Source organism: Erythrolamprus reginae, chromosome 7 (genome assembly GCF_031021105.1).
Source record: "Erythrolamprus reginae isolate rEryReg1 chromosome 7, rEryReg1.hap1, whole genome shotgun sequence".
Classification (NCBI taxonomy): Eukaryota; Metazoa; Chordata; class Lepidosauria; order Squamata; family Dipsadidae; genus Erythrolamprus; species Erythrolamprus reginae.
The window spans coordinates 34,083,721-34,211,786 of NC_091956.1; the positions used below are offsets into that span (position 1 = coordinate 34,083,721).

The following is a 128,066-nucleotide window of genomic DNA, read 5'->3' on the forward strand; positions in this document are numbered from 1 at the left end:
AAGAGATTTGTAAAAGTGTTACATCCAGCACAATTTAGAGACAGGCTTTCTCTGTCATGGCTGGCACCCTATTCAGCTTAATTCTATTGAGGTGAGACTGGCCCATTCCTGACATCCTTCCAAAAGTCCATTATTATTATTATTATTATTATTATTATTATTATTATTATTATTATTATTAATAATAATAATATTTGTATGCCCCCCCTCTCCGAAGACTCGGATGATCTCAAGGAAATTGTGACTGACTGACTGACTGACTGACTGACTGACTGACTGACTGACTGACTTACTTACTTACTTACTTTATTTAACAAAACATGTACAAGATAGCAGGTATTGGTATGAACATAAACAAAAGCAAAGTAGGTATAGGTAAATTTGGACAATAAGACAGTAAGACAGGGACGGTAGGCACAATGGTGCACTTATGTCTATCATGACAGATATCTCTGATAATCTGATAATCTACCATTTGTCTGGTGGTTTTAATTGGAGAATGCTTTAAAATGGTTTTTATTATGTTATTATTAAATGCTACCAAGAGTCAAGTTCCTAACTTCAATGGTAGAATTGAGCTTTCAATCAAAAAGCAACCTGAGTCGCTTTGAGAAGAGCAGCATAGAAATCTAATAAATAAATAAATAATAAATAAAAAGTTTCATTTATGAAGATATAATTTGTCTAGAATTTCTTATGATTTATAATCATAATTTGAAATCTCTCTAGTATAAACTTGGATATTCTGACTGAATTTGTAGCAGAATAGAAACATATTGTAATTTGTGTAGAATATGGTATCTTTTGAATGTTTCTGTTTTATAAGAAAAGAAGAATAAGCTATGGGACTGTCATTCATTTATTATCTCGACAGCTCTGTAATTTACTTTCTTTCACACTAAATGGCAACATTTTCAAATTGCTAGTTAAAAAGGATTATTAACATTTTCTATTTTGTTTTAAAATTAGGTCTTTTTATTTATCTACTGTGAGATTATTCTGTCTTCAAAAGAGGAAAGAAAAAGCTCAATATTATACTCTAATCATGTCATCTCTGTGGTATATGGCCAGGAGGTACGCTGCATAAACATTATTACAACCTTTGTATTTTGGCCTATTAATCACAAAAAAGACAGCCCTATTGGATTGGGGATCATTGGAATTAGAGAGTGGTATGCCAGAGAAATTATTTGGGAATATGACAGGTAGTATAAAAAGATGGAGTATATAGCCTTTCATCATATAAACCCAGCAATCTACCATTGGGCCAAATAATATGCAAAATGTTTTTCCAAAGGTGCTTTCTTTTCAAGAAACTAGACTTTCTTGGTTTTCTTTGAAAATGTTTCTGTTGAGCTGCAGAAGCTTCTTGATGAGAAGTGAAATGTCTGTGACTGGCCTGCGGAGGTTGGAAGGAAGGAAGGAAGGAAAGAAGGAAGGAAGGAAGGAAGGAAGGAGAAATGGAGGAAGGAAGGAAGGAAGGAAGGAAGGAAGGAAGGAAGGAAGGAAGGAAGGAAGGAAGGAAGGAAGGAAGGAAGGAAGGAAGAATTCTCTCTCCATGCCCTTTTGCAAAAGTCCAATAAATGCTCATTTTTAAATTGTTCATTGGTTTCATTGGCCTTTCCAAGAAATTCAAAGCAAAGCTCCCACCCCACCACTCAGAGGAAAAAAAGGGAGGAGGGAAAAGAGGAATCCAAAGCTACTTTCAGGCAAAGCCTCCACTATGTTTTCTCAACTGACAATGTAGGTTGAAGAGAGGCAGCTGAAAGGAATATTTTGAAAGAGAAGTAAAGAACTGCCCAAAAGCAGAAATAAACAGCAGAGAAAATCAGAGAGCTTCTCTCCATCTGGAGAAGGAAGGAAGGAAGGAAGGAAGGAAGGAAGGAAGGAAGGAAGGAAGGAAGGAAGGAAGGAGAAATGGAAGGAAGGGGTGGGCAATTAATTTATAATTATAATATAATTAAAATATATAATATATAATAATAGAATAGAATAGAATTAATAGAATAGAATTAATATAATATAATATATAATTATAATTTATAATTTTAATATAATTAACTCAGTTCTACCCAATAATATACAGTATTATACTGTACAATATACTGCTCTATAACCTTAGTTGTGTATTATTGTGTATTGGACAAAACAAACAAACAAACAAACAAACAAACAAACAAATAAATAAATAAATAAAACTCCACAATACCAAGTGGTTGATTGGTGTAGGGAAGAAGGAAAGCTGGGATGCAGGGACGGATTCCTATTACTGCCGCTACCGGTGTGCTGTGCACGTAGCTACAGTTATCTTGTACATGCATGCATGCATCCCAATGTGTTTTTGCTTCTGTGCATGGGCAGGAAGCAAAATCTCATGAGGGGATAAGCGTGCGCATGAGATTTTGGTGGGGGTTTTTACTTCCGTGCATGTGCAGAAGCAAAAAAATCACTGAAATCCCACACACATGCATCCCCTCACAACATTTTGCTTCCTGCGCATACAATCATACCAGTGTACCATCCTTTACTGTACTGGTAGAAACCCACTACTGCTGGGATGGGAGAAGCAGAGGAGTCACCCTCAGCCATAGTAACCAGAAGATGGAGTAGAATATGGAGCTGCAGACCCTATTTGACTAAGAAGAACTGACCAAGGAGCTGCTGACCAACTCAAGGAGCAGATTACCTGATATTATCTGACACGTCATGGAGACATTGCAGAATCTCAATGTCCAGAGAGAACCAGGCCAGCTGCCACAACAGCAGAAATGGCATGAGCTGCCAATGAAGCCAGAGTAGTCATCCCAGACCCAGCAGCTACTGACCAAACTGACGCTGGAGCAGCAGCCATACTGGGGATCCCACCTCTTGCAGCACCATCCCAGGTGAATGTTGCCAACCAACCTAGGGAACCACAGTTGGAGAGGAAAAATCCCCCCCTTGGTTTGAAGTTTGATGGGGACTCTCAGAAGTTGGGCTTCTGGCTAGATCAAGTCCTCACCTATGTAATAATATGGCCAGAATTTCCCAACTCAGGAAGCACAAATTCGAGTTGTTAACCTAGCCTTAGAGGGTCAATTGATCAGTGGATGATGACCCTCCATAACACCAATGCTATGGAGTTGCTTCATAATGGTTCTATGACACCATTTGGAAAATCCGCCGGCTGACTGCAAAGCCTGCGATCGCATCAATGTCATAAAATAGAGTCTCTGGCTAGTAGTTGAATACACTGAGGAGTTCCAAGATATCACTTTCTGAGTGGATTGGCCAAAAGACATCTTGGTGAGCTTGTTCAAAGATGGGCTGAATGACAAAATCGCTTGCTTAGCCGAGGGGGGCTCCCAACCATTTGCATAAGTGATACATCATGGTGGAAGAAGTCAAAATTGATATGACCAGAAACCAGGACAGAGCGGGAAGGGTCTGGAGATCCCCATTCTAGGGGAAGAGAGAACCATTCAAATCACAAACTGCCCTAGCACTGAGGCCATCCACTTGTTTCAAATGCAGGAAGGATGGGCATCATGCAGGTAGAACTTACAAAGAGAGAGAGAGAGAGAGAAGCAGACAGGCAGGCAGACAGACAGACAGGAGAGACAGACAGACAGGAGATTTATCTTCAGGAATGTACATCTTAATTAAAATGCTTGATATGAGAAATATTCATAGTTCTATAAAAATATGTCATCTGCCCAAAGATAGAAATAAATTATTAAAGTAATAATCTACAAGAGTCACCTAATGGTACGAATGCAAAACTTTAGATATACATTATTTGAATTGCGTGTGTAAATTTTGCGTTTCTTCAGATAGATAGTGTAGCTGCTGCAGTGTTTCAAAATGGTGTCTGTAAGTGATGTACATTACAAGCAGCGTGTCATCATTGAATTTTTCACTGCAGAGAAAGAAACTGTTGGGAACATTCACAAATGTTTGTGTACAGTTTATGGAGAATCTGCAGTTGACAGAAGTATGGTTAGTCACTGGGCACAGAGGGTGAGGCCATTAGAAGATGGTTCAGTGATTTGCACAATGCAGAAATGGCTTCGTGACCAGAACAAGGAGTGGTACCGACAGGCAGTAATGGGCAGCCAAAATTTTTACTGCCACACTGTGGATGTGGCTTATTTTTGGGGTGTGTGGCTTAATGGTCATGTGACTGGGTAGGAGTGGCTTGCCAGCCATGTGATCAACTGGGAGTGGCTTGAATGATCATCATCGTTCAAGTGAACCATTAAGTCCTTGACTTACAACCTTACCTCATTCACTGGGGTGACAATTTGCGTTGCGTTTTCTGTACTCTCCTTCCTGGGTCGCCCCCCCACCTCAGGCTGGGTAGCTAGGCGAACGGGTGAAGCATAAATGCTGCCAGCACCGGTTCCACCCATGCCTTCTATTGCACCTCAGGCAGGAGGTGGTCATGTGAAACTGGAGGGGAGCCATGCAGGAGAGAGGGAAGCTCGCCCAAGGCCAGGAAGGAGGAAAGAGGGAAAAAGCAAGGAGCGCAGACGCCGCAGCAGCAGCAGGGGAAAAAAGGAGAGCTGACCTGAAACCAGTAATCCAGGAAGTGACAGCCGCCAATCAGTTGGAGCTGCGCATGCATCTTCATTTCCGTCAGTGGAACTGTGTTCCACCCCATTCTGCATGCTGCCCACCCCTGCCGACAGGGCATACACACCATTGTGTCTTGCAGGAGGAAGGCCAAAAAACGGGACAGAGATTACACAAAAAAATAGGGAGTGTAGAAGAAACAACATTCTTTCTTGTGTGTAAGTTTCATTGCGTTCAATAAATATTTGTTGAAGAAAAAAATGTGGTGCATTACTTTCTGGATGACCCTCGTATTTAGAAAAAGAACATAAAAGGATAATTATGCAAACAGACTGGTTCAAAAGGATTGTTCCTTCCTGAAGTTGCAAGATTCAAATAGATTTGGTGGACAGTCATTCTGATAAGTCTTAACGAAGTGATGTGTACAGTGATTTGATTCAAAAATCTATGCTATGCAATGCTTGTGTAACCTTTTACTACCATTTTAGTCTATTAAAATTTGTATTTGAGTTGTATTTTGAAAGAAGGAGAGAAAGGCATTACCCCTCCTTCTATGATTCCTGGAGATACATGTTCCAAACATCACTTTAAAAAATGAACTGTTACTTTGCTTTAAGATCTGATGGTAATTCGTGTCCTAGTTTTTGCCCTTATCATTTTCAACTTCAATGAAATCTGAGAGCAATAGAAAGTATCATCTCCCTGATGGTTTCGATGTGACACATGGCTGGGTTCAGGAGATTACCAATGCTTCGTTGGGAGAGGAATCCTTTCCAGCTCCCTACAAGGAGGCACTAATGCGCCCCCTCCTCAAGAAGCCTTCCTTGGATCTAGCTGTATTTAACAACTATCGTCCTGTCTCCAATCTTGCCTCTATGGGGAAGGTTGTTGAGAAGGTGGTGTCGCTCCAGGTCCAGAGGTCCTTGGATGAAGCCCATTATCTAGGTCCTCAGCAGTCAGGATTCAGGCCTGGCTACAGCATGGAAACTCCTTTGGTTGCGCTGATGGATGATCTCTTGCGGGCCTGGGATAGGGGTTTATCCTCTATCCTGGTGCTCCTTGAGCTCTCAGCGGCCTTCAATACCTTCGATCATGGTATCCTTCTGTGCCAACTTTGTGGTTGGGAGTGGGAGGCACTGTTTTACAGTGGTTCCTACCTCTCTGGTTGGTCACAGTCAGTGTTAGTGCGGGGTCAGAGGTTGACTGCTAGGTCCCTCCCTTGTGGAGTTCCTCAGGGGTCAGTCCTCTCCCCCCTGCTGTTTAATATCTATATGAAACCACTGGGTGAGATCATCTGAAGGCATGGGGTGAGCTGTCATCAGTATGCTGATGACACCCAGATATTTTTTATTTATTTATTTATTTTTATTTATTAGATTTGTATGCCGCCCCTCTCCGAAGACTCGGGGCGGCTAACAACAATAAAGAAAACAATGTAACAAATCTAATATTAAAAAGTAATCTAAAAAACCTCAATTTAAGAGACCAATCATACAAACAAGCATACCATGTATAAATTCTATAAGCCTAGGGGGAAGGGAAAAATTTTTAATTCCCCCATGCCTGACGACAGAGGTGGGTTTTAAGGAGCTTGCGAAAGGCAAGGAGGGTGGGGACAACTCTGGTATCTGGGGGGAGCTGGTTCCAGAGGGTCGGAGCCGCCACAGAGAAGGCTCTTCTCCTGGGTCCCGCCAAATGACATTGTTTAGTCAACGGGACCCAGAGAAGGCCAACTCTGTGGGACCAAACCGGTCGCTGGGATTCATGCAGCAGAAGGCGGTCCCGGAGATATTCTGGTCCGATGCCATGAAGGGCTTTATAGGTCATAACCAACACTTTGAATTGTGACCGGAAATTGATCGGCAACCAATGCAGACTGTGGAGTGTTGGTGTAACATGGGCATGCCTTGGGAAGCCCATGATTGCTCTCGCAGCTGCATTCTGCATGATCTGAAGTTTCCGAACACTTTTCAAAGGTAGCCCCATGTAGAGAGCATTACAGTAGTCGAACCTCGAGGTGATGAGGGCTTGAGTGACTGTGAGCAGTGAGTCCCGGTCCAGATAGGGCCGCAACTGGTACACCAGGCGAACCTGGGCAAATGCCCCCCTCAGCACAGCTGAAAGATGTTTCTCTAATGTGCCCACTCAATGAAGCAGTGGAATTGATGTGCCGGTGTCTGGAGGTTGTTAGGGTCTGGATGGGTGCTAATAGGCTCAAACTTAACTCTGACAAGGCAGATTGGCTGTGGGTTCTGCCTCCTAAAGACACTTTCATCTGTCCGTCCATCACCCTGAGGGGGGAAACTTTTGACCCCCTCAGAGAGGGTCTGCAACTTGGGCATCCTCTTTGATCCACAGCTGACTTTAGAACATCATCTTTCAGTTGTGGTGAGGGGGGCGTTTGCCCAGGTTCACCTGGTGTACCAGTTGTGGCCCTATTTGCACAGGGAATCTCTATTCACAGCCACTCACGTCATTATCACCTTGAGGTTCGACTACTGCAATGCTCTCTACATAGGGTTACCTTTGAACAGCATTTGGAAACTGCAAATTGTGCAGAACGCAGCAGCGCAAGCAGTCATGGGATTGCGCAGACACGCACATATCTCTCCAACACTCTGTAGTCTGCATTGGCTGCCAATTGGTTTCCGGACTCAATTTAAAGTGTTGGTTATGACCTATAAAGCCCTATATCACATCAGGTCAGAATACCTACGGGACCGCCTTCTGCTATATGAACCCCAGCGACCAGTCAGGTCCCACAGAATTGGCCTTCTCCAGGTCCCGTCAACTAGACAATGTCATTTGGCGGGGCCTAGGGGAAAAGCCTTCTCTGTGGGGGGCCCAGCCCTCTGGAATCAGATCTCACCAGAGATTCATACTGCCACCACCCTCGCATTTCACAAGAGTCTTAAGACTCATTTATGCCGCCATGCCTGGAGCCACTAGACTCTTGCCCCCTGGCCAATGAATGTGTTGAGAGAAAGTTGATCAAATAGAATGTCTGTTTTATGGTTTTTGGGTTTTTAGATTTTAAACTTAATTAATTTGATTTAAGATGTTAGATGTTGTTTTATTATATGTTGTAAGCCACCCCTAGTCCTCAGAGAGGGGTGGCATAAAAGTCCAATAAATAAATAAGTTGTGAGAGTGGAAACTAGCAGCTTCCATATGAATTTTCCTCTGTTTTATTTTTATTTCTTCATGTAAAAATAACTATCTTAAATAAAATATGAACCAGCGTAATTTGTATGCATGCCATTATAACGGAGACATCCAAAAATAATGTTTCCTATGGGTATATAAGCTTACTTACCTTCTGCCTGTGGTTGTTTTACTTCCTATCAATATAGTCTAAAATGTCAAAGTCTGGTAGAGAAAGTTATTCCTTAATATCCTTTATTTTACCACATGAAACATTATTATCAACTGCTTTTAAAAATATTTTATCTTATTTCCAAATGCCCATTTGCCTTCTATGCTTCCAACAAATGGAAGATATTGATGAAGGAAAAGAATCTGTTAATCCTATTATATTAGTTAACATTATTAAATTAACTTTACCTCATTAAACTAGTTACTAATTGCACCTGATTAAACTAGTTAACATTACTAAGGCACCTGCTTTATAACAAATTCAGCATTCACTAAAAATTGTATAAGCATACTAAAAATAATTGGAACTCTGCATCAAATAGATACAAAAAAGTCTGTATCTCATATATTATACATCACACCTTCTTCCTGTGTAAAGACATGGGAATTAGCTACTTTTCCTGATGAAAAGCTCATTTTTAAAAGTTAGAAATCACTCAAGTTTTGCAGGTTCTCTAACTGCAGGAAATTTTGGCAATCTCCTTCATGAGATTTCATACAGACTAACATTTTGTACTTGTGGTAGTAAAGGAGCTCACCTGCTTTGGCAGACTACAGCCAGGCAGGACTGTGTTCTAAATCACATTCATCATAGAACATAAACCGCAATATTGTCCTAATTTTCAGTCTCGCTTTCCTGTGTGATTATTGAAACTTCAGAGTTGTGAAGGAAATATGTGTGCTACCAGTAACTTTTGGAAAAATCAGTTTATTTTTGAAATTATTAAACAGAATAAAATAAGCAGCTATTGCTATAGATACTGATCTCAATATAGAGATTCTCTTTACATTTGTATAAAATGACTTCTTTTTCATTGCTTTGTTCAAAGTAATTTGTGATTATGAATTTTGTTTCAGTGGCAATACAATTGTGATTTTAGATTCAATAGAGAAAGTGAATATTATCCTTTCAATCATTGTCTAATTCTGAACCAGCTCTCTCCACATTTTCCAATCGTGTATGCCTTTCTTTCAATTGATGGAGGTTTGATCGTCACATTTCCTTTTACCACTGACCATTCCAAGCATAACTGCCTTTTCCAGTGATCACATGACATGGTCGAAATAAGTAATGATATTTTCTCCAGTACTTGCTTTTTTGTGATCTTTGCTGTCCAAGGAATGTGCAGGAGTCTTCTTCAACACCACAACTTGAATGAGCTGATTTTCCCTGTCTAGTTTTTTCACAATTCAACTTTTACAATTGTAGGTAGCTTTGAAAAACACAACAGCATGAACTAATTTTCATTTAGTTGCTAGGTTGATATTCTTACTTTACCATACTTAATTTATGATCGTCATTACTGTACAATCTGGGGTGATTAAAAACTATTTGTGGGCTGCATTTGCTGCTTTATTCAATCTGTGATCTTAGGAAAGTGACTTTTTGCGTGTATTCTATCTGTTTACACTGTCAACTGGCTTTTGACATTTCTATTCTGCACAGCTTGAATGAACTTAGTCTTTTTGATGTTCAGGAAAAGGCCAAATTTCTCACGTTCTTCTTTAATTTATTTATTTATTAAGAAAATTTATATGGCCACCTAACTCCCAATGACTGGGCAGCTTCAATTCTTTCAATCAGATGTTGCAGGTCTTCTTTGATTTCTGAGAGAAGAGTTTTGTCACCATCTGCATATCTATGTTTGTTGATGTTATTTCCTCCAATATTTACTCTTATTTTTAATTCAACTTCCAAGTTCCTCATGAACATTTCAACATGCACGTTGAGTAAGAAAAGTGAAAGAATGCATTCTGCATTTTTATTATTATTTTGAACCAATGTGCCCAAATGGTGTTTCACAGTAGCTTCCTAGTTTGCATGAGGCTACTGCATCAACTTAACCAGAGGTGTGGACACTCCTAAGTCTTCTAAATACTGCCAAAGGTTGTTATTATTGACATAATCAAAGGCTTTCCTGTAGTCAATAGAGCAGATATAGATTTCTTTCACAATATGGTCATGAGTGCCCTCAGACCTACTTCTGAAGCAAGCATGAATATCTGATAAGTCTCTGTCACCCTTCCCAAGTAAATCAGACAGAAATAGGCCAAGATAAACTAATTCTACTGTATTATAAGATTACATTAACAGAATTTTGCAAATCTGAAGATCCAAACTTTCCGCCACCACTTTAAACTCTCTGAATAATTAAGTGGGTCTTTCTCAGGTTTCTTTCTCTTCCAGTTAAGTCATTGAAGGTTCCTCCTTCTCTTGTGTGATTGCTTCCTAGGTAGCATCTCTTCCCCTTTTTCCGCAGAGTGAGTCACACACGCCATTACATGTTTGTAGGTCAGGTATGATCTTAAGAAAAATCCTACTAGTATGAGGGCAATTGTGTAATAATTTTGCTTTGGCAGATCTCTGAAGAGGAGGAGAGGTGGCAGGGGAGCTGTGTGAGGGAAGGCTGTCCCAACAAGCCAGCATTCTTACCATATATGATTAGAAACAGGGATTCTTTTTCAAGAAGGGCCAGTCTCCCTTGTGCAGGATTAGAGAGCACTGCTTGCCTCCTCCCCTTGCTCTCCAGAAATCTGTCATGGCAGAAGTAGGACTCAGAGGAAACTTCCCCTCACAGCTAAGGCAGGAAGGTTCAGCCAATTTTTTACTAGGAGCTCTTTTGTTCTTAACCTTGACATGCCAGACATCTTCCTCCTTCTCAGAACAGTCCTCAAGGTCACAGTTTCCAAGGCGAACAGTTTGGCTTCTGCTGGGCAGCGAGCAGGAAGGAAGGAATCTCTGTAGGAATCTCCTATTCTTTTTAATATGTTTGTGAGTGACATAGGGGAAGGTTTGGTAGGGAAGGTTTGCCTATTTGCCGATGACTCTAAATTGTGCAATAGGGTTGATATTCCTGGAGGGGTCTGTAATATGGTAAATGATTTAGCGTTACTAGATAAATGGTCAAAGCAATGGAAACTGCAGTTTAATGTTTCCAAATATAAAATAATGCACTTGGGGAAAAGGAATCCTCAATCTGAGTATTGCATTGGCAGTTCTGTGTTAGCAAAAACTTCAGAAGAGAAGGATTTAGGGGTAGTGATTTCTGACAGTCTCAAAATGGGTGAGCAGTGTGGTCGGGCGGTAGGAAAGGCAAGTAGGATGCTTGGCTGCATAGCTAGAGGTATAACAAGCAGGAAGAGGGAGATTGTGATCCCCTTATATAGAGCGCTGGTGAGACCACATTTGGAGTACTGTGTTCAGTTCTGGAGACCTCACCTACAAAAAGATATTGACAAAATTGAACGGGTCCAAAGACGGGCTACAAGAATGGTGGAAGGTCTTAAGTATAAAACGTATCAGGAAAGACTTAATGAACTCAATCTGTATAGTCTGGAAGACAGAAGGAAAAGGGGGGACATGATCGAAACATTTAAATATGTTAAAGGGTTAAATAGGGTTCAGGAGGGAAGTGTTTTTAATAGGAAAATGAACACAAGAACAAGGGGACACAATCTGAAGTTAGTTGGGGGAAAGATCAAAGGCAACATGAGAAAATATTATTTTATTGAAAGAGTAGTAGATCCTTGGAACAAACTTCCAGCAGACGTGGTTGGTAAATCCATAGTAACCGAATTTAAACATGCCTGGGATAAACATATATCCATTGTAAGATAAAATACAGGAAATAGTATAAGGGCAGACTAGATGGACCATGAGGTCTTTTTCTGCCGTCAGTCTTCTATGTTTCTATGTTTCTAGTTCAGAGGCTGATTGCTCAGAGAATTCTGAGGCCCTGGCTTCATCTAAAGTGAGCTGTAGGGTCAGTTCAGGGTGGGTTAGAAATCAACATTGGAGCCTAAGGTCTCTGATTCCACAGACACATTCCACAATGGTCTAGTCCCATGATGGCTGATTTTTGGCCTCAGAAAAGGCCGTTTCGTCCTCTGGATGCTTCAGGGAAGCTTCCCTGAAGCCCTGGAGACAAAAAAAACATCCCCGAATGGATAAACCAGAAGTTTGGGAAAACGCACTTTCGGTTTCCCGTTTGGGCATTTTTTCACCTACCAGCAGTGATGGGTTCCTACAAGGTGTGGTCTAAAGTGCCACAACAATAGGGACCCCATGATGAAATCTCCAGCAATTTTTTTCCAGCATCTCCTGAGAAGGAGCTTCTTAGCTAAACTTCGGAGGAAGACATTAAGACGAGGATGGGATGGAGGGCTTCTTCCGACATGGAGACAGCGGATAATAATTGCTGGAAAATTGCATCACTGGGTTCCTACTGATGTGGCACTCTGGATCACATTGGTAGGAACCCAGCATTGTCTACCAAGCTTCTGAAAGGTCTGTGCACATGCACGGGGGGGGGGGGCAGCACGTGTGTGTGTGTGTGTGCATGTTTGGGGGGAAGAGAAGGGTGTGCGCACGCGCATGCATGCTAGCATACCCATACACACCCTTTTTGACACACTAACGAAAAAAGGTTCACCATCACTGGTCTAGTCTCTTCTTACTAACCTCTTAAAATGCTATTAGAATTAAAATTATTCGGGCACATACTAACTGAAATATAAATTAAATTTGTATATTAGTAAGCTAAAAGTCTATACACAACATTAACACAGAGGAGCCTTCATGTCAGTTTCCTGAAGTACTATAATCAGACTACATTTTCCAGTCAAATCATTGTATACCCTTTAACATTAATGAAATACCAGCCTTATTGTAGTTTTAGTGTTATCTTCCAATTTTTGTAAAGAATATATATTTGATATAGCTGTTCAGTTTATATACAGGCCTCACTCAGAAAAATGTTACCTTTACTCTAGATTTTCCTTTCAATTTATGATTAAGCATAAATTCATGTACCTCTACCACAATTTATTTTTGAATAACCTTCAATACTTAGATGTTCAAATACAATGCTGCCCTCAAGTGTCTGGTAATAAAATTATTTCTACAGTTATACTAAATTTTACAATTGACCATGCAAATGTATTTTTTTCTGGACAGAGGATTATAGAAAACAACATCAACAGAGTGATTGATAATCATTAAAATAATTGGTCTTTACAACAATTTAATTCAAAACAATGGAGGAAAGAACTCCACTCCACTCTGGAGCGCAGGAAGGTTTTGTACAGGTGCAGCCTGCGGGTGAGGGCCACAACCATGAGGCATGCTGCTGACAGATGGGCTGCACCTCCGCCAGGCAGTCCAGGAGCCAAGGGTCGTTCAGGAGGGCGACAAGCAGTGGGCGCAGCACTATAGCCGCCCACAGCCCGAGAGCCTTCACCTATCACGTCCTGCCTGCAGGCTGTGCGCTCTGCCTCCGTGGCAAGGCTCCAGGGACTGACGTGGGCAGAGTAGTAGAGCAAGAGCGCCTACCAAGATGCCAAACCGAATTGCCATGTGCCTGAACAGCTGTGCTCTCCCAGCTGGGTGAAGGGCGGGGGGTGGAAGGACTCAGGTGCTCAGTTGGGAAATTTGCCCAGGAATCGAACAGCAGGCGAAGGTCGCGCCGGGGCAATTTACATGCAGAAAAGCTCCATGAAGGAAACTTTCCCAACCGAGCATCTGAGTCCTTCCACCCCTTCGCTCTCCACCCCGCTTTGCTTGGTATTCTCCTCAGGTGCGCCTGGAAGCCTGTGTTCTGCTGCTGGAGCTTGGCGGCCCCAGATTGCAGCTTTCCAGCTATTTCTCTGCCCCTGGAGGAGATCTTGGCTCAGCTTTGCACTCCGCCTGCAGGGGCGTGGCCATTGACTCCTGCTGCCCAATGGTGGTGAGGCTGAAGGGGAGGGGAGACTCAGCCCAAGGGAGAAAATCAGCCCTGCCTCCAAGGCTTTTTGGCCGCAGGCTACCATCCCCCCTCTCAGGATTCCTGAGCTCTTCCCCCCCCCCCCCCGCCAAGTCACGAGAACCTGCCTTGCCTCCTCACGTTCATACTCTCCCTGGCTATACTCTCTCCTGCACCACAGCAGGCATCTCTTGGTGCAGCAAAAATCACCCCTGCCACCAAGGCTTTTTGGCCGCAGGCTACCATCCCCCCTCTCTCGGGATTCCTGAGCTCTTCCCCCCCGCCAAGTCACGAGAACCTGCATTGCCTCCTCGCGTTCATACTCTCCATGGCTATACTCTCTCCTGCACCACAACAGGTATCTCTCACTGCAGCGATGGGGTGGCCAAGCGAGTCGTGACCCGAAACACAGCACTGGAGGCCCAACCTGGCAGCACGTCAGTCTCCACCGAGAGGGAGGGCAGCAGAGGGCAAGGGGAGCAGACAGAGCACCCCTCCGCTGAGCAACATCCTCCCTCCTATCCAGCCTTACCTTTGCAGAAGTGGGCGAGTAGGCAGGATCTCGCTTGATGGAGGGGTGCTGTGTCTGCTCCCCTTGCCCTTCGAGCAGCAGTCAATTCGTCCAGCAGAGAGCAGTGCCGAACCAGACCTCCAGCGCTGTGCTCTCAAAGGTCACAGCTCACTTGGGGCAGCCGTCATCGTCACTCTGAGAGGTGCCTATGGCTGTGGCATGGGAGAGCACATCATACCATATGGCCAGAGCTGGGAAACCCTGTTGCTGCTGGTTGGGGCAGTGAGATTCAGCTGCTGCACATGCACAGAAGCTGAATCTCATGTGCACAGCACGTGAACGGATGGCAGTGATGGAGCTGAATGCGCAACTCCATTTTTGCTGGTGGAACGGCGTACCATACTGTGGCGGCTGTTGCCCATCCCTGCCTGTCCTCTATTTTAAATAGTTTGGGGTCTGCTTGTTTTTTTTATCAGTCTGAGCTTTGAATGTGGTTCTAGCATCACTGAGTGCTTTCCTTATTGGCCAGGTATTTTGCAGTTGATGTATCAACTCCTTAAGGGATGGTATTGAGGGTTGTTCTACTGGTAGTTCTGCCGTTGGTTTGAAGTCCTGGCTGGTGGCCACTCTAAATGGGATGAATCCAGTGCTAGAGGGCACTAAGCAACCTCTGTGAAAGGCAAAAGGTTGGTCCAGTTATCTTATTGGTAGATGATGAAGCATCTTAGATATTATATAGAACTCCATTCATTTGTTCTATCCTCCCATTTATCTGAGGATGATGACTATGCAATCAATAGATGTGGTGCAGGAACATTTTGGTCAGAGTTTTGGCAAGATTTGAAGTGGACTTGTTTGGAAAACAGGCTATTGCTACCCAAATGAGTGTTTCCTGCACTGTCCAGCAGTTCTACTATGAAATCCATAGATACCTCTCTCCATAATGCTGATGATTCAGCTACTGTTTGCAATAGTCCTAGAGTTTTTGCCTTCTCTTTGCAACTGCCCAGACAGGGCAACTGGCCATGTAGCTTTTTGTCTTTCTTTAAGAAAGGCCACCAGAATTGCCTTTTTATAAGAACAGTATTTTTTCGAATCCAAAGTGGCCGGCTAGCTTTGAATCATGGCCGGCTTCATGAGGTTGAGTCTCTGGCTAGTTGGGACATTTCCCTCCCATCCACACCAAGTCACCTTTTAGCAAACAAGTGTTCCTATGAGCTTTGAACTACCATATTTTTTGGAGTATAAGACACATCTTTTTACCCACCCACCCTAAATAGGGTCAAAAACTGGGTGCGTTCTATACACTGAATGCTGTACCTGGGGAGGGGGGATTTGGCGGGACAGTAGTAATAGCCACAATTGGTGGCAACAGACAGCTGATTGGCAGTATTCCAGGAGATTGATCCAACCACCAATCAGAAAGGAAGAACGAAGGGGGAGATAGCGAAATTAGCGATCAAAATGGCAGCTTCACCAGAGAAAACGCAAGGCTTAATTTCCAGTGCCTGGGGTGGAGGTTAGTGTGCTCTGATCAGCCTTTGAGGACAGCAACACGGAAAAGCAGCGGTGGGGAGCACCCCTGAGGTGGAGAAGGAAAGCAGGCAGCCTCAAAAGCCAAACACTCAGCTGCAATGAAAGGCTTTGGGGGAATGCTCCCCCCCCCCATGCCCCCGATCAGCCGATCAGCAGAGACGCTTTTTGGGAAGCACGGGAGAAACTGCTCTCCCTGCATGACTTGAGTGCCAGACTCTTCCATGTGTGTGTGAGAGAGAGAGAGAGAAAAGAAAGAGGACAGAAGGGAGAAGGGTTTGTATCATTATGCAAAATTGCTCAGTGCTTCTGAGCAGCCTCTTTCTCTGGTAGCTAATGCAAATTTCCTTCATTTCTATCACTGACTAGCCTAGCCCCGCCCATGTCTCTGGCTGCCCAAAGCAGAATGAAAAGAGAGACACAACGTGTGTGCACGGAAACTTCACCTCCCTTTCCAGTTATCACACTGAAAGAAACCTGAATTCAACAGTGTTTCTTTCACCAACCTCTCTAGTATTAAAGTGATCTGGACTCCAGTCTACCTTTCCTAGGGTGAGATCGGACTAAAACAACCCCAAGCTTTGCCCTGACTACAGAAGTAGATATTTTCACTTCCTGTTAGATCATTTTTGATCATTTCTGCAGAGGGGGGGGGAGAGAGATAAGCAGCTCCTCTTTCCATCCCTCTCTCCTTCTCAAAAGACTGCAACTTTGTCCCTCGTACTTCCTTTCCTGAATCTCCAGTGATAATCGTTATGGCTCCTTGTAAATAGAGCTAAAAAGTTTAAAGAGCAAAGTAGCCACAGTTAGGTGGACTAGCTCAGGAAGTTTATATACCCTTGCAGTGCACCCTAATCCCTAACCCAGATACCTTCAAACTTGACAGCTTTAAGACTAATGAACTTCAACTCCCATTCCTGAACTAGCATGACTGGAGGAGTCTGGGAATTGAAGTCCACAAGTCTTAAAGTAGCCAGGTTTGGAGACCCTTGCACCTCTAAACCCTAATCGAGGGATTTGCAAACTTGACAGCTTTAAGACTAATGAACATCAACTCCCATTCTTAAATTAGCATGACTGGAGGATTCTGGGAATTGAAGTCCACAAGCCTTAAAGTTGCCAAATTTGAAGACCCTTGGGTTAGGGATTAAGGGTGCAAAGATCTCCAAACTTTGTGGACTTCAACTCCCATTCCTGAGCTAGCATGACTGGAAGAGGAATTCTGGGAGCTGGTCCACAAGTCTTAAAGCTGTCAAGTTTGAAGTTTGTAAAAATTGTCCATGGTTGTAAAAAGTATTCTGCTACACTGGTATTTTATTAAATAATATATTACTGCACCATTTGGTTCAGAATACTTTTTTCCTTGTTTTGCACCTCTAAAATCTAGGTGCGTCTTATATTCCGGTAAGTCTTATATTCCAAAAAATATGGGTAGTCATCGGTGAGGATTGCCTGTTTGAATGCTTGTGCAGTAGCATTGTCAGTTGGCAGGTCTAGTTTTCCTAGTTCCCTGGTCATTACTTTAGCAGCTAGTTGGAAAAAGGGCTTGACTACCTCTGACTTGGTGCTATTGTACTGAGGCATTCTGGATAAGGCATTTGTATTTGTAAGTAAAGTCAAAGGTATTTGTAAGTAAAGTCAAAGCACTTGAAGCACTGGGCCCAGCATACTTGCTTTGTTCCACAACTCCTGAGCATCAACATTGTAGAGGGTCACAATCCATCTTACTGCCACTTCTTCCAGGACCAGGGTAACAACTCTAATCTGGGCACCTGAGTTTGGAAATTCTACCCACATTCCTGGAAAAATCCCAACTGCTGTGGGTCGCCCTCATACTTCACACCCAGGGTGTCTCCCATTCCAGATATGGGGCTCTTACCTGGACTGGGACATTTGCAGAGATCAGTGCTGCATGTGGCGGGTTTGCCAGGATGGCTACCAGCACTGCAGTCCAATCTGACGGGTCCATGACCACTGGACCTGGGGTGGCAGCTCTTGCTCCAGTGGCTGCTGGTACTTCACCTCCTTCCTCTCGGCAGTCCAATTCCCCCTGAGCTTGCAGGATCTCAAAAGGCTCTATCATAAACCACATGACTTGTCTTTTAAATCACTCATTCCTAGCTGGTTCTTTGGCCAGATCTTCCTGGTCCATAGAGCATCCAGCCTGGTTGCCAGTCAGCCCAGGTGAGGGTGACATCTTTAGTTCTTCCATCCCAGTTATATTTCTTCCTCACTTCAATTGACTATTTCAGTTTTGTGGGATCCTCCAGAGACCTCATCTTTGATAGCATGATAGAGATTGCATCCAGTTGGATAATGGTAGAGGTTTCACCCCAGCAATCTACCTCTTCATGCTTGTCACTTTGCAGGGTCCCCTCACTAGAGATTTTCCAGGTTAACCACTGTTGCAGATGTAAGGCCAGCCTCTCCTCTCTACTCAATAAATTAGAACACATGAAATGATTAGCATTTCAAAAGGATTTTTTTTAATTGAAAGGAAAGTGATATCAAGGAAAAAATAAAAATAAAAAAATAAAACAAGATTTGTGTATTCCCATACAGTTCCGTTAGATTAAAACAGTTAGAGATCCCTTCCCTCAGTCCGGTGTTGAATAAACCAATCTGCAGTAAATGTGAAGATGTTTTGAAAATTGAAGGCTGAGAAGGTTATAAGAGGCTGTTCTCAGGCATCGCTGGAGGCTCCAGAGCTGAGATAAAACAGATGACCCTCCCCCTTTTTGTCCCAGGAAGGTAAATCAAAGCATAGCATACATAGGCACCTGGAAGGTTATAAACTAATACCTCCAAGCTTCTTCCCTACCAGAATAGCAGTGTTCTACAGCAGTGTTTCCCAACCCTGGCAACTTGAAGATACTTGGACTTCAACTCCCAGAATTCTGGGAGTTGAAGTCCAAATATCTTCAAGTTGCCAAGGTTGGGAAACACTGTTCTACAGGACTTGATACCAATAGAATTAACTGAAGCCATTGCAGCATGAGAAACTGACTAGAAATACTGATGCTTCTTACTTTGCATATATTTGGAATTCTGAAGAAGCATTGTCAATGTTTGGCTTATTGACAAACAAGCTTTTAAACCATCTGAGTTATTGCAAGAAAAATTTGGATTGCCCAAAACTGCAGACTAAGTAATATATTCAATTAAACCATATTTTAATTTCCAATTTGGTCCAGAATTATTCCTTCTAAACTTCTTGAATTATTATCAAAGTTCAGTGTATTTATTCAGATTGGCTGCTACTCAAATAAATAAAAATACTTTGCCCCAGATGTCTAATCAATTCAGATGGTGTCCAATAAGTTACCAGTCATTTTTCAGCCAGTTCTGTTGAGTGTTGTCTTGTTAGCAAAGATACTAATGCAAGTTCTTGACACAATTTACCCCAGAGCCCATCAGTTGATCCAGATTGCTTTCTGGTTACAAACACCTTCAGAAGAGATGATAGGTAAAACTGAATAAATATGGCTATGAGCTCAAACTCAAGCCTATTTCATAATAATAAGTGAGGTGAAATAACATTATCCCCCCCCCCCTTATTGCATCATAGACTCTGGGAAAACTACATGTTTACAGTAACCAGCTCCTTTCTGGAAAAGGGGCAATGCCCATTTATCTTCGACTAAGATAGTAGCTGCCTAGCTGATTCAATCTTGTAAGGTTGGCATGCCCCAGTTGATTAATCTATGGAATCTATCAGGATCCCAAAAGCCTTCTTTACCTGCCTTCTGGAATGAGATTCCTTGAGTTCCAGATGTCTCCAGCTATTGTTTGGAAGAGTTATGAATTAAAGTTAGAATCTTTACCCAGATTTTGTTTTATTCCATGTCATGCTTAGCTTCTTTGATTAGTTTTATTGGTAATACGTTTCTTGTCCCAAAGTCATTGAAAGTCAAATGGTATACAAGTGTATTATATTATTACTATTACATGCACATTAGATTTAAGACAGCTGTTGAAAGAAATATCCATCTGGGTTCAATTCCAAGCAGGGAGAAAGACACTGCTTGGAAGGATGGTTTAATGGAGCAGAACCATTAAGTACATGGTCCTGGAGTAGCTGAACACAAGGAGTGTAGAATGAGATACTGTATATTTATACTTTCTCTTGGGCCTTGCAAGAAATGTATCTTATTGGTTGTCAAACTCCCTGGGGGCTGTGTGCTGGGTCCGGCTAACCTTGTAGGTTGTCTGCACTCCAGGCACGTGTGAATCTTGCTGGGTGATGGTTGTATTCAGAAAGGTTGTAGGTCATAATAGCTTTCTCCTGGCTTGGATCTTGTAAGGTAAAGATAAAGGTTCCCTCACACATACATGCTAATAGTTCCTGACTCTAGGGGGCAGTGCTCATCTCCATTTCTAAGCTGAAGAGCCAGCACTGTCTGACAGCAATTCCGTGGTCATATAGCTGGCATGGCTAAATGCCAAAGGCGCACAGAACGCTGTTACCTTCCCACCAAGGTGGTCCCTATTTTTCTACTTGCATTTTACATGTTTTCAAACTGTTAGTCTGGCAGAAACTGGGGCAAGTAATGGGAGCTCACTCGGTTACTCGGCACTAGGCTAGGGATTCAAACCACCGAACTGCTGACCTTTCTGATCAACAAGCTTAGCCACTGCATTACTTGAGTGAGGGCTAATTCTATCACCCTGGAGCTGAATGGCCCAGTCTTTCTGGGGTTATTAAAGGTGGGCTGCTTTCCAAGAGCATGTTTCTCCCTTTCTTATCCAGGGAGATATAATATTCTGATTTTTTAATATTTCCTAGACTATTTCATTCCTCTAAGAGGGGTGGATGCTGTTGTGATTCAGCCTGAGGCTGCTCAGGGACCAGCTGTGTCTCTGCTGGCTCCATGCCCGGAAGAGGAGGACAGCGAAGAGGAGGGGGCTGAACAGTCGGACGGGGAGAGGAAAATCAGGAATGGGATGGAGAACAGCATGAGAGCCCCGGGGGGGGGGGGGGGGGCTCTCCCCAGCCAGTAGCTTGGAGTCATTAGGTGATGACGCACAAGCCGTCATTGACATGCAACAGAGACGGTCAGATCAAAGAAAGGAGCAATTAAAGAAGTATTATCAGCACAGAATTAGGAACAGCTGGGTTTGGGTGTGGTCCTCCTTAGCAGGGTTTAAAAGGCAGGTAAGCCCTTGAAGCCATGTGGAGTGTTATCAGTTTGGAGTTGCATTATCCTGTCTTGTTTCTCGGAGTCTCTGTTCCTGGCTTGTGGCCCAGCAGCTTTGGAAGACCCGTGGGAGGTGTAGGTCTGCTATCTGCAGCAAGAATTCTGTATTGCTGCATGGACTTTTGCCTTCGTGGATATATCTGAAGATACAGCATTTTCCTGTTTGTAAGGACATTTTCTGTTACCTGTGTTTTTCTTGAATTTTATAAAACTGCCTTTGCCTTTTACCAGTGTATCTGGCTTCTCTTTTTGGGTTGGTATTGGCTTCTGGAGTGACCCAGGCAGAACAGATGCTAACTTTCTTTACAGCAAATTTCAACAAATTTAGCAAAGCACAAGGCAGTTTCCACGGACAGAAACCTTCAGATAAAAGAATACAAGAGAACATTTCTCTAAAATAACAGAAAATCAAATTGTAATAAGAAAAAATAGAGAGTACGCCATTATTGATGCATAGGATGCATGGGGAACCATTTAGGAAACCATTGTGGATGCATAGGTAACTGTCAGTTGCACTAAGAGCAATCACTAAGGAAAAATACCAACAATTTGCTCACCTTTGGATACCATTTGCAATTTACTCGTTCCTTTAAAAAGGAACGTTTTAAAAGGGCTAGCACACAAAATAATCTTAGGTGTCTATGTTGGGAGAAATGTCCATCTGGGTTCAGTTCCAAGTGGGAAGTAAGACACTGGAAACAGTGAGATTGTGTCAGTCAGTCTCTAGGATCAGAATCACATGCTAAAACATGAACCAACTATGTGTTGCTCTAACAAAACACACATACCTAAGTCATTTTCCCTGAGCCCTAGTAAGCAAGCGATGGTAGGCCACTTCCAAAGTACTTTGCTGAGAAAACTAAAGAAACTAGTCCAGACATTACCAGGAATCCATACTGACTAAAAGGCATCAAACACTGTTTTAAAAAGAAAGATGATCAATACAATACGTGGTTAAGATTTAATGCTTTGTTAATATTTATGTATATGGATGTACCGTCTGCATCTGTCCCTTTTGTTTCTCCGTTATCTTTTGGCACTTTGTACTTTTTGCAAATATTCAAGCAGCAAAGGCGATTAATTACAAAGGGGTGCTCCAGTCAAACCGGACCAGGCCTCACCGGATCTTCCCACTACGCTAAGCGGGAGGAGGAGGGGCCAGCAAAGCGAAATGGAAATCCGACATGCCCTCAGGATCCCGTGGCCGTGCGCCTTCTTAATCCTGTTTCCTTTTCTTGGGGATGCCTCCCGCTCCGAATTTCCACCGGCAAATCTCTCTTCCCCCTTTCGCAATCCCAGGGGCAGCGAGTGGAAGAAAGAAATCGCCTTGCGGGTAGGTACAAAAGGACGTAAAGGCTCCTTTCGACCCCGTCGCGGGTAATCTACCTGCCACCCTTCTTCGTGCGCAGACTCAGTCGGCAGGCACCGATTTTCGGCGTTTTCTTCCGCTTTATGCTGCATTACTCCGCCCTACCAGTTCCTCAGTTTGCGGTGTTGCTCTTTAAACTTCGGGGCTCTTCCTTTTTCCCGTTTCTCTTAGTTGAGAATTTTTTTTACAGGACTGCAAAACCAGCGATCCCGTTGCCAAATGGCCAAGAGTTTTGCCATGTAATGACAAAAGGAAGGAAGGGCGGTAATTACACTAAAATGGGAATTAGTAGAGAAAACTGTTTTTCCCTACTTGGTGTTAAGTAGAAATCTGTATTAATTAGAAGCTCTCTGGGTGGCTTACAATAAAACCTCCGCATAGTTTTTACATTTTTTGTAAATGAAAGATTAGAAAAACTGCAGGAGAGCTGCCTTATGAAGAATTGAAGAAAGGCTGATCTGAAATACAAAATATATTCTCAAAACAGCACGTGGTGAAAACCATTTTCCCAAGTGCTGAAATCCCTGTTAGCTTCAGAAGTGTACAGTGGGTGGAAACTATGCACACAAGAGGTGTGTTGAATGACTATAGCGTAGTTATTTGAAAATTGATTGACATATATATGGTCTCTTTATTTTCTCAGGAAAGTATTAAGAGAATTCAGCATTGGAATTCATTATCATTCGGTGACAATAATACTGCTTTGTATGGAATAAACCAGTTTTCTCACTTATCTCCTGAAGAATTTAAAGGTACAGAACATATTACCAAGTGTACTTTTTGCCAGTGGTACCACTTTATCATGGATGAATGTATTCTGAGGATTTGATATCTGATATTATCCTTAAGAAGTTTCAAAATGGCAGAGTGCATTGAACACTGTTGGATTGCTATTGCTGCAAAAAGTATCTGATTAAATTAAAATGTATTTGCTTTCAAAACAAGATATCTCTGTTGATTGTAGTTGTGATAAAGTTAATATAAATACGTTGTTTTTATATTAAAGCTATTTACCTACAATGTAGACCTTCAAAAGTTGCCAGATATGTTCCTCAAATTGCATTACAAGGAACAGATTCACCCTTGCCAGCAAAGTTTGATTGGAGGGACAAGAATGTCGTTACAGAAGTGAGAGATCAAGGACAGGTAAACTGTCTTTCTTTTTATTTAATCTCAGTGTTATAGAATGTGCTCTACATGGGGCTATCCCTGAAGAACTTTCAGAAACTACAGCTGGTCAAGAATGCAGCCACGAGAACTGTTGTGGGTGCCCCTAGGTACACCCATACTACAACAATTCTCCGCGGACTGCATTGGCTCCTGTTTGGTCTGGGTGCAATTCAAGGTGCTGGTCATTACCTTTAAAGCCCTACATGGCTTAGGACCAGACTATCTTTGAGATTGTCTTCTACCACATAGCTCCCAGCGACCGATAAGGACTCACACAGTTGGTCTTCACCAGGTTCTGTCAGCTAAACAGTGTCGGCTGGCAGGCCCATGGAGGAGGGCCTTTTCTGTGCCTGCTCCAACTGTTTGGAACCAGCTACCTCCTGAGATCCGGACTACCCCCACCCTATTGGCCTTCTGGAAAGCTGTAAAGACCTGGCTTTTCTGGCAGGCCTGGTGCCGTTGATCTGATGGTACACCATCAGGATCCGACCATTAATGGCATGTATGGTTTTTAACAGTTTTAATTATTTTTAATTGTTGGTTTTAAATGTAAGGGGTTTTCATGTTACATATATATTTTATTATTTGGTTGTGAGCCACCCAGAGTCCCTTGGGAGTTGAGTGGCAGACAAATCTGAATAAAGAAATAAAGGAATAGTTTTGGACATACATATTTTAATTCTATGGTGGCCTTACTCTGTAATTAGCAGAGCTATAATTCATAGGTAAAAATATTTCTGCATTCTTTTCAAGTTAGTGTTGTAATACATTATGTCTTAGATTTGCATGGTGCAGCTTTTACTTACAGTAATTTGTATTTATTACTGGGGACCTAAGGGTTCAGAGGGTACAGAGTTCTTTCCCTCATTCTCATTTAATTTTACCACAAACCTGTGACATAAGATAGATGAATGATCATAATTGGCTCAAAGTGACTTGAGTAAACTAGGTTTTTTAAATTAAATTGCAACTGGCTGAAAGTACTTAGAAAAAACTTCTGCACTTAAAAAACAACAACCAATAGCTGTCCACTTCTTTGAAAGGAATCAAAAGGGCTTTCTTGAAAAATAGATTAAATACTATATGTAATCAGAAAAACTTTATACATAAAAAATCATAAATAGTGCAGTGGAATAACATAATATTTTTAGTAAACATGCTTTCTTAAACCGTTATTCAAAGAATAATACCTATGGGATTTTTTTTTCTTCCAGTGTGGTGCCTGCTGGGCTTTCAGTATTGTTAGTGGAATAGAATCTGCTTATGCCATTAAAAGAAACACTCTGGAAGAACTCAGTGTACAGCAAGTCATTGACTGTTCATATAATAATTATGGTTGCAATGGGGGTTCAACTGTTAGTGCGCTGAGTTGGCTAAATGAGGTATTTATTTAAAATCTCTATTGATAAGTTAATAGTATTTGTGAAGAGAAGAGAAAAATCTTAGAATTATTTTTAAAAATAGCTTTGGTTGAACTCGATGTCATGCTAATGCAAAAATTACTCTGCACTGCTACCTTGATTTTTCAAGCTAGTGGATTGGCTTGAAATGGCTATATTGACCATGTCCCCCAGGCATTATGCAAGTTCTTCAAATATTTTCCATAAAACCCTTTAGAAATGGGAATTGAGAACAGTTCTAAATTCCTGATCTCTTCATAGTATGCAATCCAAGAAAAATGGAATTTCATGCTTTGCTTGACTGCAATATTATTTGGCCCTCTTGCATAGAATATATCAAAGATAATTTTAAAAAGCATTAAATATTGGTATTTAATTATGAATCATTGATTTCCCCCCCTAAAGACACATGTGAAACTGGTGAGAGATTCAAAGTATCTGTTTAAAGGTCATACAGGATTGTGCCATTACTTCAGACGTTCTGATTTTGGAATCTCAATAACAGATTACGTTGCATATGATCTAAGGTAATAATGAATATGTTTATGTTTTTTTCCCCTTAACTGGCTTAAAGGAAACATAAGAAAAACATTGGCCTTCCAGATGTTACACCTTCATCTGATCTATGTGGAGTCATGTTCAAAAATTGATTCTATAGCAATAGGGAATTAGTATGTTGAACTTCATAAATATAGTCTTTGCTTAATGATCAGTTGCTTAACAAGCAGTTGAAGTTATGACAGACTTCAGAAAAGCAGTTATAATCTGTCCTTGAAGTTATGACTGCCGCATCCACCCCCTCCAATCACATCATGTGCTTGGCAGCCAGCTCATATTTATGACTAATTGCACTGTCTCACAATCATGTAATCATGATTTGCAATGCTTTGCTTCTTTTAGAAAATGAAAAAAACACTGATTAGCTCCACTTTGGATCATGAATATTAGCTGATGAATATTAGCTCCACTTTGGATGATGACAGGGGTGGGTTCCTCCCAGTTTGGACGAGATTGCCTGAACTGTTAGTGACCTGCAGGTGACGTGATGATGGCATCACAGATCTGGTTTAGTCAGTGCCAGTCTGTGGGCGCTGCCATCTTTTTTTCTTCTTTTTTTTTTTGTGATTTCTTTTACTGTTTTCAAGGTTTTTCCTGTTCTGCTGCTTGTAAAAGGGCCATCCCGCCGGCCCCTGAGTTTAAATTGTTCCAGCTACTTAGCATGTACAGAAGCCAAATTGCATGAAGGAATTTGCTTATTTATTTATTAGATTTGTATGCTGCCCTTCTCCAAAGACTCAGAGCATGCATGCACTCACAAAGCATTGCAATCAGTGTTCCCTCTAATTTTTTGGGGGGGTGGGCGGAAAAGTATAGTGTCTGAGCAGCAGTCCCTTCGGGACTGGGCGGCACTCTTTCCCTCTCACTCTTTCCCTCTTGGCTTCTGGGCAGGTTTGAAAAACTCTTGAGTTGATGATGATTTTTAAGTGAGCGATTGCTCACTGCTCAGCTTAGAGGGAACTATGATTGCAATGCGAACTGGTGGTGAAGGAAAGTGGAACCCTCTCCTGGATGATGAGACATTTAAAACATTTTAAAAATAATGCAATAACCATGTGATTTGTTTAATAACCACAGTGATTCACTCTGTGATTATTGTAAAAATAGTCATAAAATCAAGTCAGGTATTGTGGTGGCCTGCTTAACTTGCAACAGCAACTTACAGCTGAAATTCTGGGCTCAATTGTGATCATAAGACAAGGATTACCTGTATATCTATGCTTAGATTGTTTGCATCCTTTGTCTGTATTCAATGGTATAATCAGCTTAACAATGATGTCGTCAACAGAGTAAAACCTTAACAAACATTCTTGAAATGATAGCTACTTCATAGTCCTCAATAAATTTAATAGTAGTTTGGATTCTATCCCTCTCTTTCTTTTTAGAATTTTACATAAATGTGTTGAGTCTCCAGACACAATAAATTTATTCATCATATGTGTGGCAAAAAAACCCACAATACTCTTCTGCTTTTAATATAGGACATTACTAATGACATAGCAGAATGGTTTTTTAAATGCTGTATGTGGTAAAGGCCATCTTTTTTCAAATTAGGTCAATCTTTGAGGTCCATCTGTGAGGAGACAGATGCATGTTATACATTTACCCAATTGTTCATAAAAAGAAATATGTACTGTTTGCAATGTACTGACTCTTTTCCCATGTGGCCAGAATAAATAGTGATATTGAAAATAATAAAGCTGTTTGGGTTTATACAATCTGTATAAATAATTAAGCAATATTCACCAATGCCAGTAAATAAATAAAAACTATCAATTTTCTTTTGCTTGTTCAAATCAGTATATTTTTAAATGCATATTTTAAACTTACCTTTAGATGTAAGAGTTCATTAAAATACTACCAGAACTGACCTTTTTAGTAGCTAATTAACGTCTTTACAACTTTGAAAAATTATGCCTATTGTAACACATATTGATATATGTATTTAAAAATCATTGCCTTTATTCTACAGCCAATATATGTTTGACAGATTTTTTAAAGAATTATGCAAGCATATAGAGTTATTCAGAATATTGTAATGCATAAAATAATAGGCAAAATTTGGTACAATTCTTAATTGCATGAGAAATTGTATATCAAATTTCTCTTTATATATCATATAAAGCAGTTTGCCTGACAAGCAGGTTTTTCAGGCAAGGAAATATACTCTCCAAGAAAAATCAGATCTAAACATTCAGTTTCTCTTTTTTATAACTACAGTGGTACCTCGACTTAAGAACTTAATTCGTTCCGTGACCAGGTTGTTAAGTAGAAAAGTTTGTAAGTAGAGGCATTTTTTTCCATAGGAATCAATGTAAAAGCAAATAATGCGTGCAAACCCATTAGGAAAGAAATAAAAGCTCGGAATTTGGGTGGGAGGAGGAGGAGGAAGAAGAGGAAGAAGAGGACAATTGCTGCCGAAGGAAGAAGTTGAGGTGAGGGGAATAAAAAAAAATAAAAACGTTAAGGCTTTTTTAAAAAAGGGACTCTGAGGCGGTGAGGAAAAGCACATGCTTCCCATACACCTGGCACGAGGCTGCCTCCCATACACTGTGCCAGAGAGAGAAACCCAGGTGGCGAGAGGGGGGATCCTCCTGCTCCTTTGACCGAAAGGCTGCTACTGCTGCTACCTGCTTTCTTTTCCTTCCCATGCTGAAGGGCTCCTCTCGCTCGCTCGCTTTGTAGCCGGCGCCTTTCCTTCACTGTGGTGACTCCTCAGTTTGGCTGAAGCCGAGTTGATCCAGCCGGGGCGAAGCACCCCCTTTTGCCTTTCTGCGCCCAGACGCTATGGGAGGCAACCTTGCACTGGGTGTATGGGAGGCAGCGCAAGGAAGTCACCTCAGCAAAGTGGTTCATTCCCTCTCCAAGCACCTAGAGAAAGGAAAATGCTCCATTCGCTCTAGACTGCCAAAGCCTCCTTAAGTGCCACTGAAAGACTCCTGTGGCAGCCCAGAAAAGCCTAAGATGGCTGGGATTAAAGGGGGGAATAGCAGGAAACTGGCTGGGCCTTCGTGCCGCTCTCAAATTTCCTGGGAAATTTTTCTAGGCTCGGGTACTTAAGTAGAAAATGGTTCTTGAGAAGAGACAAAAAAATCTTGAACACCTGGTTCTTATCTAGAAAATTTGTTAAGTAGAGGCATTCTTAGGTAGAGGTACCACTATATAGGTAGTCTTGAACTTAAAATAGTTTGTTTAGTAACTGTTCAATGTTACAACAAAAATGAAAAAACTGACCATCTTTCACATTTACAACCATTTCAGAAATTCCATGATCACATGATTAAAATTCAGATGCTTAGCAAGTGTCAAGTATTTATGACAGTTGCAGTGTAATTCAGCAGAGTTTGGATACAGTAAGTCACCGGGCCCCAACCTTTGGAACACCAGGGGAGTCTTCTGTTGGTGGAGGTTTTTCCATGCACAAGAGAGGACATAGTTTCATATCCTGCAGATGGAGCTTTGCTTGTTTGTGTGGCCCAGTTTCTGGTGCACTGCCACAGAGCGGTGCCAGTCCATGGACCATGGGTTGGGGATCACTACAGTAAACAACTTCTGACTTTTGACTTCATCACCAAATAATGAAAAAGTCTGTTTAATGAATCAGTCCCCCCAAGTTAAATTTTCGTATTTGCCTTTAATGGACACCAACTGTCTCTGGCCCATTGGTGCAGTGATAGTAAATATTTCCTTATATAATTTCACTGGCACAAGGTACTTCAGTTTCTGAATACACAACAGGAATGGTCAGCTTCTTGAAATGGATTGACCAGAACTGTTTTATTGCTGAGTGGTGTTTTGAGTATTGCATTCTTACTATATATCATTATTTCTGTGTCTTACAGCAAACATGAAGATGAAATGATGAAGATGCTGATTAAATGGGGTCCTTTGTCAGTAGTTGTAGATGCACTTAGCTGGCAAGATTATCTTGGTGGTATCATACAACATCATTGTTCTAGTGGAGAACAAAATCATGCTGTAGTTGTAACTGGTTTTGATAGAACAGGTAAACTGTCATTTGTTTATTATGTTATTTACTTTAATGCAAAATAGTTTTATGTTTGCTATTTTATTTCTTTATTTATTTATGAAAAGGCCTTACATACGTTCTTTGACATATGTACAGTCCCTATAACAAATTGCTGTTATGTCTGAAATTATATTATAACCTTGATTTCTCGGTTTAATTCAATTGTTCCAGGTTTTATAATTACCGGTATAAAATTATACTTGGATATAGATACCTACGCTGCATAATAGCAGTCTTCAGCAAAGTGGTTGTTAAGGGACATACCATGTGACAGCCTTCTGTCTGACAGCCTGATGTCAGAGACGTCCTCCGGAGCCTTGCATAGTTTTAGCCGCTCAAGCGCCCAGCGGTCAATTGCCACCAGCTGGGATCTGGATGCGGGATGGAGCCCTGTGACAGCAACCACTCTGTCATTGGGATCCTCCAAGGGGATACTACGGAGAGAGCCACTAGATCTGCAAATCAGGTCCTGGGCCAGTGCGGTACCAGTAGGATCATTTCTGCCTGTTCATGTACAATTTTCCTGACCACCCTGGGAATGACATTGTCCACCTCTGAGGTGTAATAAAAAAGAGGTGGGCCTCTAGCCCTAGAGTTGTATAGAGGAAAAACCCCTAGGCCTGCTTGTGTGTCCTTGGTCACAATGGTGTACCCAGGCGTAGGCTAGGGCAGCGAGTAGGTCTGGCCTGGCCTGGCCTGGCCTGGCCCACTTAATGATCCAATTGTAATCATTAAGTGCTGTGCCCTTTCCCTGTTCCACCAAGGAGAATGATCATTCCCAGATTTGAGGTCCATTCCTCCAGGATTGGGGGAGAAATAGACCTAAAAATGCTAGTGAACACCAGTCTTTTAAAACTTTCAGGATGTTGTTGTTTGCTAGAATTTTCCTCTCCTTTTTGGAAAGTCTAGAAAAAGAAAGATTTTAGCAAACACCAGCATTGTCCAAATGCTTATGTTTAGTAGTATTTTAACAGATTTTTATTTGGTTTTTCTGGCATGTATACTTCTGAGGGGAAGGGAGGAGAAATCCCTTCACAGGATGAAGAAATAGACCTTAAATCTGATGTACTCTCCAACCTTGCAACCTTTCCTTCTGGCTTCCCAATTGCCTTTCTGGGAAAGCCAGCAGCGAAACATGCAAAAGGAAATCACATGATTGCGGGGCATTTGGCAACCAGTTGTAAATATGTAAAGTTATCAAGCACCCAAAATGAGGCCATGTGACCAGGGAGAGTGGCACAATGTTTTACAATGCTTGTAAGTGCTTTTATGAACTGACATGATGGTAATTTGGCTTCCTAAGAAACCAGATTCCCTTTTTTATTTTTAAAGGGAAATACTTAGTTACTTAACAAAATAATTTACAGGTAGAATTCCCTATTGGATTGTACGGAACTCCTGGGGACATACATGGGGAATAAATGGCTACGCTCATGTTAAAATGGGTTCTAATATTTGTGGTAAGTTTTGATTTATATTGAATTTAGATGTGAATGATTTCCTACACAGCACCTGCTGTAACAGCCTTTGTTATGGTTTGAATTTTCAGGTAATATGTTATACACTGGAAAACTAAGTTTTCTAATATCTGACATTGAAGATAATTCAAATGCCTCCCTGACTATAGCTTAGACTCTTAATTACACTTGATTAACATAGCTATAAATTCAGCTTCTTTAACATTATATCTGAAATTGAGACAAAATTGCAGACAATCTATTGTAAGCCTTTTTATTTACACATTGATCTTATTATTGGAGGATAGCTCCGCCCATAGGAGAAAGTCTGCATGCTTAAAACTACTGAAAACTTCAGAGGTGTGTGTAATGAAGGAACCTGGCTGAAGAGACATCACATCAAAAGCTCTTAATGATCCCAAGAGCCAGGAAGCAGTTATTTTATAGCTTGTACTACTATGGGATAGTCTTAGACACGAAATTAGCACAACTGTGGTGGCCTTGGAGAAAATGATAACAAGTGCTTGAGACCCAGGGCTGCTCTGAGTATCAAGAAAGATTCCTTATGTAAAGTGAGTTGACGTTGATAGTTAATGGCAGCATCATATTATTACTGTTCATTTTAATTGTTGTATTGTTTTAATTGTTGCATTGTGTTAATCTGAATGTTTATTGTCTTTATTTTGATACAGATCAGAGGTCCTCAAACTTGGCAACTTTAAGACTTGTGGACTTCAACTCCCAGAATTCTAAGAATGCGCGGCCAGTGATTTATCCCCGGCCCGGATTTGCTGCAGGGCCAGGGAGACACGGCCCTCGGCACAGCCGCCATTTTGAATGCCGGGATCTCACGAGATTTCACGAGATCCCCGCCATTTTGGGATCATTGGCCAAGGCCGAGGGGCGGAGCCTGCCAGCCCTATAAAAGGGGCTGTGCAGGCTTGGGGCCTCCTTTTCGCCCTGACGACGACGAGCAGCGAACACCCACCCGCCCTCCCTATCTTCCAGTGTGCCACTGTGGGTCGCCCTTAAGGGGGCCGAATAGGAATTTTTGGTGGTCTCGGTATTTTCTGCGACCGTTTTTTCGCCTATTCCACACTGGTGACGGATAGGCGGTTAGGGGGTGCTTCGCCCCCTGTTTAGGCTAATTGGCTTACCTTTGGTCATTGGGTAAGCAGGTTAGGGGCGGAAAACTGGGTGGTGTTTAGCAACTGCGTGTTCTCTGTTGGGCATCTTTGGGGATGATTGGTTCTCTCCAAAGGTCATGGTGCCTTTAGCTCGATCTGACCAATTGGGGGGAACCTGTCTTTGGGTCCCGCCCATCTCTATCCCCTTGCAGGGGTTAGACAGCGAAACCTCCCACATGCAGGTGCATGGCTGGGATCCAGGTGAGGGCGGGGCCCTTCACCTGGATCAGCATGGAGCTACGCCCATAAGTTGCCCCAGAAGTTTTTCTGACGTCATTTTCCGCCCCGGAAGTAATTGTTTGACCCTGCGGGTCCTTGTTAGGGTTTAGTTAAATTTATGCTAATTTAATGAATAAATTATGCAAATTTAATTAATAAAAATGACCCAGTTTAAATCCAGCTCTCTGTGTCCGTGTCGTTACTCCACCTCTGCTGCAATTGAAGTCCACAAATCTTAAAGTTGCCAAGTTTGAAGACCTCTGATATAAATGTTTATGTTTTGTGTTATATTTTATAGATATTCTATTGTTATTCTGTACTTAGGTTAAGAATAAGAAAAAAGTCAAAATACTTTTTAAATGTAAAAGAAATAATAGATTTTTTAAAAGATTAAATCATAACTTTGTTTCTTGCTCTCTAGGTATTGCTGATTTAGTTTCTGCTGTATCTGTATGAATTAGCTGCTAAGGGTTTGTGGCAAACATTGCAGACACTAGTTTATAATGAAGAATTAAAGGACTGTTGCCAGTGTTCAGATAGTAACAACCCTTGGATCTGAAAACAATCTTCCAGCTAGTTCCTCAAAACTTGTTGCTGATTCACAGCTTATCCCCTTTTAATGATTGTTTAATCATCTATAGGTAGTATGATTAGAGACATGTTGGCACAGTGATTAGAATGCAGGACAAATGTTCACTGCCAGGGGTTCAATCCGGACCGGCTCAAGGTTGACTTAGCCTTCCATCTTTGCGAGGTCGGTAAAATGAGAACCCAGATTCTTGGAGCAGACAACTGTAAAGCACTGTGAACTGGTATATAAGCTATTGCTATATTGGTTATGCTGCAGACTGAATGAATTAACTTCAAGAAATATATTTTAGAAACTATTTTCTTTGATACTGTGCTACTACTGAGATTTATTTACTCTGTCTTGTAATCTTTTATATTCTATGGAAAACCATTTGGGATTAGAAGCATATTTCTGTGTAGTTTTTGCTTCTCCACTTATAAATTTGATTCAAATGGAATAGAATCCTACAATAATTGGAATTGACAATTTGGATAATAGTAGGGGATGGAAGCTTTTTATACATATGTAGATATAATTTAGAAGTGTTTGCAATTAATAGTTGATCACAGTTGAAATATTTCTAACTGTTTAATAAGTTTTAATTAAATGTCTCAAAAGGTCATATGAAACTAGTTGTATATTCATGTCTAAATCATCTGATATTTTAATAATAAAGATAAACATTTAAAAAACCCTTACTTTATATTTGAACTTCAAAAATTGCTCTCACTATGATTTTCTACTTTGGTTCAGTCAGTGTTCCCTCTAATTTTTTTTTTTTTGGGGGGGGGGCGGAAAAGTATAGTGTCTGAGTGGCAGTCCCTTCAGGACTGGGCAGCACAGAAATAATAAATAAACAAACAAACAAACAAACAAACAACCCACCCTGTTTTGCCTCAGAGAATTTCAAAATAAAATACTGTACTGTGTGTCTATAACAGTGAGCTCATAATAGGGCAACTCTATCAATATCAAAATGCCACTTAAATAGTTGAGCTAGTTTCAAACTAGATTTTGATTTTCTTTCTCTCTTCCTTACTCCCATTCTTTTTCTTTCTCTTTTCCTTCCTCTCTTTTTTCTATCTGTTTCTCTCTCTTCCTCTCTCTCTCTCCTTCCCTCTCACTCTTTCATTCTCGGCTTCTGGGCAGGTTTGGAAAACTCTGAGTTGATGATGATTTTTAAGTGAGCGATTGCTCACTGCTCAGCTTAGAGGGAACTATGGGTTCAGTAATAACTGGGAAAGAAATACATGAAAATCTATCATAATTGCAGATTGGCTAATGCATCCAAGAAGAAGGCAAGACAATTTTGTCAATCAATAAAATTTGATATGCTCTCACCTATTAACATCATTTCTTTTTAAAATAATGCAGAAAAGCAATAAACTGTATTCCAAAAAAGGCATAATAAACAAAAATGATGCACAACTAAATGTAATTTACATGAAACCTCTTAATATATATTTCTATTTAATTAATTTACTTTGCTCTCCTTCATTTATTGCCTTTTGTTGTTTAAAATGCTCTGTTTTTGAGGCTCTTATCAACCACCCCCAACCAAATCTCATCACCGGCTCAAGGTTGACTCAGCCTTCCATTCTTCCGAGGTGGGTAAAACGAGGACCTGGATTGTGGGGGCAATATGCTGGCTCTGTTAAAAAGTGCTATTGCTAACATGTTGTAAGCCGCCCTGAGTCTAAGGAGAAGGGCGGCATAAAAATCGAATAAATAAATAAAATAAATTTTTTCCTATCCTCAACCCTTTTTGACTCATTCTTCCATAATCCATTTGTTTTGCAATTGAATCTTCTTTCATTCTCTCTATCTGATAAAATATACTTCAACTTTTTAACAACTGGTTACATACTTTGTATTCAGTCCATTAAGCATTTATTCGTTCCTGATTGATATCTTTTGACCTATCATTTTAAATGTATCTCAATGTATCTTAAGTATCTCATTTCCTTTGAAATGTTCTGTTTCTCCTAATAACATTAGTTCTCATTTCTTTATTTTTTAAAAAATGGAGGTTCCTTAAAAAAAAAACACCTTCATTTATTAAAAACTTCTACTATTTTCCAACATGTGCAAAACATGTTCCTGCAATCCATTCTAGCATTTGTAACTCTATATAATTCTCTGGTTTCTATCATTTTTTTAAATACATAGTGCAATTTTCTTCCTTTTGCATCCCAATGTTTTTATATTGTTTTCAGAAGGAAATTTTCATAAGGAAAGTTGAAGACATAATTAAACTGTAATAAACCTAAAATCATATCTTTATTATAAACTTAGTGCAGCAATCAAAAATATCTTAGTTCAGCCTAATAAATCAGAAAAAACTGATAAAAGTAAAGCTTAAAATTGAGCTGATTATTTCTATATTTTCTTTTATAATTACTTAATTGAAATAATGATATATTAAAATCTATGTCATTGTATATTGTGCATAAATACATACCGGTAAATATATATATATAAATACATTATTAATCTACACAGTATAAGTTTTTTTAAATCAGTGCCTCTAGGTGTGTTGACTACACAACTTCCAGGCTTTTCTGCCACCATCACCAACTGGAGCTCTCTATATCAAAAGCATGCGTTTGTAATACTTGTGTAAGGAAAGCTGTTAATCTGAATCATCACTGCTGAAGTATGAACTGTCACAATATTCTGCTGTGTAAAGGAATTTATGAAGTGTTGGATTCAGTTTTGGGATCCAGCTTCTTGGCACCAAGTAAGTTGAAAGATTGAATAAATCAACAAATACTTTATACCTGTCACTGAAAAAGAAAAATATTAATGAAAATGGAAATTCCACGGTATTTTATAAATAATACCGTAGCAAGCAGAACCCAAAACACTAGACTCAACCCAAGGCTTTTACTTTGATGTACTAGCATCCATGCTTAAAAGTTGGGAATTGTAAATTCAAAGGGGGGGGAGCAACATGTTATGAGCTTTCTAGTGATCCCAATGTTTCTGATAATAGTTTTAATTATATCCTTAACTCTGAACAAGTGTGGAAGCCTTTTACCTAATGCTCACTAATATCAGTAGAGCCGCAAGAGACTGTTTGCAGCAAGGGGACACTGTGAGGGCAAACATCTTTAATTTTTTTCTTCTGGGAAGAGCCTATTGTCCAGAAGATTTCCATTTTATCTGTCCCTTTAAGGTGAACATTAACAATTGAATATGTTGGTTGCAATCAACTTGCTGGGTTAGATTGAACTTTCCAGGGGAGCATTCGGCATTCCCTGCAGCAGCCATTCACCTTGCAGATAATAATTGTGCTATGGGGATAATCTTATTATGCATCATTTATCAAAAATTGTTTCTTTGATTATGGGTTATATAAATGACTGGGTATAATTAGAATTAACATTTTTCTATAATTAATATACCATACTTTTATGGGACAGTTGTACAACTCTATACAATTATGAATTGATTTGTATAATCAAAGACTAAAGCTAAAAATGACTGCTTGTTCTCATAATAAGAAATACAGTTTATGTGCAAAAAGAGACAATATACAGTAATTCATATATTACATATTAAATACTATGTAAAGGCTAATAAATGTGTCTGTGTCTGCATTAAGGCCAATGAATGCCTTAAGCAAGGCCAACAGTGGTGTCTCTTGAAGTGAAGTTCTTGCTTCGCTTAATGAAACAAACAAATAGGATATCAACTCAGACTTTTAAGATTAAGATTTATTAGATTTGTATGCCGCCCCTCTCTGGAGACTCGGGGTGGCTCACAACAACAAAATACAACACACGGAGTAAATTTTAGCTGTGTGTGTGAGAGAGAGAGAGAGAGAGAGAAAGAGATTGAGATTTAAGGGCATCTTAACCTCCCTTCTCTTCACCCAAATTATGCTTATTTTGTTTAATCAAGGGTTGAATGTGACTGTTGAAGATGTAATTCTTAGTAATAGAGATGATTTTTGAGGTGACTCATTAGTTAAGCTTCTTGGGGGGGTTTCAAAGTTAACTGACAAACTGAAAGCCCACTAGCAGAGTATTGCATAATTTCTCAAACCGCTTGCTTAAGAAGGTTTCATTGGTTTTAATAGTATTTAATAAAAAAATCTAAAAGTGCATCAATTCAGCTAAAGTACAACCATCCAAATGTGCTTTCATTAATATGTAGTTCATACAGCAAGTTGTGTACAACCAGACTTAGCCTTCCAAATGTTATTAGACAATAACATCTATAATAATGAACATCATGAGGCTCAAATTAGAAGAAGAAAGCCAGTTTTCTATTGGCTATCAATACCACTGTATCCCACGATCTAAATTTCCAATGACATTCAAACAGATGTTGTCCATATTAAATCAGCAAATAATTTATTTGCTCAAAGAACTGCCTACAATAAACTATCTATAGAGTAGTGGCTACCTGCCAGTACGGCTAATTGCGTGCAGCTCTGTGGATATGCCACGCGAGCATGCGTTCATGCAAAATTAAACGCGGAAGCAAAAACTTGCTGAAAAATGTGCATGTGCGTCCCGTGCGAGATTTTGCTACCTGCACATGTGCAGGAAGCAAAATTTTGCTCGAACATGCACTTGCGCACCAGAGCCACAGAGCTGCGCACAATTAGCTGTACTGGCAGGAACCCACTACTGTATCTATATGATTAACTATTAATAGCATGAATTCTTTTTTTTCTTCCTATGTACCCTGTAAGTATGCTTCCTAATCAGACGTATGTAGAAAGTGTTTGAGGAATGAATATGTATGTAGTCCTCAACTTATTACTACATGATGATAATTAAGTGAATCACAGTCATTAAGTGAACAGAGATTTCCCAATTTACTTTTTTCCAGGAAATTGGCAAAAAAGATCATAAATCATAATCATAATATTGCAAGACACTGCAAACAGTTGTAAGTTGTGAGCTGGTTGCTAAGTGCCCGAATTGTGATCATATATCAGTGTGTGTTTGGGTGTGCATGACAATTGTAAGTCCATCTACAGGTCATAGTCACTTTTCCCATGGCCATTGTAACCTTAGACCATTGTTAAACAAATGATCATAAGTTGAGGACTACCTGTATATATTTTTAAAAGGAAATTAAATCCACAAGGAGAAAGCATAATTGTGTAGCCAAACATTTACACTTTACCCACAACATATTGTGGTGGTTTCCTACAAAAAGATCAATATGAACTTTCTTTTAAACTTAAAAACATGAGAACTGCTCTGCAGATATTGCTAACAAGACTGTACATAGATGTCAAATAATTCTTGCTTCACATTTATATCCATATGGTATGTCTCTTGCTATTCATTAAAAATAACAAAAACTGAACTTGCTAAACCTACCTCACAGTTGAGCGTAGATATTGGTAGCCTGATGAACCTCCAGTCCCAGCCTTGCTGCCAATCATTCTGTGTACCATACACACATGGTTATCTAAGTATATAAAAACTCACTTAGTTCATTTTCTATTTTAAGATATGAAAAGATTAGGTAACGGTTGTAAATGAGAATTGTTTCACAACCTTGAAATATGTTTATTACACAATATATTATTGCAATATAATAGTGGTATTTTTGCTGTATAATGTAGTTTTGTGATATTGTCCCCCATTCCAGATAAGTAGAAGTAAGGTTAAAATAAAACGATTTGCTAAATGTGGATAACTTCATGGCAGAAGCAATATCTCGGTATTTCAAATGTATCTATCACTTAAACCCATGATGGCAAACCTATGGCACGTGTGCCAGAAGTGGCATGCAGAGCCATCTCTCCAGGCATGCCAGCCATTGCCCATTGCTCTTGGATTTCAGCACGCACATGGAACACCAGACGAAGAAATTGGAAGCTCAGCTTCCCGGCATGTGCATGCATGCCAGGTAACTGCTGTTCTGATTTCTGGAGCTCCCTCATGCACACACGCATTCCGGTTTCAGCACTCTGGGTCAAAAAAGTTCGCCAACACTAATTTAATCCATTAGATGCCTAATGGTTATAAGCCAGTTGTACTCATCTATAACTTTCCCAAATGTAGGGCACTATAGGATGGAATAAATATTTAGTCTGCTACAAAATCCTTGACTGTTAACCTTGAAAATATGTTTCATGTTGACTATAATGGCAATGTCAAATGAATATAATGTTATTTGCATCAAAGGATTATTCAAAGAAAACTTACATCTCCATTTAGTCATTAGCACATCGATATCCATAAGAGAAGTAAGAAGCTGAAAAGGAACTTGGAAGCGAGGTTCCTCTCTTAAATAATAGAAGAAAGTTGATTGAATTCCCATTAATCAGTTTGTGTTAAGGCAAAAAAGAGAGAAAATAATAAACATAATTGTTAAAGCAATTTGAGATAGTTTAATAGTTAAAAATAATAAGCAGAAAGCAGAAAATAGACTTCAAATTTGCTGCTCAAAATTTGCTGTTCCTATTTATATTCTTTCAAAATAAACATAAACAGGAATAAATGAAGCGGGGTCAAAGTAAATATTTAGTGGAGCTTTCTCCCATTTGTTTTCTTATGCTCTAATTGGGGGGGGGGTGTTAGTTTGGAAAATATTTCACTAATCACATGGAGTTGAGCTTGCTCAAAGGAGAGATGCTTGTGCTCTGGTGCCAAAAGGAGGGCAGTGTGCAATAGGTTTATAAAGAATGCCTCCAAACCATGCTGCAGCAAAGGTACTCACTCTTTTGTTGAAGAGCTACAGTCTTTCAAAACACAAGTGTCCAAAAACTGAGTTGTTTTCCACAGATGCAATATGTTGGTTTAGAGATGAAACTCCAGGTCTGTTTCTTGTTCTCTGTTAACTGTGAATGATAACTCCTACCAAGAGCCTCCCACAAAACCTCACCTTTTAAGCCTGCTGCAGCATTCCCTAATTACTCCCAACTGTGCTTTAAGATCTTCTGCATCTGCGCAGCTGCTCCTGTCATCCCATAATTCTACTCACCTGGACATTGAGAATGGGATCATTAATCACCTCCTCCTCATCCAGCCCACACGAGGCTCTAACTGGAGATTCCAGAATCACTTCAGGGGCCTCTACCTCTATTCTTCAGCACCTTCAGCTTCCATCTCTCCTTCCCCCTCACTATCCCAACCCTCTGAGAACCACACAGGTCTTCGATGGTACAATGGACCCAGGTCATCTGGTTCAAAATCTGTTACCAGAGGAGCTGGCCTTGAGCCAACCACAACACACAGGAGGTCACATAAGACTGTACATCGTAATGGAGTCTAGGCCACCAGAAAGTCCACGACACAAGGTTGAGTGTCTTGAACAAACCCAAATGTCCTGCCACAGGGTTGTTGTGGCACTGTGACAAAATAAGACCCTGGAGCTGGCCTGGCAGTATGTACAGCTTCTCCCTGTATCTTAGGAAACTGTCAGAAAACATCCAGGGAGAATTGGATCCAAGTTCTTATTTCTGTTGTGCAATGCGTATGTTCTGCTGCTGGGCCTCCCGAATCTGTGCCTATAGATCAACAGGTTCATGGATGGCCGCAAACGACTCGATGGGCAGAATTGTCCAAGGCAAAAGAGGGTCCTTGGCATAGACATATTCCGTTTTTCTGGAGAGCGCGTCCGCCTGTTGGTTGCACCTACTCGGAATGTAGGTGACCTTGAAGTAGAAGTGTGTAAAGAAGAAGGACCACTGAATCTGTCTCTGAGTTTCCTCGCTTTTTGTAGAAACTCCAGATTCTTATGGTCTGTCCGTACTTTGAGCCCCTTTGAGGTCTGTCTGTACTTTGGCCCCTTTGAGGTGTTGCCTCCAAGTCTCAAATGTGGCCTTGATGGCCAGGAGCTCTTTCACCTACCGTATTTTTCGCTCCATAAGACGCAGTTTTTTTCCTCCCAAAGTAGGATGAAAAATCAGCCTCGTCTTATGGAGCGAAGATGCAGGCAGGGAGGGGGGGGAGGCTGCGAATTCGGAAGCGCCATCCCGCCGGCTGGCTGGCTAGCTGCTGCCTGGCCCACCGTTCCCCGTAAGCTACGCCCGTGAGCAGGCGTGCACCCCCAAATACACCCGAGCGCCCTTTTCCACGGGCGCGTGCTCCCCATCCCCCTGCCAGCCCGCGGGGAGGTGGGCGGGGGCGGGGAGGTGTGGCAATAGGAGTAAAGGGAGCCGCGGCCGCCCCTGCCTCCCCACGGTGCCTCCGGCCAAATGCGCCCCTGGCTTCTCCACGCTGCCCTATTGCCCGCCCGAACCGCCTCCTCTGCCACCTCCTGCGTTTGGGCGCGATCTGCCTCCTCTCCTCTGCTGCCTCCTCCTGCCTTGGGGCGCAATCTGCCCCCTCTCCAACGTCGCTGCCTTCTGCCTTGGGGCGCGATTCGCCCCCTCTCCTCCTCCGCCGCCGCCGCCTTCTGCCTTGGGGCGCGATTCGCCCCCTCTCCTCCTCCGCCGCCCCCTGCCTTGGGTGAGCAATCCGGGACAGGGTGGCTTAACGCCATGAAGATAAAACGGCCGACTTTTCCCTGCTGCCGGAGCCGTTTCCTCTTCATGGCGCAAAGCCACACAGTCCCGGACTCCGGGATTGCTCGCCCAAGGCAGGAAGCGGCGGAGGAGGAGAGGGGGCGGATCGCGCCCCAAGGCAGAAGGCGGCGGCGGCGGAGGAGAGGGGGCGAATCGCGCCCCAAGGCAGAAGGCAGCCATCTGCCCAGACAGAAAGGAAACAAGAGAGAGAAAGTGAGAAGAAGAGAGAGAAAGAGGGGGGGAGAGAGAGAAAGAGAGAGGGGAAGAGAGAGAAAGAGAGGGAGAGGGAGAAAGAGAGTGGGAGAGGGGGGAGAGATAGCAAGAGAGGGAGAGAGAGAAAGAGAGAGGGAGAGGGGGGAGAGAGAGGGAGAGGGGGGAGAGATAGCAAGAGAGAGAGAGAAAGAGAGAGGGAAAGGGGGAGAGAGGGGGGAGAGAAAGAGAGAGGGAGGGAGAGAGAGGAGATAAAGAAAGAGGAGAGAGAGAAAGGAAGAGAAAGAAAGAAAGAGGGATAGAAAGAGAGAGAGAGTGAGAGATGCTCAGTGAGCCTTTCTTTGAAGTTGCCTTTCTTTCTTTCTTTCTTTCTTTCTTTCTTTCTTTCTTTCTTTCTTTCCTTCTTTCTTTTTCTCTCTTGCTCTCTTGCTCTTTCATTCTTTTTTCTTTCTCTTGCTTTCTTTCTCTCCTTCCTTCCCTCATTCCATTTCTTTCATTCCCCCTCTCTATTTTTATTTCTCTTTCATTTTCTTTCTTTCTCTCTTTCTTGCTTTCTTTCTTGCTCTTTTTCTTTCTCTCTTTTACCTTCCCTTCCTCTATTTCTTCTTTTCTTTCTCCTTCCTACCTTCTTCCCTCCCTCCCTTCAGTCCTTCCTCTCTTACTCTCCCCTTTCATAAGTTTCCTTGCTTCCTTCCTCTGTTCCTGTCCCTTCCCCCTTTCTTTCTTTCTTTCTTTCTTTCTTTCCTTCCTTCCTTCCTTTCCTCCCTCCATTTCTTGCTTTCCTTTTCCTTCCTCCCTTCCTCCCTTCTTCCCTCCCTCACTCCCTTCTTTCACTCCTTCCTCTCTTCCTCTCCCCTTTTTGGCTCAAAATATTTTTTTTCTATTTTCCTCCTCTAAAATCTAGGTGCGTCTTATCAGCAGGTGCGTCTTATAGAGCGAAAAATACGGTATATGGTGTAATTGCACGACTCATCTGCGTGAGCCTGGAGTAGCGCTGCTCCGATCGTGATGTCTGATACGTCTGCTTCTACCACAAATGGACAGTAGAAGTCAGGATGCTTCAGGATCGGCTCTTTCTTAAAGGTCTAATTTAAGGCCAGGAATGCCTGCTGCTCTGGGTGGCCCCACTGGTACAGGGCATTTTTCTGCAGGAGCCAAGTGAGGGGTGCAGTCAAGGTAGTAAAGCCAGTGATGAATGTCTGATAGTAATTAGCGAATCTGTGGAATCACTAGACATCTTTCACCCTCTGAGGAGGTTGCCAACTCTGCAATGCTTTGATTTTACTCCAGATCATCACTATGCCCTTGGGAGAAATGTGATGGCTGAGGAAGTTGATCGTGGTTTGATAGAAATGGCACTTCTTCAGCTTCATGAAGTGTTGATGGGTGCAAAGCCATTGCAAGACGAGACGGAGATTGTTGTGAGTGGACCACATCTGGTTTGGCTGCTCACAGATTTTGAGGACTAGGAGATGGACGCAGGCCAGTGTTCTTGCCATCTGAGTCTGAGTGTGACAGTGAAGGGGAGTTAGAGACTGAGGAACCACCAGAGTCTGTAGTACCCCCAGTTATGGGATTGAGTGAGTCAGAGGATGATGGGGAATTAGAGGAGCAAGATCCCCTATGAGATGCAAGGGTCAGAAGGATGTGGGCTAGGCAGTAATACCTGAAAAGGGGTTCTTGGCATTAATAGTTCTATGGGACACTTGGCCACAACTTGTCAGCATATGAGGGACAGGCTGGGGGGGGAGGGGGCATGGTGAACAACATTTATCATAGAGGATGGTGAATCAAAGCTGAGAGATCTTTCTGCTTTCACAGACTTTTATTCGTGCCCGTTTCATTAGCTGCTGAGTTCCATTGAACTGTACGTTTTGTCAAGCTAACAGAAACACATCAAGAACTGAGATTTATGACTCTCTGGATCATAGCCAGGGCCTCTCTTATCTTTGTCTCATTAGCCCCTCCAGCATGAAAATTCCTTTAATTAACCAGTTTATTGCATGAACTCATTTTACCAATAGATTTTATCTATAATCAAATTTTGAACAGTGTGTGTGGCTTTTTATTTCTCAATGTGACCCGACTGGACAGAACTGAGATGTTGTAAATGACTCTTCCAGGACATGGAATAGATTAAGATCTCATTAAGATAGACCACCACAAACTGGTCTAACAGATTCTGGAAAATGTCATTCATAAAGTGCAGGAAGATAGTAGGAGCGTTAGTGAGTCTGAACAGCATGACTGTATATTTAAAATGTCCATGCTGGGTGCTAAATGGTGTCTTTCATTCATTTCCTTTGTGGACTGATGCGGGGGCAATTGGTCTGCCTTCTTTTCAATGAAAACTGCAATGTCTGTGAAGTCAGCCATCAAGGAACCTATACCTGGCCTGCAAAAACCTGGCATGTATGATCCATTCACTGCAGGCTCGGGAAGGACATGAAGTTCTAGGACTGTGTAGGTCATGAGTCCAAAGCCAAGCCAGTCCCAAAATCATTGGGAAATGGAGTCCAGCCATCATATAAAATTGGATGGCTGCCTCATGCCTTCCTATGATCAAGTGCATGGGTTGTGTGGCAGCCTTAATCAACCCAAACAAAAGCACCTGACCATCAATGGTCTCAACAAGCATGGGAGGATCCATGGGACACAGTGGGATGGAAAAATGAGTTCCTCATTGCACCAGAGTCCACCAAGGAATGGGCAGGAATCCCCTGGGAGTGGTTGGCAACGAAGACTTTAATGTCCATAATCAGATAATGACAGGGTCTGGGATTGACGTTCACAGCATGTGACCCAGTGTTGTTGTGTGCCCAACCCAGAGTCTCCCCTAGATTGGGAGCTGGCCAACAGAGTAAACTGCAGTTGTGTCAGCTCAGGAGTCGATGTCCCTAGTTACTTTTGGAGGCAAGAGGCCGTGAAGTGTCCAGGCTCCCCACAGTAGAAGCACAACCGATCTGCCCTTTATCTTTCAGCACTGGACAGGTGAGACCTGGCTCCACCAATTTTCATGGGCTCCTCCCAAGAAGGCGGAGTCTCATGTGACACAGAGTCCACAGGGGGTTTGTGGAGGAGCCAGCAAAAGGTCTGCCTCTGTAATCTCACATCAATGAGGAGGCTCAGCTGCACCAGATCATTCAGCATCAGAGGCAGGTCTACTTGGGCCAACTCATCAAGTAACTCCTTCGATAAGCCACCCACCCTGGAAAGCGTCCATGAGAGTCGCCTCATTCCAGGCCAAGTCCTGGCTGAGCAACCAGAATTTACTGATACAAGACTGGAGAGGTTGCCAGCCTTGCTTCAAATATTTTAATTGCACTGTAGTAGTTTGTGTCTTTACTGGGTCCTCGTACCGGTCAGCAGCTCACAATATCCTTGAAAGTCACTCAGAAACAGGCTGTTGTGGACCAAAAAAGGCATCACCCAACGAGCTGCAGAGCCAGAAAGCAGGCTTATCACGAACTTTATCCAAGTCATGGGGAAAATCCTCAGCTCTCAAGCTTATAAAGAGGTTACATTGTCTGAGAAAAGCCGGGAACATTGCCATATCTCCAGCAAACCTGTTTGGCACAGCTACTGGGCAGTTTCTCTGAGAAGGAGGAGCAGGTTCTCCCATCTAGGCTTGCAGCTGAGCCAGCTGAACTGCCATCACACTAACTGCTGCTGGAGCTGGGCATTTTAGACCTATAACTAATCCATGTTAATCAGTGTTCATGTGTGTTTGTTGGCAGAATACCAACTATTTTGTCCCAGCTAAGAATGTAGCAAAACACATAGTTTGTTCAAACTTATTTTAATCAATAACTGACTACTAATTACTGTCTTAGTAGAGATCCAGCAGTGGGCTATGAGCCGGAATGCTAAATTGCGCTCGCCACCCCAGCTTGTAAGTGCTTGCGGGGCCAGTGTGATTTTGCTTCTGCACCTGTGGAGGTAACAAAATTGTGCACAGAACCACAGGTGCGCCCATGTTTTGGCATGTGCGGAAGCAAAAAAGCCTCACCGAAACTCAGGCGCAGCTCTGTGTGTGATTTTGCTACTCCACAGGTGCAGAAGCAAATTCACGCTGGCCCCGCAAGCACTTTCGAGCCACCGTGGCAAGTGCAATTTAGCGTTCCGGCTCATAGCCCACTGCTGTAGAGATCACACACACACACAAACTTAAAGGCAGTCTTCTTGTAAAAGGCCAACTGTTAATTAATCGTCATTAATAGTTGGCATAAGTTCAGGAAGTCTTAAATTGTAGAATAGCAATTAGTCTTTGATAACTCATGAAGTTTGGCAAAATACCTAGAAGTTGTCTTCAATAAACAAGGTGGGCGGGGATTAAAAACCACCAATCAGGGACAGTACAATATCTATTAGCTGCAGGGGTAATCAGGTAACTAAGGGATGCAGCAAAGTTTGTAAATAGTTGGTAAATGAACCATAAAGTTATTTTTTTCAGTGTTGTAACTTCAAATAATTGGTAAGCAAGGACTCATTTTCTTATTCTCAGTAATCCTAATACTGTTTGTTAAGAATGTTAAAACAAAAACTAAATGCTTCAGTAAAGAAATAACACTAGGAAAGCCATTTACAAAGGCAATTAACTTTTGCATACCTGTAGAAGTAGATCATCAAAGCTCCTTTCATTGCTTTATACGACAATCTTCGGTCACCTACAAAAATTAAAAAGTAGAAAACAATATATAAATTATAATTCAGTTCATGCCACAGTTGCTAAATGAATTTATTTATTGTTTGTTTGTCAAAATGTGTGCAAGATAATAGGTATGGTATAAACATAAACAAAAGCAAAGTAGGTATAAGTAAATTTGAACAATATGGCAGTAGAATGGGGACAGCAGGGACGATGGTGCGCTTATGCACGTCCCTTAGAGACCTCTTAGGAATGGGGTGAGGTCGACTGTAGACAGTCTAAGGTTAAAGCAATTGTTAAGTGAATCTGATTTTCCCATTGACTTTGCTTGTCAGAAGATCACAAAAGAGGGTCATCTTTTGGACACTGCAACTGTCATAATTATGAATCGGTCTGAATTTTGATCAAGTGACCATGGGTGGATGCTGCAATGTTTGTAAGTATGAAAAATGGTAACAAGTTATTCATAATAAAATATTTTATTCAGTGTCTTTGTAAGTTTGAACAGTCACTAAATGAATTGTTGTAAGTCTGTGTTTACCTTTACTATGCTTACCTTTACTAAAAAGATGTTCATGGAGTTTTTCATCAAATAATGACATAAGTACTTCTTTTTGCTTCTGAAGTTCTGCCATTTGATCTTCTTTTTCCTCAGAGTCTTCTTTAGCCTTTCAAAGACAATTATTCTTTAAAAAACATTTTACTTATTTGTACTTGCATTTATGTGGAATATTTCCAAGAATTAAAGAGCCAGGGAATTGATATAGTATGGTAGCCATATCTGCAAATTCAGGCAAGATATTAAAAATATGTAGAAAAGTATGGCTTTTATAGGGAACAACAAGCGCTTGAAAAAATAGTACAGGGGATGGAAGAAAAAAATATAGCAAAAGCATATGCAGACTTGTCTATCTCTGCTTTTGGATCAATTGATAGATCATGAACTTTCTCTAATGCGGTACTCTAGTTTTCTCAGGACTGTAGCTTTCAACACACTGAAAGGCACCAACCAGAAAGAGCATGGAATATCCTAAATATGGGTGGAAGTTATTGACTCTGTACACAGATGTTATCTTAAAACAAACTTGGGCACAGAAATAAATAACCAGCCTATATCATAACAAGATAACCACATTTATTAATAACACATTCTCTTATACAACCTTTAAAATTATTTGCTTGTAACTATATAATAATTCCTGAATTAATTTATTTTGAGTATTTTATTTGTTTAACTGTCCAAATAAGGAGTTTAGTTTTTGTCAGATTATTTGGTTCAGTGTCTGAACTTGCTAAAATAGCACCAGCAGACTTACCAGCAGGTGCCTTTTGCAGGAGGGTCGGAACGACGCGGACACATGGCCGCCGCCATCTTGGATCTCGGCTGAAGTCTCGCGAGATTGCGAGACTTCGGCCGAGAGTCAGGCCAGGGTGGCCTGATTGCTGACGTGGCCGGGCGGGGCTTGCCAGCCCTATAAAAGGGCATGCAGGCCCAGGTTCGGCCTGTTCGCCCGGGCCACGTCAGAAGAGCAGACACTTGGCTGTCTGCTCTTGGAGCCTTTCGGCGGCCGCGTGGAGCGGCCGTCATTTCGGAAGCCTCGTCGGAGGCTTGAGGCGACGGCTGCTCGTTGCGGGCAGCAGGCTTCAGCCCATCTGAGGCTGGCGGTTTGCCCCTCTTCGATCGGCGGGCAGCAACGGCCTTGGGATGGAGTCCCGCGTGAGCACCCCCCCCCCCGCTCAGTAAAAGGCGGCCGCGTGTTGCGACCGCCATCTTGACAGCCTCATCGGAGGCTTGTGGAGTGGTTTGGGGGCTTCGAGTCTGGCGGGACGGCCGGGCCTTGTGCCGTTGGCTGTTGCCCCCCCCTATTTCCTACGGGGAGGGATCGTTTGGGTAGCCCCCTTGGGGACGTGGGGGCTCGGGCGGAGGGCTCGCGTGTGCGCGCCCCCCCCGTTCGTGGCCCCCGAAAAACAATAAAAAATAAAATAAGAAATAAAATAAAAACGGAGGGCAGTTGAGCCCTTGGCGGCAGCTTCCTGCTGCTGTGCTGCCTGTGTGGGCAGAGGCCTTTTGCTGCCCTCTTGGGGCCTGGGTGGCCCCGGTTCCTTCATGTGTAAAAATAAGAACCATGGTGTACACAGGGACATATTAATAATAATAATACTGAGACTGATTATGGTTGAAGTTATTTCATATATTTATATAGAAACATGGACATATAACGGCAAGGAAAGACCCATTGGTCCCTCTAGTCTGCCCTTATGCTATTTTCTGTATTTTATCTTGGGATGGGTATATGTTTATCCCAGGCATGTTTAAATTCTGTTACTGTGGATTCATCTACCAAGTCTGCTGGAAGTTTGTTCCAAGCCTTTACTATTTCAGTAAAATCATAGTCAAACTTCAGCACAGTTATGGTCTAACATTAATTATTTAAATATTGTTGCCACTCGGTCCCAGCTTCTTGGGGGTTTTTCGGGGGGGGGCACCTGTAACCAGGTTTGCTCCCCCCCCCGCTGGCTCCTATTGCGGGAGCACAGGCCCCTGGGGCAGCTTTTTGCCAGGGCCTGGTGTGTCGGGGGCGGGGGGTTTGACCCCGCCAGCGCAGGCCATAGGGCCTCCGCCCCTTTTGACGGCTTACCCGTCGGGGCCAGGGAGATTGGACATGGGGGCCACCACAGTGTGGGACCCGTTCGCTGCATGTCATGGGTTTGCTGCAGAGGGGCTTGTTTCCCCCCTTTTCTATGTACAGCCATGCGTGCGGGAAGGCGGGGTTCCCATGCCGCTTCAATGTGCCCCTGCCCCTGAAAGGGGACGGTTAGGAGGGGAGGAGGTCCAGGGTACAAACCCCACCTACTGGGGGGAAACTGGGCCCAGCCCAATTAATTTAAAACAACAACAACAACAGCACGGGGGTTGGTTGAGGGACGACCACCCTCGCTCGAGAGCGGCCGCTCTCTTGCTAGGTTTCTCCAAGGGATTCAGGATCCCTTACATGGGGGGTTTGAGCAAGCCTTTGGGTTCGACAACCTCAGGTTGGTTGTGGGACATGACGGCATTGTTCGGTCCAGAATGGCATAAGAGGTGGCCGTGGGGAGGGGCCTTGGGCCCTTCCCGGAGCCGCCCTTCCCGAATCTTGGGGTGTCCCCATTAGGGGTGGTCCCCTGAAAGGTGGGTGTTGAATTTAGGTTGATTCACCACTTGTCTTTTCTTAACAGGGAGTCAGTGAAGGATTTCGTTCCTGACGAACTTTGTTCAGTCCGGCTCGCATCCTTTGATGCGGTCGTGGCCATGGTAAGGCAGTGTGGGGTTGGAGCCCTTATGGATAACTGCGGCATTAAGTCAGCATCCCGGCTCTTCCCCATACACCCAGACGGTTTCGAGCTGTTGGGCTTCCATTTCAACGGTGGTTTTTATGTGGACGGTGTTTTACCCATGGGTGGCTCCGTCTCATGCTCTCTTTTGGAGAGCTCGAGCACCTTCTTGGAGTGGGCGCTCAGGAGGCGCAGCGGTCTGGGCTCGGCGTTCACTACCTTGAGGGTTTTCTTGGTGGTGGGGACTGCGCGTGCAGAGCACTGCTTTGCTCTGATGCGGGTCTTCGAAGCCCTTGCGCTCTGTTGGGAGTGCCTTTAGCCTCTACGGGGACCAAGGGCCCCGCCACCGGGATTACCTTCCTTGGTATTGAATTGGACTCAGAGGTGCAATCTTCTAGTTTGCCCCTGGACAAGTTGACTAAAATCGGGGATAACCTTGGTACGGTTCTGGGGCTGCAGGAAGGTCACTCTTCGGCAGCTCCGGGAACTAGCTGGGATACTTAATTTTGCCCGCCGGGTCGTGGTGCCGGGCAGGGTTTTTCTAGGAGGTTATATACTGCGATGTGGGGGCTCCGTTGGCCCCATCATCATACCCGCTTATGTGCAGGGGTCAGGGCTGACCTCTGCGTGTGGCGGGGTTCTTAGAACGTTTTAATGGGTTGTCTTTTGGAGGCAAGAGCTTCTTTTGGAAGCTGAATTGCAGTTGTGTTTTGATATTGCATGTACTCGTGGCTTTGGGTTGTGTTGGGTGACCAGTGGTGCTGGTCTGCGTGGCCTCCAGAATGGAGGGCCTCTTTTTTTGTTAAGGATTTGACCCTTTTGGGAGCTCTTCCCCTTGATAGTGGCCCTAGAGCTTTGGGGTGAGCAGTTTTGGGGGCAAGTCTATGCATTTGGGTGTGACAGCCTAGTGGTTGTCCATGTTGTGAACGCCCTGTCCTCCAAGAGGGACAGGGTCATGCGGCTTGTCCGCCAATTTTTTGGGCACAGGTCCTTGTCCCTGACCACATTGTTTTTAGCTGGGCATGTCCCCGGGTTCGATAACGGGGTTGCTGACGCCTTGTCCCTGGTCAGTTGTCCTGGTTTCGGACCCTGGCCCCACGGGCACGTATGTCGCCAGGGGCCTTTCCTGTCCACCTTTGGGGCCGGGGGGCTCCTGGGCAGCGGAGAGTAGAGGCTTGCTGGGCTACGGCACCCTCGGGAGTGTCTGGCACTCTGGGGGGCTTAGCAGCGGGCAGGTGAGCTGTTTGGGATTGCAGGCAGTATACGGGTTACCCCTATAGCTGGCCTGCCCCAGTTGTGTACCTGGCCATATTTGTGTCCAGCTTAGGCAGCGTGGCCTTTCGGTTAGGACTATTGGGTCCAGGTTGGCCGGCTTCGCCTTGTTTAAGGCGGGGGCGGGGTTATGGTTTTATGGTGACTTCCGCATTGTGACAGTGCGCAAAGTTGGGCCGGGGCCGCATCGCGGGCCGCCAGGTCAATTTGGTGCCTTCCATCTCATTACTTCAGTTAGGTGGGTGCTAGTGTGTAGGGTTTGGCCAGGCCAACTATGGATCCCGCCATTAGGGAACGCTCGTTCTCGAGAGGCGCTGCCACTAGTGCGGTAATGGCGTTCTCGATACGGAGGATTCGGGAAGTCGCTCGCCGGCGGTCAACGGCCTGTTTTAGGGTACGAACGGCCTGTTGAGGGTCCGGGTAAGATCTTAGGCCAGGTTCCTCCTTTGGTCCCCTTCTATTCAACCCCACCAGGACGTGACCGACGGTGTTGCTTGGGGTCATGAGCGCTCCGAGACCACTCAGCAATAAGTTACCATCGGGGGTGGGGACCCTGCCGTCGTGGCGGCTGGGTCCTGATTGTCTGGCTGGGGAGACAGGGTGTGCGGTGGGACGGGCGTTTCTACCGCTATTGCTGGGAGGGCGGCATCCCATTGCTGCGCCCAGGTGGTCCTGGGAGGGCGGCATCCCATTGCTGCGCCCAGGAGGTGCTGGGAGGGCAACATCTCGTTGCTGCGCCCAGTTGGTCCTGGGAGGGCGGCATCCCATTGCTGCGCCCAGGTGGTGTCGGGGGGGCGGCATCCCATTGCTGCGCCCAGTTGGGCTGGGAGGGCGGCATCCCATTGCTGCGCCCAGTCGGTGGCCAGGGGCGGCATCCCACCGTTGCGCTCAGAGGTGTGCTGGGAGGGCGGCATCCCATTGCTGCGCCCAGTTGGTGCTGGGAGGGCGGCATCCCATTGCTGCGCCCAGTTGGGGCTGGGAGGGCGGCATCCCATTGCTGCGCCCAGTTGGGGCTGGGAGGGCGGCATCCCATTGCTGCGCCTGGATGTGTGCTGGGAGGGCGGCATTCCATTGCTGCGCCCAGTTGGTGCTGGGAGGGCGGCATCCCATTGCTGCGCCCAGTTAGTGCCGGGGGCGGCATCTCATTGCTGTGCCTGGATGTGTGCTGGGAGGGCAGCATCCCATTGCTGCGCCCAGTTGGTGCTGGGAGGGCGGCATCCCATTGCTGCGCCCAGATGGTACTGGGAAGGCTGAATCCCATGGCGGCGCCCAGGTGGTGGGTCTTGCACCTCGGTGGCAAGGACCTGTGTGGGCCTGGGGGTCGACTTTAGATCTGCCAGGCTCGCGAAGCCTGCGGTGGCTTCGCACTGTGCGGCCCTCCACGCAAGTGGTGTGGTCGAGATCCTCATGGGGATCGCTTGGTGGGACGCCATTTCCCTTAGGGCCCTTCACCGGGTTAGACGGGGAGTTAAGGCCCTGGGTACGGTAGTCAGAAGGTTAGGCGGGGTGGTTGTGGCCCATCCCCGCATCACCATAGATCAGCTGTGGCTTTACCTGGCTGCTGGTCTTCCTCTGTCAGAACTGAGGAACACCATTTTTCCTACAGGACCTGCAGTGTCTCTGCGTGAGCTGGCGCAGTTAGAGGGGGGAGTCGGGGGGCCAAGATAGAGATCTGACCCCTGCTCCGTGGCAGGTTAGGGGCGGAAAACTGGGTGGTGGTTTAGCAACTGCGCGTTCTCCCTTGGGCATCTTTGGGGATGATTGACAGGTTCTCTCCAAGCTCATGGTGGGGTGCTACCTGAGCAGTTGTGGGGAACCTGTCTTTGGGTCCCGCACCTTGAAGCCCCCGGGTAGGGGTTAGCCGGCGGGACCCCCCTCATGCAAGTGCATGGCAGAGTCTCAGGTGAGGGAGTGGTCCATCACCTGGACTAGCATCGAGCTACGCCCATAGTTGCCCAGGAATGTTGATTGCTACGTCATTTCCGCCCCGGAAGCAATTGTTTGACCCTGCAGGTCCATTGTTTGGGTCATATTTAAATATGTTAATTTATGCTAATTTAGTTGAATAAATTATGCTAATTTATTTTAATAAAAATGACCCAGTTTTAAATCCAGCTCTGGTGTCCGTGTCATTACTCCGTCTCTTCTGCAATAAATCCTCCTCATATACAGCACACCAATATTTGAGAACTGAACTATTTGAGAAGATGTTCATGCAGGGTTGTCATAAGATAATTGTTATCCCCCACCAGTAGCATCTGCAGGCTGGTCAAGGAGGGCAAAATAATAACATCAGTGCCATGATTGTGCAATCATGATATAAGACTTATCCCTCTTATATAAATGTTGCAACATTGCACGCCATATCCAAAAGGCCAAACCTTCATTGCAATTCTGTTTTCATTATTTCAACAAAAGCAATCATAGCCCATGCATAAATAAATGCCTCAGCAAGCTTAAACTAATTAACATGGATATTCACACATATATGGAGCAGTGGTATGTTGCTACCGGTTCAACTTGGTACAGTGAACTGGTAGTGGCGGTGGGAGGCTTCACCCACCTGTCTGGATATCATCAAAAAATGCTCCCGTTAGCTCCCGTTGCCGAACCTGTAGCAAAGGTAAGTAGAACCCACTACTGAAATAGAGGTACAATTCATAGGTACCGTGTTTCCCCGAAAATAAGACAGTGTCTTATATTAATTTTTGCTCTCAAAGATGTGCTACGTCTTATTTTCAGGGGATGTCTTATTTTTTTCCCAGTGAATTGTATCCTGTATCCTGCTGCAGCAAAAACGCATCCAAACACGCAGCCGCGTGTTGGATGTGTTTTGAATCTGATTGATGCAGTGTTTTGGGATGCAATTCATGGACAGCAGTGTTATATATGTTCTGTTTGGGAATGCTGTGAAACGAAACGTCTCCTACATCTTACTTTCTGGGGATGCCTTATATTAGGCAATTCTACAAAACCTCTCCTTTGTCTTACTTTCAGGGGTGACTTATTTTCGGGGAAACAGGGTATGTGCTCTCTTATTAAAACTGCAACCAGGAAGTTTTACTACAAATGTTGACCACGTCTGGAAAGCTACTTTATTATTCTAACAACAACATGATAAATTGGAATATGTACCTGTACTATTGCGTATTCTTGTTCTAATCCATTATGTACATTTACTTCAAATTTTCCCCAGAAATTAAATCCTTCTGGTTCAAGTCCCGGTGTTCTTTCCAGCCATGCCTTATAAAACACAAGGAAGTAAATGTCAACTGATTTAACCAGTTACAAAGTGTGAATTAGCAAGCTAGTGTTTAATAACTACCATAACAAAATATAGCATTGATAAAGAAGATAATAGGAGTAGCAGCCTTCCCTCCCATGTCCCACCCAAACATCCACCCAGTTTTTAATTCCTTATATTTTATCAATATCTTTTCCAGTGTGGCAAAATTCAATTAAGCTGATTTTTAAAAAGAAAAAGCTGTGAACAAATCTCAAGAGTGGATGAGCCCTTTTATGATCACAACTCTGCATGACTAGTTAAGTAGTAAATGAGAAAAATCATACTTTGACTAGCTGCAGTAGTGTTGGCTCTTGTTCTGATTTAAGCAATAATTCATATTCCTTTCCCTTGAAGTTATCCCGATAGTGCCTTCTGTTATATGGAACTCTCAAACTTTGAGGGACACCAATCTTATTTTCCAATAATCGAAACTGTAAGCTCTGAAATCCTGAAGCTGGACTCAAATAATCTCTTTAAAAATAGGAGAAAGAGCTGTAATTTATTATTTGCATAAAAAGCATGTTTGATTATGTGACATTATTCTTTTACATCAAGTAATTGTGAAGTTATTGAATCACCAATCTTTGTTCAAGCAATCACTGTGGACAGAATCCCAATTTTAGGCGTAGCATCATATCCTTGGAAATAAATTAGATTCATGTTAAATCTGGATAACTTGTCTCATTGATTTTAATCAGATCAATTTTGGTGCCTTCCTCCCAGTCCCTTGGCATTTTGTATGTTTAATCAAAAGTGACTCGAACATTGTAAGGCTTATTTCTAAATATATATGTGCCCAGTTACAGTATTGTGTTTATGCAAACTGAAATTAAGTTGAAACTTACTATTTTTACTTTTTAAATTTTAATTCATCCAAATTGCCATCCAAAACATCCGAATAAGGATAGAAATACTCCATTCATATTTTTTCTAAAGGACTTGAAAAAGGTCATGCACATCTAATGTGAAATTTCTAGCCTAATTCTTAAGTAGCGGGATGTACTACAAAAGTTGACCAATTCAGGAAGATCACATAGACATAAAGATAACCTAATTAAGGGGAAAAGCAACCTAGAATTAAGCAAAAACTTCCTAACAGTGAGAACAATTAACCAGTGGAATGATTTGTCTTCAGAAGGTTTTGAACAGCATTGAACAATCTTCTGTCCTCACCAAAAATAAAAAAAATTAAAATCTACCATTTAAACAAATTCTGAAATTTTAGATTAGTAAATTTGTGAAATTTCAATGATTCCATGCAGGAATATTAAAACCTCATGTACTGTAAGTTGATGGTCTTGTGAGATCTAGCCATTTTAAAAGTATGGTAATGTGTACCTTGGATGCCATCCAGTAATATTACATCTATTTTGTTTACTCCAGATTTGCCAGTTAAACCTGCAGTTAAGCCCAACTACCTAAGAACACTTCTATGTATGAGCATTTCTAAATAAGAACCAGGTGTTCAAGATTTTTTTGCCTCTTCTCATGAACCATCTTCCATTTACAAACCCGAGCCTCCAAAACTGTAACCGGAAAAGGCAGGGAGAAGCCTCTGTGGGGCCTCTGTAGAATCTCCTGGGAGGAAACAGGGCCTCCCTTGTGCTTTCCCCAATCGCACACATTATTTGCTTTTATATTGATTCCTATGGGAAAAATTGCTTCTTCTTACATACTTTTCTACTTAACCTGGTCACGGAATGAATTAAATTTGTAAGTAGAGGTACGTACCACTGTATGTAGTTTGAAGTTCTTTACTGGTTTCTCCTACATTTATTGTTCTCTCCTTTGTAATTTTTCCTTTTTTGTATTCTAAATTTCTAATCCTGTCAGGATAAAGACTTCTATTCTTCAATTCTGTGAAATGCTCATACATTACTATTATCACTACAAATCCTGATAGAAATATACTAATTATTTTGTGAGGCGTCCTTGGTGCTCGCTGAGTTTAGTTGTTTCCTTGCAGTTCTAGCAGGAGTGGAGTTTGCTCTCTTATTTTATATTCTACTGGTTGCCCTGTCAGTGTTGGTGGGAGTGGTCTTGGAGGTACTTTGGTTGGGTTGTTTACTGTTAGCTTGTTAGGAGTTCCTTTCTGGAAGACTGGCACTCTGGCAAATTAGAAACATAAACAATATCTAAATACCAGGAGTGGGTTCCGGTTTGCCACTGGTTTGCATCACGACAATGCCCCTCATCCAATTTTGCTTCCAGGCATGTTCAGTAGCTGGAATCGGCCCAAAGCACAACTGAGGAACTGATCAGCTGTGCTTCAGGTGAAGAAATAAAGGTCAATATTAACCTGGAAGCAGGCAGCAGGCCCTTTTTCAAGCATCAAAAGAGGAGAAGCAGTCCAAACAGGGAAAAGTTCTCAATTTTTTTAAAAAAATTATCGGAGGATAAGCCACTCAAAAAAAGGTGGTGGCACGCACAGACTGGCACTGACCAAATTGGATCCATGACATCACTAGTAGGTCGCTACCAGTTTGGGAGATCCTGTCCTAACCAAATATTGTGCAAAAGAGACAATCAACAAGCCAAAAAGGGAACAACTCCCCATCAGCAATGAACACCCAGATGACTATAGATTAACAATCAAGAAGTATACAATACCCCAATTAAGGAACTGCCAAATAAGCTAACAGTGAACAGCCCAAACAAAGAACCTCCAAGACCATTTCCACCAACACTGACAGGGTAAGCCACTGTAATATAAACAAGAAAACAACCAAGCTCAGAGAACACCAGCAACTCCTCATTTCAATCCTGAGTTACAAATATTTTTTATCACTATTTTGTTTCCTATAAATTCATTTTAAGACCATTGAAAATTTCATAGCTGCACATATAAATGAATCAAAAACCTGAAATGTTTGTACCTAAAGTCAAAGAAGTCCAGAGCTGTCATTGTTTCTAGGACGGAAAATTGTTCCACAAGCAATTTAAGGATTATTGAAATTCTCTGTATTCGAGTAACCACCTTCAGCATGTTCCTTTCATCTCTCACCTTAGTTTGTACATATAAAAAATATTATTATGACTTGGCTGATAAAGCAGAAAAATAACAATAACATAAAATAATAAACCATAATAGACTATTTGAATTGTGACAGTGATTTGATAACATTTACAAATAGCCCACCTTACTAGGGTTTAATCTAGGTTTGTTTTGCCCCATCCACCATCCATTGGTCCCTCACAGCCTCCAGGCACAATTTTAATATTTCCATATTTTCATTTGTTGCCTGATGAGATCATGTCCTTCTTTCTTTGTCAGAATACATAGGTGAGTACAGTGGGATTTTCCTCCAAATAATAAGATTTTCTCTCTGGTAAAAGTGCATAGCACTGCAGTCTGAAGAATTTTAATTGTGCTCTTCAGTCATAAATTTTAAAATCACCAAAAAATGGTGATTATTGTAAATGTTCAAAATATCCAAATTTCACAAGTTGAATTTCAAATTGTTTTTTATAAGTATTAGAATCCAAAGATAAATTTAAATACATTTAAATAAAAATAAAATAGTTCTATTCTACTTACATGACCATTCTGAAATATCACTCGAACAGAATCCAATTCCCACAGAATCTGCTTGAACCATAATTCATAAGCTAAAGTTGAAAGAAACATCTTTTATATATAATTTTATATATAATAGAATCTGATTTGTATCCATTAACATGCTTTAAAATCACAAACTAGAATAATAAACACAATAAATACCTGAATTATAAGTAATAACTGAATTAATAATAGTAATTAATTAATTTCAGTTTACTTGCACTTTATTATGAATTGCATATATATTCTGCATTCTGCAAAGTTAGCAGTTTTGGCATAAGTTAGAAAGATTGCCTATACAAATCTTAACTTTATTGGTTTTAAGAAATCTAGGGATTTTTCCAAATTTGAAGACAATTCAAATGTTATTCATCAGCCTTTTCAGCTATGATATAGCTATGGAATTTAAAGTGTTACATTAGCTGTTTTTACACATGCTCTAACTTATACTAAAATAGTATATAGAATAAAATATTTTTAATTAAAAAGCAAACATGTATTTGTAATCACCAGATAATAAAATGAACTGGATTGTTCAGGATTTACCTTGATGGGTCACAATAAACAGATGTTCATCATGAATTTTGTTTCCCTTATTTTCACTCTGAAGTTCCTGTGCATTTAATACTTTATCCAGCTTTAAAAGAAAGAAGACTAAGATGATCTTTCAATAATTCTGCAGATAATGTCATTTAATTCTGTATTACATAATGAATATATCTTTATTTAAAAATTCACACTTCCATTTTGATTATCAGTTTTATATTTTGAAAACAATAGCTTTAAAGTCATGCCCATACACATCATGTCTTTAAACATATTATTCAATAGGGCTGTTCTTAGATCAAGGATGAGTAGGACACCAAAGTTTGGGAAGAACCAATGCTTTCCTTTCTCTGAATCATTCTAAAAATGCAAAATGGAAGGAGATGGTGCCATATTCAATGTAGCCTAGGGATATCATATATTTTCGAGCCAGCACTAATGTTTAATGTGGCAAAATTATTGCAGCTGCTCCAGCCCCACCTTAACGTAATTAGGAAATAAACAAACCTGATTTTCTTGTCCCATTGCCACAGCAGCAGGACAAGAATATATTTGGGGTGGGTGGGTGTGAAACCCAACAGCCAATAAAAATGATTCTCATCCTAAAAGTAATATAGGAGCTTATGGGTATGGAAAAGAACATGTTTGTTCAACTGGTAGAGCTTTTTTGACTGGTAGAGCTTTTTCAGTAATTTTTTTACTATTGATTTTTGTCTGGCAGGGAAACCCTGCTGGAAAAAGATGAACAATTTATAAATAAAAGCATAACATATTTTTTTCTGCCCCACAAACACTGCCACCTTATTCTTTAAAGAAATAAAATAATCCATGACTATATATTAATTTATAGTACAACTGGGAGAGCCTAAGGTATTATTCTGTTACAAATCTAATATGGAAATGTATTCAAAACATATTTTGCTGAGAGAAAAGAAAAATTTGGTCACAAATTAAATACAATGTATCTCATCATAATCTAGTGGAACTATATTGCAGTCTAGATGCTATTGATGGCTAGGCCCTTATAAACTGTTGTGATTCCGTCTGAGGCCCCTCAGGGAACGGCTGATCCTCTGCCGGCTTCCTGCTCAGAGGGGGAGGATGAGGAACAGGAGGTTCAGGCAGACGGGGAGGAGGAATCTCAGGCTGAGGGAGAGGGAGAACAGCCAGAGTCCCCCGAGAGGGAGCTCACCCCAGCAAGCAGCCTGGATTCCTTAGATGAAAATGCACAAGCAATAATCGATCTCCGGCAGAGAAGAGCAACACAACGAAGGGGACAATTAGCCAGGTACTTTCAGCACTAAAGAGGCAACAGCTGGGTTTGGGTTTGGTGCTCTCTGGAAAGGCTGAAAAGGCAGACCCACCCTTCCTGGCTTGTGGAGTATTATCTTTGGGAGTCCTGGGACCTGGCTGTGATCTTTGGCGTCTTGGAATTCTGGTTTGTGACTTTGAATACTGAAACCTTGGGGGGAAAAGGTGTGGGTCTTATTCTCTACAGTGGTGGGTGTGCCAGCAAGAAGTCTGCTGTATTGTTTGGCCATCAGGACTCTGCTGTGAAGTCTCATAGCCTGCCTGTTGGGAAGAACAGGTTTTTCTCTGTGTTTATTTTTCAAACTATAAAGTGCTTTTGCTTTTACCAGTGTGTCTGGCTGCTTTTTCCAGTTGGTGTTGAAGTCTGGGGGCACCCAGACAGAACATAAACTAGACAAATAATGGAGAATCATCCCAAAAAACCAACAACCGCATAACCAAAGTTAATTTTAAGCAAGTCTTCAAATGGAAAACTGGCCTTTATAAAGTAAGACTCATAACCACCCAGCTGCTTGGATGAACTACTCTGGGGGGGGGGGGGGACAGGTGGTTATTTGTCTATTGGGGTTACTGCGAAAGTTTAAGGATCTGTAGCTAAAACATCAAAGTCTTTTGAAGATTCATTACAATAATCAAGAGTTTCATAATCATAAAACATACTTAAATAGCTACAGAAATTGCAGAAATATTCAGGTGCAAATTAGTCATTTTATTAACAGTACTACCATCTCATACTTACATGTAGATATTCACCATAGATAAGACCACCTTTGCTAGCCTTGTTTAATCCTTCCTGTGATTTGTCATCTGCCCCATCTTCCAAAGCCAATTTACTAAAATTAAATCTATGAATAAAAAAATGATAACAAAGCTAAGTACAGTGGTACTTCTACTTAAGAACTTAATTCGTTCTGTGACCAGGTTCTTAAGTAGAAAGGTTTGTAAGTAGAAGCAATTTTTCCCATAGGAATCAATGTAAAAGCAAATACTGCACGCAAACCCATTAGGAAAGAAATAAAAGTTTGGAATTTGGGTGGGAGGAGGAGGAGGAGGATAGTCGCTGCCGAAGGAAGAAGGTAAGGTGAGGGGAATCAAAAAAATCCAAAACTTTAAGGCTTTTTTTTTTAAAAAAGAGGGACTCTGAGGCAGCAAGGAGGAGCACGCGCCTTCCATACACCCAGCGCGAGGCTGCCCCGCATATACTACGCCAGAGAGGGAAACCCAGGGGGAATGGCAGGTAACTGGCTGGGCCTTCGTGCTGCTCTTAAATTTTCTGGGAAATTTTTCCGGGCTTGGGTTCTTAAGTAGAAAATGGTTCTTAAGAAGAGGTAAAAAAATCTTAAACACCCGGTTCTTATCTAGAAAAGTTCTTAAGTAAGAGGCGTTCTTAAGTAGAGGTACCACTGTACTGCCAACAGAAGAGGACCAAAATTAATAGAACAAATAGAAGAATATGGAGAGGTGGCAGAGCTGAAAATTATCAAAGACAAAATTATAATCTTAGCAAAAAATATTACGGAGAAACAGAAAAGGGAGGTTGTGGAGAAAACAAATGTACAGATTATCAGAAAGATAAGATATTTCAGGGTACATTTAATAGCAAGATGTGTGACAATCAAGGAAGACAACTATTAGAAACTGAAAAGAAACTTGAAATAGATTTGGAGAGATGGAAGAACCTACAATTATTCTTAATGTTCCGAATAGTGACAATTAAAATGAATATATTACCGAAATTGTTGTATTTATTTCCAAATGATACCAATAAAAATATTTTCAAAGTCTCAACAAGACCATGAAATTTATATGGCAAGGTAAAAAGTGAGGATCAATATAAAAATGCTTCAAGATTCAAGAATTAGAGGAGGATTTGGACTTCCAAACTGGCAATTATACTATCAGGAAGCTGCATTATCATAGATAAAAGAATGTCTTGTGCTAAGAAATACAAGATTATTGACATTAGAAGGTCATGACTTGCAATTAGGTTAGCATGCCTTTCTATGATAAGGAAATAATAAAATACACAATTACTTTAAAAGGCATTATATAAGAAATGCATACTATTATTAGTACAGTATAAGAGAAAATTCATGAGAAACTTTATTGGAAAATAGCAATATGACTTTCAACAATGGAATACCTCCAAATAGAACTAATATGGGAAATACTATTAGATATAAAGACATTTTTATCAGAGAAGCGAAGATTGAAAAGGAAACAAGAATTGGAAGAACAGGGGATTGATATGGCGTGGTACAAATAGCTGCAAATACAAGCAAAATATGAAAAATATGTTAAACTATGTGAATTTTATTTGGAAATGACAGAACTGGATGAAATACTCACAGGAACAGAGGACAGAATGATGAAAAATTGTATAGTTACTTACTCAGTATTACATTAGAAGAAGAGCAAGTGAAAGAAACAATAATAGCATGAGCAGAAAAATTTCAATATAAAAATAGCAATTATGGGAAAGAAATTATAAATTAACAATGGCAAAAGCATATAAGGAGAATCTGTACAAAAATTCTATAAATGCCCTATATCTCTGGAAAGATTGGAAAAAAATGTTTAAAGATAAATCAATTAAATGTTGGAAATGCTACCCAGACACTGGTATTATCAGATGTAGTGGACATGTGCAGAAGTGAAAAATTATTGGGCACAAATTCGAAAATGGTTAGAAAAGATGACACAGCAACATGACACAGCAACCTAAAGCCAGAACTATTCCTGTTAGGTATTTTATCAGAGCAATATAGTAAAGAAATTGTATACTTGATCATTCATGTAATAACTACCTAAATATATTTGCACAAAATTGTAAAGCAGGTAACATCCTACAAGGAGAGATAATTAAGAAAATACTGGAATGTGCAGAAATGAACAGATTAACAATGGCAATCAAAGGGAAAAGAAGAATCAGAGTATTATGATGTATGGGAGCATTTTTATCATTCGATAGAAAATGAATATAAATGAAAAGAGATATGGCGTTAAATAAAATGAAATGGGAAGGTTTGATAGAGGATAAGTTTAATTGAATTGTAAAAGTAGAGTTGTTTCTTAATAGAAAATAGTGGTCAAAGAAAAAATGTTGATTTAAAATGTTGTACCCAGATGACACACTGTAATTGATTAGGTATTATTTATATACATACATACATACATACATACATACATACATACATACATACACACACACACACACACACACACACACACACACACAAGCAAACACATATGAGAACATTATAACAGATTACATTACTATGCTGGTTATTTGAATTTGTAACAAGACAAGACTGATTCTGGTTTTGTCAATTAAAGCAAAGACATAAAAATAGGATTCCAAAACCCAGCTGCTTCTAGGATTTTTTAAATTATTATTTTACTTACTTACTGGTATTTATCTACAGTACAGTATTTCATTTGTTTTTGTCTAACCCAATATCTCTTTCTTATTCATGAAAAAGAGAAATCTACTTACTGATATTTGTTCTTCCAAAATGGACATCCAGTCATGACTCTAGTATCAAATATCACCTGTTCCAATATCCTGAGATAAAATAAATTGCATCTCCTAAGTGCATTCTTTTATGTAATCTGATCAACAATTTAGGCCTGCCCCTTTCTTTGAAATACCCACCCTTGCTAACATTCAGATTCAGACATATCTAGAAATTAACTTCATGAAATACTGTCTTGTTAACTGAACAATTCCCTCATTCAATTCAAACACAAATTGCAAAACACAATAAAACAAAACCCTCACAAGCATAACAGGTAACAGGAGCACTTTTAATGGAACTTCAAAGTCTTCAGTTATTGCAATTTTTTTTATCATAACATCTACAGAGCAGAAGGAGATAATATATAAGTGGTATAAATTTTCTACATAAAAGTCAGATATACTTAAATATGTATAAATTATGAATTGTTTATAAATCCTAGGTTCAAAACATAAATAGAAAGACAGCTCTGAAAACAGAATGTTTTCAAGCAATCAAATGTCCACATGTATAAATTTAATAAAATCTTCTAAAAATTTGATAATTCTTTCTGAGTGAAAACATGTCCCAATATTCTTCAAGAGATTTTGAATTGTTCACTAGTTTTCCAAATCCTAGTTGTCCTTACTGAACATTGTTACTCAATTTCACCTAATCATTAACAGAGCATTTGCTGAAGTGATACATCATGTCCTCTTACTTCATCTCAATTTCAGCAAATATTTGATGTGTCGTATCTAGAGAAAAGAACTGACCCAAAAAGTCTATCATTCCATTTACCCTAAACTGCAATTATCATAGCTGTATGGACAAATGGAATTAAATATTGGTTTCACTTTTTCAAGTAAATAATTACGTTTTATTTTAAGAAATTTTAAAAAGAATAATCAGCTGCAGTCTAAGTCAGCACATGAAATAATAACCCTTTGGTACAACAAAGTATTTGTTATAAACGTGACATACATTACATGAGTATAGCACAAACATTGCTTGTTTTCTAATCTATCAAGTGATATATATGCATCATATGGGTCATTATCAGCCATTCTAAGATAATGTAGTATTACATTATATAGAATATATATATAATAACACACACACACACACACACACACACACACACACACACACACATATATATATATATATATATATATATATATATATATATATATGTCACATGTTTAAGCTGAATTTGAAAATTAAGGGAGACTAGGATAGATCTATTTCGGCCTTATTTTGGCCTCATCAGCTAGCCATACCCACTGGGACTTGAACCTGCAACCTTTGCCTTGTAAGGCAGAGAATTATCCTCTAGGCTACAGTATCCAATCCCTTCAGCTCTGTACCAGGGAAGGGTTACATTTTGTGTCGAATCACCCTGGTATATTGAAGGAACATCACAGCTCCTTTTTTTGCCTCTCGGCCCAACCCAGGGCCATTTCCAAGGCAGTTCATTTTATTGATAGCCGACAATTCTATCTGTATGTGTCACATGTTTAAGCTGAATTTGAAAATTAAGGGAGACTAGGATAGATCTATTTCGGCCTTATTTTGGCCTCATCAGCTAGCCATACCCACTGGGACTTGAACCTGCAACCTTTGCCTTGTAAGGCAGAGAATTATCCTCTAGGCTACAGTATCCAATCCCTTCAGCTCTGTACCAGGGAAGGGTTACATTTTGTGTCGAATCACCCTGGTATATTGAAGGAACATCACAGCTCCTTTTTTTGCCTCTCGGCCCAACCCAGGGCCATTTCCAAGGCAGTTAATTTTATTGATAGCCGACAATTCTATCTGTATGTGTCACATGTTTAAGCTGAATTTGAAAATTAAGGGAGACTAGGATAGATCTATTTCGGCCTTATTTTGGCCTCATCAGCTAGCCATACCCACTGGGACTTGAACCTGCAACCTTTGCCTTGTAAGGCAGAGAATTATCCTCTAGGCTACAGTATCCAATCCCTTCAGCTCTGTACCAGGGAAGGGTTACATTTTGTGTCGAATCACCCTGGTATATTGAAGGAAAATCACAGCTCCTTTTTTTGCCTCTCGGCCCAACCCAGGGCCATTTCCAAGGCAGTTCATTTTATTGATAGCCGACAATTCTATCTGTATGTGTCACATGTTTAAGCTGAATTTGAAAATTAAGGGAGACTAGGATAGATCTATTTCGGCCTTATTTTGGCCTCATCAGCTAGCCATACCCACTGGGACTTGAACCTGCAACCTTTGCCTTGTAAGGCAGAGAATTATCCTCTAGGCTACAGTATCCAATCCCTTCAGCTCTGTACCAGGGAAGGGTTACATTTTGTGTCGAATCACCCTGGTATATTGAAGGAACATCACAGCTCCTTTTTTTGCCTCTCGGCCCAACCCAGGGCCATTTCCAAGGCAGTTCATTTTATTGATAGCCGACAATTCTATCTGTATGTGTCACATGTTTAAGCTGAATTTGAAAATTAAGGGAGACTAGGATAGATCTATTTCGGCCTTATTTTGGCCTCATCAGCTAGCCATACCCACTGGGACTTGAACCTGCAACCTTTGCCTTGTAAGGCAGAGAATTATCCTCTAGGCTACAGTATCCAATCCCTTCAGCTCTGTACCAGGGAAGGGTTACATTTTGTGTCGAATCACCCTGGTATATTGAAGGAACATCACAGCTCCTTTTTTTGCCTCTCGGCCCAACCCAGGGCCATTTCCAAGGCAGTTCATTTTATTGATAGCCGACAATTCTATCTGTATGTGTATATATATATATATATTCTACATAATGTAATACTACATTATCTTAGAATGGCTGATAATGACCCATATGATGCATATATATCACTTGATAGATTAGAAAACAAGCAATGTTTGTGCTATACTCATGTAATGTTATGTCATTTTTATAACAAATACTGTACTTTGTTGTACCAGAGGATTATTATTTCATGTGATGACTTAGACTTAGATCATATATATATATATATGATCATTTTCAGCAACTAGAGAAAGATCTCATTAATTCAGTTACTCAAAATCATTTTCAGACTGTTAGATGGCATAATAGAATGCTGTGGAAAACAGTTAACTTTCTATGGAAAGTTGTTGAAGGTTTTGCTGACTGCTTGAATGACAGGGGACTTTGCCGCAGAAAAAAACACTCGCTGCCATGCAAATATTGAGACCAAACATGAGATAAGATGAAAGGAGTAAATTGACCGTAATGCAGTGAGCACAATATATGTTCCTAGGACTGATACCAAGAAAGTTTTGGAGAAAGTTGCAGTGGGATAGAAGCGTTTACTGTAACAGAAAAAAGTATAAGCATATTAATTGTTATTATACACCAATTATATATATATTATAATATTACAGTAATATTACTGAAATCATGTTATTTTCAATTGTACACAAATGTCCATAAAATTTTTGAGGGTTGTTGTTGTTGTTAGCTCTAATCTGACCCTTAGCACCACTCAAATATGGCACTTATCCTGAAAAAATTAGTTATAACTTTGCAATATTTTATTTTTCACTGATAATAATGGAAATTTCTGTAGACTGCTGTTCTAAAACATTTGGAAAGAACCAGATTAGGGAATGACAATTTACAACCTTTCAGAGTCAATTTGTATATTTACTATAGTTCTCTTATTATTTGTGGAAAATTTCAGAAAAATATGATGAGCTTTTTAACTGTTTCTCTTCCTGAATTTTCAACTCTTAAGATTACTCTTCTAACTAATTTCACTATCATTAAAAAGGAGTGACATTAATTTTCCTCCACAACAAGTTAGGACGTGATGGCTAAGAAGATCATAAATATGATGACTGTTGCAAAGTTACTTTTGGGTCACCATGATAGTTGTACAAAGACACTAAATGAGGCTGCTTTATCAGGGCTGATTCCACAAAAAAAAATCCACAATGTGCCTAGGTCTATTTTGAACACATGGTGCCAAGAAAAGGTTTGGCTTTTCTCTTGCTTTGTCATTAGGCAATCCCATAAGGGAGCAGTGTTTTTTAAACTTTTGCTTGTGAGCCATAAAATAAATGTTGAATGTTAATAAATAAATGTAAGTGCTACTTTCCCTGTCAAGGGCACTGATTGTTAAATGGAAAAGGTAAACAATTTTCCAGCTTGGGGATACCTCTGTTCACCATAGGAGTAAGTTTCTGGCATGTACAAGTTTTAATTGAATGCTAACTAAAACAAACCCAGGTTTCCGATCATCTGACTCGATCATTAAGCAAGAGGGGTGGGAAAGAAAACCACCTTCCTGCTAAACCAATAGAAACAGCAAGTTCTTTGCTTACATTTGTTTAAAGTTTTCTTCTTTTTTTTAACATTTTACATAAATGGTTGCAACTGATCTTTCCAGAAATCCTGAAACCAATACTTTGCCTAACTGAAGCAAATTAGGCTTTTACTCATGAATCAATGTTTATTCTCTCTCTCTCTCTCTCTTTTAAAATGTTTAGGTAAAGAAAGCATGTGTATGCAATAATCAGTAATCTTGTTTTTGTGAGACTTCTAAGCTGATTATTAGACTCATAGTTGTGAAGGCACAGATTTCAGCAAGCCAGTCAAATTGAAATTGGAACATTTATTTTATTTATTTATTGAATATTAATAAATATTATTTGAATATTGCCAGTCAAATTGAAATTGGAACATTTATTTTATTTATTTATTAGATTTCTATGCCACCCTTCTGGATCATGGGATCAGCTGAAGCTTATCAGTACTATTCAGCATATTAATCAAAAGGAAAGGAACAACTCAGGATGGACAGTCAGTGCTTCTCCAGCTCTTTGCATCAACCCGATGATTTAGCATGATCTTAAAACCTCCTCTTGATTATAAGGGAAATTCAACATGAGATATTTTCTAATAGTGTCTGGTACAGTGGATGACATCAACAGAAAACCATTTATATCTATGCAATGTTTTAAACGCTGAACTCTTTAAAAGCATTTCATTTTTGATGTGATTTATTTTTCACTTTATATATGAATAAACCACTTTTTTGATATGGCCATATCCATTTTAGAGTGTTGCCTTTAGCTGGAAAACATTGCATAAGCGGGGAATGTCAAATTGATTGTCTTTTCTTTGCCTGATTCCTACTTTGGCAAGGTTAGTGTTGACAAACTTTTTTGGCATCGAGTGCTAAAATGGGAGCATGTGCACGTGCAGGGGGGAGCATCGGAAAGCGGAAGAGCAACTCCCTGGTGCAAATGTGCAGGAGCACCGGAAATCAGAAGAGCAGTTCCCCAGTGTGCATATGTGCATCAGGAAGATGAGTTTCCAGTTTCTGGTGTGTACATGCATGTCCATCAACTGGTCTTCCAGCTTCTGGCATGAATGTGCACACCAGAACCCAGAACAGCAACGGGTGATGGCTGGCATGCCCGGAGAGATGGCTCTTCCAGCACACGTGCTATAGCAGGGGTCCCCAAACTTTTTACACAGGGGGCCAGTTCACTGTCCCTCGGACTGTTGGAGGGCCGGACTATAAAAAAAACTATGAACAAATCCCTATGCACACTGCACATACCTTATTTTAACGTAAAAAACCAAAATGGGAACGTACTATTTAGAGGGGGGGGGGCAGAAGTCTGAAATTCATATATGTTTATGTTTTGTTTTTAATTTTCTTTTGTTAACATCTGATTGGTTATACAAGGTTTTCTTGGTTTATAGAAAAATATATAAAAATATTTATAGAAAAATATATAAAGAAAGAAGAAAGCACTTTGGCATAATGGTTAAGTTAGAAATATAATTGGTGTACTTTTTGAAGGAACATTAAGGAGGGAATTTAATTAAAAGAAAAGTATGTACCTGGATCACAACATTAGAAAAAAAACTTTTGCAACTTTTTTGATGATTGATCTTAGTTACTGACAAAATACTGCATTTTATTCAGGGAAAATTAGATGGTACATTGTATTGTTTGAATGTATGTTGAGAGAATTTTTTTTTTTAATTTACACCGCCCCCCCAAAAAAGTCCTTCCTTCCTCCACCCCTCAATTCATTTCATTCTTCCTTCCTTCCTTCCTTGTTCCCTCCATTTCTTCTTCTTTCCCTCCCTCCCTCCTTCCCTCCTTTCCACTTTTCTCTTCCCTCTCCCTTTTTTCCCTTCTTTCTCATTTGTTTTGTTTCCCTCGCCCTCGTTCTTTCCCTCCATCATTTTCTCATTTTTCTCTTTTTCTCTCTCACATTCCCTCCCTCTCTCACTTGTTTTCTCTCCCTCTCTCTCATGCTTTCTTTCTCTCTCTCTCCTTTTCTTCTCTCTTCCTTCCTCTCTTCTTTTTTTTTCTGCCCTGCAACGCGCCGCGAGCCAGTCGGCTGCAAGCAGAAGCTCCAAGACAGTGGCACCGACGTCGGGTCGCAGTACATTGCTGGCGCTATGCTTGGGTACAGGGCTGGCACTGGCCCGCTGGCTGGGCTGGGACGGAGGTGCCAGCCCCATGCGCAGCGCCAGCAATGTACGGCGTCCTGCAACACATCAAGCCGCCGCCGCCGGTGCCTTGCAGCCAACCGCCCCACTGCCTCCTTACGGCTACTGCTCAGTGCCCTCCCGCTCGACCCACATTTGGCAGCGCCACCTTCGCGGCTTGCCCTGCTGCCCCACGCCAGCCAGAGCTGCCCAGTGCAGCCGAAGCTCAGGGTGGAGTAGGCGGCGGTGGCTGCTTCAGGCCCGCCCCCAAGCTAAGCTTCCTTTGGCTTCCTTCGATGAAAAGCTGCAAAGCTCACCTGCCGCCTCAAAGGAAGCCAAAGGAAGCTCAGCTCAACGAGGACCGGGTGTTGGTCCCTTGAAGCTGCCGCCGCCGCTGCCCACCAAGGAGATCCCTTCGCCCGAACGGAGGCGGCGGCGGCGAGCTCAAGGAACCAAGAGCCGGTCTTTCTCGGCGCTGAATTGTTGCAGCTTCTGAGGCTGCCTCCGCCTCCGGGCGAAGGGATCTCCTCGGTGGGCGGCCTCGGTCAGAAAAGGAGCCAGTCGTTTTTGAACCGAGGCCGCCCATCGAGAAGATCCCTTCGCCCGGAGGCGGAGGCGGCCTCAGAAGCTGCAACAATTCAGCGCCGAGAAAGACCGGCTCTTGGTTCCTTGAGCTCGCCGCCGCCGCCTCCGTTCGGGCGAAGGGATCTCCTTGGTGGGCGGCAGCGGCGGCAGCTTCAAGGGACCAAGAGCCGGTCTTGTTTATTGCCCCCTCCAGATGCTCTTGCAGGGCTTCCAGGCTCCCCACGGGCAGCGAAGAAGCAAAAAAGCAGCACTCTCCGCTCTCTCTCTCCCTCTCTTTCTTGCGTTATTTCTCTCTCACACTCCCTTTCTATGTCTTCCTCTTTCTCTCTCTCTCTCTCTCTCTCCCTCTCCGCAGCAGACCCCCCACACGCCAAAAGTGCCCAAGCGCGCGCAAACCTCACCGGTGCAAAAAAAAAAAAGCAGCACTGGAGGGACAAAGACGATCTGCAGCTGAGCGTCTGGAGGAGGAGGAGGCGGAAAGCCAGGGGGCGGAGAGGAAAGCAATTGGCCAATTTCTTTCTCAGAGGAACTGTTGCTGCTCTGCCATAGGGTGCTTTCCTCCCCGCCCCCCTGGCTTTCCTCTTCCTTGCCGCCGCCAGACGCTCGGCAGCAGAGTGGAGATGAGATTCGGGAACTTCGTATATTATAGATGGTAAAATCTCCTACGCTGCCGCGGGCCGGGTAAATGACCTCAGCGGCCCGCATCCGGCCCGCGGGCCGTAGTTTGGGGACCGCTGTGCTATAGGTTCACCATCACAGACACAGGCAAACCCAGGAAGAAATCAAGCAATGATAAGAAATCATTTTCTTACACCTTATTTGTCTAAGTCTGTTTTTGTAGTCAACGATCATGTGGGAGAAATAATTAAATATACCTTGCCTCTCCCCATGCTATTTTGAAAGTACATTTCATTCAAGAAACTACACAAATGTCATTCTTGAAATTGTATTGAACTTATGAAGTCAGAAAATTGAACTGTGATATTAAAATTAATAATGATATATCATAGTAAGAAACAAAATTGCGTTTTTGGGGAGCTACATATGTTATTCTTCCAATAGAGAGCTTCCAATGTTTTTTATGACATAGAAAATCACTTGAACAGCAAGCTTACAAATTGTTGGTCCCACTTGGGAAGGAGGTTGTTTCAAGGTTTATACTATAGGAAAAGGAGATCCTAGTAAGTAATTGTTTCTATTTTTTTCTTCCATTCAGTCATGTCTGATTTTTGAAGACTGCCTTTGTAGCACGCCTAATTCTTAAAATAGTCAAAATATGAAATTTGACTGCAAAATGGATGAATGTCAACAATTCAATTTGGGTCCAATTTTGGAGTTTGGGGAAGATTGAGTCGATTAAGCAGTGCAGGTTGGTGAGGCTGCAGGGGAGGGCCTTCTCTGTGGCTGCCCCTGCTCTTATGGAACCAACTCCGATATCCATACTGCTCCTACTCTACTGGCCTTCCGAAAGGCTGTGAAGACCAGGCTTTGCCGCCAGGCCTGGGATCCATGAATATTACATCAGCCATGGCTAAATTGTGTATGAGTGTTATGCATATGTGTTGATTGGACTCCTTGCTTTGTGGGTTTTACACGGGGTTTTTATTGCTAATGTTAATATTTGACTTCTTTTTATTATTGTGTTGTGTTTTTATATTGTTGTAAGCAGCCCTGCGTCTCATTGGGAGTGGGCAGCATAGAAGTCAAACAAAAATTGAAACCCACCTCCCCTGCTTAGGATAATGAAGGTCCACAAATCTATCCTGAGAGTTAGAGGCAACCTATGGGCAATAGACTGTTCAACTATGCTTTTAAATGTTTCCAAAACTTACTACAATAGGAAGACTTAGAGTATGTGCACATTCCACAGTTTCAGCATAAAGAAAAGTGATTGCAAATGGGTTTCCTTTCTTTACCTATATACTTCATACAATGATGACCTTGAAATAATGCTTTATTATTAGAAGTCTTTCTGCAATTAACCATGAGTGTGAGTGCTTCCAACTAACTTGCATATAAATTGCAAACCTTTATACTGTGTTATGTTCAGCGTTATGTTTTTAATAGCAGTTTCCCTTTACACTTTTAATTATTTCACAAGGGTCATTAACTGGGAAGAGAACAATTACTCATACAATCTGCCTGCTATTGATCTCATTATTTGCATATTCAATGGCAGTTCTAGACAAGCTTGTCTTCTGTGATGCTTTTGGCTCCTTCTGAAGTTAACTTTAGAAATTAAAATACTGATTACTGTGGGTTGGCAAGATCCAGGCTGGTGCTCAATATAGACTATGGCTACCACAACCCATTTTCTCCTTGTTCTTGCATGAATAGGATATTCATACATTTTCTGGCTCCTCTGTGGATATGTCTCTCAGTGCCCACCTTTACTTAAACTTTACTTGTTTTCTCCTTATTAGTTTTCTAAAATTTGTTCTCCCAGATGTTTACACTTTATGAATACTTTCACATCCCCTTCCCACATTATATCCATGGATTCTAACTCAGACCCTTTCTTCCCTGCAATCTTTATTCTACCATCACTTATATAGTGCTACACTGATTAAAGCAAAACAACTGCTATCCTTTGCTAAATTGACAACCAATTAAGCTAACAATGTGCTACAGCCATCAAAAAGCCAACACAGTCTTAGGCTGCATTAACAGCAGGATAGAATCAAGACCAGATAAGTGTTAATACCACTTTATAGTGCCTTGGTAAGGTCACACTTGGAATATTACACCCAGTTTTGATCGCCACAATATAAAAAAGTTGTTGAGTCTATAAAAAGTGCAGAGAAGAGCAACAAAGATAACTAGGAAATAGAAGGCTAAAATATATGAAGAATGGTTATAGGAATTGGGCATGTCTAATCAAATGAAGAGAAGAAATGGAGTGACTTGATAGCAATCTGCCAATATTTAAGGGGCTTCCACAAAGAAGAGATGTCTATTTTCTAAAAGCTGGGTAAGAAACAATGGATGTAAATTAATCAAGGAGAAAACCAATCTAAAACTAGGGAGATATTTCCTTACAGTGAGAACAAGTAGTCAGTGGAATGGGTCACCCCAGAAGTTTTGGATGCTCCATCACTGGAGGTATTTAAGAAGAGATTGGACAGTCATTTGTCTGACGTGGTTTAGGTCTTATTGCTTGAGCAGAGAGTTGGACTAGAAGACTTCCAAGGTCCCTTTTAACTCTGTTGTTTCGTTATCCTTTTTTTGTGTACGTGGAACCTTTGTGGCAAAGAAATAGTTATGGTTTCTCACGTTCCATTGAAGCAAGCAAAAAAAAAAAAGGTATTCATTTGGGTTGAGGTTTTGTTCTAAAAGGCCTATGCTGCAAATTTGGGACAGAAGTTGTAGAGAAGAGAACCATTTCAATGGATTGGGCAGATAGTTAGAAAGAACCTGTCACTGAAAATATAGCCTTTGGGAGAAGTAACAAACTGCAATATTGTACTGGCTGAAATGCTGGGAAAACCAGTTGCCAGAAGGCTTCAACTGGCTATATCAGATAGAAGAGAAAAAAAACAGGAACCTACAGATCAGCGGAGGGCATAGCAACCCACTAGCTCAGCATGAAATGGCTATATATGGCAGTGATCAGATACTGGAGGAGGGGCTATTTAACATACTCAAAAGCTGGGAAACCTGATAGATCACTATTACAGTAGTCTAACTGTTCAGAAAAATCTTACAATAGCTCAGAATTGAAAACAGTGCTTTGGAAACAGAGCTTTAAAACATCGACATGGAATGCTGTTGCAATGTGCTGGGAGTGTTTGGAGGACAATATTGTTTAATTCTGCACTGAAATAATTATGCGTAGAAAAATTATGGCAATTTTGTTGGGATTGAGATGCATCTTGCCAAAATCTCTTTTATTGTTTTTCATGTTGATTAAATATTGTAAATAAAAATCAAGTGAGACTTAGAGAAGGTTTTAGTCAGACATCTTATCTTGAATCCATAGAAATATGCATTAGTGTCTTTGTGTATATGTATAGGTGTGTGTGTGTGTGTGTACTTCCTGTGTCCCTTGCATATTTTGTAATTTCCTCTCACACATTGCCCTTTACATTTAACCTCCATTTACAATTAATAGCTGCTTTAAGTAAATGGGAGATCAAATAACTGAAGGTTAAGCAAATATGGATAACAGTTGATGCAATATTAATAATCCAATCACATACTCATTTTCAGTGGGAGGAATAAAGGACAAGGTTCAGCAAATAGCATAGAGAAAACATGAGCTGAAGAAGACATTCTGAAAGGTTTTATCCTTGGCTTCTTCTTTTTTCAACTGTGGTTTATACCACTGTTTATACACTGGGGTCTCAGAAACTATAACTTGCAGACTGGACATTCAATGGCACAGGGGAAAAAATGACATTTCAAAGAGAAGAAAAGGCATTCAATCATGTAGCAAAAGAAAGGGGTGTCTTTATATACAGATATGCTGTCCCCATAAAGCAAAAATCAAAGATGTAACTTAAAGACTTAGCAAATTAATCAACCACAAGGATACCCCTTTCTTCTCCTACATATGGGGACAAATGACACAACAAGGAACCTGAAAACAATAACAAGAGATTACAAATGCCGCTCCGAGTCTCCGGAGAGGGGCGGCATACAAATCTAATAAATAATAATAATAATAATAATAACAACAACAACAACAACAACAACAACAACAACAAAAAGCTAGGGAAGAAAGTTAAGGAATTAGGAGCACAAGTGGTGTTTTCATTTATACTTCCAACAAAATGCCAACATCCAATAAGGAGCAAAGGTTTTTAGAAACAAAACACTGATTTAAAAATTGGTGTCATCAAGAGAATGTTTGTTTCCTAGCAGGGTGGATAAAAATTGATGATGAGTATTGTTTAGATCTTTTATCGGAGAAATATTGTTTATATCTCTTATTATTTCTCTTATCAGAAACTTTCCCAGGCTTGCAGGGATTTGATATATTTTCCTTCATCAGTAGGGGGCAGCCTCAGTTTAGGTTTCAGCATTGTTTCAAATGTAAAATTATTTAATCCAATTTTAATTCAATTTTTAGAAGCAAAGTCAATGATTCAAGTAGATCGTTCCAGCATTTTAAGATGCCTTTTCAAAACAATGCCTACCCAGTTTGAAAGTCCAATTTTCTATGTTTTAAAAAAGTATTTAGCTCTTTTCGCCTTAGTTCCTTTCGTTCGGGTTTAATTTTTTTCTCTGTTCTCTGCTTTAACAAACAGCAATAACTACAAGGAAAGATTAGAGGTTGAAAGAGGGCAGTACAATGCAAACTCAAATAATATTGTGATTGGCATTAAAATGGAACATTGAAATATTAAATAACTACTTTAAAACAAATATGTATACAGTATTAATACAAGGATTTTGTAAGTTTGATTAATCTAACAAATACCATTAATATTATTACTGACATTTGTCCCAAAATGAATGATACCCACATGCTGCACTGTTCATGTATGGATATTGATGTATATTCTAAAAATAAAAATCCAAAAAACTTTTAACACCACTTCCCCCAAAAAAACCTGCAGAGGAGCCATGGCACTTTTAAAATAATCTTGCATTGCATACTGTACTTCTACAGCCCCTGCGATCACCAATTCCACACTGCCCCCACGGCACCATTCCTTCTGCCTGAGAACTCAGCCCATTCACATCACTTTCCTCCTCCATTGACCTTCCTCCTGCCAATGGGCCTCTAGCCCTCCACCCTTTGCTCAGACACTGTTTGCCCTGAGTCTTTGATTGCATGGGATAAATAGCTGCCAACTAATCATGTCTCTGAACAAAAACCACATTATAGATTTTTTTTTAAAAAAAATACTCAATTCTCACCTTTTTTCTATGCCTTCTTGCAACAATGCCTGTTCATTATGACATTATTTGCAATAATTCCCATGCTACCTTTATGCTCCAGAGAGTCAAAATACATGAGATAGTCACATAATCTACTTTAAAACCATGGAAATTTGAGGTAGATGGGGTTGCCCAAGGAAGAAGCCATACAATAGCCAGTTCTGATTTTGTTGCTGATACTGTATTTGATTTTTAAATTATTTATTGAGAAATTGTGTATTTAACTTTTTTGCATACTGCTATATTTCATAATTGCAAATAGCTAATGAGATACATATAAACCATTCACAATGGTCAAAATTAAGTAATCAATCTAAATTAGACAGATTATTTAATTAATATCAATATTAATTAATTGAATCAAATGAAAAAGAATGGAATCACAAATGGGTATGTGCCATCTTGACAAAGGCTAACTTAATAGCTATCTTTAGCTCAGCTGAATGTAATTAAGATATGAACTTACTATAGTTAAGCAATTCAGAGAAACTCACAGATAATAAATCAACCGAGCAGGTACCATGTTCTCCAGCTACCAAACCCACATCTTTCCTCTGTTATTTTGAAAGAGGGTTTCCCAACACCATGACAAAAATACATTTAATGCAAATAATGACTATTTCATAGAATTATGTATATTATCACCATTTCATTTTGAGTGTCCCAGAATGAAGTTGAACATCTGAAATTCCAATGGGTAGTTGCTGAGCTCCCTCTAGTGAGTTAATGTTCATGAATTTTCTTCTTCAATTAATTGTTTGAGATTTGTGAAATTTCATAAGTAAATTAAAAGCATTTAGTTTAGTTTAGTTTAATTGGATTTGTATGCCGCCCCTCTCCGAGGACTCGGGGCGGCTCACAGCATATATAAAAGACATAACAATACAGTTTATCCAATCAATATACTTAAAAGATCCTTAATTCTAACTTTAAAACATTCATTAACATTCACTCAATAAATCACACTAAAGACATTCGTTGCTCAGGGGAAGATCTAATTGTCCCCAGGCCTGGCGGCAAAGATGCGTTTTTAAACTCTTTCGGAAAGCAAGGAGGGTGGGGGGCAATCTCCAGGGTGAGCTGATTTCAGAGGGCCAGGGCCCCCACAGAGAAGGCTCTTCCCCTAGGCCCCGCCAGCTGACATTGTTTGGTCGACGGGACCCTAAGGAGACCAACTCTGTGGGACCTCACCGGATGCTGGGATTTGTGTGGCAGAAGGCAGTCTCAGAGATAACCTGGCCCTATGTCATGTAGGGCTTTATAGGTCATAACCAACACTTTGAATTGTGTCCGGAAACCGATCAGCAGCCAATGCAGTCCATGGAGTGATGATGAAATATGGGGATGCTTTGGAAGGCCTGTAACCATTCATGCGGCTGCATTTTGGATTATTTGAAGTTTCTGAACACTCTTCAAAGGTAGTCCCATGTAGAGAGCACTGCAGTTGTCAAACCTCGAGGTGATAAGCGCATGAGTGACCGTGAGCAAAGACTCCCTGTTCAAATAGGGCTGCAACTGATGCACCAGGCGACCCTGGGCAAATGCCCCCCTTGCCACAGCCGAAAGATGGTGTTCTAAAGTCAGCTGTGGATCGAGGAGGACACCCAAGTTGCAAGCCTCTCTGAGGGGGTCAATAATTACCCCCCAGGATAATAGATGGACAGATGGACGTGTCCTTGGGAGGCAGTACCCACAGCCACTCCGTCTTGTCTGGATTGAGCTTGAGCCTGTTGGCACCCATCCAGACCCTGAAAGCCTCCAGACACTGGCACATCACTTTCATTGCTTCACTGAGTGGACACGAGGTGGAGATGTACAGCTGAGTATCATCAGCGTACTGGTGGTAACTCACTCCATGCCCTTGGATGATCTCACCCAGCGGTTTCATGTAGATATTAAACAGTGGGGGGTAAGGACCTAGGAGTCGACCTCTGACCCCCTGCTAACACTGACTGCGACCGACCAGAGAGGTAGGAGGAGAACCACCATAGAACGGTGCCTCCCACTCCCAACCCCTCCAGTCGGCGCAGAAGGATACCATGATTGATGGTATTAAAAGCCACTGAGAGGTCAAGTAGCACCAGGACAGATGATAAACCCCTGTCCTGGGCCCAACAGAGATCAACCATCAGCCAAACAAAGCAGTTTCCTTGCTGTAGCCGGGTCTGAATCCTCACTGCTGTGGGCCTAGATAATCAGCTTCTTCCAAGGACCACTGGAGCTGGAGCAACATCACTTTCTCAACAACCTTCCCCATAAAGGGAAGGTTGGAGACAAGACAATAATTGTTAAATATGGCTGGGTCGAGGGAAGGCTTCTTGCCTCCTTGCAGGGAGCCGGGAAGGACCCCTCCCTCAGACAAATGTTGATAATCTCCTGGACCCAGCTCTGTGTCACCTCCTTTCTGGCCGAGACCAGACAGGAGGGACACGGGTCCAACAAGCAGGTGGCGGAACTCACAGTTCCAATGGCCTTGTCCACTTCATCAGGTGTCACCAGGTCAAACTTGCTCCAAACAGGTGGACTAAGATGGGCCCATCACCTCGACTGACTTGTTGTCAGCCGACTCTGCATTCCAATTGGAGTCAAGACCAGTCTGGATCTGAGCGATTTTATCTGCAAAAAACTTGTTAAATGCCTCAGCACTACCCTGCAAGGGTTCAACTCCCCCTTGATTAAGGAGGGAGCGAGTCACTCTAAACAAGGCGACTTTACTTATTATTTAAAACTGGCTTTATTACTAAATAGTAATGATAATATATAACATTCATTAATTTCATTGTAATTTTCAGCATGAACTTTACTCAATTGCAGATATTAAGAATTTTCATAATTTTTTAATGCAATACTCCTCTCACCTTTCCATGTTTACTTTGTAAATTAAGAAGAGCAATTGTGATATCACTGCATACTGGCAGGCTTCTTCTTGTATAATAAACAGCCCTGTTTTGCAGAATATTGTAACTCTATTCAGATTTGCTATGTATTTTCTCCCAATTGGATTTTACACATTCTATTACTACTACATATGTTTTTGAGTAGATTCTGAACATTAGAATACATGAAAATTACTTCAAAACACAAAACTTTGATAGAACTGTAACATGGATCCCTTGTGAAGAATAATGTGTGTGAATCAAATTATCAATTTGGATATTAATTGCAATAGCTGAGCATTCTGCTTTCACAGGAAAGTCTGTCAGCTAATGCAGTGAAATCACACAAAGCCTTCTATTCAACTGCATTAAAAAGTTTCAAAAAAAAAATTACTCAAAATCTGTCATTGCCTTTTTGTTTTATTCTAATAATTATCATTTAGTTCATTAATTATTATTATTTAGTGTTTTTAAAAAGTGGTCATTCATATTTTGTATGCTTAAATGCATGCATTTAGTCTTCTTGTCTGTGTATATATGTGTGTGAGAAAGAGTAGCAACAGAGATAGGCAAATTGCACGTTGCTGTGTATTTAATAGAATCCCACCCATTTCCTGATGTTATAAAAGCAATTAACTCTCCATGTTTTAGAGATGAATCTTCTAGTACTTGTCTAATGGAGAAGCTTAGAAAATTAAGGAACTTTCATGGCAAAGGTATGCCACAATTATTATTACACTGAGTTGGCTGTTATATTAGGGTATTTAGCATTATTCATTTTTATGGACATATTGAAAATTGTAAACACTTTTGTTGTTGAAAATATACTGAATAGTTAATTCTTTTGAATACAATATGCAGGTAAACTGCAGTTGTAATTTTTCATATACCTAGAAAAAAACCATGTTACTTAAATCTGATTAACCAGGTATAGGCTTGGGCTGCTGCTTGTGGAGGAGATTAAGAAGAAAAGTGAAATAATAGAAAAACAACTATATTCATAGGAAAATATTTCTGAATACATTTTATATTCACTGCTGAACAAAATTAAGGGAACACTCAAATAACACATCCTAGATCTGAATGAATGAAATATTCTCACTGAATAATTTGTTCTGTACAAAGTTGAATGTGCTGACAACAAAATGAAATTGATTGTCAATCAGTGTTGCTTCCTAAGTGGACAGTTTGATTTCACAGACATTTGATTTACTTGGTGTTATATTCTGTTGTTTAAGTGTTCCCTTTATTTTTTTTTTGAGCATTATATTTGCATTATAATACCATCCTTTATTATTGATATTTTAACAAAGTAGTATAATTTCAGATAATTTTTCATGGGTTTTTTGGCAAAACATTTGCATGGATTCTTTCTCTCTAATCTATGCTTCCTTTTTTCTTAATATTTGTTTGTAAATACATGCCAAATAAGTAGACAGCAAGAATAAATACATAAAATAATTGAAAATTGACCATACTATGTTTTTATTAAGGCGGGGGGTTAATGTATTCTTTGTCCAGCTGAACTCATTCTGAGTGGACCTTTTCATTATTTGTTAAATGTTAAGGAATTCTGGAAAAATCCAGGCTCTATTTCACAAGAAAGACTTTGCCATCTTTGGAAGAAAGGAAGAAGTACGACAATGAGTTTGCAACTTCAACTTCCTTCCATGGGGTGCACAATATTATTCTTACCAAGAGCAAGACACGCAAGATTTTATGGATGGTAGTAGTCTTGGGCTCCATTGTCCTAGTTGCCTGGCAGGTTTATTGTCGCTTCATCAATTATTTCAGCTGGCCCACCACAACCTCAGTGGTCGTTCAATATGTGGAGAAGATTGAATTTCCTGCTGTAACATTTTGTAATCTGAACAGGTAAGACATTTTTTCTTCCTTGTGTCCTATATTACTTTAAGCTCTGAAGATTACAATTAGCAACCATCAAGGCTCACCATGTCAGCATTTTACAGTATGCATTTATATGAATTAAAGATTACAATATTATAGCCAATGTAAAATTAAATAACCTCTTTGTAATTCATCTTTGCTTTGGGAAAAAATATAGACAGTCTTGGGCTACTCAAACATTCAGAACTTATATTTGCATTTCTGATTTATGTTTATAGATTCCAAACTCAAGCAGTAGCTAACCTGAGCATCGTTTTCTTCTTATGGAGCATAGTGTCAGGAGTTCTTCGTATGTTCAGTACTGATGATAAGTTTAGTCAAGAACTACAAGATTTTTTTCAAGGGAATCAAAATTTCAGCATCAAAGAATTTACAAGAGATAATGGTTTCTATCTGAACAGCAGCACATTGCTGAGTTGTGAATTTTTTGGGAAAAAATGCCACCCAAAGGTAACATTTTTGTTTTTATAAAATATGTATTAGCTAAATGCTGAAATAAATACTTTCTCTAACAATCCAAAAGGCAATATTGTCAGAAAAAATATTGTCTGAAAACTGAAAGACAGGTTTTCTATCAGGATAAGAGAAAGCATGTTTAGCTGTCAGAATGCATATTTTGATTTTTAGCAAAGGGCTATACAGTGATACCTTGTCTTACGAACTTAATTGGTTCCGGGACGAGGTTCGTAAAGTGAAAAGTTCATAAGACGAAACAATGTTCCCCATAGGAATCAATGGAAAAGCGATTAATGCATGTAAGCCCAAAATTCACCCCTTTTGCCAGCCAAAGCACCCATTTTTGCGCCGTTGGGATTCCTCTGAGGCTCCCCTCCATGGGAAACCCCACCTCCAGACTTCCATGTTTTTGCGATGCTGCAGGGGGATCCCAGCAGGGGGATCCCAGCATCGCAAAAACGGGTGCTTTGCTGGCAACGGAAGTCCGGAGGTGGGGTTTCCCAGCGAGGGGAGCCTCAGCTGCGATTTCGCTGAGGTTCCCCTCGCTGGGAAACCCCACCTCCAGACTTCCATTGCCAGAAAAGCACCCATTTTTGTGATGCTGGGATTCCTCTAAGAGTCCCCTGCTGGGATTCCCCTGCAGCATCGCAAAAACATGGAAGTCTGGAGGGGAGGCTCAGGGGAATCCCACCAGCGCAAAAACAGGTGCTTCGCTGGCAACAGAATCAGAAGGCTTCAGGGGGGCAAGGGAAGCTGTTTTTACTCTCCCTGTGCATTGAATTATGTGTGTGGACACTCGTGCATGCATGATAGTGCACATGTATGCCCTTTTGGCACCCAAGGAAAAAAAGGTTTGCCATCACTGCCCTAGACCAACCAGGCTCACAATACATCATTTATATATATATTTGTCATACAAGTATAGAATTATAGTTTGTATTATAGTTTGTATAGTTAGTTTGTAGGTGATAAAAAGGACAGAAGGACAGGGATGAAAAACTGTTTCTCAGTGTCCCAAACAGCTCCCACAAACAAACAGCTCCCACAAACATATTTCACTGGTTTTATTTATGCTAAATAAAAGCATTGTGTCTGAAAACTCCCTAATTAAAGTCCATTGATTTCACTGATGGGACCTTACTGAAAGCTGAAGCATGATGAGACCTGCACTGATTGCCTACTTTCAACAGTGAATTTTAGCCAGAGCTGAAATTCAATCTTGAGGGTTTTTTAAATTAGAAATTAGATACTTGCAAATCTGTGTAATACAAACCTCTTCATTAACTGATACTAAAATGCCACCTGACACCTAAAATATCTGTGAGAAAATACTAACTCAATTTTTCATTTGTTTTTTCTTCATGGAAGGACTTTGCACATGTCTTTACTGAATATGGGAACTGCTTTACTTTTAATCATATTAACCTTCCTACAAGAAGAAGAATTAGCCTTTCTGGAAGAGGCCTCAGTTTGATTTTTGATGTCAAACAGGTAGAGATATACTCATGATGTACTATTTTTGAAACTCCACTGGTTAGTGAATTGCTATAATTTGTTTGCTATTTCCTTGTCAAAGGTAGAAAGTCATAAGGAGAAAAAAACAAAGCTGGTATCTGGGATGTAAACTATCTGCTGTTTTTATGACTTTCTATCTACTGGAAGGAAATTTAATGAGGATGGTTGAATTTGGGACAACTAACTTGAGGGGCAGCTCCAATGGGGCAAAATGTTATAGCAATAGTACTTAGACTTTACAGTGCTTTATAGCCCTCTCTAAGCAGTATTGTACAGTCAGCATATTGCCCCCACCAATCTGGGTCCACATTTTACCAACATCAGAAGGATAGAAGGCTGAGAATTGAACTGTCAAATTGCTATCAGTTGGCAATCAACAGAATTAGCATGCAACACTTCATGCAACAGTGCGCCACCACAGCTCTTGCTTATGTAGTTACATTTGGTATGATTAGCACAGTGTTTCTCAACCACAGCAACTGCTAGATCAGCAGTGTGGGTTGCTCCCAATTTGGACCGGTACTTAGAACCAGTAGTGCTGGTGGCAGGAGGCTCTGCCCAGACACTTCTGTACATGTGCAAAAGCTTCTGTGCATGCACAGGAGCATCATGCGAGTGTGCACATGAGCACACACATGAACCGATGGCAAAATTATTTTAAATCCACCACTATCCTAGATATGTGGAATTTGATATGGCTGGTTGGAGAATTCTGGTAGCTGAAGTCTATATATTTAAAAGTTGCCAAGGTGGGGAAACACTGACTTAGCCCGAATAAGAAGTGGAGATGAGATAAAAATCTTTCCGTACATGAAGTGAGGTCACAGTGTATAAGGAAGGAACTAATGAGTGGAAGCTTAAAGGGAAAGATCCAAATGTGGAATAAGAAGGAAATTCCTCATTATGTGAGCTAAATTATAGTTATTACTTCACTCCATGTCTTCAAGAAAGATTGAATACCCATTTGTCTACGATAAGGTGTGGCGATCTAGGCAGATGTTTAACTTCACCACTAGTCCTAACCACTAGTTTTATAATAGGTTAAAGATAGGAAATTAACTAAAAAAATTCCTCAAATTAGACAAAATAAACAGAATAAAACTAAAATAATAGCTGGTGAATTACGTCTAATTCATCAAAAGGAACAGTGCTTTTCTGAGCAAAATTATACCATAAACCCACGAGGAACAATAAAGCAGCAACAACAACAACAAAGCAGCTGACTTCGCAAGAATCCAAAGCTACAAGACTTCTAACTGAGGTACGTCCTTTTCCAGAATAGAGGCAGAGATTATATCCCAACAGGAGGGAGGAAGAAGATACAGCAAAGTGCAAACAGCTCTGAAAGAGACCTGACTCCCTCTTGTCCCTGAATAACTCTTAATAACTCAGCTCTGCTCACTCGAAGGGAGAGGAATCTTGCAGAAAGCGCAGCTAGCCCCCCCAATCCTTCAATTTAACCTGGGTGGGTGGAAAAGCAAACCGTGAAGAGCTTCATTTCCTCCCTGATACTACACAGCCCTGCAAAGTACCTTAGAGCTTTCAAAGAAGCACAGTCGATCCCCCCAGCCCGGCAAACTGACCTGAGTGGATGGAAGACGTAAAGAAAGCCTCCTGCAGATCATAACACCTCTGTATCTTTCCAAAGCTGGAAAGCTGATCCCAAAGGACTCTGAAGCAGCAGCAATAGGAGTCCAACACCAAAATCCCAACTGCCTCCACACATAAACAGGGGATAGCCATCACCATTACCAAGGGGATAATTTAACAAAGACCCTGAGCTTCTACTTTCAAAACCACTCATCCAGCAGTGACGCTACAACTCCCCAGTGGCTGTCAAGGAACCCAGCAGTCACATCTTAAAAAAACTCCCTGTTTCAACAACTTTAAGATCTCTACAGGACGCTCCAACCCCCACCCCACCCTTAGTGGCTGCAAAGGAAACCAGCAGTCACATCTAAGCTTTCCTTACTCAAATCTCATCTCGACATACATCCTAGTCAAACAATCAATAATCAACAAATAGATTATTAAGACTCACCCCAGCTATGCCAAGCAAGAAGAAACCCCAAGTAGATAATTCTGATAACTTCAACAACATTTGCTTTATATGCAACAACAATATTAATATACAAGAAGGATTTATAAAATGTCACTCATGCAAAAAATCAGCTCACCATACCTGCCTTAACATAAATAAACATGTCGCCACTTTTCTTCAAGATAATCCCTCATTCTACTATTTTTGCCCATCTTGTACTCCCAAACCAGACTCCTTCAGCAATCTGTCCGATATAATCACACACAGAAAGCATGGAACCACGATTTGCCTCCATGGAAAAAACATCCAAGATCTCAGAAACACTAAAACACCAAAACAAGTACCCTACACCACCCTATCACCACCACTTTATACTCCAACTAGGCCACCACAACCTCTACCTCCAAACCCAACTACAGACATCCCCACTCTAGTTAAAGATAACATGGAGCGTGAACAAAAGCATCAGAACGCCATCCTATTTGGCCTGGAGGAAAATGGGGAAACTGATTTAACAAATATACGTAATATCATCCACAACCAGGGTCCTCTAACAATAGCCCCTGATGACATCTTAGAGGTCACTAGAAGCTGCCCTGTACTGAGGTACAGTGATGGATCAAAGGCTCCCCGATTTTGCAGAATAGTCTGCAAAAGTGAAACTACCAAACAACATTTCATCAAGACAATGAACTCCATTGCCAGAAATAACACCAAATACAACAAACTCAGATCCAGACCAGATCTAACTCTACTTCAATGCATCCTCTCTTGTGAACTACGGGCCGAACTTAAGCGATGTCATGATCATGGCGAAACTAACTTATACATAGACTACCGCTCTGAATGCATCAGAACCAAAACCCACAACCCTCCCTTCATCTCCCAACCCACCACCCCTCCTCAGCCATCCTACACCTCTCTACCTACCATCCCTCACCAACAAATGGACAACTGCAGGAACTGATTACAAATAATCATGTAGAACTCAAAACTGATATACGGAGATTAGAAAACCGACTGGAATCCGCACAAGCGGAAACACAAAAAAATGAGGGAAAAATAATGATACAGTAGTAGAAAAAAGGACAGAACAAAATGAAAAAAAATTGGAACAGGTCGATCAAAAACTCATAGAATCTCATAGAGAGCTCAAAAATTCATTGATCCAATTGGAATTAGAGAGATCATCCTATTTCTTAAGATTTCAAAATGTGGTAGAGGCAGAAAATGAAAATCTTGGGGAGATTATGACAACAATAATCGCAGGGATATTACAAACTAACAGAGAGGAAGTCATAAACGAATTAGACGAAATATTCAGAATTAATACTAATTATGCGAGAAGACACCAATTACCCAGGGAAATACATTTAAGATTCGCTAGAAAGATCACAAGAGACAGGGTATACGCAGCGTCTAGAGAAGGGAAAATGAAATATAAAGGTAGAGAGCTAAATATCCTGAAACAAATTCCCAGAAAGATTAGAGAACGAAGAAGAGAATATAGAAATCTAGCCTCCCTCCTGAACAAAAAGGAAATAACATTTAGATGGATTACTCCAGAGGGGATGATGGTAAAAATAGAAGGAAGGAGAGTGAAAGTCGATAATGCGGAAAAAGCACAAGAGATATACGAACGAATAACTGCCTTAGACTCAGAATTAGAAAGTGGAGGTAGATTAGAATCAAGCAAAGACGAGGATATAGAAATAGATGGACAAATAGACAGGAAGCAAGGACCAGAGGAAATAGAGAGAGAAAAAAGGGAAGGAAGAAGGGACTAAGACTAGATCACAAACAGCAGCTGCAGCAGATAAACAAAACTAGTGTTCTTGCTTTAGTTTTTTTTTCCCTCCTTAAGAGGAACACTTAACTAAATGCTCTCAGACATTAAACTGATTTCAATAAATATAAATGGTCTTAATAACAATTGTAAGAGAAAAAAGGTCTTTTCCAAACTCCTAAACCAGAAACTACAAATAATATGTTTGCAAGAAGTGCATATCAAATTGGCACATAAGAAATTTTTAGAATACACCAAACTAGGGGAATTACACGCTTCATTAGACGAAAATGAAAAAAAAGGGGAGTGGCCACATATGTGAAGAAAGAAATAAAACCAAAAGAAATTAAAACGGATCCCAAGGGAAGATATACAATGACAGAAATTGAAATTTTAGGGGGAAAAATACTATTGGTGAACATATACGCCCCGAACCAAGATTTAAAACAATTTTATAAAAATATACATCAAATTGTGCTTCAAACTAACTATACAAACATCTGCATGGTAGGAGATTACAATGGAATTGTAGACCCAAAAATGGACCACAAAGCAGGGGGGGGGGGAAAGCAAATTGAAAAGACCTACATTACCAAATACGTTCAATAAAATGACTGAAGAATTAGATCTAACAGATATGTGGAGACTTAGACATCCAAAAGACAAACAATTCACCTTCCACTCAGGATCACATAATTCATTATCAAGAATAGATATGGCTTGGTTAAGCAAAAGATTGCATAAATTAATAAAATCCCTAGAAATAGAACCGAATACGTGGGCGGACCATAATCCTCTTACAATAACTTGGCAAGGAACAAAAAAAGAATATAGGAGATGGTCATTGAACACAAACTTACTACACGACCAGAAATATACAAAGATGATTAATAGAGAAATAAAACTATTTTTAGAGGAAAATAGGAAACAACCCACCACAACACAAATATTGTGGGACACACTAAAGGCATACACGAGAGGAATAACAATATCATATGCAGCTAAAAAATCAAAGGAAGAAAAAGCAGAATACAATTACCACACAAATAGAATAGTAAACTTGGAAAAAAGTTTACAAGACCCCACAAATAACCAAACAATAAATTTACGAAGAGAAGCTAAATATAAAATAAATACTATAGAACAACAAGAACTTGCCAAAAACATAAAATACTTAAAACAAAAACACTTCGAATCGGCCAACAAACCGGGTAGATGGCTTTCACAAAAGATTAAAAAAGCGAGAAGCGATAAACTAATTTATCAATTAGAAGATAAAAACGGAACACTACAATACGATGAACGGCAGAAAAAAGAAATAGTGAAAGATTATTACCAAAATTTATACAAAGAGGAATTAGTAGAATTTACAAAAATTGCCAAACATATAAACGAGAACAATATACTAAAGATAGAAGAGCCTGACAAACAACTTTTAAACATGAAAATAACTTTACAGGAAATTCAATTGGCTCTAAAAAAACAAAAAAATAATAAAACACCAGGACCAGATGGACTTCCAGGAGAATTTTATAAACATAATAAAGAACTATTTGAACCTATACTGCTAGAAATCTACAATGAAATCCTGGAACAAGCTAAAATCCCGAATATTTGGAGGGAGTCATACATCACAATGATACCCAAGGAAGGCCTGGATAAACAAAAAATAAGAAACGACAGACCAATATCTTTATTAAACGCGGACTACAAGATTTTTATGGCAATTCTCTCAGAAAGATTTAAAAATATACTTAATAAAATAATCAGTCCAGACCAAAACGGCTTTCTACCTAATAGACAAATTTCAAATTGTACAAGGACAGTTTTAGATATTATAGAATACTGTGAAGCTCATCCAGGAGAACAAGTAGCCCTTGCCTTCCTGGATGCGCAAAAAGCTTTCTATAACGTCAACTGGCAATACTTAATAGCTGTAATCAAAGAATTAAATCTGGGAGTCAAATTTGAAGACATTATCAGAAATACCTATACAACACAATCAGCCAGAGCGATTATTAACAATGACATGACCGAACTAATTTCAATAGTAAAAGGGGTAAGACAGGGATGCCCAATGTCTCCATTACTATACATATTAATACAGGAAATACTATTAAACAAAATCCGACTTAATAAAGAAATAAAAGGAATCAAGATAAAAGATGAAGAGTACAAATTACAGGCATACGCTGATGATATTGTATTTTTTTTTAGAAGACCCTATAAGATCTGGCCCAGAATTAATTAAAGAAATAGAAATATGTGGGGAACTCTCAGGACTAAAAATTAATAAGCAAAAGATGATGCTTATGACAAAAAATATGACTATAAAACAAACCAAGAAATTGGAAGAGACCACAAACTTACAAACAACAAAAAATTTTTAAATATTTGGGACTAATACTATCAAATAAAATTATATCTCTTAAAAAGGACAATTATGATAAACTTTTACAAGAAACTAACAAAAACCTAGAAAAATGGAAGGACCTGCAACTATCTATGTTAGGCAGCATTGCCGTTATAAAAATGGACATCTTGTCTAAATTTCTCTACCTGTTCCAAGTTGCCCCCATTAATATTGAACAAAATTTTTTCAAGGAGATTAATAAAATCTTCTCAAAATTCATTTGGCAAAATAAGAAACCTAGAATCCGACTTAGATACCATCAAGATACCAAAAGCAGAGGAGGACTAGGACTCCCTGATTTAAAACAATATTACAATGCAGCGTGTCTAACATGGATAAAAGAGTGGATCAATCTCACAAATTAAAGAACACTGGTACTTGAAGGTCACGATTTACAGATGGGATGGCACGCCTACTTATGGAGAGACGAAAAACATAAACAAACTACCTTCAATAAACACATGATAAGAAAATCTCTCATTAAAGCCTGGTATGATATTAAAAAGAAATTTTACAATAAAATTCCTAGATGGCTATCTACTATGGAAGCCATAGTATACCCGAATCTGATAGACCCAACCAAGACTATTAAATATAAAGATATCCTACACCCAAATGGGGAACTAAAAACCAAACAAGAATTGGAATTACAAAATTACAGGATTGATGAGTGGACATACATGCAAATAAAATCCAGATTTAATAAGGATAAGCAAACACCAGGTATAGCAAATTCCACCCAAACTCTGGACAAGATCTTAACAGGATGTGAGGGAAAACAGATAACTAAATTATATCAGATTTTACTAGAGCAGGAGAACAAAAAAGAGATGATTAAAAATCCAATGGTAGCCTGGGAGAAAAACATACAAAGAGAAATTCATATAGCAGAATGGGAAATAACATGGAATGCAATAACTAAAATCACTTTATCATCAGCCTATAAAGAAAACTATTACAAATTGTTTTACAGGTGGTATTTACCACCGGCGAGATTAGCCAAAATTTACCCAGCACTACAAAACATATGCTGGAAATGTAATAAAGAAAAAGGAACTTTCTTCCATATGTGGTGGTCCTGCCCTAAAATTCAAAAAACCTGGGAAACAATTCACAAATGGTTAAAGGAAATTACAAAGGAGGAAATAGAATACTCTCCCGAGGGCATGCTTCTCAGAATTTGGAAAAGATCATACTCTAAACAAACTCTGTTCTTATTGACTCACATAAACACAGCGACAAGAATCGCCATAGCGCAAACATGGAGGAATGATCAGACTCCCAATGTAAATCTAATAATAGACAAGATATATACATGTGCAGAAATGGACGAGATGACAAACCTACTTAAGGGAAACAGAATTAATGAATCCAAACATATGTGGAGCAATTGGCACGAATGGATTCAAAAGAAAATATTTATATAACTTTTTACAAAATAGCAGTACAAACCCCAAAAAATTAAAAATACCATCTGAATGTTCTTATCTTGTTTGATATTGCATAGTATTAAGACAATATTATTTATATAACAACTGTAACAGGTTAAAAAAAAAGCTGGATAAGATCTGTAAATTGAATAAACAACTTGTGATATATGTATCTATAAAACAATAAAAAGATTTGGAAAACAAAAAACAAAAACAAATGGACATCCCCAACACTTCCAACAAAGAATAGGAAAGCACGCCCCTTACTACCTCAACTCAATCCAACTTCAACTTAACTCAATCCAATTTCATTCATGAACACAAATTCAATCTCAAATGTAAACTAATCAATGCAAGAAGTATTATCAACAAGTTGTCTGAATTCCTCCTCCTACTTGACACCAACATATTTGACATAATCTTTATTTGTGAAACATGGCTGAATACATCCTATCCTGACTCCATCACCACACCAAGTAACTACCTTGTTTTCCAGTCTGACCGCGAACTCCGCAGAGGAGGTAGTGTAGCTATATCCTATAAAAATTCACTCAATCTAAAAAACATCCACGTTGCACATGATCTTATCCTTCCTGAAACCATAATATGTGATCTTTCCCTCAACACCCCACTCCGCTTCCTACTTTGCTACAGAGCTCCAGATTATGACATTACTCATACAACAAAATTAACCTCCCTACTCACGTGGGCAACCTCCTGCCCTTATCCCATTATATTTCTTGGTGACCTCAACCTACCACACATCAACTGGACCCTAAACGAATGCTCCACAGAACCTATACATACTGTCCTTTATAATGCTGTCACCAGCTTGGGACTTGAACAATTAGTATCAAACAATACCAGACTCAATAGTTGTCTTGACCTCATATTCTGTAATAGCAAAAGCGCTATCTATGGACTGCATATAAAAGAACCCTTCTTCAACAGCGATCACAGTATGATTAACTTCAACCTCAATCTACACCATCCTAACACTCACCCGAATAATGTGACACCTAAGTACAATTTTAGGAAAGCCAACTATGAACTCATTGATGCCAATCTCTCAATTCTCAACTGGCAATCTTTGTTCTCTAACTGCAACACCATTGATGATCTCTACAACACGTTCTTACTCCAAATTAAAAGACTTATTGAAATACATGTGCCACTCACTCCATCCAGTGGTAAAAAATAAAAAATAAATGTAATAAAGAAAAAGGAACTTTCTTCCATATGTGGTGGTCCTGCCCTAAAATTCAAAAAACCTGGGAAACAATTCACAAATGGTTAAAGGAAATTACAAAGGAGGAAATAGAATACTCTCCCGAGGGCATGCTTCTCAGAATTTGGAAAAGATCATACTCTAAACAAACTCTGTTCTTATTGACTCACATAAACACAGCGACAAGAATCGCCATAGCGCAAACATGGAGGAATGATCAGACTCCCAATGTAAATCTAATAATAGACAAGATATATACATGTGCAGAAATGGACGAGATGACAAACCTACTTAAGGGAAACAGAATTAATGAATCCAAACATATGTGGAGCAATTGGCACGAATGGATTCAAAAGAAAATATTTATATAACTTTTTACAAAATAGCAGTACAAACCCCAAAAAATTAAAAATACCATCTGAATGTTCTTATCTTGTTTGATATTGCATAGTATTAAGACAATATTATTTATATAACAACTGTAACAGGTTAAAAAAAAAGCTGGATAAGATCTGTAAATTGAATAAACAACTTGTGATATATGTATCTATAAAACAATAAAAAGATTTGGAAAACAAAAAACAAAAACAAATGGACATCCCCAACACTTCCAACAAAGAATAGGAAAGCACGCCCCTTACTACCTCAACTCAATCCAACTTCAACTTAACTCAATCCAATTTCATTCATGAACACAAATTCAATCTCAAATGTAAACTAATCAATGCAAGAAGTATTATCAACAAGTTGTCTGAATTCCTCCTCCTACTTGACACCAACATATTTGACATAATCTTTATTTGTGAAACATGGCTGAATACATCCTATCCTGACTCCATCACCACACCAAGTAACTACCTTGTTTTCCAGTCTGACCGCGAACTCCGCAGAGGAGGTAGTGTAGCTATATCCTATAAAAATTCACTCAATCTAAAAAACATCCACGTTGCACATGATCTTATCCTTCCTGAAACCATAATATGTGATCTTTCCCTCAACACCCCACTCCGCTTCCTACTTTGCTACAGAGCTCCAGATTATGACATTACTCATACAACAAAATTAACCTCCCTACTCACGTGGGCAACCTCCTGCCCTTATCCCATTATATTTCTTGGTGACCTCAACCTACCACACATCAACTGGACCCTAAACGAATGCTCCACAGAACCTATACATACTGTCCTTTATAATGCTGTCACCAGCTTGGGACTTGAACAATTAGTATCAAACAATACCAGACTCAATAGTTGTCTTGACCTCATATTCTGTAATAGCAAAAGCGCTATCTATGGACTGCATATAAAAGAACCCTTCTTCAACAGCGATCACAGTATGATTAACTTCAACCTCAATCTACACCATCCTAACACTCACCCGAATAATGTGACACCTAAGTACAATTTTAGGAAAGCCAACTATGAACTCATTGATGCCAATCTCTCAATTCTCAACTGGCAATCTTTGTTCTCTAACTGCAACACCATTGATGATCTCTACAACACGTTCTTACTCCAAATTAAAAGACTTATTGAAATACATGTGCCACTCACTCCATCCAGTGGTAAAAAATAAAAAATAAATTACCTGTCTCGATAAAGAAACTACAAACCAAAAAAAGATCTCTCTGGCATAAAAGCAAAAAAGGCCAAGTAACCAACTTCAAAAGCCGCTACAAAAGCATATGCCAGCAAATAAAAGCAGAATGTCTCAACTATCACAGCAAACAAGAGGAAAACCTCCTTTGCACCAAATCTAACCGAGCCTTCTACAACTTCGGCAACAACAAACTCAATGACTCTAGACCTATTCCTCCCCTCATAGGACCCAACAACAAAGAATACCACGATGATCCATCCAAAGGTAACCTCTTCAACTCTTTCTTTGGCTCTGTCTTCGTCAACAGTAATGGCTCATCCCCCATCTTTGCTAATCGCACCTCAAACTCTCTCAACAACCTAACCCAAATTGACTTCACTGTAGACCGTGTTGAAAAAGCAATCCGTGACCTCAAACCTTCCCTATCAGTCGGACCAGACAGTCTTTGTGCATACTTCCTAAAAAAGCTTTCTTCTGCTATAGCTGAACCTCTAAGCATTATCTTCTAAAAATCCTTCAGGACCAGCACACTCCCCAAGCTATGGTCAAAAGCAATAGTCATCCCCATCTTCAAAAAAGGAGACCCTTCTCTCGTTGACAACTACAGACCAATATCACTATGCTGCGTCTCATGCAAAATCATGGAATCAATTATAAATCAATCAATCACCCTTTACTTAGAATCTAATAATCTACTCTCTAACAAACACTTTGGATTCAGAAAGAAATTATCCTGCAACCTTCAACTACTTCACTGCAAAAACATTTGGACTACCCACCTAGATCAAGGAAAATCCATTGATGCAATTTATATTGACTTTTGCAAAGCCTTCGACTCAGTGGTCCACGACAAACTACTCCTAAAACTCAAATCCTACGGCATCTCAGGATTCCTCCACAGCTGGATTACTGCATTCCTGTCAAACAGGCAACAAGTTGTCAAAATTGGAAGCGCCATTTTCACCCCTGTCCCTGTCAAGAGTGGAGTTCCCCAGGGCAGCGTACTAGGTCCTACTCTTTTCATTCTCTACATTAACGACATCTGCAATCATATCACAAGCAAATGTGTTCTTTTTGCTGATGATGTAAAACTTTTCAACACCACAGACAACACATTTACTCTCCAAAAAGACCTCGACTTAGTCTCAGATTGGCCTAACACCTGGCAACTTCAAATATCAACCAACAAATGCTCAACCCGGCAAAAAGAATCCTAACCTCATATATAAACTGAATAAACAAATTCTCACAGCTAACCCCCACTCAGTAAAAGACCTTGGAATACTAATATCAAATGATCTAAGTGCTAAAGCCCACTGCAACAATATCACCAAAAAGGCTTCTAGAGTTGTTAACCTGATCCTACGTAGCTTCTGCTCCGGCAATCTCACACTACTCACAAGAGCCTACAAAACTTTTGCCAGACCCATCCTAGAATACAGCTCATCTGTCTTGAACCCATACCACATCTCAGACATCAACATCCTTGAAAACGTCCAAAAATATTTCATCAGAAGAGCTCTTCACTCCTCTACTCGAAACAGAATACCCTACGAAAATAGACTAACAATCCTGGATCTAGAAATCTTAGAACTACGACGCCAAAAACACAATTTAAGTATTGCCCACAAGATCATAAGCTGCAACGTCCTACCTGTCAATGACTACTTCAGCTTCAACTGCAACAACACAAGAGCACGCAACAGATTCAAACTTAATATTAACCGCTACAAACTTGACTGTAAAAAATATGACTTTAACAATCAAGTTGTCGAAGCATGGAACTCATTACCAGTCTTAATACTGTCAACCCCTAACCCCCAACATTTCTCCCTTAGACTATCCACAATTGACCTCTTCAGGTTCCTAAGAGGTCAGTAAGGGGCGTGCCTTTCACCCCTTGTCCAATTGTCTTTCCTTTATTTCATATATCATATATATTTTCTTCCTTTCATATATCTTCTCTATTTTATATTTTTCTTTATATATATTACATCATGTCTATTCTCTTCCATATGTATTGTGTATTGGACAAAATAAACAAATAAAAAAACAAACAAACATGGGATTCCTGCAATGGAAAGATGTTTGATTAGATTACCTGAATGAATTTGATATCCCAATTTATTAGAGATTGGATGCCTATCATTCCCAATCAGTTGGTATTATTGTGGTCTGGTAGAGATTAATGAGATGCATGGAAGCAATAGATTGGGGAATGGCAAATTTTAATGGATTTGTCAGAAGGTTTTGAACTTAATTATACTACCTTTAAGAATTGCCAAAGTTTGAATGTGCTGGTTTATTGCTTCATTATATGCTGCAATCTTATACATGCTGGTCCCAAAACATCCCGCAGGATATTATTTACTACCCAGACTTCCTTCAAACTAGCAGAGACTTGCTTAAGTAGGTTATGGAGCCCAATCTAATCTACATTCTTGTATCCTCCTCTTAGAAATAGTCAAATGTAATTTTTAAAAATACATTTAAATACATTTAATACATATAAGTGCTATTTTTGAAACTCAAAAACATAAACTCTTAGAGGCTAAATTCGCATCATAGAGCTTTTCAAAAATCATCTTTAGGTTTATGATTTGAAAAGTGAGCATTGACAAAGAATGATACAAATATCAAATAGCTGTGTTTTTAGTTACATTTGTGCAGAAAAAAATACTTACCAATTAATATGATTGCAACTTAACAATTCTTATACACTAAAGTGCAACAATAGTGCAAGATGCAATATATTTCAAAGTGCAGTAGGGAAAATTAAGAAATTTTCTACGAACTGAGGAATGACCGTCAGAACTGGGATGAGAGAGCACTAATGAAATTTGCATCACGATGCCATGGTTTAAATTACTTTAATAACATATTAGTTTCTACCAAATGTTTGTGATGAAAGAATCTTTTCTTGCAGTTGTCAAATATTAGAAGCAATAAGTTGTTTGCAGTGGTGAGTTGCTGTTGGTTCGAATCGAATTGCCCATATTTGGCAGAAATTTGCTCCTGCTTGCCGAACCAGTAGCGATGGCCGCATGGCCATGTCCTCGAACCAGTCCTCCGGTCTGAAACAGCTGGCAAAGAACCCTCTGTGCATGAGCAGAGGCTTCTGCGCATGTGCAGATGGTTATTTCTTCAATGGAATGCATGCACACACACGAGCGAAGCAAGTGTGTGTGTGCAAAATGCACACTTCCATTACAAGCGAACTGGTAGGGAAGGTAAGTAGAACCCACCCTGGTTATATGCTTTTAACCCGTGTTTTTTATCAGGGCATTTTTCCATCCTTTCATTTCGTGTCAGTTTTCATTGTATTTGGGTAATTCTGAAACATCACTCATTTCATTTTGTAGTTCAGATTCCTTCTTCTTTTGTGGCAACCCCATAGATATTGGAACACTGCTAGCATGTCTCCTCTGGTCCTTCTTTTCATTAAACTGCCATGCCCAGTTCTTGCAACCGTTCTTCATATGTTTTAGCCTCTAGTCCCCTAATCATCTTTCTTGCTCTTCTCTGTACTTTTTCTAGTCTCAGCATTCTTTTTACATCATGGCGACCAAAACTGAACACAATATTCCAAGTGTGGCCTCACCAAGGCCTTATAAAATGGTATTAACACTTCACATGATCTTGATTCTATCCCTCTATTAATGCAGCCTAGAACTGTGTTGGCTTTTTTTGGCAGCTGCTGCATACTGCTGGCTCATATTTAAATGGTGTCCACTAGGACTCCAAGACCCCTCTCACAGTTACTACTGTTGAACAATGTGTCACATATACTATACCTGTGCATTTTGTTTTTCTTGGCTAAATGTAGAACCTTACTTTTTTCACCATTGAATTTCATTTTGTTAGATAGCGCCCATTGTTAAAGTTTGTCAAGATCCTTCTGTATTTTGTGCCCATCTTCTGTAGTGTTGGCTATTCCTGCCAGTTTGATGTCGTCTGCAAATTTGATAAGCTCTCCATCTATTCTCTCATCCAAGTCATTGATAAAGATGTTGAAGAGTACTGGGCCTAAAACAGAGCCTTGGGTACTCACCTGCATACAATCCCCCAATTAGATGTAGTTCCATTGAGTACTATGCGTTGAGTGTGGTTGGTTAGCCAGTTTTGAATCTACGGTGGACAGGTGTTCCCTTACCATTTTCTTCCCTATTTTAACTTGTGTTCCTAATATGTTTTTGTGATGCTGCTTTTGATAGGTTGGGCTGTATTTTCCCATTGTGTAAAAACAGATGCAAAAAACGTGTTGAGTAGCTCTGCTTTCTCCCTGCTGCTTGTCATCTTCTTACCGTTTTCTCCCTGCAATGGACCAATTGTTTCCTTTTTTCTTGTTTTTAATATGTTGGAAGCAGCTTTTTTGTTACTTTTTACTCTTGTTGCAAGCCTTTGTTCATTGTGAACTTTAGGTTTCCTCACTTCATCTTTACAGTCTTGGCCTATTTGCTGGTGTTCTGTCTTAGTTATTCTCCCTTTTTCCACAGTTTATACTTGTCCTTTTTGTCTTTCAATTTGTCAGAGAGTTCTTTATGCAGCCATGCTGGTTTCTTTTGTGACCTATTATTTTTCTTGCATTTGTTTTTGTTTGAACTTTTGGTCAGTGACCATAGTAAAAACTATTGGGATTTATACTGAGATTAATAAAATCATTTAAATAATTATTTAAAATGCATGAGTGCTCCGATCTAATGGGACCTGCTGTCCAACACATGTCAAGTGCATATAGAATGGCAATCTTAACCAGTATGGTTGAAGGATAATTAATAATAAAAATGACATATTAACATAACTTAGCAATACTTCATACCAATACAATTTATGTTTGTTTCATTTTAATTCATCAACACTGTAGATCATTTTGAAGGAGAGCAATTAATAGATCACTCACATGGAATTTATCTCATTTATTTTACTATGTCTTTCTCTAAATCTTATTAGGGTCAGTTCACTGATGATCCTAGTCTTGGTTTTGTTGATGCTGGCATAACCTTTGCTATCCATTCACCAAAAGAACCTCCCCGATTTGATGGTTTAGGTGTTTTTTCACCAGTGGGAATGCATGCCCATGCTGCAATCCAACAAGTAAAAGTAAGTATTAGCATTCAATATGCAAAATGGGGTTCAAAATAATTGTATTTCTCACATTTTAAAGCAATCAATAATAAAATATATGATTTGCATAGCTATAACAAACATATTTTAAAGATATTACAGAGCTTTAGGATTTATAAACAATAATAATTGTTTATCTGCATTGGTAAATCCTGATAATGAACTAATTTAGAAAAAATTAGGAACAAATAAGATTAGGGGATTAAGGTCTCTAGCCAGGTAATTGTAATGGCCTGTTATGTCAGACTCTCTAGTCTTCGCACTCTTCGCACTTTATTTCTCAAATATTATTACTTGAACTGCACCAGCGTTGGACTATTATCTACTTTCTACTCTAGTACTTTTGTCATCCCTCCTTATTAAAGGAAAGAGGATGCCTTTGGCAGAAGAAGGGAGAGGGGCAATATACATAAGTTTTAAGTTAATATCTTTGGGGAATAGTAATTGTATTAATTAATTCATAGGAATTTTTAAATGTAGTTTAATTAAGGAAGAAAGGTGTGTGAATGAGATGAATGGATAGGGTGGATGCTAGTATAATATTAATTTATATATTTATTTTTATTACTGTATTTTTAAGTAAATTAATTAATTCAAATTTATTAATTAACAAGACTGTTTTTAAATTGGATAAATGGATATGATTGGAAGTGTGAATGTTTTAACTGTATGGGATGAGTGAAATGTATAGGATGAATGGAAGGGCCAGCTTACCTGGTGGCCTGAGGGCAGGAGGAGTGGGGGAGCCCATCTCTGGGGTGGTAGAGGGTCGAAATATCCCAGTCTTGCTGGGGAGAGGCAGATATGGTGGGAGACATGGGGTAGGCTGCTCTCGGGAAAGAAGGGACTGCTGCTTGAAAGTGGTTTATTTATTTATTTATTTTATTTGTCAAACAAGTGTAGTATTATAGCACATATTAACATAACATAACATAAGTAGAACATAGTAATAGAAAGGATAATAAGACAGTAGGACAGGGACATTAGGCACAAAAGTGCACTTATGCACACTCCTTACAGACCTCTTAGAAAAGGGGAGAGGTCAATTGTAGATAATGTAAGGTTGAAGATTTTGGGGTTGGGGGAAGCAACAACAGAGTCAGGTAATGAGTTCCAGGCGGTGACCATTCTATTGTTGAAATCGTATTTTCTGCAGTCAAGTTTGGAGCGATTTACATTCAGTACATTCTATTACATGCTCTTGCGTTGTTGTTGTTAAAGGTGAAGTAGTCACTGACAGGGAGTACATTATGATGTTTGATTTTATGAACAACAGTTAAATCAGTTCGGAGACAATGTAGTTGTAAATTTTCTAGATGTAGTATTTGAAGTCTGGAGGAGTAGGGTAATTTCTTTCACGAGGAGGTGTGGAGGACTCTTCTTGTGAAGTATTTCCGGACTCCTTCAATTGCATTAATGTCTGATATGCAGTGTGAATTCCATACAGATGAGCTGTATTCTAGAATAGGTCTGACGAATGTTTTGTATGCTCTGGTTAATAAATCAGTGTTTCTAGAGAAGAAGCTACGTAAATTAGGTTTACAATTCTTAATGCTTTTTTGGCAATGTTGTTACAGTGGGCTCTAGCACTTAGGTCATTGGAAATGAGTACTCCAAGGTCTTTGACTGAGTGAGGGTCCTCTGTGAGTTCAGTTTTACCAAATATGTATTTAGTATTCGGATTCTTTTTACCAATGTGTAGGATGGAGCATTTATTGGTAGAGATTTGAAGTTGCCAGTTGTTAGACCATTCAACTACATGGTCAAGGTCTTTTTGAAGGGTAGAAGTATTGTCAAAGGTATTAAATAGTTTAACATCATCAGCAAAGAGAACACAATTGCTTGTGATATTGTCACAGAGATCGTTTATGTAGAATATAAAGAGAGTAGGTCCTAAAACACTGCCTTGTGGGATGCCACTGTTAATTGGAGCAGGATTAGATATGGCATTACCTATCACCTCGAGGTTCGACTACTGCAATGCTCTCTACATGGGGCTATCTTTGAAGAGTGTCCGGAAACTTCAGATCATCCAAAATGCAGTCACTCAAGTGGTTTAGGGCCTGCCAAGACATGCCCATATATCGTTATCACTCTGCGGACTGCACTGGCTGCCAATCTGCTTCCAGACACAATTCAAACTGTTGGCTATGACCTCTAAAGCCCTACATGGCGTAGGACCAGACTTCCTCTGAGACCGTCTTCTGCTGCACAAATCCCAGTGACCGGTGAGGTCCCACAGAGTTGGTCTCCTTAGGGTCCCGTTGACAAAACAATGCCAGCTGGCGGGACCTAGGGGAAGAGCCTTCTCTGTGGGGGGCCCGGCCCTCTGGAATCAACTCCCCATAGAGATTCGTACTGCCACCACCCTCCTTGCCTTCCAGAAGAGTTTAAAAACTCATTTTTGCCGCCAGGCCTGGGGTTTTTAGATCTTCCCCCCTGACCAATGAATGTTTTATTATGATTGTCGAATGAATGGTAATGGTAGCATTTTTAAAATTAGAATTTTTAAGTGAATTGTTTTAAATGTATTATTAATTGGATTGCTTACTATTGTTCTCTGTTTTTTGTATATGCTATGAGCCATCCCAAGTCCCCGGAGAGGAGCATCTTACAAATACAATTAAATAAATAAATACATAAATAAACAGAGGGCTGTACGCCTTCATGAATGCAAATGCAATGCTGAGTTATTCATCCAGAAGGTCAGAGCTACTCACTCAAGCCCACACAGTATTTTCAGGCTTGTGCAAGAGCAATGCTGAGTTGTTAGTCCAGAAGGTCAGAGTTACTCACTCAAGTCCACATGGTACTTTCAGCTTGAGTGTCAGAAAGTTCACAGAAATCCAAAAAACAAAACAAAACCACGACGCATCAATCTCTTTCTCCAAAGCTCAAACGATAATCGCCCACACAGCAAACTCTGACCCTCCCTTTTTTATCAAGGTTGCAGCAGCGTCATTAAGTCATATCAGCTGTGTTCTATCATTTGTTTCTACACTTATGCAGCTGCTCCTGCCTTCCCAACATTCTCCGCATCCGAGCATTCAGAATAGGGTTACTCATTAATTCTTCCCCTTCTGAGTCCGAGGAACCTCTGGCTGGAGGGCTGGCTGAATCAATTCCTCTCTCTGTCTCTGCTGTCCCTTCCTGCTCTCTGTCTCTTCCTGTATCTGCTTCTGATTCCCTGTCTGACTCATGCTGCAGCCAGACTGGTCTTCTGTAAACAGACGACTCCCACTGCTCTTCGTCAAAATCCCCAGCCACAGGAGGCAAAAGGGATACAAAGGGGGTAAAAGGGATACAAAAAGGGATCCCTTAAAAGTTACATTGAGATAGGACCTTGATTCTGCCATAAAACAAAATGTTTTTATTTATTTCAACCCAAGAATATAATCCACAGTATACACAGTTGTGTTTTGTATTTGAAGATGATTTCTGCTGAAAATGTTCATTTTACAATGATTAATTTTCTGGGCTTAATTTTTAAAAGTTGTCCCGTCAATACTTTGCCATTGAAATTGATGCCATTTGTTCAAAATAAAACTTCCTTTTTTCACATCAGACAATTATCCAAGAATACCCTTGGGGAGAATGCAACCCAAACATTAAGCTTCAGCATCATCAAATCTATAGTACATATGGATGTCTACAAGAATGCAAGGGCCACCTTATACAAAAACACTGTGGATGTTTACCTTTTATGCTGCCAGGTACAACAAGCACATGTACTTTTTATTTTGCAAAGTCTGGGTTAAAAAAATCCAATAATACTGTAGGAATCATGATTGGAGAACCAAAGCTATCAAGATATTAAGAAGCAGATGAATACAAATGGGTTCCAAATAGAAATATATAAATGTGACAAATCACAAGTAATGCAACAACGATGTATAAGAATATCTCTGCTATGGAAAGAGTAGACATTCTGTTTTTACTTCATATAGATGTTCTCTGTATACAATTGTCAGGCAAAACTTAAAAGGAGATACAAATACTGGAAATAATGGCTGAAATTGCTATTTCTTTCATAAAAAGAACAAGTCAATATTATTACTGTTATTTTCTTTCTTTCTCTTATATAAAAATATGTTATACATATCCTGTGAGTGGATATAAAGCTCAATTGTTAGATGAATGGAAATATAAGATTGAAAGTGCTATTCATATTTTTGTTTATATTTTCATTTACTGCAACTATCCCCTGCACCTGTTGAAAAGGAAATGGCACAGAATGTGACTTGGAGAAATTTTACAGCTGTGTTTCTCCTACCTTGTGTGAGTATAACCAATAAATATCACAAAACTAAAAACTGGTTCAAAAATTCCATTGTAGCTGTACCAAATTATACTTAGCTAGATCAGTAAGATATGGACATGTTAATAGGACCACTGGATGAATGATCTGAGTTTCTGCACCAATCTTGTGAGATTCACGAACCAGTGAAGTTGGACATCAATGAATATTTTATTAATGTAAATGATTCAGATAAAGATCTTAGTTTTATCAAAATAATTTTAAATAGAATTGATTGTACTAAATAAGAATACTAACATTAACGTTGTAAATAAATAGGACCTTTCTGGAATCCAAGTTTTATTAATCTATAGGAAGTGTGGGAAACAGGCAGGAATTATAAACTAAAATAGTTACAGTTCTCCTTAAAAATACAGTATGTACAAAACCATTATGTTAATTATATATCAATTAAGATAATACAATCCTTGGTTGTATAAACAGAGGCATAGAATCAAAATCAAGTAAAATATTAGTACAGTGATACCTTGTCTTACAAACCCGTCATACAAACTTTTTGAAATACAAACCCGGGGTTTAAGATTTTTTTGCCTCATCTTCCAAACTATTTTCCCCTTACAAACCCAAGCCGCCACCACTGGGATGCCCTGCCTCTGGACTTCTGTTACCAGCAAAGCACCGTTTTTTGCACTGCTGGGATTCCCCTGAGGCTCCCCTCCATGGGAAACACCACCTCCAGACTTCTGTGTTTTTGCGATGCTGCGGGAGAATCCCAGCGGCAACGGAAGTCCAGAGGTGGGGTTTCCCAGCAAGGGGAGCCTCAGTGAAATCGCAGCATCACAAAAACACGGAAGTCCGGAGGTGGGGCTTCAAGGACTTCCATGTTTTTGTGATGCTGCAATTTCGCTGAGGCTCCCCTCACTGGGAAACCCCGCCTCTGGACTTCCGTTGCCAGCAAAGCACCTGTTTCTCCTGCTGGGATTCCCCTGCGGCATCACAAAAACACAGAAGTCCAGAGGTGGGGTTTCCCATGGAGGGGAGCCTCAGGGAAATCCCAGCAGCACAAAAATGGGCGCTTCGGCTGGCAAAAGGGGTGAGTTTTGGGCTTGCATGCATTAATCGCTTTTCCATTGATTCCTATGGGAAACATTGCTTCGTCTTATAAACTTTTCACCTTACAAACCTCGTCCCGGAACCAATCAAGCTCGCTTTTTAAAGGCTCAGTAAGACCTGGAATACGGCATCTAGCTTTGGTCACCACATTATAAAAAAGATGTTGAAACTTTGGAAAAAGTACAAAGAAGAGCAACTAAGAGGCCTGGAGACTAAAACATATAAAGAACAGTTGAAGGATTTGGGTTTGGCTAGTCTTTGAGAAAACAAGAACTAGAGGGGACATGATTTCCAGTATTTGGGAGGCTGCCACAAAGAGGAGGGGGTCAATTTATTTTCCAAAGCACCAGACGCAGGACAAGAAACAATGAATGGAAACTAATCAAGGAGAGATACAACTTGGAATTAAGGAGGACAATTATCCAGTGGAACAGTTTGCCTTCAAAAATTGGGAGTGCTTTCTCATTGGAGGTTTTTAATAAGAGACTGGAGAATCACTTGTGTGAAATGCAACTCTATTATGATTGATTGAATTAATTTTACACTTTTAATTTAAAATCCTGCATTGGATAAAGCATCTATTATCTAAGAAGATAAACTAAATCAAAAAGATAATTTAGTGTTTCTCCCTCTGTGTGTATGTAATATTTATTTTTCCCCATTTTAGATAAAATAGAGTTCATGGGGTTATGTACAGTAGGAACACATAATTCCACATGTCCGGTACCATGTGAAGAAACAGACTACCCAATCACCATCTCTTATTCTACTTTTGCAAGTGAACAAGCCCTCAAATTCCTATCTGCAAAGCTGAAGAAAAAAACAGAATATGCCAGGTATTTTTCTTATTATCATATAGTCAAACCATGGACAGATTTCAGACTTAGTTTCACTCTTTTCATGATTGTTGATGCCAGTTGGAAGTGCAATACCAGCTCATTCTTAGTGTGCTTTGTCCTTGAATCTCTAATATAAAAAGAAACTGGATATAAATAAATGTTTCCATCTGCTCTTTATTCTCTAGGTTAGGGGTGTCAAACTCAACCTGCAGGCTGGATGTGTCACATACTGGCCATGTCCACCCCCATTTTAGAAAAGAGGAAAAAAGTTGAGATTTGTTATGTGATGACAATATGGCACCATGAGTTTGACACCTCTGGTCTTGGTACTACATGTTTATATTTTGGGCTAGTCTACATTTTTATTAGCCCCTGAAAGGACTATAGGCCAAACAGGTTTCCACCCTCCCAAAATTGTTTTAGAGTTATGCTTTGAAATATTACACATTTAACTCTTTCCTCAGTAAATTAGAATGCATTGTTGCATTCTAATTTACTAATATAGCATATTTTTCGGAGTATAAGACGCACCTTAGTTTGGGGGGAGAAAAACAAGGAAAAAATGCCTCTGCCTCCCAGCAATTTGCCAAACAGCAAACAATGATATACACTCTTTGCTATGTATTTCTGTATATGTGTGCCTGACCCACAGAAATAGCAACGAAATGGAGAAATGAACATTATGGCAGTATATTAATCCCAGAAAGTTTTCTTAAATGTAATCACACTAACTCCTCCCAATTATTTAAATAGATCTACTTAAAACATGATTAAGTCAGGGTCTAACTCACTGCCTTATCTTAATACTAATACTTAATATTAAAACAGGACATTTCAGATTATACTTTTACAGATCTTTATCACCAATGTGGCTTTCTGGAAGTATTTTCTGCTATTTAAAAGAAAATACACTAGCACTGGGACTCTTCAGATCAAGCATTTATTTTAAAAAGCTTCTTCATTTTGTTAAGTTCTCTAGAACGGTAATAAAAGTCTTTAAAAAATAAGTCTAAGAATTTGAACATTCTATTGGCATTTATTTACCTCCTTGCAGCAAAAAAACAAACAGTTTCAGCATTTGCCTCTCCCTGCAGCAATTTGCTTCTGTGCAGCTTTAGTTACACTTTCATTTTAGCATCTGGACTTGTGGGCAACTACAATCACTCAGCTGAGTGTTGATTGAGGTAGATAATCAGTGGCTTGTACTAATCAGGCTCTGCTGCTGTTTGCTGCAAGGAGGTAAATTACTGGCAGGCAGAGACCAAAGAGTGGGGGTGACTGGGTGGGGCTACATTCATTGTATAAGATGCACCCACGTTTTCACCCTATTTTGGGGGATAAAAAGGTGTGTTTTATAATCCAAGAACTGTTAATTCTGCTTAAAGAAGAAAATCAAGTGCTGTGCAGATTTTTGAATGTTTTATTTAGGAAAAGAAAATTGGTGTGAAGATTCAGGGGTGGGAAAGATCCAAAACATCATTCAAGAAAAAGCATCCTGCCCTGTCATTGCTATGATCAAAGCTGTATTTGCTTTATATCAAAAACAGGAGCGCCATGGATCTCTTTTGCAGACTGAGTTTCCTATTAACATTTTTATTTAATTTATTCTGACATTTGATTGTCCACAAATGGAGCTGTATCTTGCAATTACTCAGTGATGCTTGACAAATGACAGGAAAATATTTTGGTTCCCAAGTACTTAACAAACATGAATCTAGCAAACATATTAATAAGCAAACATTATAAACATTATAAATGGTCACCTAATTGTCATTCATTGATTAAAAAAACAAAAGTAAAAAAAAGTTAAAAAGTAATATAGCTGTGAGCTAAAGGTATAGAATACTAGCATATCTACTGTGTCAGTAATCATACAAATGGGGTCCATTAGCAAAGACATTAAGTAATTGTTCTGAAGAGAAAATGTTACTTAAGAATAGAATTGTTGCATTAATGAATCCTGAATTTTCATGACTAGACAAAAAAATAGGTAAACTCTTTATTATTTAAGAATCTACAGTCAAAGAAAAAAAACTATGTTAAAATACAAAATATCTAGGCTAAAAATCCCTTTAACAGCTGAAATTAAACATTCAATGGCATTTGAGCACCATTACTATGTCACAGAATTTGTCACCTTCCCAGATATTAATCAGTATTCTATTTTCCATTATTGGTTATGCTCTTCTGTTTGTCATGGCCATGAAGTCCAGGAGGAAACATCCAATTATGAGGCCACTGCAGTACCCCATATAAGTTTTGTATATTATTATGTGGATTGTGTGCATATGTTTATTATGTTTTCATCATACGCTAAATAATTAACAATATTGGTTATTTGCATATTAGGATTGGTCTTCCAAAATTGATTTATAGGACGTTTTATGAATCCCCAAGCCAGGAAGTGTCCATCTTTAGTTCTAGATGGAGTGCATTTTCAAACTAGTGCACAATTTGGAGATCCTCCCAGATTCATGTTCAGAGACCAAGTGGAAAAATGTTGTAAGAAGGGCTACTGCCCTTCTATGTTTTAGAAATCACACTCTTTCCTGGACTAAGAAGTATTGTACAGGGCTACTCATGATTTGGTCACCTCCCAAGTGGACAATTTACAAAGTGCTAAGGAGCACAGTGGCTTGCATGGTTAAGACATTGGGTTGGAGGTTAGCAAGTCCAAGTTCAAGACCTAAAGTGCTGCCATGGGTGAGCTCTCTTCCTTTGCTCCAGCTCCTGAAAACAAAATGAAATGAGCCTCCAACCGGGCATCTCCCAGGCAATTGTGATGTCACCAGCTAATCCTTTCAACCTGGAAGCACCACATGCTTCTGACAAAAGTGTGATTGCGATTACAAAATGCTTTGCATCTGGATGCCTTTGAAGAGCATCCAGAAGTTGCAACTGATCCGGAATGTAGCAGCACAGATTTGTTATGCCTCTGCTTTGTGAGCAGCACTGGTTTCCATTATGCTTGCAGGTATACTTCAAAGTACAGGTTGTCAGCTATCAACCTTTGTGGCATGAGGCCAGGTGATTTTTAGGACTACCTCTCTCTGATTACTTCTATCTATCTAATTAGATCCAGGAATGCCAAGAGTCCTATTGATTAAAAAATGTTATGTATCTTGCAAAACACAGAAAGCAAGTCTTTTCTGTCACATCACCTCCACTTTGGAAGCCAATTAGCCCTGAGAACTAATTGGTCCTGACCCTGTCATCCTTTCAGAAACTTTTGAAGATATACTGTGTATATATTTCTAGACAGGGGTCTGAATAATTTGCTGGAACCTCCCTGTTGTGATTTGACTTTGAATTGATTATGGATAGTTTTTTTTAAAAAAAAATCTTTATTGGTTTCATAGGTTTTAAAATATTGTTTTGATGTACAGTGGTACCTTGGTACTCAAGTGCTTTGAAACTCAACTAATTTGGTACTCAATGCATTTTGATGTGAACATTTTGTCCTGGTACTTATCATTTGTTTGTTACTCAATGCACAAGCAAGAACTTATCAGTGTCAACTGTCTTGTGACTCACTACATTATTCCTTATGGGAAACATTTGTTTGGTACTCATCTTTTTTGGTACTCATCACATCTCCCAGAACCAATTAACAATGAGTACCAAAGTACCACTGTATTTTTATATGCTGTTGGACACTTAGCATATGGCAAATGAATAGTAATGTTAATTGAATAAAAACATATTTCCATACATGCATATACTTTCATGAGTGAAATTTCAGCATTTGAATACACACACACACCCCTTAGGAGATATTATTAAATCTCCTAGTTACAGATGGGGCAAAACATCAAAAAGCACTAGCAACTTCATAGTACCCAAGGCAATTCTCACTACACATAAAAATAAGGTAAAATATAATGGCTCTGAATTCAAATTTACAAAAAATATTAGTTTGGAATTAGAGATATATAATTCTTTCATTTTAATAACCAATTTGATAGAATAATATTCAAAGCCTGCCAGATACCTTTCATTTTAATTAAAATCCTGAGTTGATTGGATTAGGCATCTCTCTCTCTCTTCCCCCGTCCCTCCCCTCTCCCCATGCCCCTCTTCCAACTTATATTAAACCCATCACCCTCAGGAACATATTATAATTATTTCACTAATTATTTGACTTCCGATACCAGAGTAGAGATGGGTATGTGAGATTAACTGTCTCATTCCAAAACTTGCTTAATTTTGATGATAATATGCCTTGATTGGGTTTATATGAAGAAGGTGACATCATAATGTCTTAGGCTGATGATGTAAAGCAGCTGCAGCACCAATATTCTAGTCCAAATTATTTGTCTATTTTCCTGCTTTGTCAATGCTTACAATTTTCCTCACAATTCGGAAACTTATGATCTGAAAACTGGTTATAAGAAGCCACTAAAATATAACAGGTTTGATTCAGCGAACATGAATTTGGCAAACTCCAATGGATAATGGACGACAGGAAGTTATGCCATGCCCTCCACTGGGTCACAAAGAGTCAAACATGACATTGTCTGAACAACAAATACATTACAGGTAAAAGTGTATTGTCAGGTATTAATTGATTCTTTTTCCATCTGTAGAAAGAAAAGCATAGCTAAATTGACAACAACACAGTATCTTTATAACCCTTAGGAATAATCTTGTATATATTGACATTAAATACCACAATTTGAATTACAAAATGACCCAGCAACAGAAGGCACTGAGTGTATCAGAACTGTTAGGTAAGTATTCTATAATTACATTTTATATCTGGTATTGCTAGTTCAGATAAGGCTGAATAATATGTAATTAGCTTTATGGTTCTTGTTTTATTTCAATTTGCTTATAATCAACTATAATATAAAAATAAATGAAAATATATGGATGAGTAAAATATATAAAATCCACGGTGTATAGTGAATAGGTTTTTGTCATGTTTTGATCTCATTAACATCAAATATGTTCATAGGACTAAGGAGCCAGCATCCTATCTCCATGTTACATACCATGTCAATATGGAGGAAATTTATTTATTTATTTATTTATTATTTGGATTTGTATGCCGCCCCTCTCCGAAGACTCGGGGCGGCATACAAATGGTCAGCTGGTATGCATTTTCATTCTGAACTATAAACACAATATATTCTTTGCACATGAGAACAAGTTGTTAATATACAATATAGTATTAGATTATATTGACTCCAATATAAGTTATTTCTGATTAAATAAGTATAGAATTGCACTTAAGAACACTGTATTGATAAAATTGTTGCTTTTGTTTCAGCTGATATTGGTGGTCAACTGGGCTTATTTTGTGGAGCCAGTATGATTACCATCATTGAAATTGTTGAATATGTGTTCACCAACTTCTATTGGATGTGCATTTTTCTTCTACTTAAAGCACCAAAACTGCCTGACTGGAACACTTCGAATCAGAATGAACAGATACACAAGAAAAGAATACAAGAATGCTGATATCTTGCAAAAAACAAATCAAAAGTGATAAAGACAACCTAACTCTTTCTCTCTGTGTATACAGGGCATTTATTTTGAACTGCTATCTTTGTTACCAAAGAAAAGACGGCCTTAGTATCATATTCATTTTTTATTAGGATAGTAGAAAGGCCACTTTATGCATCTATCTGACAAAGTGAGTAATAGTTACCTATATTTTGTTATCTTATTACATTATACTTTGAAAATGGTCCAGAAATTTCAGCTGATGTGAAACAGCAGCCAGAAAAATGCTGGGTCACTACAATCCCATTATGGCTTGAGTTGGCAATCTGTTGTCATTATCAAAGTACTGTTTTAATGTTCAATTTGTTTAAGAAAATCTTATTCTATACAGCTGGTGGCAACATTCCCCCAAAACAGTTCTCATTCTGTAGTTACTATTTGGTACTCATTCTTGGAACCCTCTCAATTATTAGGAAGTGGTAGCTACAAGGAGACGCTATTTCAATTATAACCTTTTTTAAAAAAAATGTCTACTACCAAAAGGATTTTCTCCAAACTTACATTATAATCTTTTCAACAGCAAGTGAAAAGTTTGGACATGATTTAATGATTTATGATCTGTCAGTGGTCCTAATGTTGCTTTATAGATATGTTGTATTACTTTTTTAGCTTCAAGTGATAATTTATATTATTGCATGGTTATATTGTTTTTTCCTTATTTCTCTATCTTAAGTATTTAATTCATATTTTTATATCACTAAAAAAGAATAGGTCTTTAGCCAGTTTTATTGAATTGTTATTAGATAGGATGTGGTTGGTGTACGGTTAAGCATGTCATGTAAATCTAAGAAAAGGATCAAGTAAACTTTAATTAACCCTGATTAAGTGGATTTTGTACATCCAACCACTATATGAGTTTGCATAATAAACTTGTGACTATAAGATTGTAAGACTTCTACATAACAAAAAAAAAAATTGGTCTGGAACATGTAGATTAAATTTGGTTCATTTCTATAAATTAAACTTCTTTATATTTTTTGAAACAAAAAATGTATACAGTGGTACCTCGAGATACGAGTTTAATTCGTTCCGGACCTGGGCTCTTAAGTCGAACAGCTCTTATCTCGAACGACTTTTCCCCATAGGAATTAATGTAAATAATTTTAATTGGTTCCAGCCCTCAAAAAACTCACAAAGTTAGTCTAAATTATGCAGAAAGACATGTTTTTAATGAAGAAATGTACATGTACATATAAATGAATAATGAAGTTTCTTTCACTTAACTTGTAAACTTTCTTAAACTTTTAAATTTACATATGTTCAACTTCTCTGCCACCCAATCCTGTAGGACAGAGGTCCCCAACCCTTTTTGCACCAGGGACCGGCTTTAAGCGATCAAGAGAGGAATGGGTGAATGAATGGACGGAGGGTGGGAAGGAAGGAAGGAAAGAGGGAAGGGACAGGAACAGAGGAAGGAAGCAAGGAAACTTATGAAAGGGGAGAGTAAGAGAGGAATGAGTGAAGGGAGGGAGGGAGGGAAGAAGGTGGGAAGGAGAATGAAAAGAAGAAATAGAGGAAGGGAAGGTAAAAGAGAGAAAGAAAAAGAGCAAGAAAGCAAGCAAGCAAGCAAGAAAGAAAGAAAGAAAGAAAGAAAGGGGGAAGGGACAGGAACAGAGGAAGGAAGCAAGGAAACTTATGAAAGGGGAGAGTAAGAGAGGAATGAGTGAAGGGAGGGAGGGAGGGAAGAAGGTGGGAAGGAGAAAGAAAAGAAGAAATAGAAGAATGGAAGGTAAAAGAGAGAAAGAAAAAGAGCAAGCAAGAAAGAAAGAAAGAAAGAAAGGGGGAAGGGACAGGAACAGAGGAAGGAAGCAAGGAAACTTATGAAAGGGGAGAGTAAGAGAGGAATGAGTGAAGGGAGGGAGGGAAGAAGGTGGGAAGGAGAAAGAAAAGAAATAGAGGAAGGGAAGGTAAAAGAGAGAAAGAAAAAGAGCAAGAAAGAAAGAAAGAAAGAAAGGGGGAAGGGACAGGAACAGAGGAAGGAAGCAAGGAAACTTATGAAAGGGGAGAGTAAGAGAGGAATGAGTGAAGGGAGGGAGGGAGGGAAGAAGGTGGGAAGGAGAAAGAAAAGAAGAAATAGAGGAATGGAAGGTAAAAGAGAGAAAGAAAAAGAGCAAGAAAGAAAGAAAGAAAGAAAGAAAGGGGGAAGGGACAGGAACAGAGGAAGGAAGCAAGGAAACTTATGAAAGGGGAGAGTAAGAGAGGAATGAGTGAAGGGAGGGAGGGAAGAAGGTGGGAAGGAGAAAGAAAAGAAGAAATAGAGGAATGGAAGGTAAAAGAGAGAAAGAAAAAGAGCAAGAAAGAAAGAAAGAAAGAAAGAAAGGGGGAAGGGACAGGAACAGAGGAAGGAAGCAAGGAAACTTATGAAAGGGGAGAGTAAGAGAGGAATGAGTGAAGGGAGGGAGGGAAGAAGGTGGGAAGGAGAAAGAAAACAAGAAATAGAGGAAGGGAAGGTAAAAGAGAGAAAGAGCAAGAAAGAAAGAAAGAAAGAAAGGGGGAAGGGACAGGAACAGAGGAAGGAAGCAAGGAAACTTATGAAAGGGGAGAGTAAGAGAGGAATGAGTGAAGGGAGGGAGGGAGGGAAGAAGGTGGGAAGGAGAAAGAAAAGAAGAAATAGAAGGGAAGGTAAAAGAGAGAAAGAAAAAGAGCAAGAAAGAAAGCTGCAAGCACCCCCCCGAGCCCCCCAGGCCGGCTGCAACCTTTTAAAACACGCGCGCCGCTTCGCAGCTGTCTCCTGAAGCCGAATGCGGAAGTTAGCGTTTGGCTTCAGGAGACAGCTCCTTGGCGCTTGTATCTCGAATTTGGGCTTGTAAGTAGAACAAAAATATCTCTCCCCTCCCAGCTCTTATCTCGAGTTGCTCTTAAGTAGAGCAGCTCTTATGTCGGGGTTCCACTGTACTTGTATATTGGATAGAATGTTTCCTCAAATATGCATTTTATTATTACTATTATTATATTATTTATTAGATTTGTACGCCTCTCCTTCCTCTGAAATGAATTTCTTTTAATGCATTTGTTTTCTAAAGTAATTAATTACTACAAATATATGCTCTTTGCACTGATATCCGCGTCTTTATGTACTTGCACATAAATCTGTCTAAAGAACTTCACCGGTGACAAGGATTTTTATTAAATATCATTTAATATATAAAGTAGGTACTCTTGGTGTACACATTTTCACAGATCAGAAGAGAAAAATATGCAGCTAAAATGAAATAGATTTAAGCATCTATTTAAGTATTGCCCACATCTAATTTCAATATATTGCCAGCAGATGTCCTACTTGTCTTTCTTTTAATTCCTAGTATTTTAATAAGACATGACACAATGTAGAACTGACTTTTATTGATTTATGGAATCAATGAAATATGGAAATTCATTCCGTTAATTCCACCAGAACAGCTAATAGAGGAGTTCTTGTTTAGCATTGATATAAACTGATGGTGCATTTATATTGAAATACTTTCTGGCTGCTTCACATCTGTCTAGAACCCATACCACATCTTGGACATCAACACCCTTGAAAATGTCCAAAGATACTTCACCAGAAGAGCCCTTCACTCCTCCACTCGAAACAGAATACCCTACGAAAATAGACTAACAATCCTGGGTCTAGAAAGCTTAGAACTATGATGCCTAAAACACAATTTAAGTATTGCCCACAAGATCATATGCTGCAACATCCTGCCTGTGAATGACTACTTCAGCTTCAACCGCAACAACACAAGAGCACGCAACAGATTCAAACTTAATATTAACCGCTCCAAACTTGACTGTAAAAAATATGACTTTAGCAATTGAGTTGTCGAAGCGTGGAACTCATTAACAGACTCAATAGTGTCAACCCCTAACCCCCAACATTTCTCCCTTAGACTATCCATGATTGACCTCTCCAGGTTCCTAAGAGGTCAGTAAAGGGCGTACATAATGAGTGTATGAGTGTAACTCTGGCCCTGGGCTCAGGTTGCTGCTGCTCAATGCCAGGTCGGTGGTAAATAAAGCTCTCCTCATCCGGAACTTAATCCTGGATGAGGAGGCCGACCTGGCATGTGTAACTGAAACCTGGCTGGGCCCGGAGGGAGGAGTTCCTCTCTCGGAAATCTGCCCAGCTGGGTTTCAGATATGGCATCAACCTCGACCCCAGGGAAGGGGGGGGAGGAGTGGCTATTGTAGCCAGGGAGAGCCTTGGCCTGCGTGGGCTCGTTGCTCCGGAGATTGCGGGTTGCGAGTCCCTCCTTGTGAAGTTGGACTTAGGGGTTCAGGTGGGCTTGTTTCTCATGTACCTGCCTCCCAGCTGCGTGTCAAAAGCCCTGCCTGTGCTGCTCGAGGAGGTAGCCGGGCTGGCGGTGGAGTTCCCCAGACTTATTGTTCTGGGGGACTTCAACCTGCCGTCGCTCGGCGAAACCTCTGGGTTGGCACAGGAGTTCATGGCCACCATGACAGCCATGGACCTGACTCAAGTCGTACAGGGTCCGACTCACGAGGGAGGGCACGCACCTGACATGGTATTCCTTTCCGAGCAATTGAGTAATGGTCTGAGACTAAGGGGCTTAGAAGTGTTGCCTTTGTCATGGTCAGACCATTTCCTACTACGGCTTGACTTCCTGGCTCCAATCCTTCCCCGCAGGGAGGCGGAACCAATTAAGATGTTCCGCCCCAGACGCCTGATGGACCCAGAGGACTTTCAGATGGCGCTTGGGGTTATTCCAGAGGCACTCATCCACAGTTCGGCGGAGTCTCTTGCGGAGGCCTGGAACAAGGCTGCAGCGGAGGCTCTTGACCGGATTGCGCCTTTGCGACCTCTCTGTGGCGCTAGACCCTGTAGAGCTCCATGGTTCAACGAGGAGCTCCGGGAGTTGAAACGCCAGAAGAGACGTCTAGAGAAGCGATGGAGGAAGAGTAGGTCTGAATCTGATCAAACACTTGTAAGAGCTTTTATTAAGACTTACAAAGTGGCGCTCAAGGTGGCAAGATGCGCGTACCATGCCGCCTTGATTGCATCAGCGGAATCCCGCCCGGCCACTCTGTTTAGGGTGACCCGCTCCCTTCTTAACCAGGGGGGAGTTGGGGAGCCCTTGCAGAGCAGTGCCGAGGATTTTAACACGTTTTTCGCTGATAAAATCGCCCAGATCCGGGCTGACCTCGACTCCAATTGGAAAACAGAGTTGACTGACAACGAGTCAGTCGAGGTGACTGGGGCACGTACTTGTCCACCTGTCTGGGAAGAGTTTGATCTGGTGACACCTGATGAAGTGGACAAGGCCATTGGAGCTGTGAGTTCCGCCACCTGCTTACTGGATCCGTGTCCCTCCTGGCTGATCTCGGCCAGCAGGGAGGTGACACGGAGCTGGGTCCAGGAGATTACCAATGCTTCCTTGGGGAGGGGAGTTTTTCCCTCACTCTATAAAGAAGCGCTCGTGCGCCCCCTCCTCAAGAAGCCTTCCCTGGACCCAGCCGTACTTAACAACTATCGTCCAGTCTCCAACCTTCCCTTTATGGGGAAGGTTGTCGAGAAGGTGGTGGCACTCCAGCTCCAATGGTCCTTGGAAGAAGCTGATTATCTAGGTCCCCAGCAGTCGGGTTTCAGGCCCGGTTACAGCACGGAAACTGCTTTGGTCGCGTTGATGGATGATCTCTGGCGGGCCCGGGACAGGGGTTTATCCTCTGTCCTGGTGCTTCTTGACCTCTCAGCGGCTTTCGCTACCATCGACCATGGTATCCTTCTGCACCGGCTGGAGGGGTTGGAGGTGGGAGGCACTGTTCTCCAGTGGTTCTCCTCCTACCTCTCCGGTCGGTCGCAGTCGGTGTTAGTGGGGGGTCAGAGGTCGACTTCGAGGTTTCTCCCTTGTGGGGTGCCTCAGGGGTCGGTCCTCTCCCCCCTGCTATTTAATATCTACATGAAACCGCTGGGTGAGATCATCCAAGGGCATGGGGTGAGGTATCATCAGTACGCTGATGATACCCAGCTTTACATCTCCACCCCATGTCCAGTCAATGAAGCAGTGGAAGTGATGTGCCGGTGTCTGGAGGCTGTTGGGGCCTGGATGGGTGTCAACAGACTCAAACTCAACCCGGATAAGACGGAGTGGCTGTGGGTTTTGCCTCCCAAGGACAATTCCATCTGTCCGTCCATTACCCTAGGGGGGGAATCATTGACCCCCTCGGAGAGGGTCCGCAACTTGGGCGTCCTCCTCGATCCACAGCTCACATTAGAGAACCATCTTTCAGCTGTGGCGAGGGGGGCATTTGCCCAGGTTCGCCTGGTGCACCAGTTGCGGCCCTATCTGGACCGGGACTCATTGCTCACAGTCACTCATGCCCTCATCACCTCGAGGTTCGACTACTGTAATGCTCTCTACATGGGGCTACCTTTGAAAAGTGTTCGGAAACTTCAGATCGTGCAGAATGCAGCTGCGAGAGCAGTCATGGGCCTACCTAGGTATGCCCATGTTTCAACATCACTCCGCAGCTTGCATTGGCTGCCGATCAATTTCCGGTCACAATTCAAAGTGTTGGTCATGACCTTTAAAGCCCTTCATGGCACTGGACCAGAATATCTCCGAGACCGCCTTCTACCGCACGAATCCCAGCGACCAATTAGGTCCCACAGAGTGGGCCTTCTCCGGGTCCCGTCAACTAAACAATGTCGGTTGGCGGGCCCCAGGGGAAGAGCCTTCTCTGTGGCGGCCCCGACCCTCTGGAACCAACTCCCCCCGGAGATTAGAACTGCCCCTACTCTCCCTGCCTTCCGTAAACTTCTTAAAACCTACCTCTGTCGTCAGGCATGGGGGAACTGAAACACCTCCCCCGGGCATGCACATTTTATGTATGGGATGTTTGAGTGAATGCTTGTTAACAAAATGGGGTTCTTTTAAATGTTTTAAATTATATTTGGATTTGTTACAAACTGTTGTGTTGTGCTGTGAGCCGCCCCGAGTCTGCGGAGAGGGGCGGCATACAAATCTAAATAAATAAATAAATAAATAAATAAATAAATAAATAAATAAATAAATAAATAAATAAATAAGTGCACTAGTCTGCCTTTCATCCCCTGTCCAATTGTCTCTCCTTTATCTCATATATCATATATCTTGTCTTCCTTTCATATATCTTCTCCTCCATTTTTATATCTTTTCTTCTATCCTTTTCTTTATATATATTGCTACATGTCTATTCTCTTCAATATGTATTGTTTATTGGACAAAATAAATAAATAAAAATAAAAGTGGTATTCTGATCCTTAGGAAAAAGGACCTACAGTGATCTCTCGATTATCGTGGGGGTTACGTTCCAAGACCTCCCGTGATAATTGATTTTCCGCAGTATAGTGGTGCGGAAGTAAAAACACCATCTGCGCATGCATGCCCTTTTTCCATGGCCGCGCATGCGCAGATGGTGGAGCCGGGGAGCGATGAAAGTGCGGAAGCCGACAAAGATTGCTTTGAATGTCGGCTGCCCCCGCCCCCCCAGCGCGTCCGGTGCCCTCGCCGCTACCAGGCGAGCGGCCGGAGCTGCGCTCTCCTTCCCCGCCGCCCACGCAAAGGGGAAACCCCGATCTTCGGCTCCTTGCTGCTGCCGCGCTGCCAATCAGATCAGCTGCTGGGCGGCCGAAGAAACCTTCCCTGGGTCTTCCCCGCCGCCCACGCAAAGGGGAAACCCCGATCTTCGGCTCCTCGCTGCTGCCCGCCCGCCGCTCGCCCGCTGCTCGCCGCTCGAGAGCAAGAGGGGGAGAGATAGAGAAAGAGAGAGAAGGAAAGAAAGAGATGAGAGAGGGAGGAAGAGAGTGTGAGAGAGGAAGAAGCAAGATAGAGAAAGAGAGAGAGAAAGAAAGATGAGAAAGGAAGGGAGTGACGTCATCGGGTGGGAAAAACCACGGTATAGCAAAAAAACCGTGGAGTATTTTTTAATTAATATTTTTTGAAAAACCGTGGTATAGCGTTTCGCGATAATCGAGACCGCGAAAATTGAGGGATCACTGTATTGGAATTCTTAGTTTTAAGAAGAAGAAAAAGACAATTAAGAATACATGTGATAGGAATTAAAAATTTCCCCTACATATAGTGGGGTAAAATTTACAATCATTTATTCCAGAACTTGTTGCATAAACAAGGTCATATCTGGAGGCTTATTCATGAGGCGCTGAAGATCTCAAGGATATTTTGCTTCAGAGGCAGTAGAAGCCCCTCTTCAAAGTGATTTTGTGAAGCAAAATTGCCTACTTTCTTATGAGCATAAAAATGGTTTCATTTTGAGACAGATTGGCTCTGCCTTGACTTTTGATAAACCATAATTTGAGGGGAAGAAATTATATTTTATTGTGGAAAGATTTTATATGTAAATAGTTCCTTGATCAGCTGGCAGAAACTGTTTCCGAATACTATGTAAAAGAAAGAAGTAAAATTCTCTGATCGAACACCTAAAAAGTGGGGAAACTTTCATTTCCCAAATGTTGTATGTGTATGTTTTTGTGTATGTTTTTTCTTTTGTATGTTATATTTAAAAAAACCACAATTTTTTTTTAAAAAAACCTGTTTCCGAAGATAAGGCAATGGCCACTACCTTTGGTGAATTAAAAGAATTTAAACAAATTAAAGAAGACAGGTTCATAATAGCTCAAAGGAAATATAATAGAGACAGTGTGTTTCTAATATGAAGCAAAAAAAAAAAAACCCCAACTGTCTTTTTACAAGTTTCTCAAAAGCAGCTAACTGGTCATTGTGGAAATAAGAAACTAGACCAGATGGAATGCAAATCCCATCTAGCATGGGTGTTGGTGTGTTTAACACTGCAAACTCTTAATATATCTTAAAATATTATTTGTAATTATATATGTATGTATATTTCAACCAACTAGCACATATCATAGCTTTTAAGTGCTAAATTCTTCTTTTGCTCTGTTTAGAAAATAATTACTGTATTTTGTTATTCAAATGTATTCACCACTTTAGTTTAATAAATTAAAACTGGGTGACATGGCAGAAAATGTTTAGAAGCTTACACAATGTGGAAAAATGAAGATATTACACCTATCCATTCTTACTTGATGTTAATTGGAAAGGTCTCTACCCTGAGGCAGAGACAGATGCTTGCTTCTCCCACTTGCAGATAATGATGAAGCAACATCAGTATTTGATACTTGGCATTTTTCCCAACTGAGAATTCCCAAACATCTGGAGAGACGGCTGATATAAATAATACCAGAATTATATTTGAAATAAGAATCATAATCTCTATTTTTTTATAGAAAGATCTACAATCTATTCAAGTTCGTAATGATCTGAGAACAAAACAGTTTTGGTTTTCTTTTTTGTGGATAACATCTGACCAATTCAGCTTTAGTAATCGGGTTGTCGAAGCGTGGAACTCATTACTGGACTCTGTAGTATCATCCCCTAACCCCCAACCTTTTACCCTTAGACTATCCATGGTTGAACTCTCCAGATTCCTAAGAATTCTTAAGGGGCATACATAAGCGCACTAGAGTGCCTTCCGTCCCCTGTCTTATAGTCTCTCCTATATCTCGTATTTCTTCTCTACTATATCCTCTATAACCTTCATTGTGTATTATTGTGCATTGGACAAAATAAATAAATAAATAAAATAAATTCTCTGAAATTCAAACACTAAACAAAATGAATGAATTATATATTGAAACTCATAATTACAGACACAGCATTTGAAGATTCACAGAATCCATTGTGTTACCCAATGTTCAATGATGTTTCTTACCTTAATTACTCACTCTCACTCTGTCTTTCTGTGAGTGTGTGTGTTTAATCAGTGTTCACTACCTAAGACCTTGTCAACCTCCTGGAACAATCCTTACATTTTTATTTCCCATTGCTTCTTCCTATGCGGAGAGAGAGAATGATTGGGCAAAGGTCACCCAGCTGGCTTTCTGTCTAAAGCAAGACTAGAATTTACAGTGTCCTGGTTTCTAGCCTAACCTCCTGGTTTCTAGCCTAACATCTTAACCACTATACCAAACTGGTGCTCAAATTCCCATTCATCCAGGCATGGAACGCCAAGTCCTTCTCTCCCAAAATTCAAGTAGACAACCAAAATAGATGTTCCACATACCTCAATAGAAGGATCAATTATGGCATTCTTGGTGCTCCTTGACCTTAGTTGTTAGCTTGCAGATTTTTCATTATCTAACCAGGTAACATTATCAGTGCTAGTGTGATTTACTCTGTTTATATATAGTAGCTTGTATTCCAGTTGGGGTGTGGCTTGCTCTTCGATAGTTCCTTGATTAATGTTTTCTGTCTCCTTGTTTATCTGGTGTTAATTTAGGTACAGTCTGATGGACAGCATATGTTCTGATCTTTTTGTTTCCTTACATTTGTATAAAATAATATTTATTGCACTAATTTTAATGTATCAATATTGCATCAATATTTATTGTAATGTATATAGTCATATTTTATTGTAATGTATTGTAATAATATTTTTATTACATTAGTTTTAGATTAGAATTGACTCATGGCTGAAGAGATAACAGCAGATAGGGTGTAAAACAAAACAATCTCTGACAAAAGCCTACCTAAATTGTTTTATTTTAAAAAAGTGCATAATCCAAATTCAGTCCAAAGGTAAGGTGAGATAGTCCATAGATCAAAATTTCATAGCAGAAGCCTTCCCCATATGTAGATACAGCTTTTAACAAAATAACAGTTAGAAGAGACCTAGTCCAACCCCATGCTCAAGCAGGAAATGGTATACCATTTTAGACAAATGGTTGTCTAATCTTTTCTTAAATACCTCCACTGTTGGAGCACCCACAATTTCTGGAAGCAAGTCGTTCAACTAATTGTTCTAACTGCCTGGATATCTAAAACTTTCTTTGAATGTTACCCTTTTATTTTGCTACAATAAAAATCATTTTTGTTTATGGAAGATACTGTAGTAAATTTTAAAACCTTTCCATGAATCAGTTATTCATTGCAATATTATATAATACTTTGTTTTACAAGAAATAGCTTTTAATGTTTTGATTTATTTGTGCAATTTTGACTGTCAGGTGCATACTTTTATTTATCAGACACATAGGGAAAGAAAAATATTGTGTAGGCCAGCAAAAAAGAATGACAAAATATACTGAGCAAAATAAAAACAACTGTTTCTGTTTCTTAAAACTTATAAATATGAAACCAGATATTTTTGTGATATCACTTCCAATTATTTTGGTATTGTGTAACTGCAGAAAAATGGACTTCGCAGTGATATCATGAGATTATACAAAATCAATCAGGATTGTCAATCAAAATCAATCAGAATTCCGGTTCCGGTGAGGCAGCAGAAGGGAGAGAAGATTGCTGCTCCGCCAGACTACAGTGAAACATGTCAATATAGGGAATTTAGCTGAATATAACAGCTTGGGGTTTTTTTGCAGCTCCAGGGAGGTGAGAAGTCGCTGTGCCTGATGATCCTGTCTATCTGCCTCTTTGTGGCATTTTTCCATCGTTTTTGATGAGTAACGTTGGAGGTGCCGTGAGTCGACCAGCCGATCAGCTGAGGTTCGGAAAATGGCAGCCACAACTACAATCTGAGCCGCCAGAGCCACCTGCCGCCAGGACCAGGAAACAAGGAAAGACCAAGATGCTCAGGAATCAAACTGAATTGATCTGAGACAGCTGTGCCAGCCCTGGCCCACTGGAGCAGAAAGGCCTGGAATGCCAGGAGGCCAAATAGTGGGGGCACCTGGAATCGGAGGGACTGTCGACCAATGCAGGAAAGCAGACCTTCTATTGCCGTGGGGAGGAAAGCTGTCGCGGAGGAGGAGGAAATCACAACAAACTGCCAGAATTGAGTGGAGGCTGTCCAGAGACGGTTCGGAGGCTGTACGGAGCCGTGGAGGGTGAGGGGTGCAGGAGATGTCACCCAGTAAGATTGACAGTTGCTGGAGGGCGACCAGGGTGACCGACGAGAACCAGGGCTACTACAGGAAAATAAGAACCCGGGACATTATCAACTGAGGTAAAGTGACAGGACCTCAGAGTGCTGGTCAGTGGCAGTGGCCAGCACTGAGGAGACCATCTTATTATTGCATTCAGAGACCTGGACACTGGCATTGGACTTTTCTAGAACTTAGCCAGTCTGGAGTCTGGTACCATCTTGCTGCTGCTTTTTTCTTCAAGAACTATAGCTGATTAATTATTCCCTATGTTTGTGTATTTTATGTTCATATTTTTCATGCTTACTGCTTTTACTTAAATTATTAGGGTTTTTAAAAATTATGTATGCTTGTGACTTGTGGAATGAATGGGATAGTATGTATGGCACGGATGACTATGGAATCAATGGATACAGTGCAGATGGAATGTTCAGCTTACCTGGTGACAGAGAGGCGGGGGAGAGGGGGAACCTATCTCTGGGGTGGCAGAGGGACAGATGATTTTGGTAGTGCTGGGCAGGAGCCATAGGGAAAGCTGTTCTAGAGAAAGAAGGGAAAGCTGCTTGAAAGCGATTCCTTGTTCCAGCTCCATGAGCTTGACTCAAAGTTCTGGTGACATGTGTAATCTGAGCCCTGGGATCAAGGTGCTGCTATTCAATGGCAGGTGAGTAGTTAACAAGGCTCTGCTTATCCGGGACTTGATCCTGGAGGAGGAGGCTGACCTGGTATGTGTGACTGAAACCTAGCTGGGCCCAGAGGGAGGAGTTCCTCTCTCTGAAATTTGCCCAGTCGGGTTTCAGATATGGCACCAGCCACGATCTCCTCCCCCTGCAGGGAGGCGGAACTGACTAGATGGTTCTGCCCCAGACGGGCTTTCAGAGGGCGCTTGGGGTTATACCAGATACACTTGGCCACAGTTCGGCAGAGTCTCTTGCTGCAGCCTGGAAAAAGGCTGCGATGGAGGCTCTTGACCGGATTGCGCTGTTGCAACCTCTCCATGGTGCTAGACCCCGGAGACCTCCTTGGTTTACCGAGGAACTCTGGGAGTTGAAACGGCAGAAAAGACGTCTAGAGAAGCAATGGAGGAAGAGTAAGTCCGAATCCAATCGAACACTTGTAAGAGCTCATATTAAGACTTACAAAGTGGCGCTCAAGGCAGCAAGATGCGTGTATCATGCCGCCTTGATTGCATCAACGGAATCTTGCAGAATCTTACCTGGCCACTCTGTTTAAGGTGACGTGCTCCCTTCTTAACCAGGGGGGAGCGGGGAACCCTTGCAGAGCAGCACCGAGGATTTAAAAACATTTTTTGCTGATAAAATCGCTCGGATCCAGGCAGACCTCAACTCCGATTGGATAACAATGAGTGAGTCGAGGTGATTGGGGCCCGTCCTTGTCCATCTGGGAGGAGTTTGACCTGGTGACACCTGATGAAGTGGACAAGGCCATAGGAGCTGTGAGTTCTGCCACCTGTCTACTGGATCTGTGTCCCTCTTGGCTGGTCTCGGCCAGCAGAGAGGTGACACGGAGCTTGGTCCAGGAGATTGTCAACACTTCTTTGAGGAGGGGGTCCTTTCCGGCTCCCTACAAGGAGGCACTTGTGCGCCCCCTCCTCAAGAAACCTCCCCTGGACCCAGCTGTGCTTAATAACTACCACCCAGTCTCCAACCTTCCCTTTATGGGGAAGGTTGTTGAGAAGGTGGTGTCGCTCCAGCTCCAGCAGTCTGACCCTTAGTTGTTTTATTTTATGTATAGTTTGTTTTGATGGTATGAATGTTTTTATAATGGGTTTTTATAATTGTTTTTAATATTAGATTTGTGCTTTGTATTTTATTGTGAGCCACTCCGAGTCTTCGGAGAGTGGCAGCATACAAGTCTAATAAATTATTAAATTATTATTATTATTGTTTTTATGCAGTCCGGTGTGTCAGGCCCAAACCATTTTAGTTGGGATCTTTGGCTTGCCACAGTTTCTGTTATTTTAAAATGTATTCTTAACTGTGGGAATTTGGGAGGGATAGTTGCATGAGGGATGTCTACATGTAGCCATAACAAATTCCTTCTAGAATGGTCAGTTATCCTTTGTCTTCACACTTCTGCTCCTGCATGGAAGGAGATGGGAGTTGTTGCCAAGTTGGCAGATGAAGTTTGATCAATGTGATGGACTTGGGTGTGTGGGGACAAGGACTTGAACTTTCAACTGGATGGAGAAACCCTTGGGACTTCAGATTTGGGGTTCTCCCAGATGTGCCAACATTGCTCTGTTAATATGTATATTGGAACTTTGAGGAATACTTTGCTTCAGACTCTGATTTAATTTTCGATGCTATTTGGAACCCTGACAGAATTTTATAGAATGAAACATGATGTTCACTTCGTTTTAGACATATACTGTTCTATAGAGATACCATGCAGGTCTCAAAGAATGCATGCAAGTTTGGTGTGCAAGTGAGCTGCCACAATTTTATTGAATACTCTGGGGGCTGAGGACAGCCCGAAGGGTAGGGGTCTATATTGAAAGTGATTCTGATCATAACAAAAGTGGAGAAAACATCTGTGGGATTTAAAAATGGGAACATGCAAATAAGCCTCTATTGGGTCTAAAGATGCCACTCTCTTTGTATGAGAGTGAGGATGGAAGAGAGGGAATGCATCTTAAATTTCCTGTAAATCAAATAGCAATTCAACCTCTTCAAATCTAGGATTGCTCTCCATCCCCCTGATGTCTTGGGAACCATGAAGAGCATGGAATAAAATCCCCATCTCCTTTGTTCCCGGGGGACTGGCTGAATGGCCTTGATTGAAATTAGATGTCTAACTGCCTCCTCCATCAATTTCTATTTGGAAGGCCTAAGAGAAATTGAGCATTAAACAAAGGATAGCGGTGGAGGTGAGAGGAGTTCCAACCTTAGACCCCTGTGTATGATTTCCCATACCCAAGAGTCCTGAGTGGATTGCCCTCAGACCAGCCAAAACCTGACCAACCTGCCTCCAATTGGGGCTTGGGAGGGACTACCACCTACCCTTATGGAAAGGCCTACCTGAATGGCCCCACCGTGATTGTCTGTGGAATTGCCTCTCCTGCCTCCCCAGTCTGACTGCCTGAAAAAACTGTCCTGGGGCCTGGGAGAATGAATCCTGGTCAGCTGCTCGAAAGGGCTGGCAACTGAAGGTTGAGGCTTTGGGATATCCTTTCCGAGTCATGGCAGGAAGAATCCTTCACATTGCCTGGTTTCCACTAACAGAGGCTCTAGGACTGCTCCAAAGAGGGAACCCTTCCTGATGAGTGCCGTAGCTATGCTCCACTTGAAGCATGAATCTGCCTGTCATTTCCTGAGCCATTGCATTCATCTGGTCACAACTGCGGAAAACATGGCCTTGGAGGCAAAGCGAGGGGTCTCAAGTGTGGAATCTGCCAAGAACTGAACTTCCATTAAGATCTTGTTTAGATCTTGTTGTACTCTCACATTGGTGGAGGGAATATGATCCTGTATCTGTTCTAGCCATAGGAGCGCTGTGCGTGCAAAAAAGGAGGAAGTAGTGGAATCCCTAATGGCCCATGCTGCATAGTGGTGAAATTTTATCAAGGACTATTTGATGCGTTTGTCCTCCACTTTGAAGCTCTCCTCTACTTCACTTGGAATAGTTGTAGAAGTTGAAGAAGTTAGGCCTCTAATTGGTACATCTACTGCTGGTACCGAAAGTAAATCAGAGATTAGACACCACATTGAAAAACCTTTTGTCCTGCGAGGAGGTGGAATGATTCAATGCTGCAACTGAGCCTTGACCTTCCACTGCATCCACAAAGAGTTGAGGAATGGGTATAACATCCACCTCTGGTCTTACCTCTGAGAAAAGTGGGTTGGTTTGATCATCGGGGGATGTCAACGAAGAAGGGACAGGAATCTTAATATCTGCTGTTGCAGGAGCCTTGAATAACAGAGATTTAAACAAGGAAGGAGGAAATAGGCTGGTCATGAGTGGTTCATCTATGGATAGGCCCTCATCCTCTGAGAGATTCCATCTGGAATCATTTTCCTCCTGATTCACCCCTTATGGATCACTAAGAACTGACTCATCTGAACAGTCCTCTGAGCTGTCTCTACTGACTGTCCTTCCACATTTAAAAGAGGCCCCTGTTCGCTCCTTTGAAGAGGATGAAGAGGAAGTGGAAATGGAAATGAGAGCACTCCCTGGAAAAGGAGCCTTGGCTAGCCAAGAGTGCCTGTTGTAGGACTTCAGCCATAGGATATCAGAGGTCAACTGGGTGCATGGTTACTTGGGATTTTGTTTGCTAGGCGAGCATTTGATTAAAGGCTGGTAATTCCTGCTTTGGAATGTCTTGTATCATCTGCACCATCTGTAGTTCTGTAGCACCTTTTGGGCCTGATCCTCCCACAGATTCCCCTGGAGTCTTGGGATCTAGTGCCAGGGGGTCCCACTCGGTACTGTCTTCCCTGGGTGCCATTTCTGCAGCAGCTATGGCCTCTCACAAATTCTCTGCAATTTCCTGTAACGTAGCTCTTCTGTCTGCCATGTGGCCCTTGAGGCTGAACGTCACCTGGAATTACTAGAAGTAGCCTTGGGAGCCGCCTGATGGTGGGGGGGGGGAGCGCGGTGAAGTTACTCAAGCAGCGCCAGTAGTTTTGCTTTTAAAAGTTGCCCTTAGCCAATTGTGGGGATAAGGGGTTCCAGTAAACCTAAGCTTGTCTGATAGCATCCTGAAGATTGTTTCCAATGAACGATCCCTGTTCCGATGTCCTGGTCTGTCGCGTGTCGAGAGAAGCGAATTCCCAGGTCCAGTAAGCACAGAGGGCTGTGTTTACTGCTGTTGTGGCATGTGGTATGAGACTAATTTAGGACTAATTTAGAAGTCAAGGAGGGAGTAATATAGAAATAATTTGAGGCAAGGAAGAGTTAAACTAATTTAGAATCAATTAGGAGGCTAAAAAGAGGTTGAACGGAAACTTAGAAACCTGATTCAGAGATTAAAGAAGGACAAATAGTTAAAATAGCAGGAAGGAGACCAGCTACATCTTTCTTCTTGGAGGATTGAATCAGATCAGGGGCCTCAAAGGGGATCCAAACAAGTATTCAAAATGACTGACTCGATCCTCAAGATGATTGGTCAAGGAACTCCCATTGTGAAGGTTGGTTCCACCTCAGGATGGAGAATGACAATTGGTCTGTCTCAAAACCTGTGTTCCGCTAAAGTGAAGATAGAGGCTATAAAGACTGTATGGAGAAAAAATGTTTCAGCTTAACCCCATCAAGACTGAGTAGCTATAGATTTTGGGCCCCATGGCTCCTGAAATTGGATAGATATGAATCATGGCAGGATTACTCTCAGATTCAATGCACAATCAGGGGTTTTGATTCAATGCACAATCAGGGATAGCTAATTCTGCTTAGTACAGGGGATAGCTATGGCCGCAGGTGTCTTTGTACAACTTTATATTGTGTGTCAACTGCACCCTGCATTCCTGAGTTGGGAGGACTTCTGCTGAAGGTCACAAATACTCTAGTCACTTCCTGTTTGGATTATTGCAAAATGATATGTATAGGTATGCTGTTCGGGGTTAGATACCATCCTTATAATTCAAATAACTGATCCTTAATTTCATGTGTTTAGAAAATTCAGCATAATTATCAGGTCTACCTATAGAAATAGTGCATATTCTGCTTAAATATATAGTTTGGTTTTTTTAAAAAATAAAGCATGTTCTATATATAATATTAAGAATAAAGTGTATTTATTATATCCTTTCCGAAAATTAACATATAATTTTTCACCAAAATAAAGGAGAAAAAAGAATATATTGGAAAAAATCTATGGGGAAAATCCGTACTTCAAAAACCTTCCTTGTGCACATTAATACAACATTTATGCATATATTCTGTGTATATGTGCACACACTCTGTGTATGTGCATCAATGTGTGAGTGGAACTATATTATCATGCCAAAGCCATTTTATTTGGGATCACTGGCCTGCCACACTTTATACTATTCCATTATACATTTTCTAATGTGGGAAAATGGGGGGGGGGGGATTGTATGAGGTTGTTAGTATGTAGCCATAACACATTCTTTCTAGAAAGCAAATGTCATCCTTTCTCTCTGCACGTACACAGATGGGTGGACTCTGCCACC

General features: G+C 40.6%; 3 protein-coding genes across 4 annotated transcripts; 2 read left to right on the forward strand and 1 right to left on the reverse strand.

Moving 5' to 3' along the window:
* The first annotated feature begins 22,030 nt into the window (after positions 1-22,030).
* On the forward strand, positions 22,031-34,632 carry CTSO (cathepsin O). Of its 2 annotated transcripts, none has more exons than XM_070757305.1 (8): positions 22,031-22,245; positions 22,925-23,033; positions 23,288-23,427; positions 24,666-24,833; positions 25,257-25,378; positions 29,252-29,415; positions 30,807-30,899; positions 32,724-34,632. In XM_070757305.1, exons 1-8 carry the CDS (start codon positions 22,084-22,086, stop codon positions 32,756-32,758), a joined length of 993 nt encoding a protein of 330 aa, XP_070613406.1. In that variant the 5' UTR covers positions 22,031-22,083; the 3' UTR covers positions 32,759-34,632. The 2 variants fall into 2 exon arrangements, with proteins under 2 accessions (XP_070613406.1, XP_070613407.1); XM_070757306.1 differs by lacking the exon at positions 22,031-22,245 and adding an exon at positions 22,301-22,520.
* A 502-nt stretch (positions 34,633-35,134) lies between these two features.
* Positions 35,135-63,259, reverse strand: TDO2 (tryptophan 2,3-dioxygenase). Its single transcript, XM_070757304.1, has 12 exons — positions 62,996-63,259; positions 60,239-60,344; positions 58,189-58,279; positions 57,622-57,692; positions 56,960-57,087; positions 54,368-54,554; positions 53,933-54,040; positions 46,770-46,881; positions 46,175-46,232; positions 39,053-39,132; positions 38,219-38,309; positions 35,135-35,659 (listed from the first exon to the last, which is right to left on the reverse strand). The coding sequence occupies exons 1-12, from the start codon at positions 63,028-63,030 to the stop codon at positions 35,506-35,508; spliced, it is 1,221 nt and encodes a 406-aa protein (XP_070613405.1). The 5' UTR covers positions 63,031-63,259; the 3' UTR covers positions 35,135-35,505.
* A 6,244-nt stretch (positions 63,260-69,503) lies between these two features.
* Positions 69,504-109,976, forward strand: ASIC5 (acid sensing ion channel subunit family member 5). The gene is made up of 10 exons (XM_070758141.1): positions 69,504-69,687; positions 80,372-80,678; positions 80,930-81,161; positions 82,536-82,658; positions 98,130-98,279; positions 101,869-102,016; positions 102,525-102,581; positions 104,342-104,510; positions 109,152-109,243; positions 109,786-109,976. The coding sequence occupies exons 1-10, from the start codon at positions 69,504-69,506 to the stop codon at positions 109,974-109,976; spliced, it is 1,653 nt and encodes a 550-aa protein (XP_070614242.1).
* The last annotated feature ends 18,090 nt before the right edge of the window (positions 109,977-128,066 follow it).

Bases quoted from the DNA above. Each gene is read 5' to 3' on its own strand.
- ASIC5 (XM_070758141.1), top strand. From the start codon at position 69,504: ATGTACGGCGTCCTGCAACACATCAAGCCGCCGCCGCCGGTGCCTTGC. The intron at 69,688-80,371 runs GTGGAGTAGGCG...TTAAATGTTAAG, and splicing joins CAGTGCAGCCGAAGCTCAGG to GAATTCTGGAAAAATCCAGG. The intron at 80,679-80,929 runs GTAAGACATTTT...TTATGTTTATAG, and splicing joins ACATTTTGTAATCTGAACAG to ATTCCAAACTCAAGCAGTAG.
- TDO2 (XM_070757304.1), bottom strand. From the start codon at position 63,030: ATGACTGGATGTCCATTTTGGAAGAACAAATATCA. The intron at 57,693-58,188 runs GTAAATCCTGAA...TTTCAACTTTAG, and splicing joins GTTTATTGTGACCCATCAAG to CTTATGAATTATGGTTCAAG. The intron at 35,660-38,218 runs GTAGGTTTAGCA...TTTCTTTTTCAG, and splicing joins TATCTACGCTCAACTGTGAG to TGACAGGTATAAAGTATTTG.
- CTSO (XM_070757305.1), top strand. From the start codon at position 22,084: ATGGAAATCCGACATGCCCTCAGGATCCCGTGGCCGTGCGCCTTCTTA. The intron at 22,246-22,924 runs GTAGGTACAAAA...TTATTTTCTCAG, and splicing joins AGAAAGAAATCGCCTTGCGG to GAAAGTATTAAGAGAATTCA. The intron at 23,034-23,287 runs GTACAGAACATA...TTTATATTAAAG, and splicing joins ATCTCCTGAAGAATTTAAAG to CTATTTACCTACAATGTAGA.